At 41.0% G+C, this 144,179-nt stretch overlaps 1 protein-coding gene across 1 annotated transcript; it reads left to right on the top strand.

Annotated features, from left to right (window-relative positions):
- The first annotated feature begins 56,929 nt into the window (after positions 1–56,929).
- Positions 56,930–103,240, top strand: LRRC3B (leucine rich repeat containing 3B). Its single transcript, XM_064444243.1, has 2 exons — positions 56,930–57,228; positions 101,994–103,240. The coding sequence occupies exon 2, from the start codon at positions 102,157–102,159 to the stop codon at positions 102,934–102,936; it is 780 nt and encodes a 259-aa protein (XP_064300313.1). The 5' UTR covers positions 56,930–57,228; positions 101,994–102,156; the 3' UTR covers positions 102,937–103,240.
- The last annotated feature ends 40,939 nt before the right edge of the window (positions 103,241–144,179 follow it).

Genomic DNA, 144,179 nt, shown 5'->3' with positions numbered 1-144,179 from the left:
CAGTGTTAGAAGTTAGGTTTTAAAAATACCAGAACTTGCTTTACCATGGGAAGAAGTATTTTGGAAGAGGTTGATGAGGGAGGAAAGCATTGACTGTTCTGTAAGGAACAAAGAAAGAATTGGCTCTAAGGAGAATCAAGATTAAGAGATGTTTGGCCTCTGAGATTACAGTCTGATGATTAGATCTGTTTTATTTGCTATTACCATGAAGAGTCAGACTTTACAAGAGTGACTATTGGAATCGCGTTTTTTAAAAACAATTTAATTGTTTTTAATTAATTAATCTAGTAACCTGCTAGAGGGGGGTTAGCTGGAAATTAGTTACCTTGTTCATTTATGTCTCATCTTACCAAACTAATCTCCTCTTAATTCTGACATCTTAACTCAACCCTGATTTGTCATGGAAAGCCATTGGGCATCTGCAGATGGGGAGGCTGGTATAGACGTAACATCAGTGTAAAAGAAACGACACTGCAGAGCAAAGTGCTTCTTTTGTTCTTCTTATTTCTAGTACAGAGTTGTTTAACTAAAACTAATGGCTATCACTGACATCAGGTGATCCTAAGCCATATAATAACATAAATATATCTGTTAGGAGCTTCCAGTCAGCCTTGCAGTCTGGCTTACGGCTTTCTACACAGCAAAACCCAGTTCAGTGTTTGCTCCTAATTTCTCTTCTCAAAATTTTTCCAAACATCTTATTGCGTATCATGTCTAAAGCCTTGTTAGGGTATGAGTTTTATTTTGGCTCTGTGAAACATGTGTTTCTATTGATTTAAACTATTTCTAGTGTTACTTTATACTATATACTATTATACCTTATGCTATTTAATATACTAAGGACTGCTGTACTGAGTTATGGTCAACTTCAGTAACTGGTTTAGATTAGCCACTTGAGTTTTACCTGACTAAAGATAGATATGTCGATCCTGTGTTTATGGACTAAACAGTTTTCTGCCACTACAGCTTTTGGTGTGTCCCCATGTGCTCCATCCTCTCTCACTGTGCTCTGCAGCAGGTTCACAATGTAGCAGGGCAGGGAAGAGGCTGTAACATCAATAAGGTGTTGATAGAAGATTTATACAATCATTTAGGGCATTCCCTTCTCAAAGGCCAGTGTTGAGTGCGTTGATTGGTGCTGGTTGTGCTTGGCATCATTGGTGGGGGGGACAGAAAGCAACAAGGGAACCACAGAAGCTGTCACAGGCTTCATCCTGGCAGGGCATAGAGACAACTACAGTAAATTTTTCTGCTTGGCTTTTATCATTGTGACTTGGATGGTGTTGTACCATTGATAAAATTTCCCTTATCTGATCTATTATTAGGCTGCTGGGTCATAGTCTTGCCATTTTAAACTCTTGTGCCCATAAGCTTTCCTTGACCTGAGTAGGTTGTCTTTTTATAAGGTCTTTTTGTGTGTTTCAGAATGAAATAGCAGCAATCCTTTTCTTTCATTGTTACCAGTTTCCTCACACTCTTGTGTGTTCTTTGGATCTGGGTCAGGATCCTGGTCCCCTCAGTGGAAACAACAGCCACGCTCAAGTCCCTTCCTGCACATAATTTCTCCCGCAAATCATTAATTTCTCCTCATTTCTGTTGAGAATTTCTTTCCTTGCCTGTGCCAGAGTTAAAAAGGAAGGGTTTATACCTTTGTCTTCCCCAAGTATCTTTTCAGTTGTGTTTCTTATTGAATTCTGATCAAGTTAGTCTCTGCAGATGATCAGCATCCCTACCATGTAGTACACTGCTCAGTTATCCCTAGCCTTGATGTTCCCATTGAGCAGGTTTGCCATCAGGTAACTATTCTGCCTAACTAAGAGATGATCACTGGAGCTTTACATTTTAGCTAGTCTTGTGCTATGTAAAAATATTTTTCACATCCTCTCCTATGGAGCTTAAGCTGTACAGAAGAGCAAAGCACAGTGGAGAAGATAACCAGGTCCACATTCAAACTGAAGAGTGCAATTTTATGCAAACACCCTGAAAGACCATGTTGAGTCAAATATATAAGCTCAAGCAAATTCTCCAAGGTGTTACAGATTATTTTATTTTGAAAGAGATGACATTTTAGTATTCTGAACTTAAATTTCTTTTGTCTTTGACTGCATAATATGTTAGAAGCTATATTGGGGAAAAAAACCCAGAATTGTGTAGTAATATGTACACTCACTTTCTTGTTTGTCTTACCACTTGCTACTGGTACTTTCTAGTCTAGAAATTTGAATTATTCCTTCTATATTTCCTCTAATAATGGGTTAGTTGCTATGTGTCCTTGTTTTAGACTTTTCTTAGCTGTACTTTCAGCAAAACACACAATTCAAATTGCAGAGAAATGACCTTAAATAATGCAATGTCGTTAGAGGTCTCTTGCCTGTGTTCATTATTGCTGATATTTTTCAGCTTTCTCACATTGTGCTGTAGTGGTAAATGCTCCCTTTGTGCCTCTGACCTTTAGTACATTCATTAAATTTAATGAGTTTAAAGTGTAAAAGAAAAAGAATCTTGCCAAGCACAATCATCAGGACTGTTATTCAATAGGGAAGAAAAGGAACAGATTCACAAATATTAACAGGTCTATACAAAACTACTTAGCACTTTTTCTACCTGCTGTGATATTCTGTTGATACAGTATGCTCAGTCTGATAAAAGCATAAGGAAATATAGCTGCAGACACTTGAATACTGTTCTACCTACGTGGTGTGAGAGAATTTGCTATTTTTCATTGTCTAGCAAGGCACCACTGATGTCCACTAGTGTCTGTAGGGTCTATTACGAAATGGAAAAAAGTATTGTTAGAAGAGTCAAACCTGATTTTTCATTTGTTCACTTTTTATTTTATAAAGAGAGTTTAGCCTCTGCTGTCTTAGTTGTGATTACCAGCAGTTCTTGCAGAGTATGCCAATGCAATATGCTATAAAAAACTTGCTTGCTTGTCCTCTTCAGAAAATTCTTCCCATTGCATCAGGCTAGCATGGTGCACCACCCTTTTTGGGAGTGGTGCATGATCCCTGTACTGTGTTATGGTGAGAGAAACTACTTCTACAGCATCGCTGCAGAGGAAACCTCCTCTCTGGGGCCTGACTGCTATCTGCTATCTCCCACCTTGTCATACTGAGGAGTGCAAAAGCCCTGCTACAGATGTGCAGATGTTTTGCTGGTGGAGAGAACAGTAGCTTCTTGCCTGGCATTTTCAGCAATTATTTCCATTTTTTCAGCTGGGCTTGCAAACAGCTGAATAAATCCAGACTGCAGAGCCCACAGATTCTGTTATTATTTTAGCAGTTAATTTGGGATTTTTTATGTGCAGAAACTGCAAGAAGAAGCCAATGAGATATGGCACAGTATCAACAATAACAATGCCAACATTGCCTGGGTTTTTCCCAGATCATTCACCCTCAACATAACAGCCGTTGTGCCCATGGGCTGTCTGCCCCAGCTTCTCCCAAAACCTTCACACCTGACCTTCTACCCTCTTCCTGAACAAGCCATTCCTGATACAATCATGTTAACACACACAAGCAAGAAGAGAATAATAGCATGGCGTCAAACGATATTTGCCACTACTGAATTATTCATTCTGTGTATAAGGAGTATTTTTATCTGCTTCTCTTTGCCTTGACCATTTAGACCGTAACTCTTTTGGGACAGGGACTGGCTTGCAGAAGAAAAGGATCATGCTCAGCTAATTGCAAGGGTGCTACAGCAGTTGAGGTAAGGATGAATTATAATCAGAGGATCTGACTAAGAGGGAGTGACTCTACTGCTTATTTCCTCAACATTTACATGTCATCTTGAGAACAACAGATAGAGATTTAAGCACAGACAATGCATGATAATGAACTATCTTTTACTTATTAAAGAAGGAGGACCAGCCATATTCTTTAAATAGTAAATTTGTGTAGACTTTCAGATCACAAAAAGAGAGAAGATACAGTCTTTTTAAGGAATGGAAAAATTAGGTTTATACAGGTAGGTATTTAGAATGCTAAATATGAAAATGTTGGCATCTTTTTGAAGCTTTCATAAGAAAGTGCAACAACGCAGGGAGGAGTTATCTCTGAGTAACACTTTGTGTGATTTATTTATTATGGGAGAAATTTGAAGCAGAGCAGAAAACTTGTGCAAATCCACTACATACATATGATTCCTAACAGGTCTGACCAGGGTATAAAGATAACTGTATTGGTCTTCTAGACTTCTGTGGGTGACGCCTCTGGCTATTTGAAATTATGTGAGAACCATAAGATATCTTAATGATATTTCCTGTTGCAAAGAAGTTGCATAAAAGGATGGAGATATTTTCTTCATTTAACACCTTACATGTCCACTGCCTAAATAAATCTGCATATCCGGTACATCAGCTCTAGGGTCTTCCCAGACATAACAGTATTTGGTTTCTCTTCCATCCTACCATTCTTCAGTCTGACACTGGAGCGTGAGCCAACACTCTCAAATTTGGGGTGACTTTGACTGGCTTTCATGATTATAACTCTCTCTAATTCTTATATCCTAAACCTACGATTTCTTTTTCTGTTTTCAAACTCCTATTTGGGCAAAAGTCAGTCTGACTTAATCTTGTTGGAGATTTATGAAAGGGTTTTGTGAATTGGCTCAGTAAAGCTCCAATAGCTTTACAGTAGCTATTGTCTATTCCATAATACTGCTCTGAACATAAACTATGGCATTATACTGGAATTAGCTAGCCTGCCAGATGACTTCCATTTTGAATACATTGATTGACATGTCATTTTGCCCTTAAAATAATAATGGGATTCTGGAAAGAGTCTTCAACTTGAGCAATTCTTTGATGCTACAATTCATCTCATTAGTCTTCAAACTTTCAAACACATTTGCAGAATACATTAAAGATTATTTTGGTACTAGATGATCAACTAGCTGAAAATATTATTTTCATAGCTATTCAGTATATTAATTATTTATTATTGCCTTTATTTATGCTATTAGTAATTTCAAAGCTGAGGAAAACACTGTATTACATGGTAAATTAATCAGATCAACCAGATTGCATATCAACTCACACCTCTCTCAGTTGCCCTAGTCTGAGAATAGATAGCACGAAGTGTCTTTCAATTTTTTGTTCTTTATTCATCAGAATTTACTGAGCAAAGTAGTAGACAGGAGGCATTATGATAATCTGCATTATGATAATTTTGGTAAGGAGGTACCTACTTACTTTCCGGGACCTAATGAATTCTGCCAGCCTCGCTTTGTCCTTTCCCTTCTCCTAGGAATGGTATTAAAACATGACATTCCTCCCCTCCTCTTTGAGCAGCTCCATGGTATTGTGTCCTCATGTGGAATGCAGTAACTTGTTATCTATATAATGCTTTTCTAAGGAGTCCCAACGCTTTCATTACCTAGATAAATATCAAAATGCTTTTGGCCCATACATAACTGTTTTACCTTCTTATGCCTTTCCCTCTTTTCTCTTCTCCCTGAACCCATGCTTTTAATGTTAACTTCTTTCACTTAAGTACTTCGTACCAAGAATATCTTGTGTAAGTAAGTGTCATTATTGTCCTTTGTATTAGTTTAAAAAGGTTAAAACCCTGGAAGTAAAAAAACAGGATCACATGCCTTTACCATGGATCTCCTCTGCATCCACCTTTGTTCTCCTTTGTATGATTTGTTTTTTAATTAGTAATTTAAAATCCCTCCATTTTCTCAGTTCTATCTTTTACACATCTGTAACAAACCTGTTTCTTTCTATAATATAAGCAACCAGAAATATAGACAGTCATTGAAATTAATTTTCATTCCACTGTGTTGGAATAATTTCCTTTGGGTTATGGTAGTCAAAATGTGTTCATAGACTGCACTGATAAAATCGGAATTTTTTGCTGACTTTCATGTTGCTCACTAATAGCAATAGAGTTACACCTGGTTTATGCTAGACTAAAAGGAAGCACCATTTACCATAATGCCTCTTTAAAAAAAAATCTTAACTTTCAGCTTTTTCTTCTTTCATATTCTCTCCTATTTCATTATTTTGTTATGTTTAATTGCCTGACTCACTTATATACACAATTCTATTAGTCTGACCAGGGCGTTCTGAGGTTTTTTTCTCCCACTTCTATTTACTGTTCCTCCTTTTCCTTACATCACTCCTGGCCTCCCGTTATTTTAAAATCATAAAAATTTTAACTTCTTTTCTTCACATCAGCCAGACCTAGTGAGCAATACTTAATCCCAACATGCTCTAGCAGTCAAATCAGATTCTGTGGCACTGAGTCCAGTCACATTTATCCACACCATGAGATATTATAACGTTTTTTTATCCTGCCAGAGCCAAACTTCCTTAGGTCTGATGATCTTCATCACAATGGAGTGAGCCAATGGCAGAGTAACCAAGGCTGACCAAGGACGTGGCTTTCGTTAATTTTGTGGTGAAGCTCTGGAATTAATACCCAAATTCCCAGAAACTCCCATTGCTCTTCTTCCCCTATCTCTGAATATTGATTCTGCAGAAGAAAAGCCACAAAAATGATGACTAGCATTGCTAGCTCCATCATCACTAATACAGCACACGAGGCAGGTGGCAGTCCTAAATGCAGGATTTATTAGAAAATTCTCAGTTATATCTGCCAGGTATCAACGTGCCCAAGAGGCAGGCCTTTCCCATGACCAATTACTATATATCCAGGAAACTGCCTCTGTGGTACACTAAATAGTTAGGAAATCCCCACTGCACTTGAGTTAAACAACAACCTTATGGCAGGCACTTGTGCTCCATTTTTCTATACAGTAGTGACAAGATTATAACTATGCAGTTCAGGTTTTATTTAATCACTGGTGTAATTTCTTTTAACAGAATGACATATGTTTTATTTGGAAAACCCTGAACAATATAAAATTATTTTTCCTTAGCAAGGTGATTGCTAGTGACAGACTGGCAGGAGTAGGGCTGTATTCTGTGGCTTAGTACTGCTCTGGCAAAATGAATGCTGATTCTTACCAGCTGAAGATTGGTCCCACCACTTGCTTCGGCTGCATGGCAGGAATAGAGGCAAAGCGTGAATTTCGGTAGTCGTCAGGCCATAAGTTGAGTTGCTTCACAAGTGCAACTGCCCCAATGTCAAGCACTGCTGCAATAGTTTAGCACTTCTCCAGCTGGGTCCTCCAGAGCTAATCTGGTGATCCATTGCAAGTGGGCCTCTCTTCAGGCACACTTGGGCTTGGAGGAGAGGAGAGGCTTGCTCCTTGTGTCAAGCCTGGCTTGAGCTGGCTCAGCTTTCCCAGTATACTCCAGCCAGCCTGGCAATAGATCACACTCTCCTATCCCAGGAGCTAGTGTGTAGGTCTCCCCACATCAGGACTTTGGCAGGTTACTACAGAATCCTGTGGGTTACTCTCTCATTTCTTGAAAATACCTTCATACACTAAGCTTTCTGCGTTAAGCTGTGTTACTGCAGCTGTCGCTATCCCAAACCAGGCACAAGAACAGAGTGGTGCAGGGGTTGAGGCTGAAATGCTACAAAATCCAGAGAGCTTTGTGTGTTTTTCCCTCCCTCTCATGAAGTGTGCATCAAATTAAGTTTACTCAAAAGCTGACAGACTTGTCCTAGATCAAAAGTTATTAAATGGAACTGTATGTTTTCAAATGCATGCAATAGTATTGATTTGCAACTCCTCATACAAAAGAATTTTTATTTGACTTCCTGTAGTCTGGGTCTGCCATAGGCAAAAGTACAAATATCCTATTGGGCTTATTTTCTCTTCTTTGAGTTGTATCTGCAATCAAATAAGGCAGCAAGCAACCATGGCAAAAGCAACAACAAATGGTTCAGACTTCTCAAAACTGATTGCCTAATAACTGTGAATGTAGAATTACATTTCAACATGATTTCAGCAGTTTTCTGAGTAGCATTCACTGATAACCTCCATAATTAAGGTCTGTTGACTGATGGTGGTATTTTCAGCCTGGTGTAGCTCCCAGAATAAGAAAATCCCACCTATAAGAGTTTTCAGGCTCATCAACTGGAAGAGAAAAAGCTAAAGCTCTGCATGAAGAAGGACTAAAGCTGCAATGAGACTGGAGAGAAGCTTTCTCTTCCACGGGCTTTGTTGATTAAGACATAGGGGACATTGCAGCTGAAACAAGTCTTCAAGCAAAAATTAAAAGTGATAAGAGGAAGCCTATTTTGTGAACCCAGATAAGGCTGCCAGGAGGTCTGTGTGGGATGAAGGAATAAAGATGGAGGAGAATGGAATAAACAGCATTGATACTGATTAGAGTTTTGTTCTTTAGTCTTACCTCTACTTTTTTTTTAATTAAGAAGGATATAAATAATCTGCTGTGAAATGCAAAATGATTCCAGCATAACAGTCCCCTAAAGCTTGCTCCAACCCGCCCTTCTTAGTCACTAAAAGTGTATGAAAAATGCAAATCACTGAACTCAAAAACTTACAGCCTCAGTAACTGAGGTAACGGGTTTTTGTTTATAAGAATAGCATAGCACTCTGCAGCATAAACCTTCAATTAATCCTTTGGTGCAACCTATGATGATAGACTGCTTGGCATTATCAGGTTCTGTTTTAGCTGTACCATAAACACAGCAAGTTAAAAGTGCTTCAGGCAGCTAATATGACACGTTTGAAATTTTGGGTGTTTTTTTAATTCTTCATTCAGTTGTGCTAACGGGGGAAAAAGGTGAAGGGGAGAGAAGATCAGAGGAAACCCACACAGGTTTTAAAATAAATTTTGAAAGGTGATGTACTTTACATATTTTACTGTGTTTTTTCCCCACAGTGTACACATCTAATCCCTTCAATCCCTGCCTCTTTACATGGGTGTAGGTACAGATCCTTACCTAAGGCAGATGAACTGGGTGTCAGTGGGTGTGGTGTGGTGCTGCTCTAGATGAAGATTAGATGTAAAGGCTCAGTTTTGGCTGCCTAGGTTTTGGTGCCTCTCCTAGATACAGGTTAGGTGCATAAGATGTGTCTGTGGATCAGGGAGAAACAAGGCTGCATCCCTGTTTGCTCAGGCAAGACCTGGGCTTGCGCCTCCCTCTCTTCCCCTGTTTCCTGACATATTGATACATGGGTTGGAAATGAATATAAGCCACCAGACAGGTCTTCTCATCTGCATAGTGAGGGTGGGCAGGCATGCCATGCCCTTGCCCAATATCTCTGTTTGCCTTTGAGATGCAGCCATACCTGGTTTAGGTTTCCTTGATATTCCCCATAGGTGTATGCAGAGCTTAACCATACTCTGGGCAAGCCAATGTCTTTCTTTTGACTATGAAGGAAGCTAGGACCAAATATATTTCCAACATAGACTATTTAAGCAAACGTCTAAAGTTAGGTGGGAAGAAAGTACTGAAAAGCTCCGTCTTTTGAAAAAGAATACGTGTACAGAGAATTATCTAAAATATACCTTTCTTTGTCCTTATTCCTAGTGTGCAGCCTGAGGCTGATCCTGCTAACACTGAATGGGTGTTTGGCATAAGAATACACTCAGTGCATCTCAAAGACGATGGGATTATTCCTTCATCCTGTTTTTACTAGTCTGTCAAGAAACAGAAGTGTGTTTCTTTGGTTTATTTGTATATCCTGTATCTTCTCAGGCAGAATTTCCATTCCCACTTTCCTCAACAGCTTTTATTGCTCTGTATTATTATCTGTCATTAGAGTCGTCCTACTCTTACTCACCAGATATACAGGCATATATGTATTTTCTGTGTGCTGCAATGCAAACTACTGTTTTACTTTAACAGGAGTATTTGCATACAAGAGGACAAGGATTCTTCAAACTTCATTTTATTCTGAAAAACCCTGAAGGCCCTGAAGAACATGTGCTATATGTTTTTTATTCTGCTACTTCAAAACAATACTGGTAATGAAATGTCCTATAGGGATGGCTTTAGAGAGACAAGTAGTCAGTGTTGCAATACAATGATGGCAGTGCCTGTGGTGCTTCGAGCAAGTTATCACTATTGCATTATGTTCTGGAAGATGACAAGAGAAACAGAGCGGTTATGGGTTTTTTGACCAGTACTGTTGGAGTGTAGTGGTTGTGACTTCTGCAATGTGGACTTCTTTCAGGCTATTCTGTGAATGATAGTACCTTGGAGGAAGTTCTGGCATTACCCTATAAAAATGAACTAACAGAGCCACAGCTAGCTTCCTTGGACCATTATTTCTGACAAACCTTCTTCTCTTGGATAGCTCTCACTTTACTGGAAAACCCAGCAGGCATCAAAGTGCTGAGGCATGTTATGTTTTCAGACACCTGTGAAGGCAAATTGGTTGTAAACTTTGTTTCTTGAGGTAAGTTCCACAAGGTCAGGAGATTAAAAATTAGCCCTCTGGTTTGTTAGATGTTTTCTATGTAGCTAAAACAGATTTTAAAATCTGCTGAAGTATTTTCCAGTGAAAAACAAATCTGCATAGAAAAATAATTTCCACATTAACTCTCAGATTCCATTTGTGGTTTTTTTTCCCCAAACTGATACAGTGTGCTCCAAGGCATTTCATTTTACTTTTAGTATTTCTGTGGAGGATAAACCCCAGTCTTGCATGTGTGATTTCAGGAAGATTTTATTTGCTTTCAGCATTTTGTGTCTCTCTCAAGCTAGGCTAATCAAAGGTGTGGATTCACTGCTCTCTTTCTCCCTGAGTACCACCAGACAGAACAGCGCATTCACCTACCACCTGCAGTCACAACTGCAGCTAGAGGTATGCGCCCTCCCTCTTTCCTCTCTCGTAAGCGAGAATTCTTTCTCCCACCCTTTATCTTATTTCCTCAGATTATTAACACTGTGGGGCAACAATACTTCTTTGCTTTGTGTTTTTGCTGCACCTAGAAGAATGGGATGCTGATCTGTCACATGGTTTCCAGGAAAAATTGAACTGCAAAAAGCTATGTGTATCACAAGGAAATTATATGATCCCAGCTAGCAGGAAAATTACCAGACAGACATTATTTTGTCCATCCAAGGAATGGAAAGAAAAGACTTGTGTTGTTCAACAGACTTTATCATTCTTTTATATTACTTTTTTTACTATTATGAGTTGTTGAAGTGTTGCCTAAAGCAGCTTCTAGATTTCTAATTTAATGACCATGTAGTTAAAGGTCTTTTCCAAGCCACTGACTATGTTCTTTCTCTTGTTCCCATTCACTTTTTCTCCTCTTTCTGTTCCCTTCCCCAGTGTGAGTGGCACTGATAGAGCTACTAGGACACTTCTGCCCCCAGTAACCTAACCAGTCTGATAACCATCAGTGAGCTCATTAGACTGCTAGCTATCAAGTCCCCTTGTGCTGTCTGTGTTTGGTGCTCTGACATATACACATTGCTTTATTTTAAAAAATCTCTTTGTTCTCTGAAAAATATCGTCAGATAACAGGCATAGTCCTTCTGGGTTTCTCGTCCAAGGGTTTTATTCATAAATCCTACTGTTACCAAGCAGAAAGGTCTGACAAGTGATAGACTGGGATAGCTCCTGCACCCACAGTCCTTGGCAAGCTGGAAAGAGGCTGCCCTTTCACTGTTTAATCTTATTTGTCCCCCTGAATATAAGAGAGAAAATGTTAACAAAGGCTTTTTGTCCTCACTGTCTGACTGGTTAGAGGGAGAAGGTGGAACTGGCGGTGGGGTGGGTGCCTTTCTCCCCGCACACTCCTTCATGCTGCCCTGACTGTGTGGCAGGGGGAGGACAGTAAGGTAGCGGGAAAGCTGAACTGGTTCGCAATCCTCTCCCTCACATGTGTGCTCACACCCTTTTCCTAATGCAAGTGGATATCCCTATTGACAGATTACATTTGCGCTACCTATGAAGTATTCCCACAGCATTGCCAGCAGCAGAAGACCTATTCACTGCTGAATGGGCATTATCAATCCCATACCGTATGCAGTCTTTTAAGTTTCAGCAGAAAATGAGCTATTTCAGAAGAAAAAATGAGTTATTTTGCTGCTACTCAGGCAGGGGTAGATGAAAGCCTCAGGAAGAGGATCAGTGAAGTTGGCATCTAATGAGGTCAGGTTCCTTTGAAAAGAGCTGAGGTGTGCAGTCTCACAGGTCTTTGAATTTTACAGGAAATCCTTGCTGTGGTGTCAGGTGTCAGCCACACACTTCAATATTGTTGTTTATAATTTTTTCCACGTGTTCAGTCTGTGTACGTAGTTTCATGGAGTTTTTATATGAATATTTGCGTTTTTAACTTGAGATCACTGAAAAGGAGATGTAGTGAAGCAGTAATGGGTATTGTTGCATACATTTTCTTCTTTTTCTGTGAGGAAAAATAGTAAACATGATATTTAAAAATATCCAGAGGTCCTGAATGTCACTTTTGCAAGAATCATTCAGTCCTGCAGATGAAGTCTTTGATCTCTGAGAGGCTCCTTCAACTAAGCTTTAATGAATGTGTTACCTAACTGTCCTTCAAAGAAGGCCATGATTATAACTTTGTTGTGTAACATTTCACAAATTCAAATGAGGAGATTCTTCATCAAGAATGTTTGTTCAGTTGGGCTTTTGGCTCTGATTTGTAATGGAGTAGCAGCTTCTGCATTGCAGGAAGAGTAGTTTGTTTATTAAATGTTGTTTTGGGATGGTCAGTATGTACAGATGAGCTCCCCTTAGGTGTGACAGCTTTGCCTGAAGATCAGAAAACATGGCAGCTCACCAGTCAGCCTGGCTGAATTGCCAAGTCTCCAGTCTGTAGGACATGCTGACACACAAAAGCTGTGGTTTTGGAAACGCGCAAACACAAACTGCCCAATGCCCTATTTTCCCCTGGTAGTTTCTGGATGGAATGAGTTAGGTACCAGCAGGAAGCCTGTGGTGCCCACCCTTGGCAGAAGCACTGGAGACCTGTGAAGCTTTCCTAAAGCAAAAGCATTGCTTCCAGTCAGGCTTTCAGGGCTTCCAGATGAGGCAGGCCCTGAGCAATGCAGAGCTGCCACAGAGCCTGGAGAAACGAAACCCATGAAATCCACAGTCCCAATTGCTTCTGTGCACCACCTGAATGAGCAAAGAGGCAGTAAGAAAACCTGCCCACCAGTGTCAAAATTCATCAAAACTGAGTGGTTCTTTAGAAACTCTCTGGTTTGGGGGAATAGCTTAGAAATAAATATACAAAATTATGCTTTATGAGGCAATTTCTGGTTAGCTCTACTCATAACCATAGGACTTAATTCTTGACACTGCCTTTCTAGATGTGGAAATCTCTATAGCTCCTCTACCCAGTCCATTAGCTTTACTTCTGGCTGGTGCTCAGCAAGCCTATAACAAAAAAAAAAAATTTCCTTCATGGTTTACACCAAAATTAACAGGAGCTTTTAACTGTATTTTCTAAATTTAAAAAAAAAAATGGTGGGTTTTGTTGTTTGTTTGTTTGTGGGTTTTCTTAAGTTTTCCATTGATTATTTAGTATGTCATATTTAGTCCTTTCCAAAATGCTTAAAAACCATGTTTTAAAGCATCTTCAACTTCAGGGCAAACCAGGGAATGCAAAAGCCAGGCTACTTATGAGATTTACACTTCACTTTGCTGCCAGCCAGATGGATTGGTGACTTGCAGGTAAGAGAGAGATTAGAGGAGAAGCAATGAATCACAGGGGCAGCCCCAGTTAGAAATGCTTCCAAAAGCTCAAATGAATAGTTTTCTTAACAGCCACCTATTCAGGGCTCAGCCTGCAGCACCCACTCTGCACAGCTCACTTCATCTTACTTGCTCATGAGGAACAAAGCACTTGGCTTAGCAGATTTGTCAGCAGCGCCGCACTGCTCACAGCTAACCTCCATTTTCTTCCAAATAGGAATAAATCCTAAAAGAGAGCAACAAAATGTTCTCACACATCATATGGCAAATGATGGCCCAAAGTCAGGGTGTGATATTTACTCACCAGAAGGGAAAGGCGTATGTGTGCACACCCATGCACAGAGAAGAAAAATTTATTATATTGTTTGTCTTTCCACAGTAATTAAAAATTAAAACTCTAATCCTGATTTGGCATTTCATGCACCTCTGTGTAGTGCATCCCCTGCAAAGATTTCAGCAGTTGCAGGAACACACACTGCTGTCTGTGTCTTATGCTCGAGTGAGGCTTTAATGCTGCAATCAACAGAAAAGCAAGATTTCGTCCTAAAAATTGCATTTAGATTATAATCCTGATTTTAAAAACAGCTGTCTCTGTCACAGCCATGAGATCTTGATGTGTGTTACCCATCTGGGAAGTCTCAGAGGGTCTGCCTTTTTACGTCTTTGAGTGCGTATGTGGTGGCCTTGCGCACGTTACTGGGGAGACAGAGTGGGACCAGCAGCCCAGCTTTGGTGCCACTGCGGGAGAGGAGCAGAGAGCTCCTCTTCTCTGCCTCCCACTGTGGGGTCCTCATGCAGGAATGCCTTGTGGTTGGATAGCTCACTTTAAATGTCAAGGAGACATCAGCAAGATAATTTCCTTTTAAGAAAAAGAAAACTCTCAGCATGTTATTTTCCTATAGGAAATGCCAGGGAGAATTATAGGACTTAAAAAAAAAAAAAAAAAACAAAACAAAACAAAACAAAACAAAACAAAACCAAAAAACCAAAAAAAAAAAACAACCAAGGAGAAAGGAGGCTGGCAGAGGGGAAAAAAGAGAAAAGTTTCATGAGGCTTTTGGTTACAGACCAGCTTCTCTAGAGGGTGAGAAAGTATGAGACTATGGGAATTGAAGTGCCCCATAGGCAGCAGCTACTTGGGGTTACTCTGCCAAGATCTGGATCTCACTGTTTGACACTAATTAAGTGGCAGTGCATTCAAAGTCTTTACTTGCATGATCTTGCTTTTGTTCTGCCCACTCATTTCCTAGAGCCTACCCTGTTGTTTTGATGATCCTGGACCACATTCCCATCCATTTCACCCTTTGAAGTGGTGTCTTTTTGACTTTTTTCAGTTCCTTGTCTTTACCTGTTGTGATTGTGGCCTTTGTCACTTGCTTCCACCTGATAGCCGATGAAGTCCACAAAATAGCTTTATTGCCTTGTCTCAGTGAAAATTGAGAGAATCTTTCTCTAGTTTTTCAGTAATCAGGGTTTTCTGGGTCTTTCCCTGTCACAGCAACTACTAGTTATCGGCGGTAAGGCAATGGAGCAGATGAAGCACTGGGCTTTGATCAGTTATAGCAATGCCTTCGTTCTTGCTTTGTGTGGCTCATAACTGCTATAATACTTGAAGTCAGACAGAAATAAAGAAATAATAACTAATAAACCCATAATCATATTATATTATTTAAATAGAAATTCCTTGTACACTGAAAAAAAAAAAAAAGTTAGACCATCAAAGATGAAACTAACCTGGGAGTTAGTTTCAGTAGTGAATCTGAATAGAACTGGTTGAGACTACAACATGTACCTGTCTATATTCATGACTTTTTATTGATATTGCACTTCATATACAACACAATTCATAGCTTTGTACTCTGTTGTATAAAATGTATATTTGCCGTACTGGAAACACTGACTATGAAAGTATCTGACAGTCTGTTTCTCTGCCATGTTGTTCTTCCTTTGCAAAAAAATATTACAAACTCCTCATGCAAGGGATTTCTGTGAGGTTTCCTGGCATACACCATGTCTGGAATTCAGATTTTTATATTATTATTATTGGATCAAATCCTGCTGCCCTTATTCAGTCAAAGCTGCCACAGATTTCAGCAAAAGCATTGCCTAAGTAGGATGTGAAGATCAGGAAGGAAGGACTAGCATTTTGCCTGCACAATATTTAAGAAATCACAGCCGTCTGTGTTGTTTATTACTTTCTGTTCATAACATCTGTGGAGAGGGTTTTAAGAAATATTGGCATTGCCCTGGGTATCTAGGAACACAGGGCTGGAAATATGTCTTTTGTCAGGGGGTCCAGTTTCTTTCTTCACTGACGACCACGTAACAAACACATACCCTATGGTGACCCTATAGGCAACAGAAGACACAAGACACTTTTCAATATTGTATCATAAACTTAAGATCTTCCATACAGAAATCAAAACAACACAAAATCAATAATGGGCCATAGCAATAGCGTAGGCAAGGTCCAGAGCTATCATCAGAGCCTTAGGTGTCTGCAACAACCACTGAAATTTTGCTTCAAGTTTGCCAGTGTTATTGCTTGCTGCAGTGCCAGGAGTTAGGACACTCAAAATGCTCTTGCAGTCTGCACCCTGAATGGTTTTATGATGCACAGTTGAATACTAACTCTCCTTCGTCATATAACACAATTCTCAAAGGACAAAGCTATATCTTCATGCCCAATTTGCAGATCTTTAGCTACTTCTAACCTCAATAAAATTGCCTTACAGATATGAGATGTTTACAAATGTGTTTGGAATGCGAACTTTAGCATGTCAGAGGAGGACATCTTAAGGTTACTGTTCAAGTTTAATTCATTTATTTCTTGCAGGATGCTCAGATTAGCCATTTCACTCCCAGTAGACTATCCAAGGTACTTGTATCAGTGACCAGAATTACGAAATAAAAAATATTTTTTTATGAACTAGTAACTATATTAATCAGCTTTGCCATTTTCTCTTGTTTTTTGGGTTACTATTTTCAGTTTAGGTTTCTACTATTAGAAGGAGTTAGAGTAAGCAAAGTAGTTGGACAGCTGAAACATTTCAGATTAGCACCAACAGTATTGTTCTAGTCAAATTGCCTAACCAATCCAAATCCCTTGCTGGTTTATCGAGGAGCAACATAGCTCTTGGGGAAGCAAGATCTTGGGGAGAAAAAGTACTCCCTAGTCTAGAAAATAGACAAAAGCTGATCCTGCTCAAAAGAGAAGCAGAGACTCCAATAATTCTCTGTTTCCAAGTGAAGAATCTAAGTGAGAAAACTCACTTTTTCTGGCATTGCCAAATAAAGATCTGGTCTTTAAAGTGCATCTGACAGTGATAATGCAGCATGAAACTGCTTCAGTTTCAAAACCACTGCAATTTCCCCCTCTAATGTGTGTACAGATTGCTTGTGAGGCACAACTGTGAAATGCATTTGCTTGAAGAGCAGGCTAGGCTGCAGTGCATTAAAGGGCACGTGCAAATGAATCCTTGATAAGCAATACAACCTACACCCTCTGTTTCAGCAACAGTGCTACAAAAAACTAGTAGTGAAGATTGTCTTGGAGCTTTCTGGTGACTAAAGGTCTCATGCATGCCCAGCACTGCTGGGGCAGTTCAGTCCTGGCTGACAGCACAGGCTTTCCAGACACACAGTGCCATTCTGCTTGCACATGCTCTCTTGATTCAGAAATCTTTTTACACACTATTCTTTCTGAATTTTGCTGGTGGTGACGCAGCAGTGGCTTCTCAAGAAACACCATATGGTGTCTTTTGAAGACTTCTTTATTTTTGCAGGCCACTGAGTCTTCCGCTTTCAAAAAAATATGGGTTTTTGAGTGTACATCAAAATATGAACACGAAAAAAATAGGAGAGGAAGAATCTACCTTTTTCTATCACATTGCTAGTCACAGTCTTCATTGATTTACACCAAGGAGCTTGTATCTTCATTATCATCCTTTGATGAAAAACTATGGGAAGCAAAATTAGACAAAAGCTCATTGTCCAATTAGGCTGATATCTAACCATGAATATTGGCCACAGGTTCACACCAATTAGTAATGGCTTGGTTTCTTTTCCATTAGTAAAACACTCTGTAGATGGCTTGCTTTTCTGAAATACTGTTGGAAGGAACAGCAAATGGGTTGTGATGTCTCCTTCTAACAGGGGCCAGGTGTGTGATGACAGGTAGGATAACCTGAGCACCTGTGTGACTCCAGATGCAAATCTGTAATTGGATTATTTCATTACAAGCAAACTAGGAACAAGTGAACATGTTGTTTGATGTCCTGCTGTATTAAGCTTTTTTCCTAAGACTGAAAAATAGAAGTTCTTATGCCTCTCCTGCTGGTAGGCCTGGTACCCATCTATTAACCTGGCCCAGGTCCAAGTTGGTGTTTATTAAATCATAACTGCAACAATGATTCTTTCCTGTAAGCATGCAGAAAATTAAAATAAGAATAGATTTTCTTTTCAGTAGCATAAGTTGCAGCTAAAGGAGGACTGATACAGTACAGCTAGGAGCAAAGCAGTAAATTGTTCCTCTGTGATGTTGAGCTGTCCAAATAATCAGTGTCTTGTATAAGCAAAGTTGAAAGGAAACTGTGGCACAGTCACAGTCCATCACTGCAGCTCAGGTGCTGAGCTGTCATCTGTGGTGTGGGGATGTAAAAATGAGAACAAACTCTTCTTGTGACCACTGTAATAGCTATTCATATATTAATATTATGTGCACAGATGCAATCTGTGAAGGGAGCTGGTATCTGCCCATTCTCTGGTATTTCAGCACAGATGCTCACACTTTTCGTGGAGGGAGAAGAGGGCAGGAGAGCAGAAGGCTGGACCTCTGATTTTTCCACAGGTACACTAGAATTCCCAACCTGAGCACTGCATGTACCTGTGTATACTTGAACTAGGGCTTGTGTATTTAGCACCCTACCTGTGCTGCCTAGTTCGTATAGCTGTGCTAGTAATAGATATTACCTCTCCAGAAAACTTGCTTTACTTACATCTTTTGACCATCATGGCTGCAGCAAAACTACTACAGTTACTTTGATCTACAAAAACAATCTCTCAACCGCACACATGTAGAGTTTGTTTTTACAGATAGTGTTTGTAAAATCATTTTCTCAGGTGTTTTCTGAGGCTTATAAGCATTGTCAAGTAAATATTAGCAAATTATAGTAACGAAAAATGGTGATGAAATCCCTAAGCCAAATTTAAATAGAAGAGAACTTAGTCACTGTTCACTATTCATGTAAAAACAGATCCTGAAAATGTAAAAAGATTTTTTGTTTTGTAGTTTGGAAACACTCAGGGGCATAACAGAAATCAGGTCCTTACTGTACCAATCAATAAGAAACAATTTGCAAAGCTGGCCATCTGTGCAGAGAAAAGAGAGGAAAAACCCATTCCTCCCCTCAGTTTTTCCTGAAGAATGGAGGCACAAAGCTATTAATTGGCTTGCCCAGTGTCATGCAGGGTTTGTGTGACTGATCAAAGAACAGAAATCTGGTCTCCAGAGCCCTGCTCCTCTGCCTCAACCACAAGATAATCCTTCATTTTAAATGCCTGCCAATCAGCTCTCCTGGTCGTAATGCTGACTGAAGAGTTATGACTGCAGTATGAAAATGGAGCTACTCAGTGTTCATCAAAGCTGGATGAACAAATGAAAATTCCCATTCCCCTGGCCTCAGGACTTTAGGTACTGGCTCTCTTAATATTTATAACAAAATTAAATGGGGTAAATTCTGTGAAACTAGATAATCCAATAAACCCTCCTTACAAAACTGGGCAATCTGAATAAAAGAAATTTGCCATGGCCAAGGGGGTAGCCTACATTTATATCACTCCTCCAAAAGTAATTTCATCTTCATGACTGTAGATTTCTGTTGGTTGGTTTTTTGATAAGCACAAAGTAAAGCAGTCCAGGTTTGCTCCCTCTGCTGCGGTATCGTTGTTCCCTATGTCCGAAGGACATGCTGTAAGGAAGGGCTCTCTGTGCTGCCATCTAGCATGTGCGTTTCTTTACTTCATCGTATGCAGCACCATGGATTCACCATTGATACGCACGTGCCGTGGTCTGTACCAGAGGATGAGGGAGCAAAAACTGCCCGTGAGAAGATACGGGCTGCTCTCCTTTGTGCCACAGCCGCGTCTTCTCTTGTGATTTCCTTCCTGTGCAGGCCTGATAACCCGTCTGGGGAGAAGCAGAGGCGTTTTGTGTGTTAGCAATACGTCCATGGAGCTGAAAAGATGCATTGACAGTATGTTGGTAAGGCTGAATTATGATTAACAGAACCACAACATGGCTTCCTGGGGCTCTGGCATGCTGTGGGGCTAAGCCTGCATCCTCCTCGCCAGCGGTAGGGGCCAGAGGCAGTTGCCACCTGCCTGTAGTGTGAGCTGGCCCCTGCCACCTCCCTTATGAGGAGAGCTGAGGGCACCCTCCCTGTGGGGAAGCCTCAGCTAATGATTTTCTGGAAGTAACATGTCTAACCATAACCTGAACATCAGTATTGTGCAACTCTTTAAGGAGACAGGAATGATTTAGGAAATGAAATGTAGACCTTTAAAAACTGTTTCAGTGATTGGTATTGGAGTTCTACCTTTAAAAATGTGACCTAAGCCCTGAGGCTTCAAAAATCTGGCCTTAAACCCCAAATCCTCTAAAAACGACAGCCAGTTCCCAGTGGCATAAATTGCTTTTGAAAATGTATTTTACGCATCTAGGGCACACAAGTATTTTTTAAAAGGACTCATAAAAGGCAGCATTGCTTCTGGATGTCTGAATTTCAGTGAAATTCTCTCTCTGCATTGGAAAAAAGTGCTTTCTAAAAAAGAAAAAAACCCCAATGTTTTGCCTTATTTTTTTATGGCACTTATTGAAAAGTGAGCCTCAATCCAGGCCTACAATATTTATCTGATTACACACATAATAGTTATAGGATGCCATCCTCAAATTATAGGCTTTGGTCTGCTAACCCAAGAGTAATTATTATAAATTTGGCTGGCTTACCTGGAAATATTTTATTTGAATTCCGGACTCCTTTCAGACAGCTGTATTCTTTTCCTCCTCTGGGTACCATTGACTAATAGGTAGCTTGGAACTACAAATTAAAATTTTGCTTTCTTTGACCAAAGTTAATTTTGGAACTGTGTTGTTCTTTGTCACAAGTCTCCTCCTCTGAGACATAAATCGCATTTTATGTTAAAAAGAGGAAACAAGAATCAATTTACAGCAGCTTGGTGACTACAAAAGTGCAATGGGTGTGAGAGCTAGCAGCACCGAAGCTGCCTGGACTTTCCTTGCTAAAGCTGCTGCACAAAGTGAGTTGCCTGAAGAAATGGGAATATTTGGACCACAGGGCTTGCAGTCCAAATGATGCTTAACCAGGGTGTGCTCCCCTGCATAGGCTTGTATTCAGGTGTTGTGCATGGTGGTGCTACCCACTGGTGTTCACAGCAGCTCAGCCCTTCTGCCATCAGCACAGTGTGTCAGTCTTGAGCAAACTGCTGTTGAGCAAATATGTTCTTTGGTGCCTATGTGGTCTAACACGATACACTATTGGGAAATACTAAAAAGGTACATGAATGCAAGTAATTTCCCTTGCTAAGGTAGCTGGGAGGGCAGCAAACTGTACACTGATTTTTTTGCTTTTGTGGATAGAGCCATGATGTATTTTCCCTACTAGATCAAGCTGACTTGTAAACCCTGGAAAGCTCAGTGAGGCATTACGGACACTGCTTGTACTGTCATTCCTTGATTCACGATGTCTAAACCAGAAATGCAGTTTGATGTGCTGAAGTCTTGATCCCAGCTGCTGTATCTAGCATGAATTAGTGCTGTTTCACTGATCTGGCTTTTGATGCTGTTAGGCACTGGAGCTAGCAGGAATCTTTCCACTGTACTGACTTTCATCCTTTCTATCTAGGTAGTACTAGATTTCATGGAGAAAAAAAATGTTATTAGTTAAAATCTGGATCTCCTTTTGTACCCAATACTCAATATTATATTTGATAGTCAAATATATGCCTCTCACTTAATTAAAGGGTAATTTGCTCATCTCCAAGCTAACTTTCAAAGGTGGGTTATGGTATTTTTAGCTCCAGCCAGTGTGTTTTCTCATTTCCATATCACACTACCTCCTTGTACCTCTTAGCTGCAAATTTGGATGTGGAGGACTAATTCTGATTGATAAGGGAGTTGCTTTAATATAACTTCATCTAAAGAATTGCTTTATTACCTGAACCAACCCAACGTCTTAAGAAACATACCCCACACACAAGACAGCAAAAAATTTTTCAAATGGTAGAGTCTTTGTTTCATCATATGTCAAAAGGTTATGTTGCCTCCTTGGATAAAGTGAATCAAAGAATGCTACTTACTATTTCTCCCCTCTAGCTAGCTTAAATTAATGCTAGAATTTTGTACTGCATGACGCATTTTATTAATTGATGTCGCCATTTTGAGATTTCACTGATAATGAGCCTATTCAGGTCATGCTGGTATTTCACTCCTTGCCATAATTGCACTGTTACACGGTTCCCCTAGAGAGCGGCAAAACTCAGCTAGCAATAATTGCTCCTCTTTTGTCTTCATACAAACAGCTATGGGCACCAACCTACACTTGAGCTGAAAATCTCTTGAGTCTCTGGTTTCTTCATTTTTCTATGTCATATTTCTGCATAAAAACAAAATAAAGAACCTTTTAGAGAGAATTATTGCCCAATAAAATACAGTGATGGGTATTATCTGGACTTAAAAAGCATATCAGACCTATTTACATGTCTTCCTTTCCTATCCCACCCTCCAAAAGACTCCACAATTCCTAGTCAAAGGCTCCAGTGATGGAGATCCATCATATCTATTCCTGTGCCCCATTATCTTTAGTGACATAGAATAGTTCCTAATTTTGCCTCTGAATCTTCTTTGTTGCAATTTAGACCCATTATGTCTTATCTAAACAGGCAATAACAAGTTGTTCCCTCCCCCTTTGCGATTGCCTTGTATATATTTTAAGTCTTCCTTTGGGATAAGCACAAATTAGCCTAATCGCTACTCACTGGTGATGTTTTGTAGACTTCTGATATTCTGGTGTTCTTTTTCATACTCTCCAGCTGCTCCAGATCATTCTTGAAGTATTTTGCCCCAAACTGGACATACTACGCCAGCTGAGGTTTTAACCAGTACAGTGTCTTTCAGGTTTTACTCCTCTTTTTATAATCCAGGGTGATGTTTTCCCTTCCCAGTAGCATTGACTCATGCAGACATTATCATCCATTGTAATTATTAGATGTTATTCTAGAACTTGCTGTCCAGGTCAGTGTATAGTCATTTGCCTATTTGACTGTGCCTGTCTGGGTGTAGTACACTGCACTCATCCCCACTGAGAATCATCTTGATTTTCCCTAGGAAGCTTCTCCAATTTATCAAGAACATTTTGTATTCTAATACTATTCAGCCATCAAAAACCTGCCAAATATTTATTCACCTGACTCAGGCTCACCTTAACAACTTAAATACCTGTTTAAAAATATCTACATATTAAAAATTGACATGGATGTACAAGATTACATTATTGGAATGCTGATAAGCAGGATGCATGAAGCAGCACATTTATATATCCTGCTTCCTTCTGGCTTGGAGGTTTTTCTCAATTTCATTCTCAGAATCATCCCTTGGGAAGACGAACAGTCAGAAAACATTTCCTAAAGTCACCCTGCCTTGAACCCTAGACTTAAAGGAAGGTTTACATCAGCTTCTGCCGCCAGCAGAACTACCCCAATGCGTAACTTAGAGTGGGCATCTCCAGAGTGGCCATGGGTCAGAGGGGACCGGGTAGTGGTGGGAAAGGGGATATGCATGTTTCCCTTTAGAGATGTGCTCAAGATGCTGTCACCCATGCTTCAAGGCTAGGACACATGGACAGTACAGGACTTTGCACTGGAGGACATTTGCAGGGCACCGAAAGCTGCCATGAAGATTTGAGCTTGTGCTAGCTCTGTGCCGCAGTGCAGCCTGCTGCATGAACACACCCTCAGTTTCTGGGCTTGAGGATCAACACAGACCATATTCCACTTAGGTAGGACATCCTCATCAGGCACCATTTTGCCTTATAGTATCCCTGGAGAAATTTCACTGATTCCAGTGGTATTATTAATTTTCCCCAGAAGGCTCCTCCATTCTTTCTATCTGAACTCCTGGCAGAGTCATATTTAGCAGCCACATGGGTGCTGGGGGAGAGCCACTTGCCGTACTGTCACTCAGCCCTATTCCTGCCACAGGACCGTGGATCATATGCTGCATCAGCTGATGTTAACTGCAGCACTCTTCTCCTTTTTCTTTGCCTCTTTGCCATCTTTCTCTCCCTTCTCCCTCAATTCCTACACCCTGAGCTCCTTTTTATTTTTCTTTAGTGAATCGTCCCCCAGATAAAACCTGGCAAGGAAAAAAGGCTGAATACTGAAAAGCCACAAGCATTTCTCAGTAAGCTTTCAGGCTTGTCTCCCCTTCCTCCTACCTGTTCAGCAGGATGTTTAGATTACTGCTCTTTATGTCAATTCTGTCATCTTACTATAGGCTAAAGAATTTGAGTCTGCTGAAAAGGTGTCATAAGTAAAGCATAGGTAGAGCTTTACGGATGATATTCAGAAGCTTCTCTTAAACGTTTCACAGCTCCCTCCCTCCCTGTCTTGGCCTACTGTGAGAGAGAGCTGCATTTATGAGCCATTCATCCAAACATTTTTCCTTTTTGCATTCATGGCAAAGAGGAGTCTGGGGCACTGTCTGGGGACAGTGAATGGTCCCACAGTTACTGTGCAAATAGTAGCTAATATTCAAGTCTGCCAGGATGGGGGTATATTGCAGTTTTGAAGTTACATGATGGGCTGGTTTTGTATATTCACATTTTTATATGCATATTTATTGCTGGAAGCCTACATAGTCACTTTATTGAGGAATCTGGAAGAGAAATGTTAAAATGGCACAATCTCAGCATGTCCCCATGGCAACCCTTACACGTGATGAGTTCAGAGTTAGTGGATTAGAGTTGTTTCTCCGATGAAACACCAGATGTGGCAGGCAGGACTTTGACCCAGCCAAGAGGATGTTGGTCTTATTCATGCCCTAGCTAATGCTAAGAAGGTGTTTATATGCAGAGGCCATTCAAGGCTGGTTTGATTTTCAGCCTGAAGGTGTTCTTATCCTGATCCAGCAGTTCCTCTGGACTTAAAGCTGCAAAGGGCTGCCCCATCTCCTGTCTCTGACAAGTCTCCTGACCTGGTTTGTCTCACGTGGAGAGTCTGTGGCTATAAGCATTGTATATGATTCATTAGTTCCCTGCTTTCACTAGTATTTTGAAGTATTTTGCACTGGCAGCTGCAATGGAGCAGAATGTCTGGGAAGCAGTGGGAAGTGCTGCTTCCTATCACTGGTAGTGACTGCACTTTTGGTAGTTGAATTTCATTACTAAAATCCCTTATTAATATAGGACCACTCTCTTCTGTTCCCAAAATCTTCTGCCAGCAGCTGGATCAGAACTGATCACCTGTAACGACTGTCGAATACAGAGATTTCTTGCTAGCATTGTACAAAGTGGATGTGTTGTGCTTTGAAAACAGCAAGAAAGCGTAGGGTGCCAAAGGAAATTACACATTACAACTGCACCCTCTATATTCTCCTGCTGTCCTTGCCATTGCAACAGCTGTAGCCAGCAGCAGTACCTGTGGTGGAGCATTTTGAAATGTGAAAGTGTGGGCGTCTGGTGCTGTTTTCCTGCAGGTCTTAAAGAAACTGTCTTCATCCTTAGGAGAGGAGCGCAGGGCATAGTTCATGAGGAGAGCACCACTGGACAGAGTTGAAATAGAGAACATGTACAAAGCTGATTTCACTGTTGGGTTGTTTGATCTGATTGGAACTGGCTTTTCTGTCAAAGAAGTATCTTAAAGGACAGTTAACAGCACCTGGAGTCCTCTTGTCAGGTACTTAAGAAACCTAGGAAAGAAATACAGAAATAACAGCAGGACCAAGGAGCACTTTAATATATATAAGAAATCTGGTCCAATGAAACCCTTTATATAAATCCAAATACAATTCATAGGAAAATAGCACACTAGCCTGTCAGAATCAAAGGACAATTGCAACTGCCAAGAGATAAAATAAAACAAGATGACAAAGTCTCAGAGCACAACAGATGCCATCTGACTCTTGTTCTAGCTGTAAACTTGTTACTTTGAAACTCATAGCCTTTTTTTTTTTCTTTCCTGGTGTTCTCCTTTTATGCTGAAAGCTTATTATAGTTGCTGTGAACCAGGTCTTTGGTTACACTTATGTACCCACTTATAGGGAACAGCTGTACCATATCCTGGGGTTTTAAGATAATCAGATGGAGCAGTTAAGTAGACCTTTATGTCATGATAAGATGTCATGGGAAATCACTGCTCACCAGGCATCCTGGCAACAATGGAGCTGTGGGTCTAAGGAGGGTTCCCTGAGGTGGGTGGCAAAGGCAAAGTTTTGGGAATTACTCTCCAGAATGATTGTGTGAGAAGAAAAACAGAACAGATAAGGAAAACAAAACAGTGAGAGTCTCCACCAGAGGAAAATGGGAGCAGTGATATTTAGCATGAACCCCTTTGGAAGGGCAGACTTGGGGATCTCTGAACATGGTGATTGGTTCTGTTTTGCTTCTGCTGCTTTCATAGAAATAGCAGTCCTTGTGCAGTCTTTGTCAACAAAGAGAAGGGCACCAAAGGAAGTACTTGACTAGCATAATCTCTTTCTCTTTGACATGAAAACAAGAGAGCTAGATCCAAAATACTGTCTATGCCCTCAGGCAAAAGGATGACAAAAATACATGTGTAATTATATTCCTCACTTTGGGCTTCACTATTATCAGAGGGCATGCGTCTGCCTTTCCCTCCTTGCCAAGACCTTTCTGAGATAAAGATAGAGATTATTCCCACTAGCACCCATAGTAAATAGCCTTCTCATCAGAGAGTTGGCATTTATGAAGGAAATGGAAAAGCTCAACAACAGCAACACTGCTGAAGAATAAAAAGTCATTGTGCAAACATAAAAGGCTTATTGTGTTCATAGGAGTTAATTTTCATGCAATTTTCCAATTTAGCAATTTTTTTAAAACCCTTAACTCTCCCTAGCTCTTCTTGGTAGGTAAGCACTGTGCAAACACTATCTAATTCATAGTTATTAAGTAAGTAGCTATTAATATTTTCATTTTGGTGACAGAATGGAGACAGGAGCAATTTATTTCTTCATGCCATGGATTGGGTCGTTTGCTTAGCAATGCTCAGGCATGGCTGGCTAGGAAGGTAGGGTTAAGGGCTGGGCTGGGCCATGGACTAAACAATTCGATCTTAGTCTTCTTGTGTAGTAGCACCGGAGCAGAGAGAATATATCTTCGTTCTGAAAATGGGAAGAGCAGAAATTAATCAAACCTGGGCATCACTTTCCAGCTTGCTGTCCAGAACACTTGTTACCTTCTGGACTACTGAGATAACACTAAGTGATGATGTAGGCCAGATAACAAGTATTCCCAGGAGGGAACAGAGGAGGAACTGCCCTGTTCCTGGCTAACACAGCCTTTCAGAGGCTTTTCTTGGTTGGTGCTTTTTGGATACATTGTCTTGTTCCTGAACCCTGCCTGATTCATAAGGCAGTCCCTAAGCAAATTGACCTAAGTCATAAAGCAAGTTCGTACCGGTAGGGCTGCAATAGGGCATACGTGTGGCATCTGGGGCCTCCTAGGTTAGATGCGTAGTGTTGATTCATTAAATGAGTATATTCCCACAAAAAATATGGGCCTGCCTTTCAGGTGGATGGTGTAACAAGACCAGGCACCTCCACAGGAAATATTCAGTGCCCACAGGAGGTGAAGGAGGAGATGCTTGGTCAGCCAAAGAGAAGCAGCAAGACAGGTGTATATCTTAATGGGCATCTAAATCAGGGCTTCACATTAAATACATCCATCCTTAAATCTATCCTTTCAGTACTGAGTCTGTACCAGCGAGCAGCTGTCTGACGGAAAGGGAAGAGACAGCAATAGCCTGCAGGGCTCACTTGGGAAATGTGGGCTGTCTTTGGCCTGGGAGCTTCCATCTAACAGCTCCCCCCCTTTTTTTCTTTAAGCTGTGAGTCTTTCCCACCAGGCTGAAAGCTAGGCTGAAATTGAGTTTCTTGCCATTTCTGTGCAGATGGGCCACCGTGCAGAAAGGCAAGATCAAGCAATGAGGAAGGTCCTACACCGGGCCAGGTGTGGGGCAGGCTAGAGAACAGCAAGGAGAGTCTCATTATAATGGTAATTTTCTTGACCTACTTTATTCAACCGTGGCACTTTGCAAGCAGGGACCCTAGCAACAGCACTTCAGTCCTGAGGCATCCTGATGGAGACTTGGTGTTTGGTTGTTTTCAGCTGCTGTTCCTCATCCTGAGCAAGGCAACTTGCCAGCAGCTTAACAAGGACGTTGCCAAAGAGCCTGCCTGTCTCGTCCATGCTCTCTCGCTCATTCATGAATTCTGTGCAGAAATGTGGAGGAGAGCAACTTGTTTACTTTACAGTGTTACAGTAACCACGTTACAGATGAAAAATCAAACAAAACTATATGCTGCATGGCAAAATTACTGAGGAAAAGAATGCTGTAGGCTACTTGTGCTGTTGTGAGAGTTGCTCTCTGTTTCTGAGCTCACGGTCCTGCGGTTAGATACAGATAATGAGTCAGAGCTGAATGCTTCCCATAGACTTACATTTTCCATAGCTCAACAACACACTGCTGGGGTGGTTTTAACAGGGTAAGCACACATAGGCATACACCAATGAACAGTCAGTCTTGGGGGAATAGGGAGGGCCCTAAGAGCATTTCATATTTTTGAGAGTCTGTTTTAGTAATGGCATTTGCCTAGCAAAAATATCCATAAATACCACTTGAATTTCTTTCATTCAAATGTTTGCTTCCTAGTTTCATTTTATCTTTCCAGGAACCCAGAGGCAAAATAAAATGTCACAGAACCTTTTACCTTTAGGTTCCTGCTGGCCATCATATTACTCATGTAATCAGATGTGATGTCTACATTATGTTGGTCATATGAAATGAGTTAGTGACGTCAGTCCAGCCTGTAATACACTGGAGTAATGTTGAATTAGAGGACAGACAACCTCACCACCATCAGGGTTTGAGAATACCTCAAAAACCTGGTAATTCAGCTGCAGAAAAAACTGTCTTCCCTATCTGCTCTCTCCCACTGTTCCATGGCCTTTCCTTCCTCCTCTAGCCAGAGACCCAGAGCAGAGTTTGTACCTCTCGTCTATGCTGCAGTCTCTAATGGGTCTCTGCAAGCAGCGGGAGAGGCATCTCAGGCCTTGAGGGATGTTAACTCTTTAGAGAACTGGTCCCAGACCTTTGCTCCTTTATTAAACCCAATGACTGTTAAATTTTCCTCTCTGTTAAACCGTTCCTCTGAAGTCTTTAATCTAACAGCCTTTTAGTACCACAAATGCCTTCTGTTTTTCAGTTCTACTGGCTGTAACAGTTACCAGGTCCAGAGGCAGTTTCAGAGGAGGAGACTTTCAGAGACCACCTTGTTCTTCTTGAGATATGGATCCATCTTATTACAGCTGGCCCGCAGCCTGAAGTATGTATTACTGCTGTTGGAGCTAAACATGTTGTGGGTAGAAAAAAAGAAAGAAAGACCGGCAGTATTACCTGCTATGCACTACATTTACTCAAATGTCCACCGCATAGCACCCAAGCAAACTGATCCCAAAATATTCATGCTTTGTGGTCCTACATAGCCCATAGCTAAGCCCATTATCTCTGCCCATAACTTTGTCTTGAAGTGGTGAACAGAGGCTTTGTAATAAAAGGTATAAATGTGAGTGCTAAAACTCCCTTCTCCAGAAATACAGAGGCAAAACTTTTTGTATGATTCAGATGGGTTTTTCTGAGTAGTTGTTAATCATTCGTTTACATGGATCCAAGTCAGATACCAAGGGCACTAAGCTCAACGCCCTGTGTTGTTTCAGACCTGCTCATGAGTATACTCATGCACTGTAGCGTTCTTTATGGGGCATTGTGTTGCCTCCTGGGTTAGTATCCAGCTTGATTTGCTAATCCTCTGAGCAGAAGAAAGGGAAGGAACCATTGCCTGAGGCATGCACACAGAAGCAGCTGTAAGTAAGTGAGGACAGAGAGGTGGAGGTGGCAGCCAAGGGGTGGTCACTGAGGGACGCCAGTGCTATGGTCACCTCTGAGCTGGGGCTGGAGGCTTGAGAACTGCGTGCACACACAGCCTGGTAGGGTACCAGCAGTAGTTACAAGCTGAAGGCCAAACAGCAGACTGAGGAGGTTATGTCGTTCTATTGTTTTTACCCATGTACATTGAACTGCCTTTGGAAGCTGTTTTAAAGACAGGTAGCATTTGATCTTTGCTGTCATCTAGCAAAGTCACTCATCAATACTCTGGCTACAGGGAAATTGAGGAATGCAGCATCACGAAGAGGAGCCAGGAATTCATCCATTGCTACCAGAATATTGCACCCCCTGCTTATAGCAGCCCTGTGGCATCTCTTCCATGATGCCATGGGTGTGCTTGTGGGAATCCCCCAGAAGATGAGCAGAAGATGCTCAACCATCCAGCTGGATGCCCTGCACCACCCTGGTCTCACAACAAAGATATTGAGCCCCTGATGCTACATCACAGCCTTAGCAGGGCCTGAAGCCATCCATTTGAGTGTAGGTATTTACAGAATAATGCTCTGTTCAAGACATACTGGGAATAATATGTATATTTAGTCCCTCTATATGCATATATGTAACTCCTATTAATTTCATATAGAAGTAACAGGGACCTTGACCTGTTTAGTGAGACAGGTCTCAGCTACCAGTTGGTAAAAAGGATCTGACCATGTGCTAATACCAACTTCTCTCTGGCTGCTTTGTACAGCCTGAAGATGTGCAAGGCCATGGCTGGCTTTTCTTGTGGGTAAGGGAAACTTTGGATGCCCTTCCCACCTGACTTTTTTTTTTTTTCAATAAGAAGAGAGGAATTATAGCCTTTTGATTTTTTTTTTTTACAGAAAACCAGCTTCTTTGAATCTGTCTTACTTTCCAGAATTAATTTCTTCCAACTGTACCATTGAGAATGCTTTGTTATAAATCATGCAACAGTGGGTATATTTTAGCTGGGCTGATACAGGTTGTGTTGCTTTATGCTAGTGCTGCTGCTACTGCATGAGCTGTGCTTCCCTTGTTGTGTATTCAGAGCAGGTGGGCTTTTGCATGTCCTGAGATATCTTACCCTGCCTTTTTAGAAGTCCATGGCAGAACTGTGATTGATTTGAAGGTGCAGAGGATTGCAGGATAATGAAAAATTACCTGAGGTTTGCACTGAGCTCAAGGGTCTATGAGCAATAACGTACTCGTTGTTATTCATAAACTGTGAGATACTGCCTGCTATTTTTCAAAGTTTTAATTGCAGTTGGCATTACAGACCTATTGCTGGTGGCAGCCATCTTGCTGAAATTGAAATGTGGTGTTTCTGGGGCTACTTGCAGTACAAAAACCTCACAGGAATAATTGTCATCCAGTTTCCAGCAGGCTAGAAAAAAGCTGTCTGCAGTTAGGAGTGAATTTTATCTTTCACTTCTAGAGATGCACTTAAACTAAAGAGTTAAATTTGAGCCTAGCTCTGTTAAGACTAACTTCTGTGGTTCTGATGGCTGTCACTGGTGTGCTGAGAGGTGAGTGGTGTGTTGACACATGAGCTTGGGTCTGGGCAGGTCCACATACAAAAATATGTGGAAGTCAACCCAAAGCGCAGATGATCTACATTTCATGTTACCAGGCTTTGTGAAGTGATGTTTTCCCAAAATATTTCACTTCAACCCATTCTATTTTTCCTTCCCGTCTCCTTCCTTCTGTCCATCTCCTTGTGAACACTACTTGTTCAACAGTTTACCCAGCATTGTTTGTGGCTTTGAAAGCATATGCAAAATGAAAAGTTACCTAGGGTCACCTAGTTTGAGTGCAAGCATCCCTGGTGTTCCTCTGACGACCCTGAGGGGTGGCATAATCCAATGCAAAGTTAGGCATGATTTGCTCTCCCTCCTCTGCTGATAGAAATGCCGCATGAACATGATGATTCAAACTGGCTGGATCAGGCAAGTGTGAGAGGCAAATACAGAATAATAACTCTACATACAAGGCCCCATTGGCAGAGATATGCAGTCCCTGGTGAATCTTTGAGGAAGCATGAATATTTCCAATAAATAAATGGAACATAGTCTTTGAGGATAGGCAGAGGAGGTAGGAAAGTGCTATCAGCCATAGTCATGTTCAATTAGTGGCTGTAAAAGTGACATTTGCTCTGTGTATTCTTCTGGATCAGCACTGAGAATACAGCTCATCTATTAACACATCTGACAAGTCACAGTGTTTAACCCACTTTCTCAGCATCTTGCCCAGGAGTCTGTTTACTGAGATATTTTGCAGCACATTTCTCTACCACTACTGAGAAAATGGTTGTACTTCAGACAGTGAGGCCCATTAGCTTTTTTTCAAGAGGCAATTCCCTGTGAATATGCTGAGCACTGCCCAACACATTAGCCATGGACGGGTGGTTCACTCATCGGCCAGTGTGGGATGGCACCTGCTCATGCCATGGCTATGTAGTAACTCCTGATGGGTAGAAAGGAGAGACTTTCTTCTTTTTTAGAGGCTTATGCATGAGAAAGAGGTATAATCAGATAACAAATCTCTTCTGTCCTTTAGAGAGTCCATTGCCACATAAACAGTTAAGATGACCACCTTGTACAGGAGTTCTGAACTTCCCATCCAGCTGCTGTTATACATGAGCTTTCCTGAAAAGGCATGTTATTACTGCAGGATTTTGGGGTTTGGCTGGGTGAGAAATAAGAATATTGTTTGAGCTGTTTGGAACACTGTAGTTGGGATTTCCAGCAGATAGAAGGGGGCAATAACTGAACTGAATGGTGATGTGATATGAAGGCAATGGGAGCATGGAAAGTTGCTGTGTCATGACAAGAGTAGCAAAAGTATTTTAAAAGGGTGATCACTGCTAATTGCCTTGAGCCCTTTTCTTGTATCTGATATCCCTTACTGTCTTCCAACAAGATCTTTCCTATTTTGGACTGTGTTCTGCAGGGAGAGATCTGTGTCTTCATGTTATTTGGAAAGCACCGTGCCTGGGACTGGGCAGCCAATAATGAGTAAATAACTCACATGTTTTGGGAGCCTGTAACAGTAGCTGTATAGAAAATGGCAAGACTGCCTGGCTTGCACTGCTGTGTGCATGTGCTGAGAGAGCTTCTGTACATAGCACGGGGTTCCCTGGCTAATGTGACCATTGGTTGACTGTGCAGATTGTGCTGAGTGAACTGTACAAAACCAGAAGTGAACTGCTGGGAGACAAGCAAGCATTTCACACAAAGCAGATCTGAGAGGACCTTGTTCCCCACCCCCAGCCACTGGAAACTCCCCTCCCACTCCCCAAAGCTGCTGTGTTGTGCTTCTCTGCCCCCATTATCAGCACCTGCTGCAATAGCACATCCTCCTGATGCCAGGCCTTTATGTATCCCTGCTTTTCCCTGCTGGGCCAGGATCAGCTGCTCTTCTCCATGACAAGGGTTATAAACGTGCTGTTTCTTCTCCCTTTCATCATGTCTGGACAATAGTCTTCCAGTCTCCTCTCAGGGGATGCCATTGTGCTCCATTTCCTCTTCCTCCCATTCAGGAAACCCTGACCCACCACCCATACAGCCAGCCTCAGGAAGACTGTTAAGATGAATGTAAGATCTCATTGGCTAAGCCAAAAATCTCCCAACATAGTTTACCTAACTATGGGCTCTGCCTCCAACCTCCTGCTGCCAAAGTCATAATTTCTTTACTTTCAGCAACATATGGATGCTAAAGCTATATGTATAAACTAGGTCACTTTGTTACTATCACCTCCAAAAATTCAGAGGCGTGGGAAGGCAGTGCTTCCAATTCCAACCCACTACCTGGGGCAGACAGCAGATATCTTTGTCATACTGCGCTGTAACATGAGTTTTCCCTGAGGTAAAATCTTGCCTTCGAACTGGAAAGGTATTCCTCTTTTTATTTTGAATTTAAAAGTAATTCTTGCCAATTTGAAAAACAAAATGGCACACTCCCAAAATCACGTTGTTGCATTAGTTCCACATGTATATTAAGAAGTTTCCTTTTATTGAGGACTGGAAGGCTAGGAATGGAGTCCTGAGAGGGAAAGGCTAAGTGTGTCATTGCTTGATGTGCTTAAAATAAGTCTGACTGCCCAGTACCAAACACTGGGAAGGACGGGTGAAAGCAGTCCCTGTCATCAGAGGGAATCAGACTGTCTGATCTGTTAGCTCTTTTGTACCTCCTGCTTCTGGAAGTCCATAAGGAAAATTCATGTATAATGTTATTTTCTTGAGATATATTTTGCTTCTAACACATTGCCTTCAATTGCCCTAATCCTGAAGGCCTTAATCCCAGTTTAGTTACTTTGGAGAAGACTTCCGATTTCAGGTGGTGACAAGTCCCCTGGTACAAAAGACACAGTGCTGCTGACACATTTGTAGTTATTATCTGGCCACACATGAGTTTAGTTTCTTTTCTCTGGTCTGCTACACAAGTACTGTCTGCTGGCTATTTGCTGCTGGCATTTAGTATTAACACTGCAGTTATACTATACTTTCCCAGAGCCCAGCTTTGCTAGATTTCCAGCCAAAGGAACTCAGGCCACCTCTGGTCCTTCAATCCCTGTACTCTGCTTTTCTCATGTCCTCCATGGATGTCCTTCCTCCACCAGAGATCTGCAGATAAAACCAGTGGTTTCCAGCCACCTTGGATATTCAGTCATATTTTGGTGCATTAATGCCAGTGCTTACAGGAGTCTTGCTGAAGTTTTAGAAAACCTTCCTGTTCCTTTTGAACTTCGTGATGCTTTATCTGAACTTATACAACTAAAGCAGAGTTTGACCTATGGCGCAATCTTTAAATAGAAACTCGCCTGTAGTGTACTATTTTGGTTTATTACATGCAAGAAAAAATATTTTCTGGCAATTCCCAAGCAGTGAAGAATGTGCAGGATAAGGCCAAAATTAATTACTATAAGTAATGCAAGCACTGTACACAGTGGTTTTACAAAAACAAGAAATTATCATCAGATTACGACACTGAGCTCATCTAGAGTTAATGGCAGTCAGAGAATGTAATTCAACAACACAGACATTTCTCATGCAGCACAACCATATGCTTTCTGAAAGTATAAATCACAACAAATGAACTGGGAAAGGCATGGCACCGACACATATACAATTACAGAACAAAAGAAATCTCTCTTTGTTTTATTTGTTTGATCAAAAAACCTGAAAGGCAAAGATTTGTTTATCTCATTGCACAGGGGCACAGCAAGATTCATCTGTCAGGTCCTTACACTCAGGGCTGCTTTACATGCATGACCATGGCACGCTAACATTTTAGCCACAGTAGCATTTCTTGTAAATACTTATTAGGGGACCTACTGTTGTACTTGGGTAAGATTGACACAAAATGAACTCTGCAGTGATTGACTGGAAACGTAAATACCTTGTGGGGCACCCTGAAAAAAGTCTGTTCCCGTCAGCAGCTGACTCAGAGGCTTGGAGGGGTATATTGCAGCTTCTGGAGAAGTCTTGCAGTGTAAGTTTTAAAGCTTCAGTTGCTTCAGGTGACAGTGGTTAGTAGTTCAAAACATGGCTCAAGGCAGCAATTTCATTTCTCTGGATTTTGGCAGGAGAAAAATGTAATAGTTCACAAAGTTGTACTCGGCTTGCAATGAAAAAGGTGCTCATGTGCTATAAATATATTTCAAATGCCAAGACAAATCAGACATGTTCTTATAAACAGTCTTGTAAAGGTAGGTAATCTATTCTCTGCTAGTTATATATTACACCCTCCTGGCCTCATAACTCATGAGATATGCTTAGATAATAATTTAAAATGTGAATATCCAGAACTTACAGAACAGATATTTACAGGTTGGCACATCCCATTTTTTTAAAATTTTACATGTTCATTTCTTTTATCTGTTAAAATAAAATTATAACTTGCTCTTTCTTCTCTCTTAATCAAAGAACTAGACTTTAAACTAATTCCAGACGGAAGGCCAAAAGTAAAAACTCTGAAGACTGTTAGGCACCTAACATTACATGGAAGTGCCCGATGGGATTTCCAAAACACCAGGTCTGTTTGATGCCTAATACCCATTACTTCTCAAAGGGAATTAGCCACAGATCCTGCACAGGCTTTTCTGCAAATCCTATTTGATGCCTATCTGCATCTTAAGTATCTAAATGCCTTTGCAAATCTGGATTCAAACTCTTAAATACTATCTCAGAACTTAGTGAAAATGTTAAGGAGAGTTTTGCCTGTCTAAGACAGCATTACAGTATTCAGCCTTGGAATTAATCAGGTGCAAACCAGGAAAGGCTAGATTCTAGATAATCCTTCCAAAGATTAGTATCTAAACATATTCTGTGAGTGCTTAGTCCCATATACTCTAATACAACAAGGCAAGGACATACTATTCATGTTTCCAGCATGTCAGTTGGTTTTGCTTTAAATAAAGGGCAATAGATCAACATCAGCCTAAGTCAACTGAGAATCTAGTGTCAGAATTTGTTTAATTGGACCAATGTTCCTGGCAAGATCTAGATATAAACATACTTAAAAGAGAAATCATTTTCTATTACATTTTCTTTATGATACTTGAGTCAAAGTTTAATGTAGAAATCTTGTACTGCCATCCAATATGCAGGAAAGTGCTTTGGAAATATATTTACTTTTTAGGTTTCTTTCTTTGCTTTAAGAAGCACTTGAAAACCAACACATCTCAAATGCAAACCAATAGAAATGTAATCTCTGTTGTCTAAATGAGGAAAAAGATCAGAGTTCCTCTGTTTATCTTGCTTCCCCCATAGCAGTTACTTTTCTAGTTGATATCAGAAAGAAAAGCAAACCAAAAATCAATTCTAGAAGTAAATTAAGAGAGTTAAAAGAATACTGCAATATGTTAAGACAATAACAACCCCTTACCTTCTTGTCTTTCCAAATGCGATATTTTCAACAGTACATAGATTTCAACACAGGTTAAAAAAAAGTTCCACATGCACACACACACATGCTTACACACATGCCTTTATGACCTCTTGCAGATTTCTACAGAAACAAATGAAGGTCAGAATTTTCTTTTGATTTGTAAGTTATGGAAGAAGTACCAGACATGTAGCTTGTATATGATAATTACATGTTTAATGATAGAGATATCTAAAATTAGCCATCTTGCTCTTCCCTTCAGAACCATGCATACTTTCTTCCTGGCTGTGATACTTATTCCACTGTGAAGTCCAGGTTCTTTCAAGGTTGCTGATAAATACCAGGAGCCCGTGAATAGAAATAGAGAATAAAGGAACAGGTGTAATCATGGTTGTGGTGGTGATAACCTCTAAGTAAATCTGATAAATAAAACCATTTACCAACCCCCAAAAGACCAGGGACAAAAAATGAGCATCATCCAAGAAGGCAGGACCATACCTGTGCTTCGCTGAGTTTGCATGTTTATAGTTGGCGACAGTTAGTTACAATGCTGCATGAGTTCATAGAATCATAGGATCATTAAGGTTGGAAAAGACCTCTAGGATCATCAAGTCCAACCGTCAGTGCAACACCACAATGCCCCCTAAACCATGTCCCAAAGTGCCACGTCTACACATTTTTTTTAACACCTCCATGAACGGTGACTCCACCACCTCTCTGGTCAGCCTCACAAACAAATACCATTGACAGTCAGCCAAGACCATCTAATCATACATGATTACAGGCTGGCTCCTTGCATGAATGGCCATCCCCAATGCACAATGAAATCAAACTATACTCTGGGAAGAACAGACCCTTGATAAGAGAGTCCAAAATATCACTGACTTAGTTGCAGTGGATATGCTGAACTGATGTAAAGGCAAGAGAGTACAGACTTCTGCTGAAAGATGTGCTATCAATATCTCTTCAGTCACTGCATGAAAAATTTCTAATGCTTTAGGTCCCCTTGGCATGGCCTTGCTCTTGCAGAAACTGTTCTCCTGTAGGGGTTCACTGAAGTACAGCTACACATGGCATTTGATAGGAAATAAAAAATGCAGCAGGTTAAATAAAAAACTTTTCTCTTTACTGGACCAAAGCCAGAGGCATTTGCAGTGTGTAGAATTAAATCAGAGCAGCTGGAAGCTCATCTGAGAGAAACTGGAGGAAGAAACTAAAAATGCAAGCTGACCAGCTGCTGCTTGTCATAGAATCATAGAATCATTACAGTTGGAAAAGACCTCTAGGATCATCAAGTCCAATCGCCAACCCAACACCACCATGTCTCCTAAACCATGCCCTGAAGTGCCACGTCTACACGTCTTTTAAATACCTCCAGGGATGGTGATTCTACCACCTCTCTGGGCAGCCTGTTCCAAAGCCTGACCACTCTTTCAGTAAAGAAATCTTCCCTAATAGCCAATCTAAACCTCCCCTGATGCAGCTTGAAGCTGTTTCCTCTTGTTCTATTGCTAGTGATCTGTGAGAAGAGACCAACACCCACCTCCCCACAACCTCCTTTCAGGTAGTTGTCATGATGGGAATAGCATTTTGGTCATTGAGACATCATTTTAATCAAAACTAGAGAAGTATTTATAGCAATGATAAAATGTGAAAGTGGTTGTTACTTAACTAGTTGTCTGCTAGTATCACAAAGGATAGTTTTCCCTCCCATTTGTGGGTACACATATTTTTTGATATTTTTTTTTCCCTTCAGGTTCTCGTAAAACCTAGTATTTGATATTTAAATATAAAAATCTTTTTTGTTTCAGCTAGGATTAGTGATCTCATTTTTGATCTTGTTTGCTAATAGACTAGAACTTCCTGCATGTGCCACAACAGAGACAATCTTCTTTCTTCTTTGTGAAATGAGCAACATTAATTCTGATCATTTTCTGAATTAGCAGAGCTTTTCACAGGAGCATTATTTTTAAGTGCTGTTACTGGAATTACTCAGGAGAGCTTAGAGATTTAAATTAGTGATGTTTAAATTAATTAAAGAGAACGGCTTGTGAATTTTCCCATCTGAGTTAAGATTCAAGCTCTTATTTATGGGGTTTTTTTGTGTGTATGTTTCCAGCAACAGCAAATTTGAAGAAAATCTGATTTAAATGTTGTCTGCTACATAGGAGATTACATTAACATTTCAATTAAAAGTTACATGAAGACAATTACATGCAGACATTTATCCTGAGGTTCCATACACCTTTGTCTTGGGTAACTCAACATAGACCAGCTGCAATCAGTGATGCTGCAGTAACTTGCATGGGCAAGATCATAGCCCAGATATATTTGGTTGTGAGAAAAGGGCATGGGAAGTTTGGACTCCTGCCTCCTTTTCTGAGTACTGCCCTCATTGCACTGTGCCTCTGTGGAATAGAGAAGTAGGAGATGCACTTTCATGGAGCAAATGCATGAGTGATGAGTCATTTGAAAGTGCATGAGCTAATTCAGCTTCCACTGACTTCATCTGGACGAACTAAATGCAAGAATGTGAAGTACTACATCTATTTTGAAACATTAATTCATTCATCTAAAGTTGTCTGCTGCGTCTGGGTACAATAGAGACCAGCATTGTTTCAGTCTCTAAGTGGTGAAAGACTTCTAGCTTGGTAGTGGACAAAGGCTTAGAGTTCCTACTGCAGTGTTGTCGCTGGGTAACAAACACAGTACCAACTGCTTCTTGTCCTTTTTCTGTTACAAGAAAATTCTGGTTCCAACGAGAATAGCTATGTAGTCCTCACAGAGGCCAGGATTTGAGAACAGGCATAATCCCACCGAGCCGTGTCACCCCTGCTCTTCCTTTCCTTGCTGTGGGCTGTAGCTGAGCCTTGGCTTGGAGCAGCTATGCTCTGCTCAGGATATTTGCTTGCAGACTGGGCTAGAGCATGCTCTTGCCAGCTTGAGCCATGCTGGCCAGGCAGCAAGGCACACAGAGGCTTTTCTCCAAACAGTGCTGGAGTTTGGCCTGAGCTATGTCAGAGGGAGTTTAAGCTGTTGATGCTGCACAAGGGAAGTTTTCAGCTCAGACACAGAATCCTCTGGACCAGAGCCGGTTTGCCCAAATCTCTGGCTAAAGACCATGGCACACTACTACTGAACTGTTGGAAAAACAATGTCATGAGCTTAAAACACATTTCAGATAAATTGTCTTCCAAAAGCAGTAACTCGTCAAGAGCTTAGAGCAAGCCCCACGCCATGCCCTTTCAGAGTAGCACTTATGTTGCTGGACAGGCATGAGATCAAAGGGACTTTCAGTTAGGAGCAGCTAAGGAGGCATATGACTACAGATGAACTATGGATGGTGAGGGGTAGCATACAAAATTTTACAGAAATATTTCCAAACATGAGCTCATGAAATTAGGTTCTGAAATTTGTAAAGTAGCCTGCTAAAAAGAATCATCCTGTGTGTTTTAGGTCAAGTCAGCTGAAGCTGACATACATTTAAATGGAATGTGTTGCTCCCATTTTGCTCTCTCTCTTTTTTTTTTAAAAATAACCAAATCCCTTTGAATGCAATGGAGGGGTTAAAAATTTTACTTTCGGGAAGCTATTGGATTGACAGAACCTACCGCTAAAACTAATTAAATAGAGATCCCAAAGGCTTTCCTGAATGAAACCAATTACAAGCTCTTCCTGAGGAAAGGTGTCGGACCCCTGGGATGGATGTATATGTATTAAACATGTTCCATTCATAAGAAACCATACCTCCTGAAGACATTGGTTTTTGCTTCCTGACTGTGAAATAAATGTAGATAGTGCAAACACCTAGAAAAGAATACAGGAATGTTGAAGATGTTTGGATAGGATGATGAACTAGAAATGGAGTGATCCTGTTTTATGCAATCCCACTGCTCCTCTGCAAGGCAATTAGGTTTCTGATTGCAACCGTTTTAATGGTAAGATTCTGTTAGTTTTCAAGTTCAATTTTTTTGTGCCCTCCCTCTCTCTCAGATAAGAAAATCAGAGTAAAGAGGGCTTGCTTTATAGAAACATCTGTAGAAGAAAAAGAAAAAAAACCCAACCATTACAGATGTGCTTATTCCTTTGAAATTTCTTTCAGGGCTTGGCACCTCTGATGAATGAGAAAGGCAATTTTAACATGTATCTCCACCTTTAATTCCTCGGTGCATCCATTTTAGCAAGCAGCAATCATTACAATGGGGTTGACACGTCTACAAACCTGAGAGGCATTGTCAGAATACGGAGGAATGAGTGCACAAAATGAAGTCAGAGCATTTGTTCCTTGACAGCTCAGTCACGGTGGCAGCCAGATAGGGCTGTAAAAAAAGAGAAGGCACTATAGTTCCTCCTCACTGATCTGAAGCTTGCAAACAGATATCTTTTCAGACATAAATACTGCGAGCAGCATGGTTTCCTGTGAGGTTGTTGCAAGAGTGAAGCATACCGATGCCTTCTCTGAAGGTTTGTGTTTCATGACCCCATTTTGATGACTGATTGTTTCTAAGTCACTCTCTGCAAAGATTCTCACTCAGAGAACCTATTTATATTATGAATGAGAGGTTTTTAGGGGGTTCAAACTGAAATCTGTCTCTTTATTCTCACAGCTTGCAAAAAATAGTTTAATGCCTGAACTGCTACTGAATTGTTACATTTTTACAAAGATAAGCAAGATAAACCCCATTTGATGTGCTTACTTTTTTTCAGGTCATTAACATATCTTACTTCATCTCTGTGAGGTTTTTTACTCTATCTGAAAATATGCCTTGTTTTACAAAACCAGTACAGGCTTAGCATCAGCTCATACATTCTGATAATTGTGAGAGAATTAATATTGGGGGCTTTTCCCTGTCAATTATTATCTCTTTAATAGATGTATGGAAAAACAAAAAGCGCATGATAATTAGGGCAGGCCTGGAAAAACAGACAGAACATTTAATATTAATTCTGAGCTTTGAATATATATTATGAAATATATTCTATATTTGAGTATATATTATAAAATACATTGTTTAAACAATTAATTGTCCTCAACCTACCTCTTTGAAAATTAAATGATTTATGCAATAATTTATTGAACATACAGACTGGAGCTGGCAGCCACCAATATTAGGGATGAATATACCTCTCTTCTCTACAGCTTAGAATATTATCAGGCAACTTGCCTTACACCAGTGTTAAAAAATTCACAATAATGTCACCATTGGAAAATAGTGATATTGAAAGCTCAATATTGGAAAAGGTGTAATTTCTTCCCCCCCCCCTCCTTTTTTTTTCTAGAAATGTAAGGTCGGTGAATTTAAATGTTGTAAATGTGCAAGCTGTAATATGTTTATGCTTTTGTATGCAGCTATTACAACGGTATGCACAGAGAGGCATCCATCCACAGCTGTCTTCTCAGCAGCCTTTCCAAGGAAGGCTTGTGCTATAGTATGCTATGATTAGTCTTTGGAAAAGAGAGATCCCAATATTCAGTGACAAAAAATTTTCAAAACCTTCTTCCTTCTCTGCTAGAAACCTAAAATGGTTGTTCAAGTCTGCTGTTCATGTAGCTGGTATCCCAGTATCTATTCTACATATGGTGCTATTTGTAAGTAGTAATAGTGTCTTACAGAACCCAGTCCACAAGAAGTTACTGGGGAGAAAAGAGTGAGAGATGGTGCAAAGATGATCCCAGGCTACCTGCACCTGTCTAATTCAGACAGAACATGTCTTTGCGTGTGAAGAGACATATCAAATAGGACAGTGACCGAGACAAAAATGCAGGGTTGTGTCTCTGTCACAAGTATACGGTATAATGTTGACTGAGGTTGGTTGTTGCTAGACCACAGGCTTCTGTTGGTTTGGATTTTGGGAGTGAGTCTGTTCCTTCCACCTCTAGGCCGAGGCCAGTTTGTGGATGCAGTTGGTAGCAAGGAGAGATCAATTGCCTGGATGCCAGGCACCTTGCCATACAGCTGCCTACATTCCAGCGCAGCTCTGCACAGCATAGGTCCCCTGCCAAGTGATTCAGTTTGGACCCCTGAGAGACAAGGAGTCTACTGAATAGCAACTGGGTTTTTTTCTTCTGCAGTCCTAATTCTTTCTCCTAATAATGCATGGTTTTTATTTAGATTCACAGTTTCAGAATATATCTCTACATGTCCAGTTCTGAGAATAGGTCAAAGACCCTGTCCCGGCATAAGTAATAACAACTCACAGAGTAAGCATAGAAGAAAGCTACCCATAAATTCATATCCTGCACTCCACCCTGCCTTAACTGTGAGGGGTAAGGTGAGAGCAGAGCAGGATGCCTCAAATGTTAGCAAAGTTCATGGCTGAGAGCAAGATCTAAACCTACTATAGTGTATTTCAGCCAGAACCTCGCTTTATGAAAAGGGTACACTGAATCTCTGCTGGTCTCCCCCAGGGCACTAGGACATGGAAGTGAAGGGCATTTCTCAAATCCCAGGCTGTTTAGGGCATACTAGGTTAAAGCTGACCACTTTAGTCCCATCAGGAAGCTTATCAGAGACCAACACTATTTTTGGAGCATTGGTATAATGCATTTTCAGTTGCTGCTCTATGTGAGAAAGGGGCTAAGCATGGCTTCAACTACACTGGCTACCCCTCGCCCTGGTGATGATGGGTGGCACTAATGACTAATAATAAGTGGTTAATCTAACTGCTATAAGATTAAGAAAAAGAATATTTTTTAACAATTCTATACCCCAGTCTGCATCTTAATATCTACTCTTACGATTGGAAGATGATTAGCTAGTATTCCCAGGCATTATATTTAATATTCATTTACTCCCACACTGGTATAACATAATCATAATAAAAATAAATTTATTGGTTTGTTTCTCCTTCTAGCCCAATTAGGTAGAGCTCAGAATTTTATAGGATATTGAGGACACTGAAGCAGACGCTGAATAATAACAACTAATCTCTTCTCATTGTGATATATCCCAGAACAGCTGCAAATGATGGCCAAGCTGTGTTATTGTCCTGGATAGCATGAAAATTAAGGATTTCTTCCAAGTACATCCTCTGCATTACAGACCCGTTTTCATTTTCTAGTTAGTCCTCTTCTCTCATATGATCACCATGCCATAAATTTCCACAGATGCAGAACAGCTATTCCTCATCCTATGCTCACTTCAAGGGGAAGACCGTCTGGACTATCCCAATATATATTTTCACAGAGCAAAAAAAGGCTGAGGTTGCCACATGTACTTCCAAGTGTTCCTTCACTTGTGCTGATTATACTGAAATGTAGGTTTTGAAAAATATGGTATATACAAAAACAATATTAATGTTTGGCCTACAAGCACTTTTGGGGATATCTATGAAACCATGTTTATAACTATCAAGAAGTCTACAGAGAGCACAGCACATTTTGTGTTAAATATGGGGAGTCTTCATCCATATAGGAGAAATAGTCAAAATGCAATAATTCTTGTTAAACTGTGGTGCAGCGTCACACTTTTTCAGCAGCACTTTTGGATTTCCTGTTGTGTAAGACATTACAACGCAAGATATTACTTTCCAGGTCATACATTTTTCCCAGGCAAGTGTATCACAGAGCTAACATTTCTCATATATTCCATCTTCTGTCCAACAATGTGTTTTCTTGTCCATTTCCTTGTTTCCCGTTCCCATGAAACTGAAATAAATATAGATTGAGAGACTAAATTTCACTAGAATCAATGCCTGGAAAAACCTCAAGGATAACACCACCCATCTTACAAGCAGTAAAGTAGTAAGACATGGCAACTCAAGTGTTGTTTTTTAGAGAAAGTGACACATGGTAGTCCTGGTTTTCCGCATTCCTTGCTGCTTTTTGAAGTGTGTTAGACAACTCTAAAAATAGGTATGAGTGTAATTGCCAGGCATTTGTAAAGGAGCCTGTTTGTGAATGCCAAAGAGATTTGAAGGTAGATACATTTTGGAAAAGTTGAGCTGGAGTAGCTCCTTTGCCTTCACCCCACATGTTGTCTGGGGGGATGTGAGAGCAGAGAGTGTGTCCACACACGGTGCAGTACAGCCCTGCCAGCAATCTGCAGCAAAAGGGACTGTAAGGTATGTAGCTAGAAGAAATGGTGCTGCTTCATGAAACATATGCCACATTTTTTCAACACAGAATTTTCCTCTAAAACACAAATGCAGTGGTTTTGTGCATGTATTTCAATGCTTATGAAAGCTACCAGTTGCAGATACTGGTATAGACTCTCATAGCTTTCCTGAAGTCAGTGGAACTAAGACAGTTTTATAGTTCTCTATTTGTTCCAAAGATGAGGAGGAAAATGAGCAGCCTTGCTACCTTCTTTTGCTCCAACGTGATCCTGATCTTCACAAGTCACCATCATGTTCCAGAAAGAGAACCAAAATGCTTTCCTTGTCTCTCTGTGCCTGCTTTCTCTATGGATGAGCAGCCCCTGAGTCATCAGGGGTAGCAAGCAGGACATGCTAGACCCTGAGCATTAGTGAGAGCACATGGTTGTTCACAGCTGCTGTAGCCCATGCAGACAGAGCCACTTTAGCTTTAAAGTCACTAGCTTGGGCGCTGCTGATGGCATGGGAGCCAGGACAGCTGTAGTGCCAAGTCTGCCCAGGAATACTTAAGTACTTAGCACATCCATACTTTGTAGTAGCCACAAATGATGTAGTTGAAGGGTTGCATAAATGAGCAATGGGTAAGCATGGCTTATGAGTGGGTTTCTTGGTGTTCTTCACTACTCCACTTTTGTTGAGACTGGGAAAATGATCTTGCAATAGCCCCAAGCTCTGTCGACTCATTTGCAACATGAAGTGGCTGCTTAGAGCCCAGGCTGGTGATTCCACTGCAAGGCCTATTTGGTCACCTGGGACCCAGACCAACCCTAAACAAGTGGTGTTGTGGTTAAGGAGTATATAGCCTATCACCAGTGTCCCGCGTCATCCAATCTTTTCATTCAAAGTCTCTAAATAAAAATTTTCAGTTGCAAGGTTTTTAGCATTACAGCTCCCAATATACTTCATTCTCAGATCTGAAAATGTAGGGAATAACTGCCACATTAAAAAAAAAATTGAAGGGAAGATGTGTTTCCAGTCAAGTGTATGCAGTATATTATGTTTCTTACATATATATTGCAACAGTTTTTCAACTCCTCTTTCGTGAAATAATTTTATGCTTGATTAGTACTTTAGAAGATTTGTTCTTTGAAGATCTGTAATGACAAAAAATGTTTACTTTGTTACTGAATTATATCTTTCTTAATCAATAACAGTTACATGTACTTAGGTGCGAAGCATGTGTTCTCTGACACATCCCAAAACACCTATGAAGGAATACAGTGTGCAATTCATCATTATACCTCACCATGTCAGATGACTCACATTGTTGTTATTCAGTCATGAACAGATATATAAAACCAAATTCCATGGAATTTCAATTATTTACTGTGAATTATTTTTACTCATTAGTGTGTCAGCCAATACTGTAATACGTTTTCTGCCTAATTTGGCAAGGCAGTTACCTTAAATTAGGAATTCTCATATTTTTGTGCAGTTAGTTTTTAAAGGCAAAGATGCCTTGTACAATCTGAATAGGGTTTGTAAAATCTGAAAACTCCACATGCGTTTTTGCTTGTCTTTGAGCCTGGCAACAGTTGAGATACTGAATTTTATTAAACTGTCCAAATAAACCATTATTTTTGTACTGGTGGTGTTTTGTGCCAAATAGTAGCCCGAAGCAGAGCTGCTTGGCTCTGTTATAACCCTGAATTAACAGGTCCATAATTAAAGCAGCAATTCAAACTAAACTGTAAGAAGCATGGAAGGTTCTATGCATCACTTATAAAAACGAATATGTTGTTTCATTACTGTTCTGTGGTAACAGGGGCCACATTTTGACTCACCCTCAAAAGCACGTACAATATTTGAGCACACAACCTCTCCACGAGCAGATTCCTCAGCACATTTAGGAAGTGCTGCCCAGCCCCTTCTTGCACGTGAATATAAGGGACAGGAAGAAAAGGAATAGGATGACAATCACTCCTTGACTATGGGGCGAAGAAGAGATCAAAATCTTACTTCAGTTCTGTCTTGAAGGCTAAAATGGAAGAAAATGGCAAAGGCCGTGCCAGCCCTCTGCATCAGGGTGGACGCTATTCCGAAACACAGCGCAGTTTTGCATGCCCAACAGGGAACAGCAGTACGCTGCTTAAAAAATCTGCTTCCTTGTAGGTCAGATACAGATACATGTCTTGCCTCAGTGATGACTAATAAGAACTTCAAATTCAGTTCTTTTTTTTTTTTCAGTATACAGTACCAGATAAATTAAAGGACTTCTTTCCACCGTGTTTTTTACTGATTCATATTATTTCTAAGATCATGATCTTCTGTACTCATACATACACAGAAATCTTAACCATCCAAATGTTTTCAACCACTCATCTCCCTCAAATTCATTTTTACGCTTATTTTCATAATGCTTCTGTATGATCTAGAGAACGATGTTTGTTCAAAATGGAAAACTGAAGTACAGCTGACTCTTCCCTCACTTGTTCTCTTTTACTTTTGAAATTGATCTGTCCTCTGTTTTAGACGAACAATGCTATTTCAGAAATGTCTCATTAGTATAAACAATGATGTAGTTGATGCTTTTCTCCTGACACTGTAGCATCCATATATAAGATCCGTTGTTACTGTGCTCATGCTGCATTTCTCTAGGCACAAACAACGCATCATCACTGGACAATAATTTTGCCAGATCAAGGCTGTGACTTTGCCCTTTGAGAGTTGTCTGTAAGCAGATAATACTGTTGAACTAGACAGAAGGATTTACAATGAACCTCTTTTTAATTATCATGCATAACTCTAGGGACCTTTTCAAAATGCTCCCTCTTTGAGTAATTTTAATATGTTTCTAAAAGATTTAAAGTGATATACGCCCAGAAGCAGAATAACGTGTATGGCTATCTTCAAATGCTAGTGTAAAACCCCAGCTGCACAGCTTTGTCTGTATTCATATTTTATTAATCAGTCCATTTTAATGTCCTTACTTTTCTCTCTCTCTCTCATTCTCTTCCTCTAAGTCCCTGCCCAGCTGTTTCCCAGAGACCATTTTAAAATTAATTCTAATGATTTTAGGTACTTTTAATATGACTATCATCACAAGACTGTTCTCTTAGTGAACCAAGTCATTAGCCGGCAGCAGTATTATTTGGGGACCTTGTCTCATTGTTTCCCTCAAGCTGACAAGAGTCAGGCCAAATCCTTGGTCTAATCCTCTTTACTTATTTATAATTTAAATGAATTTAAATGACTATGCCACAGGATAATTGGCTCCCTTAAAATATAATAGCAAAATAGAGAGGGTCTAAGCTCCAGCTGTTTTTCAGACAGGGAGACAATTTAGACAAACCCTGTGACCAGGCTCATTCCCCGCAACCAGGAAAACCCTGCACCCATGATGAATTTTCTCTGGCCTGTTGGGCATCTGGGGCAATTATTCCTCTCCGATTAATGATCAGTTTTTACTAACAGTTTCAGATACTCCATTGAGCCTGAAAGAGTTTTTGACAGACCACTGATTCTAAGTGGGGTCTAATGTTTATTCAGGTTAAAGACTGTCTGGGTGACAGCCTTTAGTGCCTCTCAGCACAACAGTTAACAAGAACTCTAGTCAGAATTTGTGCACTTAACTAGCTAAGCGAGAGCAAAAAATCTGATTTTATTGAGAGCCAGAAGAAAGGAAGCAATTATCCTTCCAATGTTTCTGCTTACCTGATGTTCTTTTTTTTTACAGTTGTTCTTGTGGATCACTGTGTATCTGTCAAGAGTCAGTAACTTCAGCTTTGGCATTTTGCCTAGGATCAGTGCCTTGAAACAAAAAATCCCTTAGTGGGCTTCTTTGCAGAAAGTCATACTTGTCCCACTTCCTAAAAAATGGAGAGACCGTTCATGCTTCTCATTTCGCCAGGACCTCTGGTTCTGTCATGGTGCTTCTCCATCCAGGTTGCACTGGCAACACTTAATTCAATGAGGGGTTCACATTGGACTGTCTTCTGTGGAATTCTGAAAAGGAGACTCCTGAAGAATCATTATGAGAATGTTAACCTCTGTCAGCTTCTCTTCAGAGTTTAGTTTACGAGGAGGGAAAAATGCACACCTTCTTACAGTTTCTATCTTGGTCCTCCCTGATGTCCAGCACCAAAGAATAGTAATAAGGGATGTGTGATATATGTAAAGAGAAGGAAATCTTCACACATAGGAGATCTCTATATATACGTTACTACAGATCATGTCATTTCCCCTGTATCACCTGTTATTACACCATAACGTATTTGTCCATAACATAACACACCTGTTATTACACCATAATATAATTGTTTCACGAGACAATTTCATGGAAGATGAAAGTACTTTTTTTTCAAAAATTGGTTGCAGGAAAAAAAAAACAACAATCTTCTAGTAATAACAGCTTTTATACAGCACATTCTATCTTGTGAGCAAGATTCACTTTGAAAGTAAATTGCATATACTGTCCCATTTTACCTATGTGGAAACTAAGTGTCTAAGCATGAGGGATCATTTAACCTATATATTTTGTTCTCCCAGTGTGTCCATAGGTATTGTTGAAAGTGTCACTAGCAAAAGACTTAGGCACACAGTTAACTTTAAATCCTTTAAAAGGCTCAATTGAAGTCAATGGCAGTACCCTTGGTACATACTATTAAGCAGATGTATAAATACCTGCCCGATCAGGATCTTAGGTTGGCAGCTTTTATGGGGCACATCATACTTCTCTTTCTATGAACGAAAAATACCATGTAAATGTATGGCAAAGTATGCACGTTCAGTAAATACGCACAATACCCCAGTGGATTTGGCTAACAGTTTCCTACATAACAATAACAGACATTAAAAAATTCAGCCTAAAACCTAATCAATCAAGCTGATTATTTTGAAAACTCAAGATAACAGATCCTGGGTACCATGTGAGTTCCTCCAGAGCAATCAAGTTTTTATAAGTCCTTATGATATAGAACATAAAGTAAGAAATATCTTCAGTATCCTCTGACCAGTGTCTCAGATGTCCAAGTCTTAGATGGCTGGAATGAATACCTTGTTATGTTACAGTTAGTTGTTGCTGGACTACTTTTTTTAAAATCTCTTTTTATTCTGTTTGAGGAAGATAATAAATCCACCAAAGTTTCTCATTTTCTGCCCAGACACCCTGCAAACTGCTTCTGGGATAGCGCTGGTTGTTGCTTCTATGTCCCATCATAAACAATTATTCTTTATGCAATTTTTTTTCCCATCTATCTATCAAAAATTACAGCAAAAATTATGCAATAGAGGATTAGTTTGGAAAACCTCATTTGCAGTCTGTACATACACTCAATGAGACAAGTCAATTTCTTAAATAAAACTGTAGTTTAAGAGAAACCTGTGATAAATGTAAACAGAGAAGAATATCCTGATGAGCTGAGGCTATAATGTGTCCTTTCCTCCTATCCTGCAGTAACAAAAAGTATCCACAATTCTGTGATGATAAGTGTTATATGAAGCTATTCTTACTGTGCTTTTGTAGGCTGCCAGGTGCAAACATTTTGGGGATCTATAATACTGTGGTTTATTAATTTTGTTTATGAATAATTTGCAGTGTCACACTATTCAATACGGTTATTAGTGATTAATACAACAGTCATTTTGTAAGTATATTATTCAGAGGCAATAAGTCATGGAGATGTGCATCTATACCAGTATGATACACATGTGTTTTCGGTCTTGTTTCATCAGTCTGAGTTGGTTTTCTTTCATTCCCACCCATGACTCTCTGGGTAAGAGGTTAAAAACAAGTTACCACTGGTTATGTTAGTCTACATAGAAGAACACCTAATTTACGGTTATTCACTAATGGTTTTCTGGATGGAGCCACTTGCACCTCACAATGCTACCAAAACACCATGGTACCTTTGTGAATGTTTTGCCAGAGAGGGTGTTAAATATCCAAGTTCTCATGCATGGATGCTGATCATCCTCACCTGTCACAAAGATGAAACATCTCATAGCTTAGGTCTGGAAGTCTTCAGAAACTTGCTTTGAACAGGGCTTCTCCATGACCAAGCTGTCTGGCTGTCCTGCAGTCTTGTCCCATCAGCATAGGCAGGAAGGGACTATGGATGGCAGAAGCTCTGAGTCCAGGTTTCTCCTACTAAAGGCAGGTACCTCTGAGAAGTTCTTCCCACACATGCAAGGCAAAGACCTGGAAGCAAATGGCAATGTTTCGTGTTGGTGTCTTTTTTAATTTTGGTGGGACTTGCTTTGGTTTTGAATTCTCCATGGGTTTGTCTCTCCCTGATCAGTGGTACTGGGGACCGTTTGGTGCTTGTGACTCATGGTGTAACTACCTGTATTCCTGGGAGCTGTGGAAAAGTAGGGGCTGTTGTTATGTTTTGTACAAGCTTTACATTTCCTCACAATTTAAGGCCAAGAGAGATCATTAGATTGTCTCATCTGATGTCCTGTATATCAGAGGCTATTAATTCTTGTACAGGTTGAGACAATTACTTTCATTAGCCCAGAGTATTTTAGTCCTTGAGAAACCAAACTGTTGGGTGTCTAAAGCAGTACCTGAGATCCCTGCAATACTTGAGAACTGATTAGGTGTGACATGCCCAGACTATCACAGAAACAATCCACGCAAAAAATCCACTATCCTTGCCAATCTGAGCTAGAAAAACCTCTACTGCTCCTGGACTTGGCTTAATTCAGACCCAAGCATCAGATGTCTAAGATAATTTTCTGCATTGGTTTACTCTCTTCCTGGCTACAGCAAAATAAATAATACATGCTTCAAGGGAAGGCAAAAACTTCTACTGCAGAATATATGAGGCGAAATATCCTCAGGGAGGAGTGGAGAAGGGATTCTTCCTCACTGCTCTAGGCAGCTAACTGGAGCTCTCAAGTATGGGATTTGATTTTACTTATTACCTTAATGCCAACCTGCAAATGTCTGAGTGGGCAGGGCATAGTTCAAGCCATCTTCTTTCAGCCATAATGGAAGAAGTTGCACAGATGCATCATTCTAATGGATGTAGAACTAGAGGGATCACCAGGGGATCTAGCCTGACGTGACTCTCCTTCCCTCCCTGTTTGAGGCTGCTCTGTCCATTAGAAGTTCTCCCAGAAGCTGAAGTAAAGCCTGGATTTAAGAAACACAGTTTTTAGGACAAGATCAAGAACTGGTGAGCGCCCACCTCCCTTCATAAGCTCTTACAGAGTTTAATTGCCTTTACTGCTAGGAAATTGCATCTGATTTCAAGGTTGATTACATCTAACCTTAAACTTCCAGTCACTGGATTTGGTTGTGCTTTTGTCAGCAAGAGTGAAAAAGCTCACTGCTATCTGTTACCTTTTCTTTGTACCCTCTCAACCTTTTCTTGAGTAAGTGGACTATGTCCAGCTCTTTAAGCCTCCCATCTCAAGACTTGTGCTTGACTTGTTAAATATTTGGATATTCTCCAATATTTTCTCATCTTCTTTAAAGTGCAGGCACCGGAACTGTGCTTGATATTTTGGAAACAAGCAAGGACTGTGCTTAGTCCTTTCCACAGCATTGCACTGAGATCTCATGTTAGGGGCGATTATCTAGGGTAATCGCTTTTTATCATTCCCTGAGCCTCTGCACTCTGAGACAGTGTCCATTCCTACAAGCTTTTGGTTCCCAGAGGTATTAATTTGCATTTGGCTGTAGCAAAATGAATTTAGTGTGCTGCTTGTTGGACAGTGATCATTTAGCCAAATCAAATCACTGCAGAAGTAATACATCTTCTTTATTTACTGTGCTAAAATACATTGTGTCATATGCAAGCCTTTAAAGCAAAGATTTTATCTCATGGCCTGGACTGCTGAAGACAACATAAAATAGTATTAGGTGAAGACTGTTTCTGGTTCTGTTGGGAAACCTCCCCATTAAAAGACTACACTTTGAAAGGTATCAGTGAGACACTCCCTAATGCTTGTAATGGGTGACCTGTTAATTCTATGTAATGCAAGACTTGAAATCAAAGTGTCATGTGGTATTAAGCCAACTGCCTTGCAGAAATCCAAGTATGTCCTATCAATACAGCTGCTTTTCACATGCAGACCTGTAATCTTTTCTATAAATCTTCTAAATAACAAAAAATTCCACAAGTGTGTCTGATAAGACCCAACTTCCACTACCCTGTTTTGACTAGTATGAAATATATTTTTTCTCTGGTTATTTTTCTAATATTTAAGTATCCCAGAAATGCTTGGTATTTTGTGAGCAGCCCAAAACACCAATTTCAAGTAATGGATGGCACAGAGCAGAAAAATGTACTTCCTTACTTATATTTTTCTGTGCATCAGAGCTAGGTGGACTATGAGCTGAACAAGTTGACCTTATTTACAACCACTGTTTCTCTTTTGGAGCTAATGAATTATTGACAGTCTAAGGATTTTCTGTTATTTAAAGCAGAAACTCTCTTCTATAATACAGGGCAACTCTTTGCTATGTAGAAAAGGGACTGTGTACAAAACTACAGACATCTTTCAAAATGACAGAACCTGCCAAATACAGGAAAACAGAACCTACTCGTACTTCTTGAAGAGAGTCTTTAAGGCTCAGTCCTCAAACCCTTGTGAGAGTAGCAGTGCTTAGAAATCAAGATGGTCTGCACATTGCTAGCACAGGGCTTAAGCGAGATTGAGAGACACAAAGGATTTATACTGGCCCTCTGCAAAGATGGCTTTTCTCCATTACTAATCATCTTGGGGCAAAACCTCATCACCTGTACATGCCGCAGCAGTACCCATGGGCTGAGAGGAGCATGAAGACTGTTGGCACCATGAAGCCTAGAGAGACAGCAGAAGCAGGTATCCAACTGAGGAATGCAGCTATCACGTGAACACTGTAGTTTGTGTTGCTTTTAATATTCCCAGAATGCAAAATTTCAAGCTTTTCACTGCTTTTGTGCTGAACCCAGACTACTGCTCTGAGCCCTGCCAGTATCCTCCCTTTGAGCATGGAGCAACCCCAAGGCGAATGTGCTGCTGACACATCTTTGCACTGTCCTCTACAAAAAATTCACACTCTGGCCCATGAACAGAAGGAATATTCCCTCTGAACTCCTAAGCACGTGCTGCTAGAGGTAACACCATTGTGAGACTTAGTTCTTTAATGTACCCACATCTAGAATATGAATTTTAAACCATTGCTGGCTATGAAAAGAATTGATCCTCTAGTAAAAGGCTTGTTAATGGATGAGGTCACTCAATTTATCTAGGCACTGGAACAAGTGGTATTCTTTGCTGATTTTTGTACAAAGTATTAATATCTGGGAGGCTTAAAGGAATAGATGGTGCCAGATGATTTTTTAATTTAGCCATTGAAATATTTTGTTATGTTTACATATTTTTAACGATCCATCTGCAAAGTCTTATTTGTATGAATAACCCTCACTGACGAACAGTCTTGCTGAATTATGTAAGGTTTTTTGCATTAGCAAAAATAATTTGTGTAAAGGTTGGCGGTACCGGGCCCTTAAATATTTATAAACACGTATCGAAATTATTTTATGAGGTAAACTTAGAGACCATCTGGTATCACCTATTATTTTATACTCCTTAATTTTCATAACTATATGTAGAAGTCAGCGAGTATGAGCCATTCCTTTCTTATCTGAGGGCAGCCAAATGACCTTCTCCTTATCCCTTAAAATTATGCTCATTCCAAACACAGGACTAATCCTTTCACTTCTATTTATCTTGTAAAATGGACATGCGATGCCAATAAGCTAACGAGCAAATGTGTTAGTGGGTTTGTTCACGAAGCTAAGAAGTTTCTTCCACCTAGAATAATATATATTCTTTCTACTGCACACACAGCCAACTGATGGGGGCATAACATCAGCTGTATTTCAGTTCTTAAAAATCTGTGAAATTTTTAACAGCAAGTAGCTGCACATCCCTTCACAGTAATTTTCCCCAGAAAAATACTTTCTTCTCCTTTTCAAAGATATAGTAGACACCCATTAATTTCAGCTGAAGTTGTAGAAGCTTAGCTGTGCTCAGGAGTGAGTCTGAATACAAACCTGCAAACCAGCTACTCATGTGCAGCTGCTCAAAAGTCTGTTTATAAGCTGCAATTTCAACAACGGAAATAAATACTTCTGTCTTTTGTGAGGTTCTTTTCTCCTTAACACAAGCAATCACACTTAAATCAATAGGATGAATAACATCACGGCTAATGCAGTAAGTTAAGTTATGCAAGCTAAGATCAGTCTTCCCTTATATTGTTATGATATTTAACTATGCAAATGCAAAATTCCACAAAGTACAACTAAAGGTTCAATTGTAAAGGGAAATTACAGCATGGAAGACACTAATTTTTATCTAATCAAATAAACTTTTTTTTTTTCTTAACTGTTGAGCCAGATGAAAAGCAGATCTGCTAATCTTTTTTCACTATAAAAATATTTAACAGCAGCAAGTCCTTCCAAGGAGGTCTGCAATGCTTGTCATAGGAATATTAGTATTGTGAGTATAAGCGACCAAGTGCATCCATACTGGGTGCTATACCCAGTTGTCAGATGCCTATATACTAAACAGTGAAAATATAAACACAAGCTGAATTCGAAGAAATGGCTCCTGCACATTAGATTTTGGGTTCTTAGCCATTATTAATATTTTTCTACTGCCTTAAAATGAATCTAAGTCAGTTTCAGTTAAAGGAATAAAATTTACAAAGCCTGAAAATAATTTCCCATTGCAAATAATACAGGGCTGGCAGTCCAGCCGGTGCTTCTTCTGGTCACTGACTTTGTGACACGATCCAACACATTGTAAACAGAAATGCACACTCATGTACTAAGTTTTTATTTTTTAACTGATTATGTCTTCAAAGCTGCGTTGAGTCAGTCACTGTGAGGAATGTGGAAGGAACTGACAAAAGTGATTTTTATCAAGTTTCCTCATATTTGCTATTCCTTCTTATACTAATAAGAATGTAAAATGATAGGCATACATAAAAGTGTTCATGAGGCAATCTGCTAATATTGTTACAGGCAAAAAAGCAAGTTTTGATATAATACAAAGGCCTAGTCCTACCTTATCTTGCTAATATGATTCAGACAGATTTCTCAGGGAGATAAGTATTTACTTGGGTAGAGACTCCCAGGACTGAGGCTTAATGATGGAGAATGGCATTTAGCAGTGTGTTACTTGCATGTTTTTCCTTCTTCCTCCCCTGAAAAAGACCACCTCTCTGTGGCCATAGCAGTGGTCCTTGTGACACAGCAGTTTCTTTTTAGCAACAGTCTATATAGAGATAGAACAGTTTTGTAGAGTTTGAGGCAAAAAAAAAAGCCCCGAGGAAATCAAAGCCAATTCATTTTCTGTTACGTGTAGCATCTCAGGTGGTTTCCACCTTAAAGCAAACCAGCTACCAAGCAAAGATGCATCTTTCTAAAACTCTTCTACCCAGGTGCCCTCAACTGGAGACAGGCAGCAGAATCCTTTGCTGCACGAGGTAAACAGAAAGTTTACTTTGCAGAGCCAGAGTAGAAAAGTGCACAACAGAGAACGCATCTTTGAGTGAGACGGGCAGCCAACTGGTAATGTTCCTTCAAGCCTGTATTTTGACAGTCGATGCATCTGCAGCAACATAGCACATTTCACAGAAGCACCTCTCAGAGAAGAAAGTCACCCCGGCAAGAATCATGGTAAACCCAAAGCAGGGTCTGAATAACTAGTTTTATGCAAGACCAGTTCAAAGGGTTGGTTAGGTCGGATGCAGAGTGACTTCATGTATTTTAGCAAAAACATGAGCATCGGCAAGTTTACCAAATCAAGTATTATGCGCTGGCAGTAATAGCTTTTCATTCAGATTGGCAAAACAATTCACCTTATTCATATTTTGCTGGGGAACCTGGAAGGCACCGAGGAGAGCAGAAGGACCCTCCCTGGGCCGGCGGTGGGTGCTCCAGGCGGGCTGGGCTCTCCCCCAGCCCCGCAGCGCCTCTCGCCGCGCCCCAGCATCCGTCGGGGCGAACCCGGCTCTGCCCCTAGAGCCGGGGGGTGAGCGCCGAAATCGGTCGCGGGGAGGGGCGGCCAGCATCACACCCCCCCCCGTGGGGCAGCTCCCCGCTGTGCCGTGGGAGCGGGAGGGGAGTCTCCTCCCTCCCTCCCTCCTTCCCTCCCCGCCCCGCTCTCTCCTCCCTCCCTCCCTCCCTGCCCGCCCGCCCGCCCGCAGCCGCAGCGCAGGGGCCGGAGGGAGCGGCGGCGCGGCAGGCAGAGCCGCCCGGCCCGCGCCCGGCGGAGGCAGCAGGGCGGGCGGGCTGGCGGGCGGGCGGTGGCTGCGCCCGGGCCCCGCCGCCCCGGCCCCGCCGCCAGGCTCCGCCCGTCGCTCCCATGGCGCGGCGGCTCCGCGCCAGGTGAGGCTGCGCTGCCTGTTGCGCCGCTGGGGCGCGGGCCGAGCCGAGCCGAGCCGAGCCGAGCCGAGCCGAGCTGAGCCGCCGGCGGCGACACGCCGCGAAGTTTTGCGGGCAGGCGCCGCTCCGCGATGTGAGTTGCGGGGCTGCGCGGCGGGGGCGGTAGCGCCGGGAGGAAACTCGACGGGGAGGGAGGGAGAGAGGGAGGGAGGCGAGCAGGGCTGCTGCTGCTGCCGCCGCCGCCGATCCGTGCCACCTTGCCCAGCACGGATCGGCGAGGGCCAGCGGAGATACTCCCTTCCCCGGCCCGTGCTGGCGAGCCCCCAGTGCCCGGTGAGTGCTGGGTGGGGGGACACGGGGACACGGTCAGGGCTCCCCCGTGGCAGCGGGGAGGTGGGGAGGGAATCAAGCGGCGGGGGCTGCCGCCCCCTCGCTTGGGAGCAAGCGAGGGTTTTAACACCCGCGCCGCCCGATCCGGTAGCGCAGCAGCATCAGAAAAGGGGGAGGGAAAAAAGCGACCCCCCCAACCCCCCCAGTATGCCTCTGTTTCCGAGGCGCCCGGGCGCCGCGCTCGCCGGCCGTGTGCGGGGCGGGCTGCCGGAGGTCGCGCTGATCAGCATGCAGGCGGCGGCCGGGGCGCGGGGCTGGCGGGGAAGGGGGAGGCGGGGAGCGGCGGGAAGACGCCGTGTGTGTTGCCGTGGGATTTTTCCACTTTGAGACCCACCAGGACCAGTTGCTACTGGAGCAGGCGGCGGTGGCTGCGATGGGGAGAGGGCAGCTCCCTCTGAACGCGAGCAACAAATGGCAGCGGGCGGCAGCCGGGCTGCAGCGGCGGTGCCTGCTGCGCCCAGGTGAGCTGCGCCGCCCCGGGCCGCCCCCGCCGCCCGGTGAGGCACCGGGCGGGGCCGCCGCGGGTGGCGCCGGGGCTCCCCGGTGGCGGGTGCAGCCCCCCGGCCCGGGGCGGGGGGACGGGAGAGCGCCCGAGGGGGTCCTGCCGCGGCGGGGAGGGGTCTAAGCCTAAGACTAAGCCCGGCGCCCCGAGCAGGGCACGGCCGCCACCTGAGAGCCCGCACGGAAATGTCATGATCGCTTGCAGTGAGCGGGTGCTGGGTGCCCAGCGTGCGTGTGTGAACTGCGGGCTCTTCCCTCGCCTTTCCGGCAATCTGTGCGTCCAGAATTTCCCTCTCCAAAATTTTGGATGTGCCAGCGGGAATTCTTCTTTCTTAGCTTCTGCCTTCAAAAATAATGAGATTTTAGAGTATCTGTTAGAAAATCGCAAAGTGATTCAGGCTGCAGCTTCTCACCCAGTCTTTCTGAATGTCCCTAGACAGCAGAAATGGTGTGATTACAGAATAATACCAGCCAAATAACTTGAAAAGCGTGAATAAACTACTTAAAGAGTCAGAATGAACACCAGGCAAACAACATTTAGTGCTCTTTTCAAAGAAGTGAGCCCAGAGGTATTTACATATATATGAAAATGGCAAAATAAGCGAGTGCTTTTGAGATGGTTGTAATTATTTAAAAAAAATAATAACCATGAGAAAATGTTACAGATTTGGCAAGGAAAGAAAAATGAGTACTTTTAGAGCTGAAAACTCTGACTAGGATAACTTTCTCTGAACGCTGAAAAATAACTGGCAACAATTTCTTCTTGTGGTAATCTGTCTAGTAATTTGTACATTTAAATTGCAAGGTGTGCGTCACGCCCTAGTGAAAGCGGTAGCTTGAAGGCTTTGATCTAGAGCACCACGGTGTTCTTACGGCTTACCCGTTGATATTATTCTTAGTAATTTAATTAAAAAGGACAGGCACACAATGGACTTCTAGTTTGATTTAGAGGGAAAGAAAGTATTTGAGCTGTAGAATGAACTAATTTGCAAAACCTTTGCTATGTTCAGAGTCTGATTTTCTAGTTTCGTTTCTAAATAGTAAAATCGCTCGGAATTAATTATAACAGTGTGATTGCTTAGCTGATTCTGCAGCCCACCCTTGTGCAGGTTGCCGTGGGTTTCTATGGGATTACTCTTACAGGTAATATTCTGACGACAGCAGGACGGGGCCCGTTGTCAGATAGTTGCAGCGTACGGCACTATGTGGGGATGCGCCCATTGGCGGTAGAAGAACTTGAGGTTAAGTCCAGATCTCTTACATTTATTCAGCTACTGCTGGTTGGATCACTGAGCCCTGATCTTGCCTTCCCTGAGGTCTGCTCTAAAATATGCGCCAACTTCAGTCCAACTAAGATGAGGTCCTGTGGGTAATTGTAGTTTTCCATTGCCTTAGGGCAAGTTGAAGCTGCTCAGTGTCTTGGAGTTCAGGGCCTGTGTGAATGAGAAGGAGCATTGTATCTGCAGCTATCAAGAATTAATGTGTTTTGCCTCAAATGAGAGATTAATAGAAAAAAAAGTATCGTTTAATAGGCGTGTACATTCATGCTCTGGATGCAGTCCTGTGCTAATAAAGTCCATGAGAGCTTTGCCACAGATAAAAAGAACAGCAGGACTTAAGGATACATTTGTGATTTGCCTCTTCTGTGTGCTTTATGAGGTCCATATTTCAAATCTTTTGGGAGGTGGGAAGCTCTTCCTGCTTACACTGAAACTGCGTTAGAGCAACTTCAGAGCAAGCGCATATATCAGCTCAAGAAATAATGTCCAAGCAGTAGAACTGAAATTTATAAAATTCAGACTTACTCAGAAGTACTAACTGGGTGTCTAAACCCTGAGAAAATGTATTGCTTTATTACAAAATCACCTTTGCATGTTAAGTTAAATAAGGTACTTCTGAATCTTGCTTTTAAGGATATTTTCTGTCACTTCACTAAGAATATTTATGAGAGTAACACAAGGGATACGTGGCTCAATGGCAGGAAGATTTTAAACTTTTAAATGAAATGAATAATTTAAGCAAGCAGAAATATGTGTAGAAATACTTGCTGTTACCATTTCAGTTAATCAGAGGATGGACTAAAGAAGGTACTTTTTCTCAGTAGAATGTCACATTTGCAGTGAGGGGATTTACATGTAACTAGCGTCCTTGTTGTCATCTGCTCGCATGGTCTTTGGATCCACCCTCACTTGAGAACGCAGATTAAATTAGTGTTCTGTGGTTGGCAAAATAATCTCAATAATTTTGCTTCATCCAGTAAAATTTGTTAGTAAATTTAGAGAAAACTCTTATCAAGCTATGAAATTTAGAAACTTATAATAATGCTAAACAGCACCTTATTTTTAAATGATGGTATTTTGAGCCAAGAATAAATTATTTGAGTTCATGGAATATGTAGCATTTACCTTGGCTTGTTTGGCCAAGCCTTTTTAAATGTTACTTTATTTACTAAAAATAAGCTCCAGAAAGTGCAGTTTTGGTAGAGCACTTCAGTTCTGGTATGAATCAAATGTCAGTAAGTCTGCAGAAACTACAAGCAATAAGGATATAGGAATTTCTCAGCACATTCAATAAGTATTTTTACGCGGATTATAGTCTGTAAATACAGGCATGAGCAAGGTGTGCCTTCTACTCGTAAATCCAACATGCTGTGGGTGAAATAGCATCCAATTTGTTGTCAGAGTTGTTGTCTTCTGGTGAATTGAAATCTCTGCTTCTAGTTTTAATCCAGCTCTTTTCATAAAGCAGTTTCTGTGCTTCCGTCACTCTGGTGCAGTTGGTTAGTCTGGCTGTACAACGGACATGTGGGGGCATCCCAGAGAAGCCCAGTATGTTGTGGTATCGGTTTTAATCGCTGCTTCGTCTGAGCTCATGGTTTAGATAAACAATTGCTAAACCCACTGTGGAGGAGGACCTCATTATTTTACAATGATTAAAGATGTATGCTCCTGCTTCACGGAGATTTTTGTGGGTAATCGGTGTCTGTGTCCGTACTTGCCATTGATGACTTGCATTGCTTACCCCTATAGACTAAGCAGCATTTGTAGCCAGTGCTGGCTTGTTTTACACAGAAACTTAGTTTGAACTTTGAAGAATAAACGCAATGCTTACTGCTGCTGAACAAGAAAGTAACTTTTATTCCTCTTCCCCTGGATGTTTAAATGCTCTATTGAGTACCTTCAGCAAGCAGAATTTTATAAAAATTAGCTTCTTTCTGCACGGACTTCAACACTGGACACGGGAAGAGCCTTTTACTGGAAAGGATTGGCACAGCTCCTGAGTTCCGCTTCCCATCAGCAAGGAGAAGGCTACGGTAGCCGAATTAAAATGGGGTTTCTCTGTCTGGAAGGTATGAACTTTTATAGGGATGAAAAAAGAGAGAAATGGGAACAGATGAAGAAGGCCAGATGTCCTCAAAATAGGGGAAAAATAAAAGACAGCAAGGAGAGAACTGGGCTGAACTGGGTAGTTTGTCTTCACAGAATCACAGAAAGGTAGGGGTTGGAAGGATCATGGTTGGAGATCATGTCGTCTAACCCCCCCTGCTTGAGCAGGCACACCTAGAGCAGGGGGCACAGGCGCATGCAGGTGAGTTTTGCATATTTCCAGAGAAGGAGAGTCCACAGCCTCTCTGGGCAGCCTGTTCCACTGCTCTCTCAACTTCCCGAAGGATGAAGGGGTTGGTGGGGTTGCACCATAGCCCTCTGGCTTGGCTCCCTGCTGTGCCATGGGATTGCCATGGGGCGTCAGAAAAGATGTTTTGGTTGATTTGAGTGGGACTGGAAGCCTTGCTGAGGGATTGAACTTTGCTTTTTCTGTCTCAACTCCACAGAGAGAAAGGAGATAAAAATGCCTCTTGAGTAAATGGGACTAGTAAAAGGCCTTTCCAGAGATACTGAAAAGAACTGGATAATTGGAATTTTTACTTAAACAGAGATGAAAACTAGCACTACAGATCTCATTGTACTTGATTCTAGTTTACTTCTGCTTTTCAGGGTTGGTTCAACTAGCTAGTATGTGTTTTAAATGAATTTTGTCCTACGTTAATAAAAGTTTCATAAAGCTGCTAACTTACACTTCGAGAAGAAAAAAGTTCATCTCTGCCTGCCAAATAGTACTATAAAGATATGATAACAAGAGAAAGTGAAAAGTGATAGAAATGAATGATAGCACATAAATGGGATAATACTCTGGCTTGGAAGCAGGAAAGCAAATTGAGACTATTTAATTATTTAGGGAACAATAAATGAAAAATCTCGTTATAAAGTGACAGTAAAAGGAGAGACAAACCGAATAAAAAGAAAGTTGGGAAAGGGAAACAATGCATAAAGAAAGTAGGTGGACAGGAAGGGATCAAAGGTGCAGGGGAGGGATTTAAAATTTCTGTGGAGTTTTCAATTGGAAAATATTATCTGTATAAATCTGTATATTGCAGTGCTTACATATCAACCTGTATTTTACTCAAGCTGTGGAAGTCTGACAGAGCGTTCTCCTGGCGGGTCACTTCATGTTCCTACGTCATCCTTCGGACACACAGCCTCAGCTAATGGGGCATCTGGTTTTAAAGGTCGCGTGCCTTAGTGTCTTAAGAGGTATACTTTGTGGATGTTGTTAGTTTTAATGGCCTTACCATTTCTCTTCTGTCAAAGTTTTAGTGAAAATTGCCTTTTCTTCCAACAAATTATAGCATTGATTTTTAAAGGGAGTATTTTTTTGCAGGTTACCAAAATTGGGTTACATACTTTTGTAACTGTACTAACCAAAGATACTTTGTATGTAAAGATCGTGAGTATTCAGGATTTCATTAGAGTGCTTGAATGACGGAGTATTTAATATGCTTGTACTGGGAGTTAGCGGGACACGTGAAAAGCATGTGAGCATTGTTTCCCTCATCTAGATCACAAATTTGAATAGCTTTGGCAGAATTTGAAGTATTTTTGGAATACTTACAAAGTATACATTTTATGTGCATGTGAATAATTTGCAGCAAAAGGGTGAAGCCTTTGGGCATTGAAATGAATCTGCTCTTTGCTATTGTACAGGCATTATAATTACAAAGAAACAAAAGCACTGGGTGTATGGTGTTCAGTTCATGCAAGTACTCCTCCTCCTTTAAGGACAGAGGCAAATACTTCTTCCTCTTAGAAGAGGAACTACAACAAAAATTTTATATGAAGTTGTTTGCTAGGTTGTTATGTGGTTAAGCAAGCAATGGTGGTTATATTTCTTACTGATGAACCTTTAGCTTATGAAGATTAAAGCTAAAATAAGTTTAAGCTACCAGTGTTTTAATTCTTGATGTTTTTCCTGTTTGTTATTTTGTGTTGGGTAATGAAAATTGGCACAATCTATTTGACTTCCATTTAAATTATTTTTCTTTTTAATTCTTGAGGTAGCAGTATTTATGTATTGTTTTCAGTACACTCTTACCTTAAAAAACAAACAAACAAAAAACCAAAAACCCAAAAAACCCTTTTCATACACTTCTAAAAGCAGATTCTGTAATGCTTTTTTTCAGTCTGAGGTTTTATTTTGAAATGGTGACGTTCTGTTACGTTTTTCTCTATCTAGGCAAAAATTGTATTTGCCAAGAACAAAAATCTTGAATGAATATGTGCAAATGTAGGAGTTCCAGAAGAGGGGAAATACTCAAATGCAGGAGACTGTTCACAAGACTGGGAATCAGTAAATTGAGGGGTCAGTCATTCTAACAAGTCTGGCTAGGGTTTGGGGTTTTTTCTCCCCTAGATGTAATGCAAATGGTCTCCAAATTTTATCTTGATTCCTCTGTATTATTAAATGTAATTTATTGTTATTAGTGTCAAAAGAGAGAATGACCCTTAGTTCTTTTCTCCTGAGATGAAGTTAACGGGGTACAACTGCCATTGCAACCTTCAAATAGTCGATAGTTTTTCTAAATGTCCTTTTTGCCCTTGTTTTCAGTTTTGTTGACACCGAGTCATTGAGATGAGAATTGGTGACTTTTGAACAGTCTACTTTTAACAAAGTTTGTAATAGAGTATTACTGTTCATGAATAAGTGTTGGTCCCAATCTGCACAGCACTAAAAGGGAAGGCATGTATCACAGGAGAAGCGCTTTCAAGTATCATTTTTGGGTTTTGCTGTTCTCTGGGAGTGCCTGGACCTGTTCTGTAGGTAAGAGTCAGTCCTCGCTCTGCTGCTGCAAGGATATCTCCTCTTTTTAAAAGCTGAGAGATTCCAATCTTTTTCAAAGAAAATGGTCTACATTGTGTTATAAAATGGGATACGCGAATGGGAAATTGTTTTCTAGAATCTTCAAACTTTGAGTGAAACAACTCCTAAAACATCAGATCATAGAATTACTCAGACCTTCAATTGTCACTTCTCGCACACTGCAAATAACTGAAGCGCACCAATTCAGCTAGAATAAGAACATCTCAGCTCCGACTTAAAAGCAGCACATGGATGACAGCATGTAGTAAACAGGCAATCCTTTCCCTGTAAGTACGTATTGAGGCTGCAAAGCTGAGATGTCGTGTCCCTACAGACCAGATTTTTGATCCCATTCTTGGTTTTAAGCAAACTGTTGTCACTGAAGGGTTAATAATTTATGTTAGGAAAATGTATTGGTCATTCTCTGTTTCCAGAATCTTTTGCCCTTTGACAGAAGATGTTGTATATGTATTATACTCATCATTTTTATCAATTAACGTGGTATGCTTATTGGCAGCTTTCATGCATAAATACTTATTTTGCTAGAGTAGGAGATGACAGGATTTAGACATGTAAGAAACCTAACTCTTTGGCTCAGAAAAAATTCCTGATGGATACAAATGGTATTTCAATAACTTTTGATCCAAAAACTTTTCTTGCAAAGCGACGTGACTGTTCTTCTTGCCAGTCACGGCAGGTGCTCCATCTGTACAAATACTGCCTAATTTGAACCAGTCAAGCTTAACGTTTTTTTTTTTTTTCCCACTATCTGCCATATTTTCAACAAATTTTCTCAGTTCTTTAAACAAGTGTGAGGCAGCAGTGTGGAACAAAATGGACAGAGGCCAAGCAATTCCTTAATTATAGCAGATTTTTTTTTTAACACACTGAACAACAACAGTCAACTGTGCAGCGTCAGTAGCATTGCAACTTCCCTTAGTTGTGAGAAAAAAAAAATTTGCATGAATCTGTTAAAAATTGGATGCATGCTGTTGTATTGTCAAATATCATCTCAGCCCTTCTCATTGTCATGCTGCATGAACAACTATGAACTTATCAGCTGTGTGCTGTTCTTTTGATCTGGTTTGTGCAGCAGTAATTGATGTACCCTCTCGCTTTCAGTCTTTATTGTCTGAGAATGGCTCTTTCTCACAAGCTTGCCATAGGGGTATTTGCTATTGCACCTTCGCCACTGATTTTGGCTCACAAATGTATATTTATTGTTTTACATACAAAAAGCTGTCGTGCTGGGGATCTTTCTTGATATGAAATCAGACTGCAGTTTAGATCCAATAAAATATATTTTGCATTAATTTCAGGATCAGTTTATAGAAAAATATCATTCCAGTTTGGACTTTCTGTGTGGCTGTATCACCACACCACGTACTTTTAGAGACTCTGTCCCTTCTCCAAAGAAGAACCTAGCCTTCCCTGAGAGAAACTCACTCAAGGCAGTTTCAGCTCCATGTACTGTCATCTTAGTATTTTTTTCACTGTGGCATGCATGAGTTGGCAACCAATGCTTTGATGATAGGTAAATTGCTTTAAAAAGTTTGTGGATATTTGAATCAGCTGGAAAATCATTAGAAAAACATGAGGTGAATGAGGACACTGCGGGTTGCGCAGGTCCTTTATTTTCCTCTTGCTGTGGAGTTGCACAGTAAGTAAGCTCTGGCTTTCTGTGGGCTCCCCAAAAGGGGTCTTATTGACTGGAGTTAGTGTCTTGGTTGTTGTTTTAATGAAGCAATTTTAATCATGTGGGTTAAAACTGCTCATTTTAAATTCTGGTTCTAGAAGCTGTGGAGCGCAGCTTTGAATCCCGACTAGTTACTTGGGCTTCTGCAAAGGGAGACTGAAATGCTATCATCAGACTTGCAGAGTAGTGCTTCATTAATGCAAAGCAGTGGGGAGCTAGGGGCTGATTCTGTGACCACGTGTGTTCTTCCATTCGCTTGGCTACTCCAAGTAGCCTTCTCAATTTCCTATGCATCCATAGTTTATTCAATTTTTTTTAAAAAGAATATTATTACCTTTCTTCTAAAAATACTTAAGGCAGGGGGTTAAAAAGGCTGTTGAATTTAATAAATACCTGTATTGTAGTAGAAATGACATTTTTGTGACTGCAGATGCGATGTGTGTATGCAGGAGCTAATGGAGCTCCAAAAGCATCCAGTCTCAGCCCTTCTGATGTTGTTTCTTCATTTTGGACCAGCTGGTTGCAGGTAAAGGGCACTGACAGAGTAACTTCTAAGTGACTTAAATATTACAGCTGACAGAGAAAGATTTAATTTTTAAGGATCAGTTATCAGGGTCACTATTGCCTTCTGGGAAAAACAAAACAAACCAAAACCAAACATGTTTGTTTTTAATTACAGATACTGAGCTTGTTGTGGTCAGTTTATACGAGTAGAGGTAGGCTGGCTGTAGGGGTGGAAAGTTCATGGTAGTGAAAATTGGAGATGGGTGAGAGGTGGACTTCTTGCTAACGTTGCTGCTGTACTCAGGTTCACTGTTTTCACCCATATACCTGACTGTTCTTGGAGTTACCTAGTGGTCTGTTGGACAGAAGGGCTCCTCCTAGAAACAGTTCTCTTTTGGTCTGTGAAATTAGCTATAAACTTTATCCCTTCGCTGGTATAAGTTAGACTAGATGATTTTATTTGACAACTTAATAATTGTACCTAAGCTGCCTCTGAAAATATTTTGCACTTGAATTTTATTAGTCTTGAATATATTACTTCTTCAAAAGAATTTTTATAGTTCTTCCAGTTCCAGAATGAACTGGAAAAGGGAAATTAAAAGTCAATGCTCTGTGTCTTCACTCCTAAAACAAATCCAATATTAAAAAAAGTGTAATTATATTATCTTTTCTTCATTTTCAGACCAGTATGGGGAAAAAAAAACCCATCCGTGTAAACCTTTTGAAACCTGCTTCCTGTGCCATAGCCTGTACTTTTTCAGATTAGAGAGGAACACCGTATTCCTCAGATGAAATAAGGAGAATATTACTATTCAATGACTGTGGTAACAAGCAAAGAAAACACTGGGCTGAAAGTCAGGTGCCCTGCTGCCCCACAGCAGCGGCGGTGCTGGAGGCTCCATGTCATGGGACTTCCTGTGAGCCCCATCCCTGCTAGGGCAGGGTGCACCTCCAACCACATCAGACCATGGATTTGGGGCACACCTCTCTGCTTCAGGGGCTTTGTGGGACATTGCAAAGTTCACTTTGCATCCTTATGCTGTGTTGTAGTTCCTCTGTCTGATGGAAGCTTTTAATTTCTCATTAGGGCTTTGACCCAGGGTTCATCTGAAGGGGGAACTTGATTTTTTTGCCCATCTAGAACAAAACTTTCTATCGCCACCACCAAAACCCCAAACGAACCAAACAAAAGTGCCAGCTTGTGTCAGCAATAATTCATCAGATGTGACGGGGTGGTTTTCCTCAGTTTGGACTTGTATTTGTCAGGCTTGGGGGCGGCATGAGAGGGAAGTACTGTCTATAAAGAGCTGGCGGGGATGTACCAGAAAAAATACCTGTGTGAGAAGGTTCCTCTGAAGAGATGAAGGGCAGAAAGATCAGGATATGCTGAAACATTTCTTTTAAGATTTGTACCTCTGGTGAGAGGTAAAAACCCAAACCTTCAGGCTAATGCTAAAGCATATCCTCGCTAAGCCTACAATTACCTTCGTGGCAGCCCTGATGGAGGCATTTTCCTGGGCCCAGAGAAAATGGGCATTTTGGTTATGTACAGGACGTGGGGATTTGTCAGGGCTGAGAGATGAACAGTGGTAGAAAGGGCAAGTCATGGAGCTCCTGTTCATCCAGGGAGGCATCTCAGACAGGAGGTCTGTCTCTGGGCATCTGTGTGAAGGGCTCACAGCAGTCAGCAGCAATGGGCTTCCCACAGAAGTTGCCATCTTAAAAGTCTGTTCAAGAGCTGGGCTTTTCTACAGAAGAGGAGTTTCTTTATAGGATGGGTGGCTGGTCCAGGGTGTAAGAGGAATGATGACAAAGTTTTCAGTACCTGCTGCTGCCAAACTCAGTTATGCTTATTGCACTCTGAAATACCACCATTTGAGTTTTTAAGATTAACATTGTCAGTGTGAGTTGAGGATGTTGCCATGGTTTGCATAAGGTCTTCAAGATTGTGATTCAGGACTTCAGGAGGTCTTCTTCAAAACCTTACTGAGAAGTGCTCAATTCTTTTCCCTTAGTGAGTGGCATGGTTTAGGGGAGGGTGGGTAGGTGAGATTTCAATGTTCTCAGCAATGGGGGAGTCCCATGTGGCATTTTGCAGTGTGGGTTTAAAATATCTAACTTGCCAGCTGTTTCCTTTTTTTTTTTTTTCCCTCCACTTCCACAGCACTTTTAAAACCTTGTTCTAATTTTTGTCTGAACCAAAGTGATGTTTAAAGAACAAAGTCCATTAGAGATGTTGGCACAACAAAGAAAAAGTTTTAGAAGATGTGACTCAGCGTAGCAGGTCTGAAATGGGAGGTGGTTCCTTTCTCAGGGGAAAAAGGTTTTTCCAAATAAGAAGGTAAGGTGTTCTCAAGTGACAGATTAGAAGAGTCTTCAAAAGGCTTAAACAAGTAACAGCACCTCTGCATTTCCCAATCAAGGGTGGAGAAATGTTTTATTATAGCATAGCAGTGAAGCGAGTTAACAAAAAGTAAACTTTGTGTAATTTTCCGTGCAAATATTTGGATGCTAATGAGAATGTTTACAGTCGCTAAACTTTTTACTGTTTTCTTGTTATCTTAGTGTCTCTCTTCCCTTTTCATTGCTGCTGCTTTTTAAAAGTTATGTTTTCCCCTCCCTTAAAGGTGTCAGCTACAGAGGACTCTTCCCATGCACCAACTAAGGCCTCGTGTGGGTTAAGGGTTACATGGAGTGGGGCAGCAAAAGACTTTCAGCACAGGTGCCTGGAGCTGGTCCTCCCATACCCCTGCCAGAGCTAACAGATGGGTCTGCTGGGGATGGAGCAGGATTCTTATGAGGAGGAGTCATGGGAATGTACATAGATTTGGATTTGAGACCAAGGTGGTACAGAGGTGTTCCCATGAGTGATTAGGCTGATGTTTGTTCTGGAAACACAAGTATTGTGCGGTTTTTTTGTTTTGTTTTTTTCTTGAGAATCACTCACATGTAAAGATTTTAGGTAAACCTGCATAAATCTGAGCTCAACGAAGTTGCTTTGATTAAGGGGGGTGTAAGCCATAGTAGATTTATGTCCGTAATGCACATGCTGTCTCAGTTTGTGATAGACTTATACAAAATCATAATAAAAACACCTTAAGAATGGATGTTATTCATACTGATTTCAACAAAGCATATGTCCAAATGGGAAGTGAGGTGTTGTTCCTAACTTGTGATATAAAAATACTTGAAATAGCTATTTCTGGGACTTCAGTATTATCTACTGAATTCATATCTACCCTTGTCATCTGACAGGCTACTAAAACAAGATTCCGCTCAAAATGATAGAAGTGACAGTCACACAATGCATTTCATTCCTGCTGAGACCTGTTATGTAGTTAGTTTGGGAGATTGGGATCTTGCTTCAGTCGTTTAAGGACAGTCCTTTGGAAAGGATTTACAGAAATTATAATTGTGTTCATAAATCCCTCGCTCTCCCCTGCAAGTATGGTAGAATTTCTGTTGCAGCCCTACTGTTCTGTGTTGGGGAGATGGCATTTCTATCTTATTTTTTTGCTTGTTCCTTCTTTTTGAAGCCCCAGTGGTTGCGTTGTGCTTGTGGTTCATTCCCTCTGCCACTGCCACAGACCATGCTTTCCTTCCTCTGCAGCATTGGTATGTAGAATTACTTCTGTGCTCTGTCAGCATTTGACCCATTGCAGCTGGCAGTGAATAGAAGAAATCATATATACAGAGACCCAAACTCTGCCCTTAGCTATGCTTGTGAAAACCTGTGGCATTATACGACTGGCTTGGAAAGATTTAAGAAATCCCATGAGATCCACTCCACTTAAAGTCGCTCTGTAAATGTTAGACAGGGCTGTTGGTTTTGTGCTAGTACATTTTATTTTAAAGCCGTACCTGAACTGCAGTCGATGATACTGTTTCATAACATTGAAATAGAGGGACAGATTTGGAGTATGAGATGTGCTGTGCTGTCAGTGGAGTTTGCTGCTAAAACTGTCTTAGCTAGGTGCCATGGCAGTGTCTGTGCTGTGAGGCAGATGTGCTCCATGGGCTTCTGGTTCCTGGCAGGATTCAAACTGCTGGTCACGATGCGACCATCCTCTTCCATGGCCTGACCTCTTTTGGGAAGGAACCAGGCCCATCTGCTGGCAGGGCTGGGCAGGGGAGGTACCCAGAGCCCTGGGCCTGGCCTGGTGGACACTGGCCCTGCGGCACAGCAAGTCCCAGGCAGGCGAGGACATTGTCCTTCCTGGGCCAAGAAAACTGGGTTTAGGTCTGGCACTTTCCTGGCTCCGGAGGGTAACCTAGTGCCGTGCATTCTAAGGGCGCTTCTGGGAGGGAGGAGGGAATGTGACAAAATGCTCACTGCTGAGCAGAGTTTTGTCATGTTACCGGAGAGGAGCAGTGTTTTTCCTTCAAGGCCTGAAGATGATCAGCTTTATTTATGTTTCTTCTGGTATGTCCAGAACAGAAAAAAGAACAGAACAAAAGTTATGATGCTGTAGTACAGCAACTTCACATTTTTTATTCTGTGCTTCCTATATTCAAGGGATTTCCTAGCAAGAATAGAAACATCTGCAATAACAACTCCTATTCATGTTAATCTTTTGCAATCAGTACGTAGTCTGAAATAATTACAATTAATACACCCTCTGCTCCAAAAATTCACAACTTGCATTTATTTCAGGCTTCTTTGCCTCAGAAGTCTGAGAACATAATCCCTCATTCTGCTGTGCTTCGTCTGCTTTCCATGAATTTGTCCAACAGTACCATTTGTAGCTTCATTAACAATGGTCATGCCATAATAAGTTACATAAATTGAGAAGTTTTTAATGAAATAAGTTAGAAAAAAATTCAAAGCATAATAAGTTTAATTAGGTAACATCCTCCTGTAATAAATTTGCACACGAGGTATGTAATGAAGTAGGATGGGGTAAAATCTATAATATGAATTTTTTTTTAGCTTTCATAGCTTTACTAATTTAATCTGCAAAAAGATTTTTCTTTATTTTTTTAATATTTTTAAAAAATCATGTGTCAAATGTACCTCGTTGTGCAAAAGATTATACAAAATTAGCAGAAAAACAGCAGTTACTGACGAAGACACAGCTAAGAGTGTGATTTACCCTATGGAGACACATCTTCCAGCCTTTCTTCCTCTGTTTCTTTTAGAGCTGGTCACCTAAGTTAGGGCCATTTTCTCCAACCTGGCAGTGGCCCTTCAGCTCCATTCATTTATTTGGCACTGGGCAGAATTGGGGGGTATTTCTGTTCAAATTGGCTAACATATACGGTATAAAGAGCACATTCAGAGCTGAGTCTCCATGCCAGTGCTGTGTGCATTTTAGCTGGGCTGCATGCCCAGGCACGTGGGAAGGAAAAGTAAGATCAGCCTTGGCCCACGTATGGAATGCCGTGGAGCAACTCCACAGGTGTCCTCAGCAGCTACTGCCACCTGTCTTTGCTTTCACTTTCCTGAACTTGCATCCAGAAATCATAGGATCGCTATACCATCCTCTGCCCCCTAACCTCTTACACAACTCAGCCAGGCTTCTTTCACTTAGGCACAGTTCCCATCTAAGGGATTTGAGCCAAAAAGGAGAGATTTGGTTTTCCTTTATGTCCAGGATACGCAGCTTCACAGCAGTGAATGGTGCTCCAGTTTTTGATGATAAGACCATGCGGTGATTGAACAAAAAGCGGTGGAAGATGACACAGAAAGCGAATCTTTAAAATTATTAATATTGGCTTGTGTTTTTTGCAGACATCTCTGCAGAGTCAGAGAGAGCAGTGCAAAGGGAGTAGGCTGGTACGTTACATTCACTGTTTCGATTTGGTGATGCACAGATTCAGAATAATGTTTTGTGATTGTCTTTCACAAGTGCAAATGTCTATGTATTGAAGTCTATGAAAAGTAATTACCAGTATATATCTCTGTGTGAAGCATCCTTTCCTTTTGATATTTTAATTTAGGGCTGATTTAGAGAGGCAAGGTTGATGCCAGCAACATCAGTGTACATTTTGGGTTGGGTTTCTGGTTTTTGGGGTCTACTCCCATTATTCTGTGCACCATCAAACTCTGAAACTAGGGGATTTGGCTTTTGGACATTCTGTAAAAAGACATAGCACCAGGCCGTTTGATTTGGGGGTGCAGGGATGTGTAATGAGGGAGATAAGGGAAAGACAGATGCTGGATTAGATTGTGAAAGTACTGCCTGTGGTGGCATTGATAGTGCTGTGTCTCTGTCCCCTCCCAGTCAGCTGGCTCCTCATCTTAGATCACTGCAGGGGTAGCTCAGTGTAATGGGAAGCAGAAGAAAAGGGTCTGTTGCATTTTAATACTAGCTCTGCCAATAATTCTTCTGCTTTCTGCAAGATACATGTAATATTTAACCAGGTGAGGTCTGTTGTGAAGATGACATGGCAACTTACCTAAGGTGGTAACTTTTAACTCCTAAAATACACTAGAAAGGTCACAAACCTGTGAGCAGGTGGATCTCTACAGTTCTTCAACCCATAGGCTACAGTTAATTTTCCACCAGAAGACATTGTAAAGCATTTAAGTATGTCCAGATATTCTCTCTCTCTGTGTCCCTCCCTTTTTAGGTCGAAAGAGAAAAAACTGTAATTCTGGAGAAGATAGAAGGGCATAAAGTTTATACAGCAGAAGTACACCTATTTTACAGAAAATGCCCCATTTAAGTTTTAGGGATCTACCTGAACAGTTGCCAGAAAGCATTCCTAAAGTTGTAGAGTATAGCACAGAAATCATTGCTATAGTCTTTTGCAAAATTTTGGATAACTTGTAGCATGCGTGGTAGTCTGGTGGTAAAGAAGACGGGGGGGGGACAGGTCCAGAGGGCAAAACCAAGTTGAAAGGTAAGAGTTAATGGGAATGCAAGGACAGGGAAAAACTAATGCACAGATAAAGAGGGGAGATTAGTCAAGAAAAGACAGGAATTAAAATATGAAGTGTTGGCTGAGAAAAACAGCTCACTAGTAGTCACTTCCTAGGATGAGAACATAGTGCCTTCAACAAAAGACTCAAACAGACCTTCCCCCAGAGGTTTGTGAATCTCTCATTTGGAGGATCTTGGGGTGAGTGGGAAGAAACTCTCCCTCTTAAAGTGTTATGAATTAGACGGCTGAGGCAGAGAAATTTTTAATTCTTTCTGGAAAAGATACTAGAAATTAAGGTCTTGATGACAGGAGTGTGTCAAATTAATGCATTATGTATTTTTGGAATTATACAATGTGTCATAAGCCAATTTTGTTCCAGGGGAGATGTGACATCTCCATCATGAGTGAGGTTTCCACAGGGCTGAAAAGCAAGGAAAATACAAAGCAGAAAGAGAAATTGTCAAATGGAGGAGAAAGGCTGGGCTGTGCTATTTAAACTGTATAAATCAGTTGTGTATCCTACCTCTCAACCCCTTCTGATAGCTCTGTGTGTTTAGGCTGCTAGATCTGTTTTCCATTTTCAGGGCGATAGATTTTACCTTGACCTGTAAAGCCAGTCATATCCTTTTACACAGCAGTGACTTCCCAGAGAGCAGAAACATAAATCTACACTGTTGCCATGAGGTACATGCTGCGTCTCACAGCAGATCTGGCTTTTTACTTATATGTGCAAGAGGATTTTGCTGGACTGCTGAAAATATTTGAGCTGCAGTTTTTACACACTGAATTTTTGTTTCTTCTGCTTCCAGAATCTGAATAGTTTGGAAAGGAAATGCAGAATTAACACCTGCAATCTGAAATGGTCTTCTTTTTCAGAAAAAGTATTGTTTCTGTCATTTCTGTTGGGGAAGAGGAGCTATCCTTTCCAAGACGTTTTGTGTAGGTATGAAAATGTTCAGAAAGCTGACAATTAACAATTATTATTCACTGTTGCTGCTTTGCTTCTAGTACAGTGAACATATTTTTGGAGTAGAATTAAATCCAAGTCTCTCCAGGGCCTATTGGTATTTTGCTAATGCTAAATTAGTGTGCCATGTGCTGTGCACTAGGGGCGATCAGTATCGGCTTGACAGAATTTAATTGCATGTGTGGCAGGAGGGCTCTGGGTCACTGCGTGGTAGGTGTGATACAGCCACAATCTGGTGGGAAAGCAACCACGTCTTCATGAACAGGAAAGAGACATCCCCTAGCTGCTTTCCATCTTGCCCACAGGTGAGGTGGTCCAGCTCCTGGAGTGGGCTTCCTACACAGCCAGTTTCTGTTCCTTCTGCTCATCACCTTTTCTTTTGCTTTTTATCTCCCAAGCTGTAAATACTTGAAATGAGAAATAAGTTAATTAGAAGCCATGAAACAGACATGGAAGGTGAGCAACCTTAAAAAAATCAGTAAGTGAAGAAGCAGGTCCCAGTTGAAGAAGTGGGAAAGTAGTCTTTATAGCCTTCAAAATTACCTTCCTGTTAGGCTGTTGAAGCATAGGTTTGGAGGTATGAATACTAAAATTTAGTAGTATTCTCTCTTTGGGACATGCTGGTGTATGTTGGAAGTCCCTAATTGTCATGTCATCCTTTACTGCCCTGTTTTGAGCCCTCTTGCTCTTAATATATCTTCAGTACTGTTTTCCTTGAGAAGGTCCTCACCTTTCTCAGCCATACGCTTTGAGCGTGTTCACCCCGTGCGGGCTGGCACAGTCAGCACACAGCATGTTGCAACACGTCTGGCCTCAAATAAAATGTCAGTAGGAAGAGAACCACCTAAATTAAACCTGTGAATCTTGTACCTAAGCCAGCAGTCACCAGGCGGGGAAGTTTCCTGAAGAGCTGAGCTGAAGGCCCTATTCCATTCCCAGGCTCTCCTTCTTCCTACTCTTTCTATCTCTTGCTGAGGGCTAAGCTAGCTCAGGCAACTGTGCAGTGGCTGTGGGTAGGGTTCACAGGAGAGTGGTTACTGCAACCTCTGTAGTGCGCAGTAACTGAAGGGGTTCTTCGTGGGATATAACGCTCAGTGAGGTATAAGTGAAGGTTTGGGGGGAAAAGTACCCCAATGTATACTGCACCCACAGTGGTCCTCAGTGAAGGGTATGCTGCCTCGGGGCAGGGAAGGAGCAGGAGCTGTGGCTGTGGCGCAGTGCAGGTGCTGCAGCTGGTTAGGTGCTGGCAGGGCAGAAGAGTTCAGGAGGAGAGTGAAACATCTGAAAATACTATCATGATGTTTGGGAGTACTATGTGGAATGGTGGCATTTTGATAATTTATTTAGTAATTTGTGATGGCAGTAGCTGAATATTGAGGAGCTTAAATTTAAGCAACTGGCATTTCATGCTTTGGTGAAGAGAGAGTGGGTGAGTGAAACAGTAGGGGTGAATTGTGAATAGGATTGAAACTAATATGTGCAGCTTTCTCTGAACCTGCCCACCTTTTTCTTTGTGTAATATTGAGCAGCTGGGGCTGTGCTATCTCAGCTTATCATCAGTAATCAGGCTATAGATCTCCAGGGACGTGTTTTGCTTTCAGTTGCTTTGGTAGAAATCTAAACTTATTACCTAGATTATTTGCATTTAGACCCACAAAACTGCAAACAGAATTTGAGCCTTTTTTGTCAGTTTGGTTGGTGGGAAGTACTCTCATTTTATGAGAGCCTGCTATCTTTGTTTAGTCAAAGAAGAATCTGCTTGAATACAAAATGAGAGAGCATTTGCACTATTGTCTTTTTCTTTTATTTTGGAGGGAAGATTGTACTAATCTTAGTAGGAGTAAAGCTAATAGTATTTGCTATAAATTAATTAAAAGTACTTAATTTTTTTAAAAATGACATTTTCCTAATCCATCACATTTATGCCAACCTGTAAGAACATAGGACACAAGACTTGACCAAGTTAGTTACAGAGGTGTAGGCTGCTGTAATTGAATTCCTTCAGCTGTTTCAAACATTTTTCAGGGAGATTCTTCCCCCCCTTGAATTCCATGGAGTAGTTCTTTAAGTGGCCCACTCGATTCCCTATATGCTTTTTAATGCTAGGCTAGGTAGGTATGTTTATGAGTTGCCATCCTAGACTGCTTTCCCCAGACGTGTAATTTAGAAACTAGTGTTTCATTCATTACTGTGCTTACCTGGGTCTGAATCTCTGATTTTGTCTGTTGTTCAGCTTGCAGACTGATGACTCATTCCTTTGCTTCACTGGATAGCTGCACATGATCTTATCCCATTCTTACATGAGCTTTGGTAGTGAGCTAGCAAGAAATGTTTACAGCATTCAGGGTGAATAGCAATTCCACAGAGAAATTTATTTAAAAAAAAAAAGGTTGCTGTAACTAAACCAATATTTTTTTTAATCCTTTATCTGTTTTATTATGCCTCTGTTGGGCCTCACAGCATATGCAAAGAATGTAAGATGCTCTGCTACTTTCTAGCATGCATGGGAAAAGTCAGGGTGTGCAGAAGCAGAGTGGTGTTTCCAATCAGGAGCAGGGTGTAGCAAAACCACCAGAGACATCCATCTCAGCCTGTGGAAATGCATGTAAAGAAAGCAAGCCTAGTGGGATGTCCGCTGTATTTGCAGGAGTTGTCTGCAGAAGAGCAGCTTCTTCCATGCCATGTCCCCACATGACTTAGCAGCATCCTGTAGGTGTGAATGCCTGTCTCTGCAGCAGAGGATATACAGAAGATTAAAAGATTGGTGGTGGAGGGAAATATGGTGACTGACTCTCTATTCCTGGAATTGCACCCTCAGCACAGAGGACAGCATTAAGTATGTCCCAGATAGGCTCCTCACACTGCGTCATTACTGGGGATTAAGCCATTTTCCCCATGGATCCTGTACTCGGCAGAAAGCTTTGCAGGAAAGGAGAGTGTGCCTCCAGATTTAAACTTAGGTAGAAATCAGCACTTGCATAATAGATTAGTTCTTTATTATCCACCAGTTTCTTCTGTTCATTGACACAGGTTTCAGATACTGCACATGTTGATTTTTTCCTCATGCCATGTGGTCCTAACACATGGTGAAGGAAGGACATTCAGACTTGAATAATTTCATCTCCCAGAATCTGTCAGTTTTCCAGTGTCACTCTTTTTTTTTCTGCCTGGTATCTCTTCTGGTATTTTTATTTACTTTTTTAAAAATAGGACATTGAGTTTACATTTTTACCTTAAAACTGGTTGTTTCTGTTCACTACTAAAAGATATATTATTGAACTGCAATTGAAAGAATTACCAGGGTATAATTTTGCCCTTTGTTTTTCTTTTTTTTTTTTTTCCTGCTTTGCTAGGTCTGTGAAAACCACAAGTTTTAATTTCTCTAGGTAATTCTAACTTGTTCATTTTTCAAGTGTTTCTCTGCTGCCTTTGAATGCTAAGGGGGAATTTGTAGTAAAGGCTTGTCATGGAATTTGGAGAGTACGTTTATGCTCAGGGTAAATAAATAATCTGTTTCCTCATTTAGGTAACGGTCTCAGTTAGTGCTCTTGCTGATGGGGTCCTTTTGAACTAACATGGATTATTACATTGTGCAGAGTGCAACAATGAAGTGATACCAGGCAATATTTTTGTTGTTACCTGCTAATAAGTGATGCCCTTACGGTAGTTAAAGGCAGCATGAAGAGTTAACAGTGGGCACACTCAACCTGTCTTCCAAGTGTTGTGTTCATACCCTTTCCCTGTTAGCCACCTGGGACCTGTCTTCACCTAGTAACATTTCTTGTGACCATTTCGAGGGTCTGCTTGACCACAGTCTGTAAAACCCTTCTGCAGCCTGATTGCCAAGCTGTGTTTGCACAAGTTAGAAACTGGATGGTGAGGGTCAGAACTGGGATCTAAGGTCGATTTATTAGGTTCCTTCAGAGCACAAGAAAAACAACCTTTCTGTCACATTGCCTGTTGGAGTATCACTTACAAGCAGTGCCCTTCTCTGTTTTATTTAATAGTCTGGCTGCTGTTGAGCTTTTGCAACTGTGAAGTCAGTTGGATTCTTGTGTACCAGATTCTGTGAAAAAATTTTTGGCCAATGGTGACTGGTATGAAAGAGGAGCGTGGACTAATTCTGTTTAACAGCTTGTGCAAAATTATGTAGGAGTGTAAGGAAGAAACTGTCACTACTGAATCTCAGAAGTATATGTAAGGAAAATGTTTAGAATTCAGGGAGGAAGGAGAAAATGGTGTGCACAGATTGAACGTGAAACATTAAGTCCCTGTTCAAAAAAAAGAAGCCATCCAAATGCTGTTTGGGAAGTTGGTAGTTTTCAGAGAGCATGTTCTGTTGTAACTTGCTACTGATTAGCAAGTCTGTAAGGTTTTGGTGTGTATCATAGTTTTACCACATGCCATTACAGCTTGCTGACTCAGGTTAGTGAAATTTGCTTCTGTGGAGGATGAGTACCCTCACAGGACATGCACAAAGACGTTGGCTGATTGTATTCATCACCTTTTTGAGAGAGCTAAAATGTTCACTACGAACAACTTGTAAAGAGCAAAGAGCATTTCATCGATAGTGTTACGTGAACAAAAACTTCTTGGGTCATTTTATATGAAGCAGACCAAACAAAGCATGGTAGCTTACAAGTGACAAGTAAAGCAAGGCTTTGAAAAAACCCCATGGATTTAGCTTCTCTCAATATAGCAAAATATTTACTTAAGTGAGTGCGACTTCCATTTGGTGTTATAAGGGAAAATTTTCATACTTCATTTTTTCTCTTTACCGTAGTGTTGAGTCTTGCTTACTTTATGTAGTTGTGCATGGATACACCCGATTAATTAGTATTTTTATGAGCTATCTGGACATTTGAATTTCTTATGCATGGACCTATGAATTAAAGAATGCTACTTGAAAAAATGGTTTCAGATGAGATTAAATTAAAAGATCAGAGTAACTCATTATTGGCTCGTTTCCATAGATACTTTAATTGTATTTTTTTCCCTTAATATACCTAGTTTCCCTCTGTTGTTGTAGCTTTCTAATATTATTTCCTCTAGGGTTCTTTTCTGCATTAATGTTTGTGTACACCATTTTTTCATGGGTCAAATTAAATGAAAGGAAGATACTACAAGTGAAATAAACAGAGAAATAGGTTAGCATATAGAAACATAGAAAGCTTGTCTAGGAAATAGCTTTTTAAGTGGGTTACTCCAACTGGTAAAATTAATAAGGCTAACCAGAAAAGAATGAACATTTTTGTGGAGAAGGGTGAAAGACATATTAGGAGAAAGTTGTGAAACCCCAAGGGAAAATATACAAACAGCAGCTTTTAATATAATCTAGCCTTATGACCAGAAAGAACTGAAAAAAACCAAAAATTAATTGCTTCCTCGCCATCAGCCCTTTCCCACCGTGAGAAAAGCCATAAGCAGCAGTGAGTAAGCAGTGGTTGCCAGCCCTCAACGGCAAAGGCTGTGGGCAAGTATGTGGTGGGATGCCTTTTTTAGGCTTGGTGCCTAAGGAAACTTCTCTTCAGCATAGAACAGAAATAGAAATTAAACTTGTTTCCTTGAAATGTAAAACCAGATTGTTTAGGGCATTTAAAAGGAATTTGTCTGCTATCACTGCTATCAGTCCTTGATTTTTAAAGTTAGTTTTGTTACTGTGAACTTGAAAATTGAGATGCTGCTTTATTTTCAAGGCATGAACTACATGATCCCATGATGTGTAGATCCTTTGCTTCCATGTGGAGGTTATCTCCATGGTTAACTCCCTCTGTGGCTTTGGAAGAAAGCTGGTCAGCAGTAGTGCTCCCCTTCTCACCTGCAGATTGTCTGGACCTGTAGAAGGATGGAGCAGAGGTGGTATGCCTTGCTTCTCCAACAACTTGCAGCGCTTGAACTTTCTCCTTCAGAATGCAGCCTCCTGGGAACCTATGGGATTGCTATGTTAAGCAAATGGCCTGATAGGAAGTTTGACTGATACCAGGAGATGAAAACAGTTGTGCTGGCTTTGCTGGAAGATAGCAAGAAAAAGCCACCGAGAACACCCCCTGAGTGAAAGCAGTCACAAGATACCAAGCAGACCTGGAGGCTCTTGGTTTGGAAAGCTGGGGCCAGCAGGATAAAAGCCTTTTTTCCTTGAAAGGCTACAAAACCCAACCGGAGGCTTCAGGGCAAAGCTTGGTGGGTTGTTCCGGCAGAGTTCTTTCTCCCTTGGCACACATTGTATCTATTTCTGTATAGGGATGGGAATTGGCCTCAAATTTTCTAAGACAGGATTATAAATGAAGGATGGAAATATGTATTTCCTCTTACAACCCATTTGACTGACTTCTTAAAATTAATAACAAAGATTAAATTTTAGAAAGTTTGTTCTAACATGGCTCAGTTCAGCTCCTTCTGAATTCATTGGGACAGTTTACAGAACATTTAAGTACGGACAAAGTTCAGTGAGTTTGTTTTGTATTGTTTTTAAGCCTTCTAGCTGCAATTTATGGGGTTTTGTTCTGCAGTTTGGGTGCAGAGAACAGAATGAAAATTTGCCCTTGTTTTCTGGCTAGCTTAAGTGTCATTTTGGTGCTAAAAAGAATTTTTAAAAGGGCTTAAATTTTTCCCCCAACTTTTTTAAGGGCAGTATTCTTAAAACAGCTTGTATCAAAGTAGGCACCCAAATTAGTGTTTGATGCACTGAAATCAGTTAATCGCTTAATTGGTTCATTAGGTATTTATGAATTTATTTACCAAAAGTTTGGCTATGTGTGATTGGCTGTCATTTGAAAATCTTCTCCTTTAAGGAGTTCCTGAATAAGTTTGTGCATATATATTTGGGATATGATCATGCTGTCAGTTCAGTAATTCAATTTGTTGACTGCAGTTCAGTGACATAAATCAGTAAATATTTGCAGTTTTGGTCCTTTGCTTTTTAGAGCAAAGTTCTGGTCCTTTGCTTTCCAATGATGGTATGACTTGAAAAGGAAGAGCACTATTTTGATTTAGAGTATAATGTCACAGAGCAATACAATAATTGTGTATCTGCTGTGTTTGTTTGTGAATATAGCCATTTCTCAGGAAGCACTGTTGTTGTGGAAACAAGCATAAGTTTAATTAATGTTTTACACTCTGTGTCTTACAATTGACATTTTTAAAATAGAACATCTGTAATTGGACTTGTTTACCCACCCTAGTCAGAGTGGAAACTGTGCTCAATGGTGAGATGTTTCATAAACCCTGCCTAAGTGATAGCAAATATCTACAACTAAATTCTGGGTTTGGATTATGTGTTCATAACTCCCTGGTGCAAGTGAAGCACCCCATGAAGTCTCCTCTTTACCAACAACACAGATTGTACAGCCATGTGTAACATAAACAGGAAATAGAATGTGCTTTAGTAGGCCTTAATATTGTGCTGCAAGGCCTAGAATTATCTCTGTCTTAAGTTATACTGCTTTTGAGTATTTTTTCTTGAATTGTAGTTCTTGCACATGTCTCAACCTGCTTGGAAGTAATCACAGAATGGCTGAGGCTGGAAGGAACCTCTGGAGATTGCTTAGTCCAACCCCCCCTGTTCAAAGCAGATTGCTCAGGTACTTGTCCAGCAGGCTTATGAGTATCTTCAAGAATGGCGATGCCACAGCACCTGCGGGCAACCTGTTCCAGGTTTGACCAACCTCCCAGTAAAAAAAAAAAAAAAAAAAAAAAAAAAAAGATAAAAAAAAAAGAAAAACAATTTGTGCCCATCACCTCTTAGCCTTTTCCTGGGCACCACTGAGAAGAGTCAGGTTTTGTCTTTGTTATTGTTCCCAATCAGGTATGAACCTCACTGTTCACTTTAGTCTGTACTTCATAAGTGTGTCAATGACGATGTTATAGGAGACAGCATCAAAAGCTTTGCTAAAGTCAAGGTAAATAACATCCATTTCTCTTTCATCTCAGTGAGATGAGCCAGACGTCTCATTGCAGAAAGCTATCAGGTTGATCAGATATGATTTCTGCCTTCATAAATCCATGCTGACTACTCCCGATCACCTTCTTTTACTCTATATGTTAAGGAGATTGTTCGCAAATTTATTTGCTCATCACCTCCCCAGGGTTGATGGTGAGGCTGACCTGCCTGTAGTTTACTGCATCCTCCTTGAAAATAGGACTTTTGCTTTCTTGCAGTCCTTAGGAACCTCCTCTGATCCCCATGACCTTCCAAAGATAGTTAAGAGTGGTTTTCTGTTAACATCAGCCAGCTACTTCAGCACCCGTGGATGCATCCCCTCAGGACCCATAGGCTTGTCTATGTCCAGTTTGTTTAAATGTTGCTTAACTTGAGCCTCCTCTGCTGAGAGCAAGTCTTTGTTACTCTGGACTTTCTCACTGGTTGCAGGGGCCTGGGATTTCTGAGAACAGAATATTCAAGGAAGAAATAGCTTTCAAATTGCCATTTTTTCTGGTAGGAGTCTGTCCCTCTAGCTATGAGAGATATGCTTAATGTGCTTTAAATGCAAACCAGTTCTTTGCAGAATGTGTGTATTAAACAGCTTTCAAGTTTGCTGATAGACCTATATTTAAAGTGAAACTATTCATGTATTTCCATGATTGCAGTAAAAAGAAAAATTCTAGTGCACAAAGGAGTACGTACCTACCCAAAATGTGGATTTTTTTATTTGTGTTTCTCTCCTGTGTTGGCCTGGCTGAGTGCTGGCTGCACGGAGGTGTGTAACAGGAGTGACTACAGGCGGTGCAGGGATTTCAGAGATGGTTTTTATGTGTCAGAACAACAAGGTGATTAGTCTGCAGTCACGTTCACATTGCCATCGAGAGCTGTCATCTGTGCCTGAGCAAGGTTGTTTTAAGCTTGCATGGGTGTAACAGTCCCAATTTACAAGTGTTTCTGTGCAGTTGTCAAATAGGGAAAAGGAGGGAAGAAAAAAAAGTCAGGATGCTGTTTTCAGCTTAGCAGGAACCTGACAGCTCCTGAGCTCAACAGGATCAGGGTGCCAGGAGCTGCTGCCTCATGGGGCACAGATGCGGCTGTTGGTGGGAGGTAGGTTTTTGGCTCCCAGCTTCTTCCAAGCTCCAAGCCCAGCAGCAGCCTGGGGACCCCACCACTTACGGGGGTGTAAAGCACGGATCACTCCTCTCCTGCTGAGCATGTACTGCCAATGGCGAGCACAGGTTAGTCAGCCCTGTCCTCCAAAGAGAAATTGGACATCCCCACTGAGTGGAGCCAGAGCTGAGGAGCCACCCGTCTTTGGCAGTGTTCATCTACTGTTCTGGCACGGCTCCACCAGCTTTGAGTTATTATTAACTTTTTAAAAGCCTTTCAGTTTCTTAGGGTTCCTTAAACAGCTAGCAGCTCTTGGCAGGTTGCACGGCAGTGAGGACTCAGCCTAGGATCACATGAGGGCCTGCCAGGGTCACTCCTCATCCTGCACACAAGTGAGAATGGCTCTGGGTGGGAACCGTGGCACTGCCTCAAAACTAGTGGGAGGCTGCGGATGTTGCAGTAATTATTCCCAAGAGTAGCTGTGCCATCTTTTGAGCTGCTTTGTGCTGGCACTGTTATGCAATAAAGGGTGTTTATTTTCCTCCGCGTATCTTCCGTTGTTAATGCACCTTGTTAAGTCAGGGTTGCGATGTGTGTGTCTTGTTCATGGTAGACCATTCATAACATACCCACATTACATGTCTCGTCTTAGAAACACATCATATAGTCTCACCACAACCATCTGAGCTTCTGCTTAAGATCATTACAAAGATCCTGAGTACAAGCCCTGCCAAGCAGCATCCAATGGGGCCACTTTTTTCACCTGTTCTTAAGGGTCTGTAACCATTAACGCAATGAAGCAGCACCTTCTCTTCATTTATAAGAGAGCTGACTGAGAGCTCCAGGTGGAAGAACTGCTGAAGAAAAAATATCATCTTTTTAGTAAGACAGAAGAATGACGGTGTTATTTAAATTTTGTATTTTGTTTGGAATTTTTCATATTGTATAATGTTTTGTACAAATTGTTTTCTCTTGGGTTTTAAAAGTTTTTTTAAAAAGTTTTTAAAAGGTCATATGTTATAAAAATTACTTTCATAAAGTTTAATAAGAAAATATGTATGTTCCACTAACATTAAAAAATCCATTAAAGTGTCAATAACACCTTTGATAGAAATGCTATGAAAAATGCAGCAGAAATAAGAAATTTCTTAACTGAAAGAATTCCACTGTAAAGGGAAAGATGTGAAATTAATTTTTTCTTTTTCTCTTCATCCACCACCACGTTTTGAGCCATGTGCACATTTTAATGACTAAAGGTAGAATGTAGAATTCTCCCTGGGGAATACTGTAATAACTTTAAGTAAAATAATTATTAGCATGTTATAAATAGGCTATTTTTTCTCTCATCTTACTACTACATGCATTCTAAGAGAAGGCTAGTATTTCTTTTGTTGCAAATAAGTGATTGTCCTATTAATCACAAACAAATCACTCATTCTTAACGAAGTTGTTCATGCAACCGTAAAAGTAACTTCATAATATGAAATGGTGGTCTGGTGGGTTAATATTGTAAATGAAGTTATAAGACACCTCTGGGGCTGATGGTTGATTTTCCCACTTCTCCCTGTTTGCAGAGGTGTTTGCATCTGCAGAAGTACATTTCAGTGTTGCAACTTCAAAGACTTTTAGAATGGTTATTTGCAAGATGACAGGGGATTTTTGGTGGAAAGAGAAAGGAGAAGCTGTACATGCCAGCGAAAAGGAAAGCAGGTGAAGTGACATGTCGTAATAGCTCTTTAGGACTTGTTGAGACTCATGCCCTGAGTAACCACTTGCTTGCCAGCACACAGCCACCTGGCTTGCCATAGCGCAGTCGTGCTGTGGCCACAAGCACACGTTCTCCTCATTCTCTGTGGTGGCTGTGAAAGTCAGGAGACTACCTCGATTTCTCTCTTCACACTCAGCACAGGCATGAGGCTGAGGTCTGGGGCAGCCCTGCTGATGAGGGCACATGTCCACAATGGTAACAATACTGGGGAACTATCAATGCCATGGCTATGAATGTCTCCCTTCTGTGCTCTGGGGAGATGCTTTTGAGCACAGAGCACTGTGAGAGCCCTGGTGGTGCAGTGACACGTGGCTATGTCAACACTGGCTGCTTTCAAGTTCAGATAATCTATCAAGGATCAGCTTGAAAATTGGTTGACAGCACTGCGTTGACTGAGGTTTAATAGTGGATTGTTCCTCAGGCTGACAAAGGTTGCAAGGTTTGAAATGTAGGTTTGCAAGGATGGGCTCCTCTTTGCAACTGGAGATGGAAAATCTGACATTTTTGAGAAGCATCCTTTTGGGATGTGGAAGAACTTTCTGTGGACCAGAACATGAATAGCACTGAAGGTGTGTATGGCACCACTGCGCTGTGTCAGTTTAGTCCATCTTATTGTGTGTAAGCTGGTCTGTAAACTTCACAGTCCAGTAAAGGAGGGCAGGGCAGAACTGGAGGGTATTTTGGCTGACTGAAAGCAAGAAGGGAAGGAATCAGTAATGCAGGAGATGCTCCATTGTGAACCAGCTTACAGAGATGGGACTAGCATTGCTGCAGCACTGTGGCACTGCATCTATGGCAACTAAGGGAAGGAGAATGAGCAATGTAATATTTCCTGTGGTGGGGAGTGTGACGAAAAGAGATTTGAAAAAGCTGCTGTCAAGTGATATGGTTTGCTTTACTATTTGTTTTGCCATTCTCCATAGTATGTAGACTGGGACTTGATAATGGTGTTGCATAGCCCATTTAGACTTCTTTGGGTGTCCTGAACCGTTGACTTGTGTTCAGATGAGAGATCTGAATGCATAAAAGAGGTAGAGGTGCCTTTGAAATTAAATGATTTTTAAAAAGAGGGAGAGGAGGGGAGGCAATTAGCAGGATGCTTTTCATTTCTCTCTCTCTCTCCCTCTCTCTCTCAGTGAAAATGTGTGGTAGATACAGGGTAAAATTATACCGTTGTACGGGTCTTTTACTGTAGCAGTGCATCTCTTTCTGCCATATTAGTCAATGGGAAGCGGATGCTGCTGGTGGTGGGCTGATTCATGGCCTGTTATGTAGCTCCTGGAAAGACTGTATAATTTATACAACTTGCTCCTGCTTGGCAGTTTCACTGGGCTCCAGGTTGCAGGTTCATGCATCGGCTCACGAGCCAGTGTGGTCTCTCACATGAAACTCCCATGTCTGGCTTCCTCCTTTCACAGCGAGAGCACAGGCATGACAACAGTTTCTGTTTCTCATTCTTATTTCCTCTTCCTGCAATTCCACAGGCTTTTCTGACAGCCTTGAATGTTCCTGTAGGTACCACTGCTCTTCTACCCTCTGCCTTTTTGTTCTTGAATTAGTAGTCCTGCCAGTGAGACAAAGACTTTCTCTGTAGCTGGGCCATCTCTATAAAAAGCCCCTAAATCTTAATGTTTGTTTCTGACAGAGGGAAAAAAAAAAATAACAGGTGAGTGGCTTTGAATTCATATGCTTTCATTTGGGGGGGAAAAAGAAAAAAAAGGGGTTAAGCAAGTGAAAAAAAAAACCTAACAGGTAAAAATTAGTCTTAATATCAAAAGAATTCTCATTTTTTGTTTTGTCTGCCATTTATTTCAGTGTGTGTGTGTGTCTCTCTCTCTCTCTCTCTTTTTTTTTTTTTTTCTTTTTTTTTTTTTTAAGAAGGGAGGGAATTGTTTCAGGAGAGGAAATAATAGTCTTCTTGTCTTGTTCCACCTGCTACCATCCAGACCATTTTGGGGCAGTGTATGGACACAAGTGACATGCTGGCAGACAAAGCCACTGTCATAGTTGTGCTCAACACACCTCACTGACAGCAGCTACTGTCTCAGGAACTGGAGGAGGAGGGTGTACGTGTGCCACGTGCCAGGGACAGATTCCCTTTGCTCTGACATGACTTTTATACATCTTGCTAGAAATGAGTGGGTTAGTGACCAGGCAGGGATCACAGGTGACACGGTGGGGCTTGGCACACCAAATTTAACCTGAGGACACATGGCCTCTTATGCTGACTGAGAAAATTCAGCTTTATGGCTCTTCTGGAATCAGACTGAAATGAGACTGGTAGTAAACAACTTCTGTGCTAATAGCAGGGTGCCTTAGCGTGCAGGTGGTTTGGAACAGAAGCAAGTGCCTTTAAGCATTGTTTTATGGTGTTGTGCATTTCAGACTGAAAAATGACCACAAGCTTTATTACTTTAATATTAACGCTTTTTCATTACTCTCTCTCTCTGTGCCCCCTCCCCTGCAAACTACTGCATTCATCCATTATAAAGTGGCTCTTTCTTTTTTCCCCTTGTCTGCCATTTTACACAGTGTGAGGCTGGAGAGGCAGGTGGGTGGCAGGAGGGACAGTTGAGGACATCATGGCACTGCGTCTGTTGCCAGACGAAGCCAAAGCCCAGGCTGCTGCCGGATAACCTGTTGAGGTAACTCACAAAGCCCTCAACAATAAAAGCATCCCTTCTGCCATGGCTGCTGCTTTCTAGTCACCTGAGAGGTGACTGCACCTCTTACGAGGGCTTCTCCCATTAGGGTTTTCCGACCTCCCTCCTACTTTTTGATGGCAGGGGCTTTGCAGCACAGGTATTGGTATCCATCCCTTCCCAATGCTTGCGATCAGGTATTTCCACCTCATTTACCACTGAGGGCTGTGTGCTAGGATGTTTTAAAATTGGGAAACAAGTAGTAGTGATTTGCAGGACCAAATTTGCCCTGCTCCCCCCGCAATTTGGAAAAATGGTTTAAATTTTTTTTTTCAAAATCCTATTCTTATGTTCTCTTTCCCATTCTATATTTGTCAAGTTAAGTTTATCTTGGTGCCAGTACCAGCTGTAACCAGAGTTAAATTAGCCCTCCTGTTAGCTCTGCTTGGTTTTCACTTTTCAACAAGTCTTAGTAAAATACATCATGTCCCACTTGTCTTTAAATTTCATTATCATGACCTAACTTAATTTGCTATAAATTATTTCTACCTGAGCTTCTTCAGCTGTGAACTTGCAGCCGTCAGTGTCTTGCTCATTGGATCATTGCCCAGCTAATCCAGATTTTTTTTTCTTCACAACTCCTACTTTTTGTATCAGCTAGCTCCGCCAAAGTCAACTTGGCTGTATAACCTCCGTGGGGACACACAAAGAGCTGATGTATTCCTGTCTTTAAAATAAGGGCTTTATTGAACTGAGTTTTAGTCTCATCCTGTTGTGCTCTAGTGCCGCTAATAAAGACCTCTTTTCCCTTAGAATAAAAGTGACCTCAATGGTTTGTTCTCATCTTGGAGGCAGCCATTGCAACACTTTCTTTTGGCTCTTCCTTTCTTTTCTCTTCTCCTTGGGAGGAATAACTGACTGACTAGAAAATCTCTGCTCACTCAGTATCATGTTTTTGTTTTTTAGCACAGCTAGATTTCATGTCTCATAAAGACTGGTGTTTATTTCCACTGAGAAATGCCAATCTTTTTTTTTTTTTTTTTTTTTTTTTGCTTTAGAGCTGTTCGTATTATTTAGCAATTGTTGATAAACAACTTTTATTTCAGCCCCCTGATCATTGAAGGCTCGCCTCTCACCAAGCTGCTGTGTTGCAACCAGGCTAAATATTTTTGCTGAGTAAGGGTCAGAGAACCCTTAAAATTTTCAGCCTCCTACATCAGTTGTAATAACAATTTGCTATGATCCTATGTCCTCAGAAGAGAAACTTATACGGCGTGCTTTTTAGGACTTTGGAAAAATAACTGCATGGTTTAAATAAAAAAAAAAAAAAGGATTTTACCTGTCTTCCTGGGAAGCCTTAGGGATGCTCCAGAGCAGTCATTTCTAAATAAAAACATGCTGATTGTTGCTTAGGTGGAACATATGTAATTTGCAAAGTCCTTTAATGGCAGCTGAGGGCCTGATGTAACTCACCAGCACATTAAAAAATAGGCAGTTTTTCTGACTCTCATTTGGAGACAAGTGGTAACATGCATCTGTTTATGGTGAGCAGTCTAACATTATCTTTCGATATAGACTTTCGTTTGAAAACAGACACTCTTGCTTGGTGGGTGTCTAGATACTGGTGGAGCAGATATTTCTACTAGAGTAGTTTAACTGTTATGGTGGATGTTGACAGAATTTACTTTTCTGGGTGCACTCAGACTCCACTGAAGGCATCGTGTTGCCTCCCAGTACAGGATGGTACAAGAACAGCGGGTACAAAAGGTACTACCTTGGGCACACATCAGGCCCCTCAGTTTTGACATACTTCAGTCTGACCTAAATTATAGGCTCAATATGAGGTTTACTGGTAAAACGACACGTCATGTGATAGGCAGGGGGTCAGATTAGATGATCTAATGGCTCCATCTGGCCTTAAACTCTTAATTAAGGAAATGCTGCCAGCACAAGATGGCACTGAAGCTTTCTGCCACTAGATCTCGCTTACTTGGGAGATCCTCAGCTGAAGCAGAGCTGCAGAGGTTATATCTAGGCTAAGTCTTTTCCTCAGCCTCTAATGTTGGTAGCAGCCGGCAGAGCTAAAAGCGAGTCCTGATGGGAAAGAGCTAGTCTTGCTTTCGTGGAAGTACAAAAGCCCTGTGTCTAACTCTTACAGACTGTCACATGTTCAGCTTTTAGCGCTAGAATGATATCTAAATATGAAGATATAATCTATTATTAGCCTAGTACTATGGCATTCATTGAAAAAAGAAGAAAAGTTTCTCCGGCAAGCTGATGAAAAAGAAATTACAGATATTTGAAGCTGCTCATGGATTAAAATATTAAAAGTGGGAATGTGGTTTTCGTGGTGGGTGGTTTGATACAGTAGAGGTTTTATGATACCTTTGCTGGACACCTTTGGTGCAGAAACGGGAAGTATAGATGTGTGTGTTGTTGTAGATATGCCTTTTGCTCTCTCAGCTATGCAAGTGGCAGTGTCCAGGTTTAATAGCTGTTGACCCAGCAAAACCATCAGTAGTCACTGATAAACCAATTTCTTCAGCAAGCCCAAATGGCTTTTAGTTAAGTCAGTGTGTCACTTGATTCTACAAGATCACTTGAATGTCTTCTTAAAGTTGCTTAATTGCTTATTGATCTTATAATTATTCCATACTTGCTGTTTCTTTAGCTATTTTCTGAAATGCATTACAATTTTAATTTATTTAGTAGAAGATTGTGGTTTTGTGGTGTTGAGTATTCACTTCTAAGTTTAGAGCTTTTAATTGGGAATTTAAAACTTTTTTTGTTTTCTTTACATACAAATGTTATTAATTTTATTTTTCTTGCATTTTTCTAAATCAGATACTCTACTTCTGCATGCCTCTTAAAGGTCCTGTTATTATACAACTGGCATGTTTCAAAGCACAAGCAGCTGAATTATGAACTGCTGAGGTACTTTATTCTAAAGTGCTGTCCCTTATTGCTAATTTAGCTTATGGTGTTTTCCCCCCCCCTTCAGATTTTTTCATACAAAGTAATTGCTCTGAAAGTAAGCTCTTTCTCTTTGTGGTCTCATCTTGTGGATATTAATCAGATTGTTTCATTTTAGTAGTAGCTTCTACTGCTCTGGCTTCTTTGCCTGCAAATTCCTTGTGCCACAGATTATTGTTCTGTGTTTATGTCACTGGGCAGTTGTGCATGGAGAGAAAGAGCCTTGGTGTCCTGTGGTGTAACACAACAGGGTAATCTGGATCCCAGTTAAAAGCAAGAGTATGTGAAAGTGGATACTAAACTGCCACTGTGGTACCGCCTCTGCTCATATCTGCATTTCCTTCTGAGGCGTCTGACGCAAGAGATGGTCTCATCTGCAGTGACCCATCGCGGTCCTGGGAACCTGCTCTGTGGCAGAGGGTCAGCTAGAAGAAGGAACTTTGTCATATTCTGCTTCGTTCTCCTCTTCCCTCCCCCATCTTACTTCGGAGACTGTAACACATCATATTTCTTCTAGGACTCCCTAGTGCCCAGGTATCTGCTGCCAGCAGCTGTCTTACTGGCTGCTTCGTGCAATTGTTGTCAACTTAAAAAGCCGCTAGCATGTTCCTTGCTGAATGGTCCCTTCAGGTTTCCATGCTTATTTCTGCCTTGCTGACTTTTATTATCAGCACAGCTTCCCTAATTACAACTTCTCTCTTCCCACTGCCTACCGAGTTGTAGGATCATTTGGATGAACCTCAAATGAGCCTGAAGATAACAGTATGCAGAACCAAGCAAGTACCCGTAAAAGTAGAAGACAGGTCTCTGGATGGTCTGAATCTTGCTTATCTTTGCAAGGTGGTACCTTAAAAGCCTGTTAGTTTCTGGAAACATAATTTTTGTTACCAGGGGTTAGATTTACACTTTGCAAAATAAGAATGAGATTTTCAATTGGACAAGGACACCATCTGCAGTCAGCAGATGCAGTTATCAAGATTAAATTGCAGGACTTGTCACTGATTATGCTGGTAATCATTGAGGTGATCAGTGTAATTATCTTGAGATCAACAAGACATTTTCTCTGATATAGTACTGCAGAATTAAGTTGAAGGAGCATCCATCATTAGCTGCTGGGTAGAGTCAGGGTATGGCTCAAACCAACCACTTGTCTTTTTCACTTTGATCACATTATTTTATAATATGGGAGGAAAATAGATAAGCGAATACTGTGAAATTGACCTTTTATGTTGAAAACATTTTCCATTGGATTCATCAGATTTATTGAAAACCTACTGCATTGCCTAATCGTGAAAGGCTCCTAGGCATTCACTTCATTAACAGACTTTAGAACAGACTTTAGTCTGGGTCTCTTTACCTGAGGAAGACAAAGTATTTCCACTTCGGGTTATTTTAAGGTTTCACAGTATATTTTTTATCTAGTATAGTTCATATGGAGGATTGACTCAGCTGCTGCTGGAAAGGGGTTTCTTGCCAAACAGAATGGTTGTTGATATTGTCATAGAAAATGTGACCGAGACTCGGTAGCGTATAATCCCAAACTCTAAAAATGTTTTTTACTTTACTGCACACTAATAATTAATCTAGAAACAAATGATACAGCTTTGGAGACCTCTTTACAGTACTTTGTAGTGGAGCATTTCCCTTTGGTATCTGTAATTTGGTTCTTCATGTTCTTATATAGTGGTAAAAAATCCATTTTGTAGATCTGTTTGCTGAGGGTATCTTAAGCTTTTGTTTATTCTTCTATAGATTGTCAAGACAATTTCTTGCAAATATAGTGATAAGTGATGTTCAGGAGATTATGGTGTTTATCTTATATCTTATGCCTTTCATTTTTAACTTTGTTCATGTTGCCACTACATATGCACTGTAAGTGTGTGTAATGTTTTGTTTCCTTTTTCAAATGGCATAGATAAGCATACAAAATACTGTTTGTATTTCCCAGCAGGGTACATTGCTCAGGGAAGGAGCGGGAGCCTTTTGTAGTCGAAGTCTTATGAAGAGGATGCAGGAGATAACTGGGAAAAGTAGGCAGCACTGAACATCATCTAAAAAGCAAGTGATGGTGACGGTGGAAGAATAAAACCATGTTCAGTCTTTGGTAGGGCTTGAAAGACAGATGTCTAAGAGCATCCCCGACAGCTGTTCCTTTAGCTTCCATCAAGCATATCAAATTTCATTCCAAGAAATGTGCTGCCACAGAGGACTTCCAAGAGCACATCATCATAGGAAAAATAGGAGATAATTGGTAATATTTTACTATTATTGATCTGTTGTTGTATCTGCTAAGCTTCAAACAATTATTTATCAGCTGACAGTTATAAAATAATTCCTGACTTGAGATGAAAGGGAGAAAAGTAAAATATATTTTTTAACATGAACCCAACTCATCAGTCTTAAAGTGCTGATTCATTTGCCCACACAGTATAATTAGGTAAGCTGTTAATCTGTAATAAGGAGTGATACATTCAGTTATCTCATAATCAGAAAGTAATTATAGCTTAAAGTGTTCATTTTGCTTTTCTCAACCATTTTATTACTCTGTGACTGTTAAGAGAGGGTATTTGTACCTTAAGATCTGTAAACTTTCACCTACGCAGTTTGCTTCTGCAACTGGAAGTGGTTTGCTGTGAGCAGTTGTTAGAAGGATGTCTATACTGGAAGGATTTTGGGAACAAAATGTCGACTGGCATTCTGAGTCCTGTCTTAGGGGAGAATATTATAGTTTGAGTACATTTGGTGTTTCATTAGATAATGAATCCATTATGTAATTGGAGTTCAGGCTCACCCTGATTAATCATGACATTTCAATTATTCATTGAATCGGTGATCTCTTGCACCCCTTTTTTCCCACCTCATTTGCTCTTGGCTTCTATTAATTTCTTTCCTTGCTTTAGGATTTCATCTTGCCGTGTTCTGAGATCCAGAAAGTCTTCCACTGCCAGAGACTTTCATCTGGGAATTTAAATCACCTGGCACCTGCAAACAGCTCTTAGCATCTCTCTGGTTTGGTGTTTCATAGCATTTTAACAGCCTGCCTTTAAGGTAGCTGTGCTGCAAAGCAGCCAGGCAGCCGCACCGCATTTGAGGAGTGCCAGGGAGAGATGCGTGAAAGACAGAGGTTGCCAGCATCGTGGGTCCCAAGACTGTTGTTTCATCTGCTAAATTGAATTTCCTGATGGTGTCCTGGAGCCACAGAAAGGGTCAAGTCCCCCAACTCGGTGTCTGCCTGTGCAGCTAGCGAGATTGCCCTTAGCTGCCGTGTGCCACAGTCTCTTCCCCACTGGCAGTACGCAGGTGGTGGTTTTTTAAAGGATTGTATTTGTCTGGAGGAATTCACTTGGTACCCATGAAATTTGTTGCTCTGTAGCACGCAGACAGCACAGAGATCTGAAGCAGCTGTTATGTTCTCCTTTGGGTCCTGCTGCTCCTGCTCAGCTCCAGCTCGCAGGTATCTTCACTTTCTGGCTCGGTACCCACTTAGTCAATCACTTTGCCGTGGTGTAGCTTTATCATATGTCCATAAGGAAGTGAACAAAAATACCTTTTTTTTTCTTTTAATAATTACTGTTGTATTTTATACTGTCACTTTTGAGCCATCATCTAAATCCTGGAACAGATTTAGAATAAGATGTAGAGAAAGAAAGCACAGCTTTTTTACATCAATCTTCTTGTGTTTTTAAACAGCTGCGGTCAGATTCAGCCTGCAGGTGTTGGGTAGCCAGGCAGGACTTAAGGGACGTTTTTCCCCCGATGTGCACAGACTCTGACCTCCAGGGGCTCAGCTGCTCACAGACATGGCACACATATACAGGACAATCCGATGTGTGTCTTACTTGAAGGTCTGTACTAACTGGTAGTATAAGATTGATGAAGTATAGGATATATGGAAATAGTTCTTCCCATGGATACGTTCCCTGTTTTGATTCTTTGTAAATATGCCATCTGCAGTTATTTGGGAGTAGTGGTGGCAAATCTATTTTTTTGGTTCATGTAAAAATATCCTGTCCTCAGCCCTTTAGCAGGCTGGACTGTTTGGGTGGGCTAATCACCTGCCTTTAGTCTCCAGCTTATGGCTATCTTGTCAATAATAATGACAAGGTAATATTTTTGGATATAAGCTAGTATATGGCATTTTATTACAATATTAATGGCAAAAAAAGAGTACAAAGACATAAAATATATCTCTTTATGGTTGTGGAGAGTAAGGCAGGTCTGTGTGCTCTAACAGGCTGGCATTACAGGAAGAAGAGTTTAAGGAAAACAATCCATTAAAAAGAGGAGTATTTTCTGTTTCAGTGGGTAATTTGCTAAACCTGATTTAACATAAAAGTATTCAATATGGCAAAGTTAAAACCTTTTTAAATAGAGAATAGGAGACTAGATTCATCAATGAGCGTCTTTTCTATAAATCAACATTGTCAATGTCTTAAAGGGGGGGAGGGGTTTATAATAATGTCAGGTTTTTCAAATCTATAAAACATCTCAGTAATTGCCTTGAAGTCAGATAAAACAATTATGTTTTTACAGTGTTCTATTTTAATTGATTTTTTTAGTTATAACATTTTAATTTTTATTCAAAGTACAAGTTTGTTCTAAAGGTTATCTAAAAAAAGAGCCCCGTAGGAGTCTTTATTTCCAGGGCTTTTCTAATTCTGCTGTTTGCACGCAAGAACATTGTTACTCTGAAGGTTAGGAGTTTTCTTAGATGGGGCTTGAAAAGTCAAGCTGTTTTTTAGGGATCTCTTGAAGGCTTATGGGGTGCGCAGCTGAAGCTGAGTGTTTCATTTGAAGGTGGTAGAGCTGCACAAATGGATGTGAACAGTTTATAGACTCGTGTGTGAGTTGTGTGGGTTGTACATGAGGAGGACGTGTGCCTTCCATCTGCGCTCTGGAGGGCCAACAGTTGCTAACAGGGACACCTTTGGTATTAACTGAAAAAACAGTTGCATTTGTGGTGGACTCTGTGATCCCAAGGACTGTGGGGCACTGCGGTGCCGTTTGGGATCTGCTCTCAAATGAGGGCTTCTCCAGGTACTGTGCCTAAAGTTAGTAGCAAGGTCATTTAAGTTTTCCAGCTGTACATCATCAGAAGCATGGTATGGCTGGGCAGGTGAACTCTACACCAGACCCTACAATCCGCATTCTTGGGAAGCTGGGTTGTACACAATATTTTACAATTTTTTGGAGGTTGAAAAGTGACAGATCAGACAGGTTAAGTGCAGTCGTGACACAACCAACAGGCCGCCCCCTGTGGTTGATCTGTTGGCTTCTTCCTTTTGCCTCTTCCCTGTTCTTGCTTTCTTGTTTGAGCACGTAAGCTACAGTAGCAAGAAATTTGTCTCTAATCATGGCACCTTCAGTAACCACAAGTACAAACTGTGCATGCAGATGCGGAGCATCTTTAGTTAGCTGTGACCCTTTTGACATTGCTGGAGTAACAGACGCAGTCTTTTTTGTCAAGGAATCCAGCTTTGAAGACGAGATATTATTCTAGTACCTTACATTTATTGATAGGGAAAATGGAGTTGCTATCACGGAGGTTCCTTCACAGTGAGATGTATGTGCCATGCAGCTCTCTTTGCACACAACAAGAGGATGGTATACTTGCTCAAATGCCAGTGAAGACATAATTTACCATATGTAATCTGCATAGATTATCATGCATGAGATGGAAATACCGCTTAGCATAGGAGATCAGCAGTGAAAATCCTTTGTAGCCAGACTTCCTGACATTAGAAGCCACATAAAAATCTGTAGGTGGCTGACAGCTATTCTCTCACTTCCATACTGTGCTCCCAGACTTGACGCAACAAGCTTGCCTTGCTCCTGTGCCCTCACTGCTTCCCCCAGGATCCCAGTGCTACTGCAGTTGCCCTTAACATCACTTACACTGTTAGGACACTGCTGCAGTCCCTCTTCGACTGCTGAGCACCTTGCATACTTATGCCTTTTGGTTTTTGTAACTCGTTTCGTGCCATGGCTTTGTAATCCCATGCAATCTCTGAACCTAACCAGGCAGATAAAAACTTCCCGTACAGCTGGGACTGTTCCCTGCCCACTGACAGTACTGCACTCTCCAGTTCTTGAGGTTGGGCTCCAAGGGGGCAGATGCAGCTGACTGGCCTGATCAGTTATCTGTCAGATATCTGTGATCAGCCCATCAGCCCCTGGAGTGGGAATAGGGAAAAAAGAGGGAACACTGCATAGGGTGTAGGGGCAGGAACATGATGGGGAGAAGAATGCCTCCTATGCTCAAAAAGAGACTGTGCTTCAGATGCAGCTTAATGTCATAGCACCTTCTTTTTTCTCAGCATCCCATGACATCACATCCCAAAGGAAGAGCATCTTCAAAACCATCAGCTATATTTATCCAGTTGTTATTGCTAGAAGAGCACATTCTACACAGTGCGTGTGGTGGTTGGCTTAGGGAACCAAGTGGTTTTTAGGATCATGTCTTTCTTCATTTTCCTATCTCTGCTTGTTTGTGAATGATAACAACAAAAATTAAAAATCCTCCCATCTCTTATCACTGAAGAGTCCATATGATCTGTGGTAAAGTGAAGGCCAGTGTGGTACTGACTGCAGAGAGCTGCTGCAGATTTTTCCCCATCAGTGTTTGACCACAAGCAAGACAAGTGATGATGCTCTGTGTGAGTTCTGGGGGTCTTAGGCTGGCATGGACCTGTGTGATGTTTTTCTACAGACTTTATTTGTGGCCCACATTGCTGTGATTTAGGACAGAAATCATCCCATGAAGATATTTTTATTAAATACATTGGGTCATGGTCTCATCTTCATTCATCATGTGAGATCTTGCTTGATGAATAACTATCAGGGAAAGGGTGATGTTTTTGATCCCTCCTCAACAGAAATGTTCAGGAATTCACCTGAAAATGTCTGAGAATTCAGGTGAAATTCAAAGTAAAAGCATTGTAATATTGGAGGAACTTGAACAAATACATTTGGCTGTTACAGGTAATTTTTGTAGTGCTCAAGAGTAACCTTTGAAGCACCCTACTGAAATGTAGGTACACAGTGTATGGAGAAGGCATCTGATGAGCAAGCAGGCAGTGAGTCTCTCTCTCTCTCATTTGGAGGATAAAAATTTCCAGGAAGAGTGTCATCAACAAGGGGCTCTGCTGACTTCAGCATGGTGAACATGCAAGGTGATCTGGACCATTGAAGGTGCCTGTGTTTGAAATATTACAGGCAGGATACCTCTTAAGGCTGATTTTGGTCTCCGCTTTAGAGTCCTCAGCATTGGCTGGCCTTCAAATACAGAGGACTGGAAGCTGCTCCACTCTTGCCTTTTTTATGGGGCAGAGGCAATGTGGACGGACTGTGACGAACTACTCGCAGATGTGTGAGCATTTGGGTAATGACTGAAGAGCTGCCATCTGGACTCTGAAAGTCTCTACACCATAGTAGAAACTGCTTTTATTTCCCCTTGCCATTCTCTTTTGTTAAGTCTGCTAAATCTGACATCTTAAACTATATATATGATTGATTCTTTTTTTTATGCATGTTTTGTTGTCTTAGCATTGTTCTAAACAACAAAAACTCTCAGTCTGACTGTTTCATGATGTCACTTTTATGCTGTTCTCTGTGATGCCTATACTCCTGTATCTTGCTCTGAGGACAAAACAGCGTAAGTTAATACTGAAAGTAGTCTTGTCATGGACTTTCTATGTGACTTGGCTAAGTCTGCAGGACGTTTTTCCAGATGGGTAGTTGGAGGAACTAATGCTTCCCTACATAATTTCTTGTGGGGAGGAGTTATTAATCAAATACCTAATTTAGTAGTATTGCATTCAGGTGCTAAGATACAGTCTCTGCACCTTGCTTGCTGAAAACGCAAACACCTGCGAGTACCTGACACCTGAAGAAAATGTGCTTTCCTTGAGGATTTCAGGATTAGTACATTTTCCTACACTGTTGGATGTTTGTACTGAGTGAATGGTCTTGGGGGAGCATGAGAAGAAGAAAGCTTGAAAACCATTTTAAATTGCAAGACTGTAAAGAATTATTTTGTGCGATCTCTCTGTAGTTTTATTGCCCTGCAATATTTGACTTGTATGTTAGGTTTTCTATGTTTGTACTTGTATTTTAGAAATGTACACAAAATGTCTTTTTATACCATGCTGTTACCTGTGCTTGTAGTATTGCTGTCGTTTCCCTATGCCTTTAATTTATTTTTCATGTTTTTTTTTCTTTATTTGCAGATTTCTAATTCATATATATTTTTTAATTCTGTGTCTTCCATCCATTTCTTTGTAGTCTTTAGTGTTTCTGTGTGGTGTGTCTCTCTTGTCTTTATTCCAACTTTGTTACCTTCCTCATTGTTTATTGTGTTCCAAGCAAAGAAAATTAGATAGGTGCTCAAGAAGCCAAAAACTTTCCTTTTGGTATTACAGATGTGCAGATCCTAGTTCTCTTTTTTTTTCTTGTTGCAGTCGCTAGGATGCCCATGAGTCGAGAAAGTTCTTGCTGAAAGTGTCCTGGTGAAACCCAAACCTCAGATATCCCTTAGATCAGATATTCTCATTATGGAAGTAAACAAAGCTCTGTTTCCTCTGACCGATGCTCAGTCCTGTTGGGTTGCTTCCAGTTAATTCACTGAGAATTTGCTGAGCTTTATTCTTGCTCAGCTAAGTTTTGCAGACTGGGTTGTTAATTATAGGTTTAAACTTGTATTTGCTCTTTCTAACAACTTAAAACATCTGGAGTTTTTCTCCCTCTTTATCCATTTACTTAGTTATCTCTTTTGAAAGAGGCATTGCTTCATTAAACACTTTCCTGCTTAGTCTGTAATGATCCTACTTCTTCCACTCTAAACACATTAATACATTAAAGAAAAAGTGCTTCATTTGTCTTCAGTGGGATAAAGACATTCCACATTGTCTTTGGTGCATGGGGCCTCTGATGCATGATCTTTGGTGGCATAGCTGCGCTGTGGAGGACTCCAGGTGTAATTCCAGGTTGGCAAGAGGTTTTTTAGTCTGTAATGTAGCAAATATGAGATGTAATCATGACACTCTGGTGAAAATGGTGTGATTTTTACCCTTCTATGGAATTAAGCATCTAATTCAGCTCTTTGCTCTTTCACCCTGGTCCATTCCTGTGATAGGATTCCAGCAGCGTTGGTAGAAAGCCACTGTATACAAGTAGTCAGTGATGAGATGCTTATTCTGTGATGATGAGTTGGACCACTCATCTACTCTTTTGGTGCAGCACAGCAGTGGGACACATAAACGTGAAGGGAAAAGAAAATAGGTTGCTGTTTTTCCAGGGAATGGACCTTCTTGTGGTAGCACCCAGAGCTGTGGGAGGGAAGAGCAGATTGCTACCTCGGAGCTGCCAGGGGGAGCAGCTGCCAGTTCCAGCTTGGCCTCCGAATAGGCTGCACATTTTAGCAAGCACTTAGCACTTTTAGGCAGGCTGGGAAAAAACAACTTCTGTAACTTGTCTCCTTCTGTAGCAGATTTCTATCTGATCTGAAGACCAAGCACTGCAGTGACCAAATTGCCACAGGGGGAAATGGCAAGGATGCACCCAGTGCAACGGGCTGCTTTCACGTAAACCCCGTTTCTTCCACAGAGGTCCTGCAGGACTCTGTTGATTGTGGAGGTGCTGCCTCACCTCCGTTTTCTCAGAGGGAGCTTTTCATGCTCTGCTTACTTCCCTTCTTAATGGTTTATGTTTCCAGGTTTAACTTCACAAATTCTTGTTGCAAATAATTTCCTGTCTTTTTAATTTTAGAGTAGAAGATTTCCATGTTCTGCAGTCCAAGTGTAAACTTTCTGTTTAGGTTCCAGGACCATCTCTCTCAATCAATAGATCAGTTGAAGAGTAGTCATGATACACTACTGCTCTTTGCTGTAGTTGTAGTGAGAGTGTGCTGAGCTCTTGCCATCCCCGAGCCATAGCAAAGGAGTAATCACATATAATATATTTTGTTATTAAGATGTTTTGATTTTTTTTTTCTGAGGGGTTATTGACATACTAAGCAAAAGGGTTAAATAAAACTTGAGCAATGGATTTGAAATACTGCATAACACATCTGATCCGTGTTACTGTGATGTGCCAGAAACTGCAGTTAGTATGTGAGTTCTGCAGGCAAAAATGATTGCAATGCAATTTCTTCTTTTTCCTGTAAAATCACACATATCCTCCCTGCAGAGATTTTGTTGTTCAGTGGTCTACGCTCTGGGTTTGGGAAAAAATATATTCATTTATATGTAAATACAACCTGAAGGCTACAAATAGCCACGCTGCTGCAAAGACAGAGGGCATGTACATGAAAACAAATGGACCTGTTGCGGTTAGAAAATTCATAGTTTACCATAATACAGGGAAAAAAATAAATTAGGTTGTCTTTGAAACCTTATAGGTCAGCATTTCAGACTTCTGTGTTTGTGCTCCAGTTAAAGGAGAAAATGGAAAAGCATCTGGATATTTACTATTTTTAAGCCAACTTGAGAGGGGAGAAGCAGAAACAATATTTTTCATATGTTCTATTAGCAAATTGCATGCCATGAATAAGCTTCTTTTTTGTTTGGCTCATACATAAATTTGTGTGAGTTTTATTTGGTTTGGGGAGGTGTGAGTTTTTTGCAATTGTTACATTGCTTTCTTTTTCTTTATGTTAAATGAAATGAAAGTTTTCAAGAAAACTGGAAGTAGAAATTATTTCTGTGGTGTCTCACAAAATATCTAACAAAGTGTCTCAAAAAATGCTGGGAGGTACCAGAAATCCAGTGATCAAAAGCAAAACAGAAGGAGGCAGGGTCACACAAGGAGATGTTGGATGTTTGTGGTGTCATGCAGCAGCATTTGGTTTACCTAATTTTTGTTTCTTGATACAGGAAGAATATTTCCTTGCTGAAGTACTTTGATTTGGACTTAAAATACCATAAATTACTTTGAGTTAAGTTCACATTAACCACTGCAAATTCCTCACTTACCTGTCACTGTTGCTGGACATCCAACTCCTACCTCCTATTAAAGCGTCTTCTACTTAAGCAAGGGAAAATGTGATTTAGTTTTATAGCTGTTTTAGAAAAGTCTGTGATAAAAATAAACCAGTGCCTCCTCTAAGTATTAAAGCCCAAACCTGTGCAAGCTGTAGTAAGTGTAGTCTATCCTCTTAAGAATGTACTAGGGATTTATGTACTGAACTCAGATTAATGCTAATAGGAGTTACCTAAATAAATCCTCTGGTGCAATGATAGGATAATAGATCATTTATTTAGTGTTGCACTTCATGTTGAATTCATTTTCTTTCTATTTTTTTTAATGAAAAGAAAATAGGGATTGGAGTTTATGGTATAAGGAACTTGTTTTCCTTCCTTTCTATAGGTGTGCTTCTAAGAAGAGTATTGACCATGAGGAAGCCCACATGTTAGTCGGTTTTTACTAATCCCAACGAAGAAAATGAAGCCACGTTTCAGCTTTGCCAGTCCTTTTCCTACCACTGTTGGCTGAATGAGAAGTGGTCGTGTGATTATGCTGACACCCCAGCATGCATTTGGTAGACCTGTGGTTAACTCGTTCCCTCTCCATGTGTCTGCTCTTACAAAGTTTTGTCCTCATGATACTGTGCTTTCATTCTGCCAGTATGTGCCCGAAAGGCTGCCTCTGTTCTCACTCCGGAGGTCTGAACGTCAGCTGTAGCAATGCAAACCTCAAGGAAATACCCAGAGATCTTCCTCCAGAAACAGTCTTACTTTATTTGGACTCTAATCAGATAACATCTATCCCCAATGAAATTTTTAAGGACTTGCACCAACTGAGAGTCCTCAATTTGTCAAAAAATGGGATTGAGTTTATAGACGAACATGCCTTTAAAGGGGTGGCAGAAACCTTGCAGACTCTGGATTTGTCCGACAACCGGATTCAAAGTGTGCACAAAAACGCTTTCAACAACTTAAAGGCCAGAGCCAGGATTGCAAACAATCCCTGGCACTGTGACTGCACGCTGCAGCAGGTGTTGAGGAGTATGGCCTCCAACCACGAGACGGCCAACAACGTCATCTGCAAGACTTCTGTGCTGGATGAACACGCGGGGAGACCGTTCCTCAATGCTGCCAACGATGCCGACCTCTGCAACCTTCCTAAAAAGACTACCGATTATGCCATGCTGGTCACCATGTTTGGCTGGTTCACCATGGTGATCTCATATGTGGTTTATTACGTCCGGCAAAATCAGGAGGATGCAAGGAGGCACCTTGAGTACTTGAAATCCCTGCCAAGCAGGCAAAAGAAACCAGACGAAGCTGATGACATTAGCACTGTGGTATAGTATTCTGAATACAATGACTGCCTTTGTGATGGAAACTAGATTTGGATGACACTAAAACCAGAGGTTTACTTCTAACATTCATTGTAAACATTAAGACTTTTGGGGTTTTATTCTGTTTAACCAAATTACGCCACTGTTGAGCTTTCTAACAAAGTTTTGTCTGGATGGTATACTTTAATTATTTCTCTGGTGGTATCCTAAAGCAAGTGAACTAATATGTAAACATTAGTTTAGACCCATTCCACTATTTAATAACGAAATTTATTTTTTTAATTTAAAAACCAAATAAAAGCTTAAATTTGAACCATGTAAAACAGAGTAATTTTTTGATCAGAAACCTGTCCAGTGCCAGAGCATGCTGGTTTGATCAGTGCTCACGAGGTGGAAGAGAGGAGCAATGACAAAGTGGGCTGTGAGAAGTCCAGGAGTGTAGGGTCCCTGAAGGGCGCACTTCTCCCCCTGGGGTGCCTGGTGAAGAGCTGGTGAATGGTAGCCCATTTTGGGGGCTGCTTGCCATGATGGAGGGGCGCAGACTGGGGAGAGCAGAGTGCCCTGACTCCAGTTGTAGTGGACCAAAACTTGGGTAAGACCCAGAGGGCATCTTGGCAGTGCTGGGGAGGAGCCAACATGAAGAAGGTGCATGCAGGACATCAAAGAGAGGTAAGTGAGGAAACGTGGTGGGTTTTCATCTTAAATGCACTTACTGCCTCCCATGAGCTTTAGGCAGATGTCCCCAGCACTGGGGAGGACAGCAAGAGAGTGAGAGCAAACCTAGTGTACTGTTCAGACTACAGTACCACTAGTGATGGAGAGGACAAAAAAGCTAAATAAAATTAGTATTATTAACCTGTATATTGCTTCGTAACTAAAAGTGGCTTTATTTTTTAGGGTGCAGCCTTTTTTAAAAAGCTGAATGAAGTAAGTGAATATATAGGCTGGGATTATTCTGTTGTGTGTTAGAAGATATTTTTGTGTGATTTTATGGATAAATACTTAGGAAAATATAAAGTCCATGCAGTTAAACTCAGCCTTGAATATGAAATTAATATTTTAAAGCTCTGCTGTCTTTAAAAACATGATGATTTTCTCTTTTCATGGATAAAGTTTTCAAAGAGAACAAATTCACAAGAATGTATTCCTCTTGTCCTTTATTACCATAATAAAATGATATTTGTCTCTGGGTCCCTATAGATCCAATCTAACTGACATTGGAACATGGATTGCAGAACTGTGGATTAAAAACTGTGTAAAATGCTGCTTTGCAAAAACAAGTGTTAAAGGACAGCCCTAAAAACATTAAGAGAACTCCAGAGTCGTCTTTCCCATTAGATTATCCGTTATTTCTATTGCAAAGAGAAGGAGGCCACGAGGGGTTTTTTTATTGTCTTTCTTTCAGAACACTGTTAAAAGAATATCTAAAATCTATTCAAAAGCAAGTGAGAGAACAGGGAAAAAATACCATTTCTTTTTAAATGTGCACAGAGTCAACTTTTTATGTCATCTTTGTGGGCTGAGTCCTGCTTGGGTAGCTGTTCTTGTGACTGACTTAGCTATTTGCATTGTTTTATCCTGATGAACAGGTTTTGGCATATGAAGAGAATGTGAAGGGCATAGGCTGTCCAAAAAATATCTGCTCTCTGATATTTCTGTCTCCCCCCTCCCTCCCACCCCCATTAAGTAAAATTTTTATTTTCTAAGGAGAGGAGGCTGTTGATTACATATCCTGCTTAGTTTGCATTTTAGACCTTCCTTTTTCCAAGCTCTATCTTGCTGAACCTTCCAGCATTGCCAAAGTGCTGCCCCAAGCTCTGCATGGCCTCCTGCAGGAGCCAAAAGCAGTAGGGCTAAATACACATGTGAACCTGAAGAGAACCAATAAAATGTTGTATTGTACTGGCAATATAACAAACCCTACTGAATGGGATGTGTAGTGCCTCTGCGTGGGCTGAGCCAAGTTCACTTCTGATATAATTCTCCTGATCTCTCTAAAATCTCTGTCAGGGTAAAATTTGTCTTGTTTCAATTGCTGTGTTCCCCAAGTGATATTTTGGATCCCAGCTAGTAGGCTACTTTTGGAAAAAGCAAGGGGGACTAGCTAAAAGAAGGGACTGAGCTGGAGGTACTGACTTAATCAAGAATCCAGTGCTGTATATTCACAACTAACTGCAGGAACTTCTCCACAAAATTTGGAAAAAAATACTTAAACAGAAAGATCTACAAAAATCTGGACAGTGTTCACCACTTAAAAACATTTGCGAGTTTTAAAAATTTGCTTTCAAGCAGAATTTTTTTAAAAAGCTCTCCCCAAAACTGACTGACAAAGCTATAAATAATTTGTCTTTAGTTTTTCCATTTTTCCACTTTTTATTTGATCCATAAGACTGGTTCTGGAGCTGGTATAGTTCTGCCCCACCTGAGCTTCTGACTTCACATGTTTAAATCCTGACCAAAACCAACTGAAACCAAGTTAAGTAGTACTCTGTAGAAAGGCTCTGGAGGGATGGTTTCATATCAGTTCTCCAGGTGTGCTCATTTTCTTTAAATGATTCCCTGTCAAACATCTCTCCTCACAAAACTATTCCTTTCTTCTTTTAAAGCCAGTACTGAAATCTCTGTTTAAAATCTGAGAAATAAGGCAATGCTCTGACAACCAACAGATGCATACTCATTAAGATGAATGTAGCTGATGAGGAAGATTAATTAAATCATTGTTCCTCAGCTGTGTGGACTTGACAGTGCTAGTATTCCTGACAACTCAAATATTTGAGCTACAGCTCTCTGTTTCATTGAAAAGAAACATGTTTACTGCACACCCTTCTGTCCAAAACTACTGTCTGTGGAAAAGCCTACACTCTGCCTTTTGACATCAATGGCACAAACTTTTTCAACTTTGCATAATACTTCAAGGAATTATTTTATTTACTAAAACAGTTTTGCTCAAAAATTAGTAAACTGGTATATTTTTAGCTGTGTTACCTTAGTATATAAATGTGATCAAAGGAAACAGATTTTTCCATATTCACAGGAGATAGCATATAACAGAAAATAAAGAGGGAAATGCATAGCATGGTGATTCTTAATTTTTTTTTTTTTTTCATTCAGATGCTTCAGGAAAAGTAGGCCTAGGGCTCAATTGATTAAATGTGATTCATTTCACTACCCTATTTTTAAAAAAACTTCCTAGTTTTTGTTTCTAATGGGTAAATCACTCTCTTAATGGTATTTTTTTTCTTAAAAATAATGCTGATTTTTCTTTGCTAATTTTCTAGTGTTACTGTGCTCTGTGGGTAAGATCTGTGACAGTGCATTTAGGCTGTGTGTATTTAGGCTCATACTTTATACTTTTATCCTGTTCTCAGTTTTGTACAGAATTAGATACAGATATCTTCACCATTAATGTACATTATGTTTTTAAGTCTTCAGTAGCAAGATTTTGCACTGCAGCTGCCATCCCTTTCAGGGGCTAAGCACAAACAGAATGTGCAAAGGTGCAGGTTCTGGTCTTCCCAGGGAGGAAAGAGGAGAATCCTGGTTTACCAAAGAGATGCCATACTGAAAATCCACTGCAGTGTTTTTTTCAGTTTGAAAGGAGAAAATTGTAAGCATTAGGAAGTAAGCAAAAACAGGGGGAGTAAAAGGAGCAGCTGGAGGCTAAAATGCTTGAAGGTATCATGGAGTCTTGCAGCATGTTTAGATGTGCAGTGGTTCTTGGAGTGAATCTAAATCAATTTTAGAAAGGGTGTCCCTCTACTCACACGCCTGGAAAAAAGATAGCACTGCTAAACAAGAGTAAATGAGATTTCAGGAGTTTATAGTCTTTAAATGGTAGGAGTGAAATCTGAAGAAGGAAAATAGAAGAGGATGTAAATTCTGGTAGGGTTAGATGTAAAGCCATAGTATGGCCAAAACAAATGGGAACTTTTTTTTTTCCAAGCAAATCAGAAACAGGAATCCCATCTTTGCAAGGGCCAAGAGCTCATCAGGTACTAAGGGAGCACTGTGGATAGACTGGGCAAACGTTCTGAAAGAAACTAGGCTAGCATGTGAGAAGGGGAAAAATAATCCTACAAATCAGTTACTGATTGAAAGATAAGAAACAAAAGTAAGAAGAAATTGTCAATTTTCTTGAAGGAGGATGGTTACTGACATTTCTGAGAAGGTGTCCCAGAGATCTCAGAATGGGACTGATGTTGTGCAGCGTACTTCTAAGCGATCTGGAAAAGGGAGTTAATAAGGAGCTGACAACATTGGAGGCTGATAAACAGTTATTGAGGGCAGTCCAACCTACAGCTAACTGTGAAGAAATACAGAAGGTTCTCACATTTCTAAGTTAGCAGATGATGATGAAATGAAGGTTGGATTTGGTATGAATAATTGCGAAGTACTGCAGATGGCACATCCTTAGCTATGAACACAAGGGTATTCACTAAATGGTAAACACATCTTGGAGGCACATGGGAAGGTCTTCGATGACAAACACCAGAAATTGTTAGGAAGGAAATAGCCAGTGTGGTGGAATGACACGATAAACCACTGAATAAAATCTGTGATGAACCCCCATCTGGCACATTGCAGTCAGTTCAGGTTCTCGTCATCTCCAGAAAAGTAGATCTGCAGTCTCCAGACTACAGAAGGTGTAGAGAAAGGCAGTGAGATAATCAAGGATATGATTTTTTTTTCCATAGGAGAAGACAGCAAACATCCTCAAGCATGGGGATGAGATGCCAGAAGAATGTGTAGTAAAAACTGGAGTAGTACACAAAACGTTACTTGAGAAGGACTGATCTGCATTTCTTGCAACAGAAGATAGAGCAGTTGGGATTAACAAATACAAGGCAGCAGTGTTGAGGGTTTTTTTTTTATATACGTTTTGTTAAAGAGCATGCATTTAAATGATAAATTACAGGATACTGTAGAGAAGAAAACACATATTCATAGGTAGGACTCCACAAATTCGTGGAAGTCAAGGTTGCCAGAGGTTATTTAACACTGCTAACGTTGTAGACACAGTTGTCAAAAAGGAAAGCCCCTGCTCATCCCAGGAAGCAGGGCTGGTTTCCCTAGGAAGGGCTTGTAAGTCTGTGCTTCTCTTATTCTCTCTGAGGTGCTGCTGCAGGTGTTTGTTGAAGAAGGGAAGGTGGGCTTGATTTTATGGCACCAATGCTCTCATGCATCTGGTGGGATGCAAAGCGTGCTGCATTGCCCTCCCTGTGAGGCAGGAGGGGGAATTTGTTGTGTGGATGAGGAGGTTTCACATGCATGGAGTGGAAGTGAAGCCCAGGAGAAGCAAAATCACATTTAATTGTTGACACCTCCTTGCTGCAAATTGTAGCACTAACTGCTGGGCCCGGTTCGGGCACTCCATGCTGAGTTGTGCCAAGACTGTGTTAACTAAAGGAGTGACAGCTTTTCACTGGGGACCTGTGGGGAAGTTATTCAGGCATCTTCCCTGACACATCGAGGTGCTTTGGTAATACTTACTGCTCACCTGGTAGTCCATCTAAAAAGGATGGGGATTTCCCTATAGGTACTTCATTAAAACAAGGCTAAAGCCTTGTTTTTCACAAAGAAATCCCTTCATCATTGCCTGTTTCTTCAAGTGAAAACTGGTGTGATGACTTAATGAAAGTATGGGTACTTCACAGTGCCACTTACAACAGGGAAATACCCTGGCATCTGTAGTTTTGGTTTGCCTGAGTCAGTTAATTTGAACAGTGAAACCAACCAACAAGCATTAAACACAGAGTGCACATGATGTACCATGGCAATATATGAAGTAGGTGGTTTTTGCATGCCTATACATACATGAGTATGTATGTTTATAGGTCATCCATACATCTCAAATTCACTCATACTTCCCTGCAGTTAATCATGTGCAGGAGCATGTCAGATATTTGTACACGCACGTGCACACGGCTAAAACAGGAACTCCTTTGGATCCTTTCATTTCCTCTGTTTAATCATGAAACAGCTTGCTTTGTTGCTTTGAAGCCATGATTCACGCTGCTTCTGAGCCAAGTACACCTCCGTCCTCAGCTTTTCACAGTGCCCCCCTGGTCACAGCACCAGCTGCACACAACGTGGAAACAAATGGGGTGACACTGGCACAGCTCATCTTCACTCTCTCTCTGAGATCCTTACTCAAATCCGTCAGTTACCATATAAAGCTGTTAGAGACCTTTGTGAACAACCTTTTGTTTTCCTTCTGGCTCACAGAAAGCAATATGATTTCCTAGAAAGAAAAATGGTTAGGTTGATCATGTAATGCCTTTTAGCTGATAGGAAACAGTCCTGTTTGTAAGATGTCCAGATGTGGCTAGTGTCCCTGGATCTGTTCTCCGCTTCTGCACTTGTTAATGAGTAGGTTCTTGGCATTACAGTGTGTTTGGCTGTGTTTTTCTCCTAGGAGATAGTTATGCCCCTTGGAGGAGATTTCTTGAGATGGTTGTGAGTCTGAATACAGCTGCTAAATCCAGCAAAAGCTCCAGAATAAAAATGAGATGGTTTTAAGCTTTTCCTATTGCAGGGAAATTTGAGAAGCGGTTAAGTATTTGGGAATTCAAACATCTGTATTATTCTTAATGCTGCTGTGAGTTTTCAAATGCACATTGTGAGCATCCTGCTGGTTTGGTGGGGCAGTTTGCAAGCAGATTTCATAAAGACACAAAAATCTCAAAAGCCTGTTAGTGATAGATTAAACTGGGCATTGAGGGGAAAAAAACCAAAACAACAAAAGTCCATGTGTTGAACAGTCTGTTTAGATATCTTTACCCTTCACAATTATTAGTCTCTGCCTTATAATCAAAGAGTCTGTGATCATTAGACTTTTTCATAGCTCCATCTTAATTTGGAAAAATAGGTCTTTTTAAATATATCTACCCTAACAGTGCTAGTATCTGACCTGACAGTACTAGTATTTAAAAGGCAATAGAAGTTTAACATATTAGCTAAACCTCCTTTGCACTGAGGTCTGTTTGTGTGCCTGTCTGCATATCTGAAAAAAAAATATTTAGGTATATATTAAAAATTATACATTTTCTTTCCATAGGTGTGGCTGTGACACAATGCTCTTTCAGGTATGCTCTGAAAGTTTTTCATGTAAAAAAAGGAGGAAAAAATTGGAAAGGAAAACAGACTCCAGAACTTTCAGGTCCTCTTCATAAATCAAAGCTGGACAAAAAGGAGAAAAAAAAAAAAAAACCTAGGACAACCTATTCTTGTTTCTTCCTTTGAGGATTAGCTTTGTGCTCAACGCTGCATTTTAGCAGATTACCGATTTTTTATTTCTGTACCTAAACCAGATTAGCATTCACTTTCAGCAAAGTCTCTTATAAATTGAGTTCTTGGCAAGAGAGAATACAGAGGCATATCAAGTTGGCTGAAAAAAAACCCCTGTGACTGCAACAAATAAGCTCTTTAGACAGTATTTCTATACCCTGTTAATTAAATTTAGTGGCAAAGGAAAAGAGTTGTTGAATGAAGGTTATGCTAGGGATATTTCAGATTCTAAAGTAGATGCTGGCTTTTATATTCTTAATGTGGCTGTATATAAGGCAACCAAAACACCTTTTTACTACACTATTTCAGAAGCTATGGGTCTGGTTGCTATTACAGAACACAAACCCTCTCATCTCTTTTCTTTGTGCAGTCACAGGATGAGAGCTTTGGGAAACGCTGTACCTGCGAAATGCCACCCTGAGAGCAGTTTGCTCAGAGTCCCGCCTCAGCACTGGCAGCCGTGTTGTTTTAGGCCAATGTACAAAGAGGAAAAGTGCTAGTTGGATGACATCTGTGAGCCCTCTTGAAGCAACTCAGTTACCGCTAGTAGCAGATACGCCACAGCTTAGGATCCCAGACAGCCTGTCCGTTAAAACCATACGGCGCTTTTTTTTCTTTCTGGAGGGGCAGCCTGGCATGTTGATGAACTGAATTACCTGGCTACTTTTCTACAGAATGGCACAAGTTAGTTTTGGGACTAAACCCTCCAGTAATATAAACTGCAAAACATCAGCATAGCCAGTTTGATTTTCAAGAAGGCGGTGTCTAACCAAGTCGCAGCTGTATGCAAAGTGTTAGAATTTTTTCTCCTCTCTTTAGTCTTTTGTTGTTTAATATTACCTTTGTGGTTGAAAAACCTTCATAGGTCTTTATATTGAATCTTCAGCAAGCTCATTTTCACTTATCAAAAATTATTTCCTGTTGCTATGAATGGTAGACTTCACCGGGAAATATATATGTGGGTGGGTGCAGATTTGGTCTTTTCTCATGGTCTTTTCAAGATTTGTAAACTGATTAATGTACTAGGTTTTTTCACAAAGAAAATTAGATATGATGTGTATACACAAGCTTTTTTTAAAAAAATGGCTGGTCAATAAATGAATAAAATGGAATTTACTGTATTTTATTCTGAAGTTCTGAAGTAGAAAAAGACAATCTGTTTGAAAGGGCTGGGTAATGTATGAAGGTGTTCTTTCAAAAGACAAGCTCTGCAGTACCTTGAAAATCCATCTCTATCTTGGGGTCTGACATTGCAATGTACTAAAATTCCTGGCTGAACTTGAATTTGTGCTGGTTTTTTGTTAGCAGACTTCCTTCCCAAATCCAGGAATGCACTTTGGGCTGTATGTAAAAATGGAAGTTTTGCCATTACTGTGGGATCAGCATTTCTGCAATAAAAGTATTATTGATTTGGGGTGAACTGAGTGACTGAGTTCTGACAAATGCTTTTGTACTGAAGGGGTTAATGTGGATTTAACTTCTAAATAATGGCATCACACAGCTCTGCAATGGTGCACCCTCAGACTTCTGGAGTGGCAGTGAGGAGCTAGCCTTTCCTTATGCTGGTGGCAAACAGCAATGACAATTGTCTTAACTTCTTATTGTTATGACAAAAGACTAATGGTGTCTTTTTGTATTTGGCTGTACATAGACATCTCTGGAACCTGTAAGTGTGTGTGTATGAGGGCAGGCTTTTTCAGGGTTAAAAAAAACGGTATTTAAGAGGGTTGAATGCATGTTATTAGCTTCCAGTAATGGGTCACTGTTCAGCCAGCATCACCCACAAAGTTAATTTATAGCAAAATTGCTGGAGTCAGCAGGCTTCTGGAAAATAACCACCATTGTTGTTTAAATGCTTGGTTTCAGTATTTTTTCACAATTACTGCTGTTCTGCACCATTGGGTCCTCTATGAGCACCAATGTGGAGGTGAGCAAGAAGTTGTATTGGAAGGAACAAGCTCTAAATTTTCAGGCTCTCCTGAGGAGGTGGAAGAAAGGTCTTTCATGGAAACTACCTCAATTAAAAACACAACAGTACATAATTGTGGACCTGAGGAAACCTGACACACATTTCATGCCTGGCCTCTGACTGCCTGAGTAAATAGATGCTGTACTTAGCACAGAGAACAAATGGTCTGGGCTGAGAAGGGTGAGTCATTCAGAGCTGAGCTGCTTTTCTTGAAAACCCACAGAAATTGAATGGTTAAATAGGCTTTGCATTTGTAAAATCCTGCAGGCAAGTCTTTAATCAGTGCTGAAATGCTTTTCCTTCTGATGTCACTAGATTTGTTTTGACACAGCGTGGTAATGACTATAGGTATGGCAGTCAGTTTTAGCTGGTAGAGGCATATGGATGCTGACTGCTCATGTTACACGGGAACAGTATTGGGTGTCTGACGGGTGTGGTCCTTCTGCTGCAGGTGTTGGATTGAGCACGATTGATAACCAACTCTTCAGTACAAACTGAGAAGATGCTGGTGAAAGGTGCTGCACAGTATGGCTGAAGATTTGGAGAGCTGAGGAGATGGCATCCCTCAATGCAGACCTGATGAAGCTGCTTCTGATGAACTTGGTTTGAGACACCAATTATCATCCCTTGTGGAAAACCACATCGGTTCATGACACACAGACTTCAGCTGTCCCAGCATCCTGTCCCCATGTGTATGTGTGTGCGCTTGCATGGGTGCACTAACATTCAACTCAGTTATGTCTTGCTGATAGGAGAGTGTGAATTTATATGCCTGACATTGTGGGTTAGTGCGTATGCAGATGATGGCTTGGGTGGCAGCAGTATCCCTGGGAAACTATCCACAGGCTTGTTCGAGAGTGGGTGGGAGAGCGTCAGAGGGTGCTCACCATTATCATGTGCTATTCCAATATTGATATAAAAGGTTTGTGATTATTTTGTCTTCTGTTCTCTAACTGGCCTATTATTGGCACCTCCTCTGTAAAAATGAAGGCAGAGTAATTAAATCATTATTTATCACTGCCATAATGCATAAGCACTTAATTACTGCATGTTATATGTCACGTCAGAGCCTGCCAGGTTGCTTTTGTCTAAGGCCACTTCCCCAGGGCAAGGAGTAAGCCAAATTCTCGGTGCATCCCTGCCCGACCACAGGGCACCTGCCTCTGAACAAAACACGCCTTGTTCACCTGACAGCTCTCTGTGTCCTTCAGTGGCAACATGGACACAGCAAACTATCTGCCTGTCTGTCAGATGTTGTGTATTTCCACTGGTAAGCTTCATTTCCTATCAGAGAGAAGGAGTCAGGCAGTGGGGCAGGGTGAGGGGTGCTGAGAATCTGCTCCTTGTGGTTCTAGGAAGGAGTAACTCACATGGATGAAGGAGGTCCTGATTTGAAGCAAGGGGTTACGGGAATGCCTGGAAAAGCCAGTAAAACCCCTAAATCTGGTAGTCTGTGTATGGGCCCTGAGCTCTTTGCAGAGAGGAAGTGAGGGGTGGGAAAAGCTGAGGTAAGATGACTACCTGGAGAGAATGCTCTGCATGGGGGTAGTAATTCATGTGGGGAGCTGCTGGGAAAGGGGAGACAGATGCAGAAAGAATTCCCCAGAAAGGGTTCCCCCATAACCCTTGCTGACACCACAACTTGTTTTCTACCTCCCATAACACCATTGCTGCTGCTCCCCACTCAGGAAAGACTGGGAGCAAGACTGAGCTGGGAGAGAGGGGGGTTAGGATGCTCATGCTCCTGATGAGACCAGTTTCCCAGCCCCACCTGGCTGGCCAGAGTGTTTCTCCCTTGCCATCTGCAGCTTCTGAGGCCTCCTTGGAATGGAGATCTGAGTGGGTAGGAGGCACTCCAGTGCTGGCCCTGCTCCTGCTGCGAGGCTGGTTCCCAGTGAGTGGGGTTGGGGAGAAAAGGTGCCAGACTCTGTGGTGGCTTCTGAGTTGATCAGCAACTGCCACATCGACACTCCAGCAGATCGCCTGATGCTTGACTCTTCCCTGCCTGACCCTCATCAACACTGAAGAGGAAAAATGTTTTCCTTTTCAGGCAGAAAACTGTAAATAATGTCCATGCTCCGCTCTTCCACAGAAGGGCATTTAAACCAGCTCTGTGTGTCTTTCAAAATGCAGGGAAGATGTCATGAAGAAGGGAGCAGGCTATATAAATCAGCTCATCCCTTGCATGCTTCTCCCTGCTTTGTCTATCTTTTTAAAAAAATTCATAAACTGGGAGACCACCTACCCTGCTGTAATGCCTTCCTGGGTGAAATCCAAAAGTGTAGAGGGTCAGATCCTACCTGCAGTACTTTAATGTCATGCCATTAAAATCAGAGGAGCTGTTCTCATCTATCATGATGAAGGTCCTCATGCAGAAAGCATTTTTAACTGCTAGCATCCTCACTAAACATGAGGGAAAGAAATCCATGGTTATTTGTGGGGAATATTTGGCCTGTCGAGTTTAAAGTTTCCTGTTGTTCCTATTTCATTTGTGCCTAGGGTTTCCTATCAAAGAAAAAGATACTGATACAAGGGTTTGGGTTGGCACAAGTTTCTTTCAGAATTGACTTAAGCTGTCAGGGCTAAGTAGATCAAGATGAATAGAATTCAACTAACGAGAGCTTCAAGGCTTTGTGGATTACAAAGAGAATCTAATTTTAATTATGGTCTTCAGTAAATTTTGAAAAGGTCATATTCTTTCATCAGTGCATAGAAGGACAAAGAACATCTACATGAACTCCTCTCCCACTTTAAACGTAGCAGTACTCCTGCTTCTTAGCCCAAAGCCTGGGAAGGCCAATATGATTTTTTTTTCCCCTTGGAATTACCTGGTACAATATTAAAAATGTCATTACTGCACTTTAAGGGCAGTAAAGCAGGACTAAGAGCAGTTTTAATCTAACTAGAAAGTACTAGGGACATGTGAAGACTCGCATCTCTGCTCCTTCTTGTAAGACCGTGCTAGTATATCCCAAAGGCACAGCGGTAGAATCAAGAAGCCTGTGTGTGTTCAGACGGCCTATTGTGACTATGTTAGTTTTGCTATTTATCCTCTAGAAGGTTGACAGCGGAGCAGTTAGTCCACCCTAATATTCATATATGTGTGTGTATATATATATTTTAAAAATTGTCTGTGTCTGTGTGTGGATATATACACATACATGGCAGAGTGAGTGGTATCTTGTAAGTGCCAAATGGCATGTACTGAACCATATTTTCTGATATTTTTCTCCAAATTTCTTACCCTCCCACCAATTCTTAGCATGTTGCTGTGGCTAAATCTTCCCTGAACTTTTTTCATGTCACATTGTTTGCCAGTAAGTAGGATCTGATTAGCAAGTTCCTAAAACTGAACTGTGAGATGCTGTACTTTTCATGCTAAAACACAAAAATGTTTTTTTGGTTGACTCAAGACACACTGCCCTAGCAGTTTGGAAGTACCTCCCTCACCCAACAAGATTTTAAAAATTTGAACAACTTTTAAAATATAAGTTTCAGGCTTCGTCATAACTTAAAAACTGTACTTTTGAACCAGAGGTTAACTAACTATGGTGGTTATAATGCTAGAATTATATGCCTTGCTTCTATGAGGATTTTACAGAGGAATAGTTTGCAATTTCAAAATAACCTTGTGTTGCAGGCATATCTAACTTGTTGTAGATACAGCTGCTGTCTCTACCTAAGATCGTTATCACTGTCAAGGAAATGAGAATTTATCTGAGGCTGTTATCACCTTAATTCCATGAAATATAGTCAAGTACAGTAAATGTAAACCCTTGTTTCCTGCTGCCAGCCTCTTCTAGGACCTCATCACTCTTAGATGTGAATGGTATGGATGGGAGACCTGTCTGCTCGGGTGCTTGATATCAACAAAGGCTGAGAAGCTCCAGGTGAAAGACAGGAATGTTGCTCAACTTTTAGACAAATATACCTTGGTAAAGGTCACCTGTGAAGGAAAAGATATATGGAGGATGCCTGGAAAGCTGTTCAGAAAACAGATGGTTCATTTTTACTTTCCCCCCTTGCTTGTTTTTCACTTTTGAAACTGAAGTCCTGCCAGGGCTGCAAAATTTTGCAGTGACTGGAGAAATAGCCAAGTGGTAAATAGGCACAGCCAAATGAAATGATGTTTAGTAAGAGATAGGGAATTATGTTTAATAGGAGATAGGAAAAGGGTTTTTAAGTCAGACTACCTCAAGTTCAGCTAGCATGTAATTTATTTTTTTTTATGGCATAATGTAAAAGACATCTTAAAGTCTTTAATAACATTTTTGCTTGTTCATAGAGATGCAAGAACTCAAAATAAACATCCTTGATGCATCCTTTATCAAGGCTTGGAAAGTCCAAAAGACTAAACTCAAGATCATTCAGACAGGTCTAAAGTAAATATAAAAGAAAATCAAGAAGGTTTTAGCTTTATTCTCTTCAATGTTCTTTTCCCAGCAGCTGTAATTTAGCCACCAAATAGACAGGGAAGATAAGATCCATACAAAATATTCATGTTCTCTCACGTCAGCTGTAATGGAAGGAGTATTTGGTGCACAGGTTTTATCTGCTGCTTTAATTTCTTTTAATTCCCCAATGTTTCAAGCTGATCTGTGTTCCAGCTCTAAGTATCTGTATTAGGACCAGATTTACAAACCTCAAGCAAAAGCCTGACTGAGATTTTATAAATCTGGCCTTAATGAGGAAACTTAAAGCTGGATTATTCAGATTGTTTTGGAAGCCAGGGGGATTAAAAAGTTGTCTTAAAGAACAAGGCTCCTTTAGCATCTTAACAAATACCCTAAGTTTAGAAATGCCTGTTTAGGAAGAAGGTAAAAGACAGAAATCAAATAATCTTTCTTTAAAATAATAAAAACAATTCTTCATTTCAAAAGTTCAGGGTAGCCTGGGAAGGTGAAGCCAAGCCCAAGACCCCTTCTTGGTGTGCTGAGCTATGGTGCTCACAGATACTGAGTGAGGGTCTATGGGGATACTGCTGCCAGCAGGGTGGTAATCAAGCAGATAGGAGCTGCTCTTTCTGGCTCCAGCTGGGGCAAGGCCAAGGTGTGGGCTGGGCTCTCTCAGCCAGTACGGTGGGTTGTCAACCTGGTCATCAGCAAGAGTTGGCACTCCTTCTGCCTCCATGCCCTGAACCTTCCCCACCATGCATGGGGCTGGTATGGTGCTTACCCAGTTCATCTCCTAGACCACCCTCAGATGTGGGATGTTTGTGATAAATGTTTCTTCCCTTTTCACTTTGTTTTGTTTCTTCCTGCCAGTCACAGAAGGCAAGTTTCAGTCCTCTGGATCAATACAGAGGAATGACAAGACCCAGTAGGTTCTAAGGCCTGGGAATAGTTCTGCAGATATATGCAAATCCAAGCTTTGCAAAACATTTTGTCTTCCCCATTCATGCCAGACCCACAATGAGAGAAAGTGTGTTTGGAAAAGGAGTTGCATATTTTGAGGACCTTGTTGTCTAAATGCAATGCGTTAACTATACCTCTTATGCATGAGCTTAGAGGGGCCCCAGCATTGTGAGAACAAGACCTAAAGAACTCTTCTAAAACTCATGCGGCTTGCTAGTGTCCACTTTTAAAGAGAGGACACTGCTTTTATATAATGTTTTCTAGGACTGTCTCCAAGGGAAAACTACATTTACTTCAGTGACTTGAATGAGGGTTAAGGGCTCAGAGTATCTGAATGCTTGGCCACTCATTACAACTAAAGGCCTTGGTGTCAGACATCACATCTTAGTGGAGTATGTATTAACCAGCTGGCCAGGAAAGTATAGCTTTAGAAATATGTGACATACTGAAGTGCTTCCATTTTGCTCATTGAATTCAGCATGAAGATCGATTAGTGCATCTGCAAGCTCTTCAAAAGTAGCTGACGACAAAATGGCTTGTTTGCTCAAAGGCAAACTTCTGTGGCATGTTACATGGTGTGTGAGTCTCTGAGTTCACCTTCCTCCCTTGTTTTCGCAGTTATCCTGGGAAAGAGTTTGGGGAAACAACAGAAAACCTTAAGAGAGAGTAAGATAAAAAATACACTCTGTGGCAGAATTTTAGGATTAAGATAAACTGGTTTTTTTGCAGTCCCCTAATGTATCCAGATGTCTAAACTATCTTCTCTCACCTAAGATCTGTCAACATTGGGAACATCTGCTGGTTACAGGTATGCCATTGAGCAAAGCAAGAGCAAAACTTTATATAAAGAGGAATGCAGTATGCTCTTCCTGATCATCTCTATCTACCGTAGAGGAACACTAAACTTCACACAAGGATTTCTATTTGGTTGGTTGGTTTTGAATTGAATTACAAAAGAGCTTACATTTCTCTAAGTCCTCAAGCACATTTGCACTTTCTCTCCCCTGTTAATGTGCCTGTTATAAAAGTGACAAAGTCTTTTCTTAGACTTGTGGATACAGCTGAGAAAAAAAGGTGGGGGGCGGGGGTGGGGTGGGGGAGAAACCTAACAGACAAGCTCTTGTTAACTACAGAAACTGCAAAAAATACTTGCTTGTTTGTTTTTCTCCCAATTATGTCAGTTGGCCTACAAAACCACGTCAGCTCCTCCCACGTACCTTGCCAGAGGCCTTATGTTATGACAGCTAAAACAATGCTGTTGCTGTTCAAATGAATGCAGTGTTTTCAACTTTTGAGAACAAATAGTATTCATCCTCCTCCTAATATTGATATCTACAGCGGAGAACGCTGGTTACTAATCAACTGCTTGTTTTGAGTGTCTCAAAACATACCCAACTCCACTGGCCACTTTGCTAGATAATCTTGTTCTAGTCCAATGTCAGCATTTAAGACTGGGTTTTCTGTCAAAGTGGAGAACACACGGACTGGTAAATATGTAATAAGGGAGATTTCAAACAATCAAATTGTAATGTTTCTCACTAAACAGTCAGAAAGAGTTTGCCCATTATTAACCAAAGAAGTCTGCACAGATTTGCTAATCAGATCTTGCATTGCTGCAGACTTGGTTGGCAATTTGTATTACTGCAGAGCCTCAGACAACCCTGTCTCTACCGGGAGAGTATGAACAAACGATGGGGCTTCCTTAGCATTTCTGTACCACTGCAATGTCCCGAGCACATTTCTCATGACCACTGGCAAGGTTAATAGCAGAGCTTCCAGTGAGGAACAAGAAGAATCTTGTGCACAGAAGGCAGAATATACTCATGTATGTACAGGCTCACTCTGGAAAAGACTTGAACAAAGTCTACATTAATAGGATGTAATAAAAGGAAAGTGGTGACACAGTGTATGACTAGTTGCATTATTTCAGATATTTATAAAATTATTAAATATAAATAATCAAACATCAATACATTTTTGCTGCTTGTCAGGCTTCTTAGCACTTTGCACTATTCTGTGAGCTTTGCAGTGATAGCTGATGACACATTTGTTGGAGGATAAGGTAGCTGGTTCACAGCTCAGCAACAGAGCAGTATTTCAGGGAAAATAGAAATCATGAAAAAAAAAGTCTTTGGGACGTTTCTGGGCAAAACAAACCAAGGTGAAAATATTAAGAGGACAAGAAGGGTTGTTATTATTATATTATCCTACTGCACTGTGTTTCATGACGTTGCAGCACAGAATTCAAGCTGGTGCCAACTCTCTGCTTGGCTCTTAAAAGAGATTTCTAAGCATTTGAGGAGAGCTGGTTCAAAATGATGTGAAAAAACCCCTGGTTTTTTCTGGAGATGTTGTTAATATTTTTCAAACAGCTCCAAGTAGTGTTGAAATTTTCCTACCTTTGTTTTTTTGTTCTTCTGCTTGAAGAAAACTATGTATGTTACTTTACTGCTCTGTTCAAAAACTATCATGTAACCTTGAGGCATATATATTAGTTTTCTTTCATTTTAGCCTATTCAGCAGCAAATCAAGCATAGTGAATCAAAGCTGTTGGTTTAGCTGGTTTAAAATTTGTTGGCTTCCATTTAAAGCCAATAACCATAATGCTCCCATAACAATTTCTGGCTGTGCTAGTCCTCAAAGAAATAATCACTCGTACAGCTTTCACTGATCTTTGGGAAGGCTGGAGCTCTATTTTGTGAATAAACAGGTTTTCAATGCTATTAAAATTTTCAATTAAACAGTATGATTTTTTTGTAGTATCAAATTATTTCTTAGCCTTATTGAAACAGAAAATAGAGCACTTTCTACCATTTATCATTACTCCGTTATATTAAAGTACACCATTCTGAAATGGTTCATACAAGGCTGCTCACCTATGAATGTGCAAAGTGGATGCAATGACCCAGCAATGAATCTGAGGAGCTAGCTCGCTACAGGGCTTTGCAGTTAGCCACTGTGGGACAAAACCACTTCTGGATGCAGTTATCCTGGTGCTGCCTGAAGTCTCAGCAGTCAAATGGTCCTGCTTACATGGGCGTCACAGTCTCAATAGGCTTAAATCTTTGCAGTACTGTGAAAGTTCATAGCACTACACTAATTTACAAGATCTACAAGATTTACGTGATAACAAGGGTATCACGCTCAGTCTTTATGACCGTGGCAATGGTTAATGTTGAGCTTGGCTTCCTGAAGCACAGCAGCATTGTAAGGAAACAGTCCGGTCTCAGGTCTCAAGGAATGAAGTTGCTCCTTCAGTGGATAGGAACAGTTAAGCTCAATTGCACAAAACATATGTTGCTTGCATAAGCTACATTTTGGGTGAAAACTCTGCTTTTAATTATAGGCTGTTGCATAAAATGTCAGTGATTAAAGCAGATTTAGCAGTATTCTTGGCCTGCATGATACCACCAGAAAGCATGTTTCTCCTCCTGTTTACTCCTCTCGGAACATAATTTCTCCAACTTTATGAAAGTTTTTATTCAAGTGAAAAAAATCAGCCAAAGAGAAAAGTACTATTTCCTCATATATTCTGTCTCTCGGGTTTTTCAGCAGTGAAATTGCTCAGGATGGGATCCAGAACAGGGCTGTTTTGAAACAGGGAATATGGAGATCTAATCTCTTACTTCAAAGCAAGAAAGCTAAAATTCAGGTTTAGGTTGTCTAAGGCAATCTTAGCCTTTGGTGTCCTTTTGTCCATAGACTGATGGGGAATGCCCATCCTTTAAAATCACCAGTTGCCTCTGATAAGTAAAATTCCTTCAGTAATTCTCCAGAGCCTGAGATAATTATAACCGAGGCAAAACTGTCAAGGTTTGAAATCTGATCAGATATATATCCAGCTGAGCATGATCCAGTTAAGTATTTGTTCTGATTTAGCCATTGTCATTCCAAAAATACTGCCATGGAGGAAAATATAAACATGATCCCTTCTTTTTTAGGATTGTTACCATATGTATCATAGTTACCAAATGTTTCTTGCTTAACTTGTATTTAAAATTAACCTAGTCTATGCATCGCCTGCCTTTACTGTAAGCATAATATAGTAATCACAGCTCTGTTCACAGAATGTGGTCTACTTCGATAAGCATTTTTCTTTAGCTTTGAGTAATGTTTTCTGACAAGTGCTATTTTTGCCACTTCTTCTATAAATATGTAAGTTCTTATTATTCTGCTGTAGTGATTCACTTCTGTACTCATTTCTGTAGAAGTACGTTGAATTACACCAGCTGAGGTTATGGCCTCTACTGTGCTTTTCAGAATGTTTTCTTTTAGTCTTCTCTATTTTTAGGTCAATTACTGAGTCCCCATCACATTACATGACTGAAGATAGCACCTGTCCTTTTATTTATATCCTCATCTTTTCTGAGTTCCTGTTGCTGCTTTTTTTGACCTCCCTTCCACATGTAATTGCTTCTCATTATACTATTTCCTGATTTAAGCTAGATTACACAATATCTGTGTAGGTTCAATAATCCCTTCGAAATAACTAATTTTGCAGAAAATGCTAGCAGGAGACCTATGGGTTAACCCCAGCCAAGGCAAAATCCTCAAGCATGTAAGAAGGATACTTTCCATTTTAAATAAGTTGATAAATGGTAATATCCTATCTTACTCTGAATGCTGTGCCTGCAAGTATTATTTTGGCAACCTTTGGCAAGAGCAAAACTATGTTTAAAAGAGTATTTACTGGAAAGCCATGTTCTGCCTGACTCCAGGAGGGATCCTTAGCACCAGGAAGGACACAAAAGTCTGCCTTCCCTTCCTAATCTCCAGCTTCTGCATTTCTTGAAAGGGCTGACAGAAGTCACTTGATTTGCAAGGTGGCTGCTGGCTAAGCATAACCAGATGCTGGAGGCGCCGGTAGGAGCCACGGATGTGGCTCTGGTCTCTGTCTGCAGTAGGACTGGCTGCTTGCGACAGAAGTGGGAAGGGAACCAGAGCAGCAACCATCTGACCCACAAAAAACACTCACTTTGAGTTACCAAGTTTGTACCGTCAAGTGTAATGGCCAAGAGCCAAGGCTCTTCTGTGTGAAGTACCCAATTAATATGTGAATGAGTGTTTGGAGGTTTTAGCATATATTCAGTATTTGTTATCACCTGACCTTTTCTAGCCTAGTTGGTTATATGTCATATATGGCTTTATTTGTGCAGTGTATCTTTTTCTTCTCTTATTATAGTTTATCCTTAAAAATAAGCACTACTGATATATCTGGCCAGTGTAAAACTAGAATCACTCACAAGTGTGCATGGTTTTAAATATATTTCCAGTACAGTTTATAGGGGTAAATTCATATGGACAAAGAATCTTACACGTCAAGAAACAGAAGCTCTTCCCAAAAATCTGCTATTATACTAGAATGGGCTGCAGTATACTTTAGGTAATTTCAGGCTATTCAAGCATGAGAGTTCTCCACATGAGTATTCAGTCTGTATTTTACCATGATCAAAATAAGGGTATCAGTTTCTTATGTCTTTGATTCTGTCTCACTTTACCTATAAAGTGTCATTTCTGTGGGTTTTGAGCTGTGCCAGCCCTAGCATGACTCTTGGATCCCACAATGAAATGAACATCCAATACCCTGATAAAGAACAGCAAGGAAAATAGGAATAAAATAGTAAGTAATGGGTATAAAATTTCACCAGTGATAGCTGAACCTTTCTTCCCAAATATGGCACTGATTTTGGCACGTTAGGACCGTTGTATCTAATTACCTATTTCTCAACAGCAATGTCATGCCATTACGATTTTGATTGTGAAGGTATGTGTCTAAGATTAAGACTTTAGAGTAAGGTTGCAGTGAGTTATGTGGCAAGGGTAAATGGTTCACTTTGAGTTTCTGAAGAAAAAGTACTCTGCTCTCATTTTCCAGCCAGTCTGAACAAAGGCAGAACCTGAAGAACATTTATGTTTCTGGTGTTTTGAGCTCCCATCTCTAGTGTTGCTGTTACTGCTGTTAATTACCCACTTGGGTTTCTTTTCACTTAGTGCTAATTCATGGCCCTGGCAGACTGACTCACTGTAAATTGACTGAGAAAGAAATCTTTCTTTGTCCTCAGCAAATCTGAATAATTATTTTTTTTAATCATTATGCTTCTTAGCTGACATTCTCTTTGTGAAAGAAAGAAAGGGGCATGTTTAATTAAAACAAGAAAGTGCTGAACTTAAACATTTCAGTCACATCGATAGTTGAATAACATGCTATTTTTTTTTCAGTGTAACATGCCTGCCTTCTTAGCATTATTTACTCTACTGCTAATGTAATGTAAGCCTGTTTTTGCAGCAACAGTCTGCCAAAAAGCTAAATAATCTGCAATTAGCAGAGAGGAAGCTTTGTTTGCACCTCAAAAATATCTATAATAATTCACTGAGGACTCAGGCCTGAGAAATGCCGGGCAACTTCTGCCCCACTGAGCTGCAATCACAGCACCGTGCAAAAAACAGAGGCCAAGGGGATGCCCAAAAGAAGGCAAGAGAGCTGTGTCCCTGTGCCCTGGGCAGCCACCTTTCCCCCGCAGGGTTCTCAGTGCAGGAGGGCCTGAAATCTCACGTTCAATGAGGTGGCGCTTTCTGAACATACATTATCAGCACCTCATTAGCTACCATACTGCAGGGGACCTGCAGTAATTGTGTGGTTGTTATGGCCAGTGAGGTAGTCTGTAGCTGCTGCAGGCTGAGTGAACAATGTGTGTGTGCGTGGAGGGATTCATTGTGCTGATATGAGTGTGTATCTTTTTTCTTCATACTTGGAATTTCTTTGTTTTCTAACAGTTTTTCCTTTGTGGCTAAGATGCTCCAGAAAATTCTTGTCTTTGTTGAAGATATAACAAGTGCCAATTTAATCTGTACTGTCTTTTCATGCTTAGTCTCAGATTTATCTAAATCTTTTCAAACAAACACAAAGAAAGATCTCCCACCTCCCAAGATGCCTGCTTCAAGAGCAAAACCTGAAGTGAATAAAGAAAGCATTAAAGTGGTTAAGTTAAGCATTAAGCTAAGTGGTTTAAAAGTTTCAATGTACATTTGAGTATTTCTGCACTTTAAAAAAGGAAAAACACCACCCGACTTGTGTATTAAAGTGATATTTAAAATATCTGTCCTGAAATAGCATGTTCCCAGGCCTGGCTTCATGTGAACAAAACATTCTGGCTTTCCGTTATACAAGTCAAGATCACTAGATGTGTTGAAAAATCTTCTAAACACTCCTTTTCAGTGTCTAGTATTTGGGTGTTTATGTTTGAGCATGGATAACTGATATAATGCTCATCACCGTCATCACAAAAATTACCAAACTGGAAGCTGATCACTTTGGGCAGGTCCCCCGGCTTATGCAGTGCATAGCAGCGTACCGTTTTCAGGATGGCATCCTTCCAACAAGGAACAGTAGTTTAATGTGCATCCTCCAGTTCTGGGGGAAAAATATGGTAAGTACAAAATTCACATTAGTGTCAATGTTAGATCCTTCTCTGCTTATTGATGGGTAGTTAGAACAGCTGCAGGATTCATCTGTGCCAGGGGTAACCAGATTAGGATAGAAAAGGATTTTAGGGACTTGCCTAGGGCAGAAGTGCAGGGTGCATAATGGTCTGTGCTGGTGGCCGGACAAGCCATATTTGGGTAGGGACATTAGCATGACTGATAGGATGAAAGAACCTTGAAAACCTTCAGGACTCCAAATCAGGAAGCCCAATTACTGCATGATGTGAGTGAATTTAATGAAAAAAAAAAAAGGCAGTGAAACTGTAGCCATTCTTCACAGTGCTGCATCTGAACTGCAAAAGATCTTAAAAGGGACGGAGGGAAGGATCAGTGCAATAAACTCTAGTGCACATTTCATTAAGGTTGAGCCATAGAAAACAGTAGGACATACTGTAATGGTGATCCCCTTTTAGAATGACAGCAAGGGTGCTAAGAGCTGTGTTTCTATCTCTTACCAGTAGACGCACTCCTATTCCACAAGTAAGACAAGAAAAAATACCAGGTCTCTCTTCTGACCCTAACCAGACTTCTGAACCAACCAAGGAAAATCCTATCTCTATATGACCAGCCCAGATTTTACATCAAATCCAAGTGAATGCAAAGGAAGAAGACTCTGAAGGGATCTTTTGACCAAATAGAGTTATCTCCCAAGTGGGAGGGAAAGAGATGCTTGAAGGCATGATTCCTCCTCTTCTGAAGGTGATGCCTAAGTGACAGATAGGCCATGCCTATCTCATTCCCGTGACTGGAGGGACACTACAGTGAGTTACTTATTATAGATGTCTATGCTTTAAATGTCTAAAACTGGGTGAGGCGAGCCTCTTTGGGGAATACATTATAAATACATGATCAGTGAAGCCTCCTCTCTAATACTAGGATGAAGAGTCCACTACATATGCCTTGGTATGTTTATGCATGAACATATCGGTTGGATGGATGCTTCTGTGCACTAAAATCAGTGGAAAGAATCCTAATGAGTTCTTAAGAACTGGACCTGATGCTTTTTGCTGCTCAGTTTCAATGCCTTAATTTTTCAGTTATTTGAGACAAATGGAAATTTACACTCCTAAAAACTCGGTGGAAAAATTATGCAGTCATAAGGTTCTTGCCTACAACCAGCGGAAATGGAAGTAAATGGATTTGTGTTTGTTTGAATGTCTACCACCTTCCCATGAAGATAAAACCCACAATAAATATTCTGGTATCCTATACATCAACATTTATTTTAAACTTCATTTTCAGTGAAAATGGGCTTTATCAGCCCCACTCATGCCTCTGGCTTAATTTGTAATGATGTTTCCTAGGCACTATAATCTGAATCAATGGATAGAATTTCCCTACCTACCTCAAAAACAAATAATTTTATCTTTTCATTGCAAATTAAGTGCTCTAGAACATTCCATCCAGACCAGATTAAGGTCCTGGGTTGTAAATCTGACTTTACTATCTGGTTTGTGCATAGAGTTCAAACAAAAGATTTTGGGGGTGAAACTGCATCCATCAAAGGGTAGAATCTGGCTGCTAGTACAGAAACTTGGCCCACAGACTGCCACATTGGATGAAAGCACAGGATTCAAAGCTAATTTGGGATCCAGGCATATTAACTGGAAGCAATAGATCGAAGCATACAAAAGTATATTTCTCTAAGGCTAACATGTTCTCTGATTCGTATCTTGCACTTATCATTGATCTTAGTGAGGTTTCACAAGCAAGCTATGTGCAAGTACAGAATTTCTTGCTTTGTATGCGAAGCTGTACTTCCAATATAGCTGGTGAGAAAGTAAGAACACAATTAAGGAAGCAGTTGTTTGGGCTGGTGAAAAACAATGAAGAAAATGATGGTGACAAACTAAATGCTCATATATGAGCAAGGACAGATAGTCTCACCTGAATGTTCTTAAAGAGCAGACAGAGATAATTGCAGAGGCACCATCAATCATTCTTGACACGTCATTAAGAGCAGATGAATTTCCAGTGGACTGAAGGACAGGAAAGCCAAGGTACAGCCAATAGTTAAGTAGGGAATAAATAGGAGAGAAAGATGTGGCTCTTTGAGGCAAGCTTCAATACCTCAAAAAATAATAAAAGGGTTTAGTCCCAGACATCATTGCTCTAGCTTCCAAACATCCAAGTTTCAGCGTCTGTGGGAGACAATGCTCTCACACCCAAAGAGAGGCAATCAGATGGGTAGGAACATATCAAGCTAGTAGTTTCTGACTGAGAAGTATGACAACCCCTACTCTCCACCCCTGATTCCTCATCTGTCCCCACCAAACACAGCATTTTGTATTTAGAATATATTTGGAGACAATACAAAAAAAAAGAAATAGTTATGATCAATAGAAGAACCCAATCAAAGGATTAAACACATGCTTGCTCTGTGATAGTTAATCTAATTTAAGAACTCCCATGGTCCTTTCATATTGGGGAGTGATTTTGAATACTATTACTGGATTTTGTTTAGTATACAGAGGCATGCATGCATACAGGTGCAAGAAAGGGCAGGCATGTCCCGGCAGATATAAAATAAACCATGCCTTGAGTCTTCATTTTTCTTGCCAACAAGTCCCAGGCTGAGTTACCCAAGTTGTTTCTGGAGCCCTTGAACACCATTCTAATACTTCTGTCTGTTATGGGCTGTGTTGTTTTGGTCCATTGGTTTAAGACACATCTTTTGGCGATTTCTTTGTTAGAATATATATGAATAGCCATTAAAAAAGAACAATAACAGATCTATTAATATACTGGGGCAGATGCTTAATTAATATAAAGGCAATGATGCTATGCTAATATATGCAAGCTAAAGATCTGTCCTATTGAATATCCAGAGAAGACACTTGCCAAATGTATTATCTATGCTTCATTGCCTTGTTTTCTGTATGCCCAAAGAAAGCCAAGGAAAATTAGTTCTTTCTTATACCACTCATAGCCAGGAAAGGATCTATCATCATCAGTCATGAAAACACTTGAAATATGGATGCAGTGTCTTCACTAGCACAGTCTACCCTGTCAACCTTGTTGCCTTGCTTTAGAGGACAGAGGGAGGTGGTTTTTTTAGTGCATGGGTTTCTAACATTTATGTCAACAGAACTGACTGGGGTGGTGGAGGGGAGTGTGTGTTTTATTGAAATCTCTTCTTTGATTTTGAATTTTATTTTATTTAACTTCATTTTTAAGGTACTTGATTTTTCTGCAGGTATGTCCATTATTATGCATAGACCATTAATCTATTCTTCTCAGATGTCCAACTTTTAACACTTAGTCATTCATAAAATTTTCAGACAGCTTTTTGTAGCTATTGTAGTGCGAAGCTTTATAGTGCTAGAGTTTCTTATGACATCACTTGGCACTTGCGAAGTGACACTGGTGCCTTTCTTTAGAAGCCAACAGAAGACCAGATCTGTAGTGATATCTGACATCTTACTCTTAGATAGGACTTTATTTTATTACAAACGTAGCTACTGTTTTCATTTTGTATGTAGGATGGGCATTAAATTAAAAAGTACAGCTGCTTTCAATTATAGTTTAATGTTCTGTATCAAGAGAGCTTTCATTTTTCATGGCATTGCTCAGTTGCCCTGCCCCCTTCCCTGCTGGCTTCTGCACTCAGAGCTAAGCACTTGGGAATTACACAGGGACGGAAATTAACAGATGTCATTCATTTGCTACCTCTTATGCTTTGTAGTAAAATTGTAGGATCATAGAATCGTTTAAGTTGGAAAAGACCTTCAAGATCACCAAGTCTAACTATTAACCTAGCACTGCCAAGTCCACCACAGAACCATGTCCCTAAGCACCACGACAACACCTCTTTTAAATACCTCCAGGGATGGTGACTCAACCACTTCCCTGGGCAACCCGTTCCAATGCTTGACAACCCTTTTTGGTGAATAAATTTTTCCTAATATCCAATCTAAACCTCACCTGATGCAACTTGAGGCCACTTCCTCTTGTCCTATTGCTTGTTACTTGGGAGAAGAGACCAACAAGCACCTCGCTACAACCTCCTTTCAGGTAGTTGTAGAGAGCATTAAGGTCTCCCCTCAGTCTCCTCTTCTCCAGATGCTCCTCGTAAGACCTGCTCCCCAGACCCTTCACCAGCTTCGTTGCCCTTCTTTGGACATGCTCCAGCACCTCAATGTCCTTCTTGTACTGAGGGGCCCAAAACTGACCAGAACATTTGAGATGTGGCCTCACCAGTGCCAAGTACAGGTGGACAATCACTTCCCTACTCCTGCTGTGGCCAGCACTATTTCTGGTACAAGCCAGGATACTCTTGGCCTTTTTGGCCACCTGGGCATGCTGCTGGCTCACATTCAGCCAGCTGTCCACCTATACCCCGAGGTCCTTTGCCACCAGGCAGCTTTCCAGCCACTCTTCCCCAAGCCTGTAGCATTACATGGTGTTCTTGTCACCAAAGTGCAGGACCCAGCACTTAGCCTTGTTGAACCTTTTACAATTGGCTGCAACCCATCGATCTAGCCTGTCCAGATCCCTCTGCAGAGCCTTTCTACCCTCAAGCAGCTAGATCAATTAACTTCTACTGAAAACAATTATGTTCTTACAAGCCAACTGAAAACCTGTCCATGGGGAAATGTGGCATGAAGTTGCTCAAAAGAGTAGAATGCTGTTAGGGAGATGCCACAGATAAACCCTTTAGGCATAGTCCTCCCTTCTCCTTCTGTATCTCTCAGCCTGGGACAGGGAAATGCTGGGAGAGGGGGGCATTTTCTGGTGAGGTGGACGAAGGGCAGCAGGTGTAGACTGCACCTGTGAGGATAGCACTCCTGCATGAAGAGGAAGGGTGTACCAACCCTGTGAAGGCAGTACTAGCAGGAGTCATGAAGACCCATGTTAGGGACAGAGAGCTTTGGACCTCAGCAACTCTGAGAGTAACCTGGCAGACGTGGAGGGATACCCATGATGTCATAGCTAATGCCATGGTTAGGCTGAGATTGTCACTGGTGTGGGAGACTGAGCAGCAGGGGAGCAACACAGACTCTGGTAATGACTGCTGGAGCTACAGGTTAGCATCACTTCAAGGACAGCAGGAGACTAGTTTTCCCATCCTTCCTCTGGTGAAGATGAACTCTGGCTGTGTTCATTTGGTGCTGGGATTTTGTTAGCCTCCAACAAATTCAGCTGAGGGAAATAAAGAGCAATGTGCAAAAGGCACGTTGGTTCATAGGGTGGTCATGCAAGATATAGAGGTGAGGAACCACGGGCAAAGACAGTGGGGGTGGGCATATTGCTCCTTAGCCTCATGCTGCTTATTCTTCATTGTTTCCTCAAATTAGTTAGACATTTCTAATAAAGTCTAATAAAGTCAACTCAACAGGGGCTTAGTGCTTATAAGTAGGGAAGAATCTGCTGGGGAAAAAAAGGGGGTGGTGGTGTTTGAATGCTGCCTTTCTGCATATAGGTTTAAAATGCTTTATTTTGGAGATGCCTGAGTACTGAACTAAGTCTTCACTGTCTAGTAAAAGGCTAAGAAGGAAAAGTAAAGTGAACTTCCTTCCAAGGGCTAGCTAGTGTTTTGGAGTGAACCGCAAACCATCCATCTTTTACGGAGGTCACAAATACCAGAAAATGCAATTCCTTCTAAGTCCACCTTGACTTGTGCCCTCCATGCTGTGGCAGATGTGTCACACTTACTGACACCAGAAAACCAAAACTATTTTTCTAGGCTGGGGTAGAAAAGCTTGGGTCCCACTAAAGAAAAAGGGGGTGTAATTTCTCCCCAATCCCTATGCAAACATGTGAGGGAATGAGCTGCTTGTGAGTTTAAGGTGTAACTCTCTCTTATGCATGTAAAGGAAGGAAAAATACTGGAAAATCTTTCCTCTTGGTTAACTGGATTTTTAAAGAGAGAGTAGCCTGCTCCCATGCTAAGTAGCCACATGAGCAAACAGGCACATTTCTGGCAGATGAGGATGTTTCCCTCTTCCTTAGTGCTGAAAAATGGAACCCAATGTATAAAATACCTCTTGTAATTAATCAACTGGCTTGTTCATGACTCCTAATCTCAAATTTGAAAGCTGTCTGGAAACCTGAGTACCTTGGGGACAAAATAATGGACATCAGGCTTATTTTCTGGCAAACCAAGCTTTGGGAGTCTGCCAGCATTAGTGAGGCTTACTGGACCATACCTAATCAAAGCAGGGAAAGGCATGAGCTGAAGACTTTGACTACATGAAAGTTCAGAGAGTGATGAGCAAGAGTGACTTCTCGCAAGCTGTGAGAGATATAATAAATGGCCAAAAAAAAAGAGGTAGGACACTAAACATAAAGTTCAGCTACACTGTGAACCCTACTAGGAGCAGCAAGGATCATTTCACATTTCAGGATCTTCTCCACTTTGTTGCAGTGAAAAATTTGTTCACAGAGCGCCTCGCTAAGCAGGTTTTTTGCCCCTTGCTACTTGACTCTCATCTCCCTGAAAGCATAATGGATGATTCAGAATGCGAGTGGAACTGGGAGGGGACTTCGAACACCATGGCTGGGAGCCATATGGCCCCAAGGAGCATGGTTGTCCCCTCACATCTACATGGGGAAATGTCACACTGGCTCTGAAGAAGTGGCTGCCAGCAATGGCTGCAGTATTAGGAAGTGAAGGGATATTTGTGACATCTCCTTTTTAGAAGGAAAAAAGAGGTCTTTTCAGTGAGTAATAGTCCGAAGAAGGTGTTGAAGGGGTTTATTTGACTCATGCTAACAAACCCTTTGATGAAACAGATGGGTTTTAAATGGAGGAGCTGGAGACACAGCTCAGCTGACCTGAGAGAAACCACAGGCTAGGGGTAGGTCTGCAGTAAAACATGGGCCTTTCCGGAGTCTCATGGTGGAGAGATAGTTGTGGGGGCAGGTTGGTCAATCCTCTGACCCCTAACTCCAAGCTCTTACCTCACTGGAAATGGACATGCACTTACAGTCAGGCTAAAGGCATTTGCTGAATTTGACCAGGATAGAGAACATAAATTTTCCAGATCAAGGTACAGATGACTTTGGGGGCTGAGGGGAAGGTGAGAGCAATGTCAGTTCTCTCCAAGCCCCAGGGTCCAAAGCTGGGCTGAGAAATGAGGACCCCACTTCAAATTGCAAAGGAAGGAGTGACTTAAAAGGGCAGAAGATATTAACACAGAGCTATTGCTTTTAAAAGAGATGGAGCTCTCTCCCTTGCTATATGCTGAGCAAGAGCTTTGAAGGTACCTTCAGTCAAGGAGGTGAGGGAAGATGCAGATTAGATTCAGCAGACAACTGAGATTGAGCAGCAAGGAGCTGTGGCAGGAACTGAAAAAAAGGAACAAGTCAGAGACAACACGCAGAGACAACGGTCTCTTCACAAATCCTCCTTCATGTGAGAATTTCCTGTGACTGGCAGTCAGGAAGATAAAACAGGATAATGTAGGGTATGATCACACTGGGGATCTCACAGCGATAATACTGCAAAATTTGGGGGAAAGAGAAGAATACACTTAGGGCAAAAGGCAGAAATGAAATCACACAGAACAAGGCTTTAGGAACATGAACTAAAAGTAAACCAATTCCCAGGGAAAATGGTTTTACCTTTGCACCACAGATGTGTAAGCAGCATCTTGGCTCCAGCAATGTGTTTGGGAATAAACTCAAATGGTAAAGGCCATGCACCTGAGTTGCATTAGCAATTTCCACAGTTCACAACCGTGCAGTTGTGAATAATCAGTTGTGCTTGCATGTAACAATGCCCAGTCCAATATCCACTTCCACTGGAACAGATCCTGCATGTCACTGCTGATTTGTCTGGGTGTAACCTCCATCGCCTGCTGGCAGGGTGTCACAATTACAGAGTGTGGGTCAAAAGGGTCTGTTTCAAATTTCACTTAGACATACCGTACTTGCCATATATAGCTGTCCCCTTTTATTTGATACATCAACAGGATGCTTCCCTCTAGTAGAACTACTGCAGGTTATACCCTTATTTCACTACAGGAATAAGGCATGTATTTGGGTTCTTTTTGTCACTCATCTTCTGCATCTAGTCTCAGAAGATGAAGAAATTTTTAAGCGTAGTGCTCACTCGTCACCTCCTTGCCTGTGTGGCATGTGTCAACAGAGGAAGGATATTTACACCTAACTCTTCATTTGGTCTTAGCCAAGAGGTGAAAGCAAGAATCACAGTGGAAGGCAAAAACTGTACATTGGAAAGAGAAAAACATTTATTTTAGGCCATGTGTTACTTCTGTATTAGGAAGCTAAGGTCCTTTTTCATGTAAAAATTATTTGATATTCTGGTTTTGTTTGAAGTTTCTCAAAGGGCTGCCTCTGATGTCACCTACAGTGCCATTATTTACATGGCATCTTGTCTGTTAGCCCATTTCAAGCACTGAACACTATAACTGATCACCAAAGTTTGCAGATCAACATGATAAAAAATACATTTGTAAGGCATTCATGTGAATATTTTATAGCTGTTGTCATTTTAAAAGGCATACTGGGCAGTTTATAATTTATTTGAACTGTGTAAATCTGCAAGTCCCAGGCCTTGCTTTGGTATTCAGTTATGCTCTGTTAGTGAAGTACAAATTCCCCTCCTCTTTTCCATCACATTGTAACTACAGTCTTCCATCTGAAAGGGGATAGTCTCATACAAATAAAATTTTACCCAACTCCTACTAGTGCCTGGAATCTTGAACTAATCTTGGCTTCCTTCATACTGCTTCACAGTCCATCTCTGATGGAGAGGATATTTTTCACAATGAATGAAATAATGAGATGCTTTCAAGGCACTTGACTAGCTTTATAGCTTTCAAAAATAGCACTGCATCCCACAGAGCATGGATAGTCCCAGAGCTCTGTGCAAAATTTCTAGTGATGTTGTTATCACCTCCTGCACTGAGCTGCAGCAGGACCCAGCTCCTCCTTCAGCCATTTGATAATGCCACTGGTAACACTTCTGTTCCTGTAATGTGGCAGTCCTACCTTAACTTTATCACAGAATCACAGAATCCCAGGTTGGAAGGGACCTCAGGGATCATCTAGTCCAACCTTTCTAGGAAGAGCACAGCCTAGACAAGAAGGTCCAGCGCCCTGTCCAGACGACTCTTGAAAGTGTCCAATGTGGCCGAGTCAACCACTTCCCTGGGGAGATTATTCCAATGGTTCACTGTCCTCAGTGTGAAAAATTTTCCTCTCATGTTTATGATGCAGTCTATAATAAGAAAGCACAGAAAAACTGTACCACCACATTATCAATCAGTCTCTGGTGCAAAGTTGAAACTGGCTTTCTTGGTTTGCCCTCATTTAATAAGTGGAATGAGTCTGTCACCTTTTGATATCAATGCTGGATCAGTCCTCATTTGTAATGAGCAGGAAAAAAATCAGAAATTACTTTCACTCACTTATAAGTAGTGTCCAAAGATCGCTAACAAAGGCTGGATGATCAGAGGCTGGTCTGCCTCCCTCAGCTGCTTGCAGTAAGCACTCATCAGTCAGTGTGAACATGCATTTTGTGCCTGTAAAAGACAATGAAATCACATCTGCTCCTTTTCAGGGTACACGATGAGTGTGACTGTGGCCCATCAGGGCCTTTTCCCAGCACTGACAGATGGCAGAAATTCAGTTGGTCGTAAGACCCCAAAAGCTGGTTTAGCTGACTGAAGGCAGACATCTGCAGCACACTAGTCTGTAGCTGAGCTACTTAGCAAACTCCCTACATAGCCAACAGAGGGAAAATGCACTTTTAAGGATTTTAAGCCTTATTTTAGATGCCTGTTTTAGGGTGGGCTGAACCATGCTTTGGGCTCTGTTCACAATTGACTGAGGACCTCCCCTGGTCACCAGACAGCCGAGATGACCTACATTTACATAGATGACTCTCAGCCCCCATTTTATTCAGGCAGATGAAGTGCCACTCCAAAAGTGTACTTGGGCTGGGTAATGTCTGTAGTGGTACCAGCTCTGCCTGCGCTCCTGGAATCATGGCCCCTTGAGAGGTCATTTTGGGGCACCTGGGAACTGTTTAAATCTTCTCTCCCCAATCTGAGACAGCGTCTCCTGCCTGGCCCTGAGGTCCATCAGCTGCTGCTATTGGAAATACAGTTTGCATCCCACGGCATCAATAAAGGTGAGTCAAGCACAGTAAGGGTAGCTCTGAAGGCTCATTTCATTGATGTTTGCTGTTATTGAGTACATACAATACTTTCCTGCCAGCTGGAGATGGCTGTAATAAGGCCAGTCTCAGTAATATGGAGAGGGATCCTTCCAGGGAGAAAACACAATGGCTCATACCTCTTTCCCAAATTGTTTCTTGCTTTCAGAAAACAAATTTCTGTTTACAGGATATTTTCCTGGTGGTTCTTCCCTACGCAGAGGAGATCTTAGGAACAGACACACATGGTTCTTCTTGTCTCAGAAAAAGAAGACTGTGACAACCATACAGCACCCAACAAAAAGGATATGACCATTGTTGCTAGAGCACAGCCAGCCCCACAGCTGGGGTTAAACTCTATACGCAGTTAAACCAAAAACATAATCACAAGCATAAAATTACCCTCACAAGCCCATCCACTGGACATCTCTGAGAGACCTAAGGGGTAATAGGAGGGAAGATCTCAGCGTGGTGCTTGTCCGTTTAATCAACTTAATGCTTAAGCGGTTTTTTCCTCTACCATACCAAGTTAACTCTGGCTGATTAAAACCTCTTTTTCAAAATATTTTCTTCCTGCCAGAGATGAAGATCCAGAAACAGAATCCCCATCCCTTTTTGTAATTTCTTTCAAAGATTCATAACCCATTGCTAAAAAAAACACGCATCTTCTTGTACTACAACATTTGAGCTTGCTAATCTCCTGTTCCTGTTTCTTGTTGAACTCTTCTCACTAGATTAAGGATTCACTATGCCCTATCTTCCCTTTTTCCCTACTTCAGCTGTTATCGAGCCACTCCACAATAAATAGATCAAGCCCTCTCAGAATAAAACATTTTCTCAAGCTCTTCAGGCTTCAAATCATCTCTGCACCTTTTTCATTTTCAAACATATTTTTCAAGATGCCAGCATCAGAACTTCAGGCAGTTTTTCAGTTCCAGTGAAATTACTTTCCTGCTCCTACATGTTTATCTCATGTTTATGTAGCTAGGCATTACATTTGCTTGTATTGCCAGAACATCACAGTGGGACTCTGCACTGTGGCAGCCCCGAGACTCCTCTCAGCATTGCTGCTTCCCCAACCCTGCAGATACAACCTACAGTCTGTGCTTATGTACCTCAGCCATATTAAAAAGCTTTATTTGATTAGACTCCATACACCCAATCACCATGTCTTATAGTTGTCACATCTTCATCATTATTTCTATTCCATCAGCATATGTGATATTCACGGATTTGTTTTAAATCAACAGGAATATTGCATTTATTTCCAGATTACTGATGAAATTTGTTGGTCAACATTTTGTCTAGTACGTACCACCATGGGATGTCACTAGAAACAGACTCATTCAGAGAAAATTCCATGTTAGCAACAGCTTTGCAATCTGCCATTTAGCAAGTTCTAAATTCATCTTATCCGAGCTTTATTGACACTAATTGCTCATTTTTGCAACCTTGCCATGCAGTTGCTCATTTTTTAAAAACTCAGATTATCCTATGGCAGCTGTCATGGTTTTAGCTGGGATAGAGTTAAACAGAACACATTAAACCATAGAAATCTTTTATGTCTACACAACAGTGTTTATCAGCCAAACGTGTAATTCCCAATAAAATCAGGCTGTTCTGACAAGATTTATTTTTGTAGTAGCATCATATTGACTGTCATGAAATTATATTCACACATTTTCTCTCTATTTACATCTTTATTAATTAAATACTGTTTCACTTTTTCTGTTATTTTGCAAGGGACATATGTCAGGCTAGCGAGGTGATTATCTATATTAACCCATTTTTTCCCTTTTTACTCTACTATCACCAGATGATTGAAGTAATTGGCTATATCTCTTGATGCAAATTACTCAGGTTTGATGCTTTATAAACATTAGTCTTAAAAGGATGATAGCATCTTCCTTGTTTTCCAGTGGACTGGAAAATGTTTAAGGTGTCATAGGCATATCACCTGCTTTTATATGAGTGCAGAACAGAAATATCTATTGACAACTTCTTTCCTTTTTTCTACCACAGCTATGAATTATTCTGATTTCACTTCACAAAGGTGATTTTTTATTATTTCTTTCTTTTGCTTGTAGAGTGGTTCAAAAAGTTCTCCTGTGTCCTAAACCTGACACACATTTTTTTCTGTACCTTCTTTACCTTCCTTCATGTGTTTTCTGGAGTGCTTAAATTCTAACTGATAGCTGTTGTTTTCCTGCTTTAACACTGTTACATAGCACTAACTCTGTGGCTTACATTTAGCTCTGTTTTCCATTAGGAGCTGTAAAGCAGGTAACTATTACATCTGCATAGGAACAGCAAGCCAGAGGGGGTGAAAAGAAGCTTAACAGCACTTCCCTGTCACAGTCTGAGAGAAAAGAGCATCTAGAACTGCTCTGGGCACCCCAATATTTGGCTATGCTGGTCCACCCAAGCCATGCAGAGCACCTGACACCTACCTACCCTTAAGAGGACTGACTCCCTCAGAGCAGGAGGTTTCAGGTTTAATATACCACAAACAGGGAAAACTTCTGGATTGAAACCATTGTTTCAGGTTCTCTGCAACCCTAGACTACTCTGACACTACTGAGGACATGGAGGTCAACTTTTCAAGGTTTCCCTCTTAAGAAAATTAAAATATTGCAAGGATTCTAGAGCCTGGAGGCCTGAGCATTTGCCTCTTGAGGTTAGGAGTTAGTCTAGTGGATGCACATTTTGGGTGATGACTGAAGTGCAGTGAGCTGTGCAGAGCTGCCATTCCATCTAGTGTGATGGAGGGGCTGGTAATGAGGATCATGGCATAACTTGGGTGATCAGGAGGTGTCTAGTCCAAGCCCCTGCTCCTAGCAAGGTCAGCTCTGAACTCACACCAGGTTGCTCAGGGATTTATCCAGTTGGGTCTTGAAAAGCCTCCCAGGATGGAGACTGACCGCACAACCTTTTTGGGCAGCCTGCTCTTCTGCCTGACTGTCCTTGCAGTGAAAAAGTTTTCCCTTGTATCTAGTTGGAAACCGACAGTCTCTCATCTACCTACCATGCCCTGCTATGAATAGCCTGGCTCTGTCTTTTCAATTCCTTGCTTGTAGGCATCAGATGTCTGCTGCTAAGTCCCTCCAAAGCCACGACTTCTGTTGGAAGAAGTCCCCTCCCTCAGCCTCTCCTCACAGGGCAAGTGCTCCTGCCCTGATCACCTCAGAGGCCCCCAGCTAAACTTGCTCTGGGTCATCAATGTCTTTCTTGTACTGCAGGGGGAGGCTATAGCTGGACACAGTAGTCTAGATGGGGTCTAGCAAGTGCTGGCTAAATGCTTTCTTCAGATAACAGCTCTTTTTCAGCCACAACCCTTTCTCTCCACAGCTTCTCCAGGCCCCTTAAGTGAGTTTCTTGTACCCTGCCTCCATTTTCCGTGTCATTGCCACGTCAGTACAATGATTTGTTGCCCTGCTTTTGAAAGTCATACAGCTCTGCCTTGCAGTCTGCCTGAGTAATCAGCATTCAGAAATAATAACAATATTTTGAACAGATGAGAATGGGTCTGGTTTTGCTAATGCCAACTGCTGTGGCAAACTATACAGCAGAAACCAAAGAATATCAAAAAGCCTTTCTGTCCCTTCCCAGAACAGAGAGTAACAACAATGGATCAGTTTCCTACAGCAGCAGCCGTGGGGGCCTTTTCTGTGCTAAGAAAATATGCCCTCTCTTCCCAACCTACAGCAATTTTTATCAAGGAAAGCCTCACAGCATTACCTTGTTATTGATTCTGCCTGCATGGTCCCTCAGTGTAGTGGCTGCTGCCAAAGGCAGACACAGCACAAGGCATTGCCAGAGAATGTTAAAAACAGAAAAAAAGTCCCAGGAGCCACACAAATGGTTGCAAAAATGTACATTCTCTTCCCACTCCAGAAAAAAGAAGCGACTGTTAGCTGCTCACAGACTTCACGGAGCATTTAGGCTAAAGAGCCCTGAAAAGTCAGGAGAAGAAGTCTAGATGTTGTGAAAATGGGTATGATCCCACACAAAGAATAATGAATGTTTACAGGGTTTGCCTGCATCACTCGCTACAACAGGCATAAATAGCCCTCTTCAAGCCTTCTTCAGACTTGCCTATTAGACAAGGAGCAAACCTCCCATCATGGCTTCCAATTTGGTGAGCTCTGAAGTACATATGCACAAGTAAGTGTGCCCAGTATCCTATAAAACCAGTAACTGATACAGGAATTGGATACCCTTGCAAGCTCAATGGAGAGAACGGGTTGTATAATGTTCAACAGCTAAAACCAAGCAAACATCTAATGGTGCTTCAAACTTCTGTTTGTTCTCCTTATAATTTCAAATTTCTATAACTTTCTTCTTGCACATGCTCTGTCACACTCCTTTCTCAGCCCTGCACAAGCCTTCTCTATCCTTCCCAACTGGTGATCCTGGACATTACCTTGTTTTGCCAGGGCCTCTCAGATTCTTCCTGGTAGGGTCCAACTATGTGCTCTGAATCAAGAGCCACAAAGCAAAGTTGAAATTCAGCAAGCCTGTGGTAAACTGTGCAAAGGAAGAGGGGATTCTTGTTCTTTATCAAAGTAATTTTGAATAGGGAAGAGGAAAGGCTTCCAGGAGGGAACTGGTGATGAATTATGACACTTAACAGTAAGAGGCAAATCTTGACCATGTTGGGGTATATGTGGGATATGTGCAATAAACACAGGAAAATGAAGCCTTGTGATTAGAATCTGCAAAATAGTCTGATGTGCAACTAGGACAAACAAAACCTTAGGGATCTTATTTCTCATGAGCATATTTTTCCCATCCTACAGCTGAACTTGTTGCAGCTGCTCTCCCAGACATTTCATGAATTCATAAAACCCTTAGACCACCAGGCCCAAACACCCAAATAAATAACTCAATTATTTTGCAAAACCAACACCATACAGCCTGTGATCTGTAATAATCAATAAAATAAAACACACAAAAAAGAGAAGCTGGTGACACCGTGACTGGGGTGCTCCATTTTAAACTAAGGCTATTGTGCACTTTTAATACCACGATTAAGGACAAGAGTCCTCTTTTGCATATGGGTTTGTTGAGATAAATCTGAATTTTCCTCCTCTGAAGGAGGAAAAACTGGGAAGAATCAGTCACTTAAAAGGGTATGTAAATCTGGTCAGCATACTGCCAGCCTAGGAATACATTTCGCTTTAATCACAGAAACACAAACATTGACAGCTGTAGGAATAGTCTGAAAGTTCATCAAGTCCTCTTCTGAACTGGGAACATGAAGAAGAAATTAGAACTGATTCTCACTTGCTTATACTAGTAATGATGTATTTAAAGGAAATACATTGTCATGTACGCAGTGAGGTGAGAAAGCTCAAATGAAAAGGCCTTTTTACATTGTAAGACCTCATAGGTCTATTCCATACAATCCAGTGCATGTGGAAGGTCATTCTAGCTCGGGGAGATATTGCTGCCATCACATTATTGCTCCTCAGATGTTACTGATTTCTGGATTACATCAGTGTGCAGTGGTTGTGCCAACCACTGGAAAAAAAATGTCTGCCCCAAACATGCATGGTTTGAATACGAGACAAATGATAAATAGTGGGAGACTGTGACTCTCATGTTACAGCTGCTGGCCCAGAGAAGGCTGAGTGAATGCACTTGCTGAAGGCGATGACGGGTATCAGCAGCTGGACCAGGAGCTGGTTTCCTGAGCTGGTTCATTCTCCTTGAAACTGCCACCGAAAGGACAACTTTCTCTGCCTGGTGAATTTTTCTGAGCGTGCTTTGCTTTTTAAAAGATGGTGAAACATAACCAAAGAACATTACTGATGTTTGTCCAGGAAGTTTCTACTAACATCAGCCTCTTTCATCTGCACAATGCCAGTTTCAACAATCCATTTGCATCACATTGGGGAAGTCCTATTCATGCATCATTTGCAATATGAACCATCTGTTTTACTCAAAACAGAGATAACAGACAATGCAGTCTCAACACTGAAGGGATTCATTTTTTAATCTTTGTGCACATTTGTTAAAATAATTTACCTTTGAATTTCAAGCTTTAAAAACAGTCAGACCAAACACTGGCCTGCAAAGATCACAATGATTTAATTAAAAACACATAAAACGTCAAATTTGGCTTAACTCTTGTGTGGAAAGGAAATATTGCCAAGTTTCCACCCCTGTCTTGAGAATGTATTGGTTTATATGAATTGCACTGGAATGAAAACAATCTTTTCAATCAGAAGGAATTATAAATTAAAACTAATTAAAGTATATTTACCTTTGACAGCAACATTGGCACATACAAAAAAATATACAATATCTCTAGTGTAATACTTGCTTAGACTGTTTTATGGCCCATTCTCAAGATTTCGTATCAGAGGGACCAAGAGCTTTCTTTTCAGCTTCAATAGTGTATTTATATATTCATATCTACAACAGATATTCTATCTCAGCAGAGAAGTACCCAATTTTACCCTAATTAAAGCCTCATCGTGCCATCTTAATAGTAACACAGCTCTCTTCCACCTCAAAACACTTGCTCAGTTTTAACAGTGCCCAAGGCCACCCCATAAATCTCTAGTAGCAGTACAAAGTACTGGGGATTTCTTGGCTCTCAGATCTACATTCAACTCCTAAGCCAGCTCTCACTCTCTGTCTCTCCCCCACCCACTCTTTTTGGTCTATATCAAGCTTTGTAGGTCATAAATAAATGTAATGTCAAATCAGGTACCCCTTATCACAGCCTGCCCACTCACTTAACAAGAAAAATATGCATAAAAGAAAATAAATGTATGTTCCTTGTGAAGGAATAAACCATTGTATATACACCAAGAGGGACGGGATGATTCACTTACCCCTTGACGGTTCATGAGCTCTTTTCTTCCCCTTTCTGGCAATATATTCCTTATGTTATTCTGTCAATATAAAATATCCAAAACCAAAGAGCTATTTTTTTTGTTTTGTTTTGGTTTTTTTAAATAAAGCTACCATATTGCTGTTTAATATCCAAGCAGCAGCTTCATAGCTAGGGTTGAAATGTGAAGCAAGCTGTTTCCTAGCACCAGTGGAGAGACCTCCCCAGTGATCTTAATGTGAGATCTTCATTAACATAAGCTTGTCCCTGGTTAACCTGAGCCCAGTATAGCAGGGTGGCTGCAGCCCTCTTACTGTGTTGGTACCAGACAGTAGGTCAAGGGATGGGAAGAACCACTCGTGTCTTCTCTCTCTGTACCCAAACAGGCACAAACAGACTGATGTGTTCAGCGGTATTAACTCCCAAGGTGTGCTCTCCTCAGATTTCTTTGCAACATCTGTTTCCACATTTTGTAAGGAACTATTTCACTAGTCAGTGTCATATACACCAGGTTTGGTACTTCTCTTGATGCCTAACCTAAACCTTTCCCTTTTCTATTTCCAGCCATGACTGTGGGTTTCTTCATGTTAACCCTTCCTTCCTCCAGTCTTACAGCAAAATAAACCTCCCTTATATATTTAAATTATTTCATTCACAATAAATATCCTTACACAGCAGTAAGTCTCTTCATTCTAAATTAGAATCATAGAATAACCCAGGTTGGAAGGGGCCCCAGAAGATCATCTGGTCCAAACTTTCATGGGAAAGGGAGCCTAGATGAGATTATCTAGCACCCTGTCCAATCACATGTTGAAAACCTCCAGAGATGGGGACTCTACTGCATTCCTGGGGAGCTTGTCCTTACTGAAAAAAATTTCTTTCATATGTTAAGATGAAACCTATCCCAGCACAACTTGTTCTCTTTGTAGCCACCCTTTAAGTACTGGAATGCTCTGATGGTGATGAGGTCCCCCTGAGCCTTCTCTTCTCCAGGGACAAAAGACCTGAATCCTTCAGTCCTTTCTCATAGGGCAGGTTCTTCAGCCCTTTGATCATCTTCATGAATCTCCTTGGACCCTCTCCAGTCTGTCCATGTCTTTCTTAAACTGGAGGGACCAGAACGGGACAGAGCACTCCAGGAGCAGTCTGACAGCACTGAATATGGTGAGATGATCACTTCTCTATCTCTGCTAGTATATGTCCCTGCAGAGGCAGCCTAAGATCCAGTTTGCCTTTTTGGCTGCAGCAGCACAATGCTGACTCATGTTCAGCTTGTTGTCCACCAGGACCCCCCCAGGAGAATCTCTATTGCTGTGTCAGTCAACGTTTCCTAGCATTTTGTTTCAGGTCCAACTACCTGATCTCACTCTAATAATGTGCAAATCATCTTGTAATCCCACCTTCAAATAACTTTAGGTGCTCTTCCTCAGCCTCACTTTCAAATCTTGTCACTAGGAAAATGCTTATTTTTCAATCCATTTAATACTAAATAAAACCATGTCATGGTGACAAGACCATCACTTCTACCATCTCAGCCAAAGCTGTGGTTTGTTTGACTGCTACATGTTTCATCTTGTTCAGTGGTGTCCTTTGCTGTATTTTTCTTTCCAAAAGCCTTGGTGAATTCCAGGGGAGGAAATGCCCTCATTGTCTGCACTGGGATTTTGTTCAGCATCAAAATAAACAACTGTTCTCTCATGTGCAGTGACACATTAATGCCAAATTTCTCTGCTTCATCTTCACAGATCTCCTTTGTTCTCAAATCACCCGTAATCTGTGAAGCAGGAAGAAAAGGGTTGAAAGCTCTGGTATAGCAAGCTTTTTCTGAACCTTACAGCTTGCAGTGTCCTGCTTGTGTAATCTGAAGCTGTCACTGGTACATGGATAAAAGAAACTTGGTTTAGAAGTCAGCATGTAGAAATGTTCAACTCATCAGATTTAACAGGTCTTCAAACACCTTCCAGATGTGGTTCAAAGTGCCAGCTTGAATCAAAGTGTGTTGATAACTGATCCAACATCCAAAATTTTTACAGAACCAGATATTATTTTAAGTCAAAAAAAGTAGCCTGATACTTTTCCAGACTGAGCTGAATGACTGGGAAGAGGTAGAAGGGAACGGGGAGGGAGCTTGCATTTATGCCACAGGCCCAAAAAAAGTTCACTTTTTTGACTGAAGTTAAATCTGTATTT

The sequence above is a fragment of the Phalacrocorax carbo genome, chromosome 2 (assembly GCF_963921805.1).
Source record: "Phalacrocorax carbo chromosome 2, bPhaCar2.1, whole genome shotgun sequence".
Classification (NCBI taxonomy): Eukaryota; Metazoa; Chordata; class Aves; order Suliformes; family Phalacrocoracidae; genus Phalacrocorax; species Phalacrocorax carbo.
This window is presented reverse-complemented; position numbering and strand designations above follow the sequence as displayed.

Excerpts from the sequence above, each read along its gene's own strand:
- LRRC3B (XM_064444243.1), top strand. The coding sequence starts at position 102,157 with ATGCATTTGGTAGACCTGTGGTTAACTCGTTCCCTCTCCATGTGTCTG.